The 144,179-nt window shown below is 35.6% G+C and overlaps 2 protein-coding genes across 2 annotated transcripts; both read right to left on the bottom strand.

Moving 5' to 3' along the window:
* Positions 1 to 4,666: 4,666 nt before the first annotated feature.
* On the bottom strand, positions 4,667 to 75,315 carry LOC149572854 (mraW methylase family protein). The gene is made up of 5 exons (XM_089813928.1): positions 74,842 to 75,315; positions 51,107 to 51,358; positions 50,724 to 50,792; positions 5,687 to 5,879; positions 4,667 to 5,353 (listed from the first exon to the last, which is right to left on the bottom strand). Exons 1-5 carry the CDS (start codon positions 75,181 to 75,183, stop codon positions 4,899 to 4,901), a joined length of 1,311 nt encoding a protein of 436 aa, XP_089670054.1. The 5' UTR covers positions 75,184 to 75,315; the 3' UTR covers positions 4,667 to 4,898.
* LOC149572855 (uncharacterized) lies at positions 29,308 to 30,332 on the bottom strand. Its single transcript, XM_089812000.1, has 2 exons — positions 29,686 to 30,332; positions 29,308 to 29,568 (listed from the first exon to the last, which is right to left on the bottom strand). Exons 1-2 carry the CDS (start codon positions 30,025 to 30,027, stop codon positions 29,509 to 29,511), a joined length of 402 nt encoding a protein of 133 aa, XP_089668126.1. The 5' UTR covers positions 30,028 to 30,332; the 3' UTR covers positions 29,308 to 29,508.
* Positions 75,316 to 144,179: the final 68,864 nt, after the last annotated feature.

Genomic DNA, 144,179 nt, shown 5'->3' on the forward strand with positions numbered 1-144,179 from the left:
TTTTAGTCTCGTCTTTTGAGAAAGTAGAGACATATCAAAAGATAAAGTGGAGGGCTTGACCTTTTTTCCTTTTACTTTTGTCCATCCATCCTCCACCATACCAGTAGCCTTCTACCACACAAAATCAGCAACACCACAACTAGCCCCCAAAACCCCCATGGCAGGAGAAGAACTAGACTTCAGGACCGTAGCAGTAGAAGGAACAGCAACATCATCCTAAGACAGAGCCACAAAGGGACTACAATCAAATCACCAACGATAGAATCCGAAGGAGGGAGAACTATATTGGTCACCACCGTTGGGGCAACATTCAAACCATCAGAGAGCAACTGAATCCGCCACCAAAGAATCCTAAGAAGATCCACCATCCCCAATAGAGGAAGCTTTCTAAACTATGTAGTGATCATTCAAAACCCCCTTCCACCAAGAAGGTGACTTCTTCTATCTAAACTTTTCAGAGGAGCATCGCGCAACAAGGTGGCTAGTCTTATGACATTTCTTGCATCTGAAGGGGATACCCTCATAATCAAGAAGTTGAATCCAAGAGCCATTAGGAGTGGCCAACTTAATCTTGTTAGGGAGCCCCTTGGAGACGTCGATCTCCACAAGAATGTAATCATATGTCGTCCAAAACACATTGGAAGACACGGTATCAACCAGCAAGAAGTCCCCGAGGGCCTCCCCCACCACCTCTAAGACAGAATCCAACCATAGTTGAAGGGGAAGATTCGACAACCTTACCCACAAAGGAATCTTATTAAAGGATTCCGTTGATAGGTCAAAATCCTTATACCAAGGTTTAGCCATCAAGGGGAACCTCTCCTCCCAAGAGAAACCATGGTGCAGGATGGCATTCCTATCTTCAATAGTAGCAAACCACGATAAAAAAAAACCTTGCCATAAGGTAAATTTGAACTAAATATGAAATGATGAGCTCTCAAAATATGGATATCCAAGCATGCAGATCTGATAGAGAGGGCTAAAAACCCCTAAAACAAAAAAGAGCAGCTATGGAAAAGAAGTTCTTCACATATGTGGAGATCTCATCAACAATATCAGACTTTAGATCAATCATAATCAGGTCACTTACAGCTACAGGCACAATAGCACGGAGCCCTGACTGCATGGCATGACCACCAATACCAACCTCATAGACGGCCACATCTGCATAAGAGATGGTGGATCTTCCCGCAACACCACAAGGCAAAGCAACTGGGGAAAGAATCACCCCAGCAAAACCCACGGGTGCAAAAACCACAGAGAGGCCACCAAAAGCCATGGCCGGATGAAACCCAGCCCTAGTGGGGGCAGGAGAAGACGGTTTTTGAAACCCTACTAGGGCAACACTGCGAAAGATAGAGTCAAGAGTGTAAGAGCGTAAGGAGTTGTTACATGTTGGCAATGTATGATAATATATAATGGAGGAGGCATTAACAGATTGAAATATCATCTTACACATAAATTGAAGAGTGATGCTAAACCATACAAAGGAGGGCCCCAAGATGTCATATGTGATATGCAAGCCCTTTTGGAGGCAACTCAAGAGAAAAAAAGAATTAAGAAAAAAACATGGAGAATTAGCATACTTAAATGGATAGGACTTTTCAAGTTACAATTCTCAACCTACTACTACTGTTGTTCCTTTGAGTGTGAGCATTGTGTCTCGGAATCGTAGGCAAAAATCCACACTAGATTCCATCTTTGTTCCACACATAGCTCCAGGTGAACAACCATCATTTGAGAACATGGATTGGAATAAGGAGAACCCTGAACAAGCAAAAATAACACTTGGAGTTTTTCTTTTTTTGCAACCTTTGATTTAATGCAACAAGATACTTATTATTTAAATTTTAAATTTTTATATCTTACTTCTCTTGCTTTCATGACTCAAGTATACAATTATTTGGTTTATTTAATTTATTTTAAAATTTAATAGTAATATACTAATGGCTTAGTAAGTATATTTATTTATTTATTTTGTTTTAGGTCTCCTTATTAGCAATTTGTGATAGATGATGTCATTGTTTATGGTCTAGGGTTCAAAACCCTAATGATAAAGAGCTAAAAGGTCTTATTTTAACCTAAGAGGTGGTTGATGTAAAAGTTGAAATTGAGGAGTAGCGTGAGGTATGGAGGACAAAGGTTGGTTGCACCATCATTATTGATAGTTGGACTAAGAGAAGAAATAAAACACTGCTAAATTTTCTTGCCTCCTCATAAGGTAATTGTAGATATTAGAAGTACAACTTGTACTTAGAAAGTTAGAGGTTAATAGCAGCAGTGTATTACTTACCTGTAATCAAGTATTGATTAAGTTTTTAAGGTACGAATCATGATTGATCATTGTACAATAATTGCTTTGTTTTTTCTTAGATGTCATAGTGTTTTTGAAATCAATTGATCCTTTGGGAAAAACAAAAAAATATCTTTGAAGACATGGAGGGAGTGTTGAAGGAGGTGTGTGAGGAGAATGTGGTGTAGCTAGTCGCATATAATGCAATAAATTATGTTGTGGCAAGTAAACTTTTTATGAAGAGGCACCACCACTTGTTTTAGTCCCCTTGTGTTATTACATTAACCTCATGTTGGAGGATCTTGGTAAACTTCCCTAGATAAAAACATATGTAAAGCAAGGAATATGAATAAATTCATACATAATCATACTTGGGTCCTCAACCTTGTGAGGCAAGAAACAAAGCAAAAAGAGTTGTCTCATCCAAAGGCCACTAGATTTACAACAAATTTTCTCACAGTACAATCCTTGCTTAAGTCAAAGGCTGGTTTGAAAAGCATGTTTGTATGTGAAAAGTGACAAGATCATCATATGCAAAGACTAATGCAAAGGATGAGATAGTTGATTGAGTTTTTGATGAGGGTGACTTTTGGCATCTAGTCAAGGAGATTGTGGAGGTGATTTTTCTTGTTGCCCTCATTTTATCATTTTTGTTAAACACTTGTTTATGTTCATTGTTCGTTTTTAAAAGGAAAACTTAAAAAATAACGTTTAATGTTTCACCTTTCATAATGATTGCAATTCATAGAACCTATTGTTCTCCTACAAATTATTGGTGGAGAGAAGCCCTCAATGGGATACATTTATGAGAGCATGGATAGGGTGAAAGAGGTCATTCAATTTTTTATATAGGGATTCAAGATAAATATGGCCCCAAATGGAGTGTCATTGATAGTAGATGACACAATCTACTTGACAAGCCTATACATACAACTAGCCACTTCTTTAATCTACCATTCCAATTCAGCCCAAGTTTCAGGGCTAATGGCGAGGTGTGGAGTGGGCTCTATGATGTTATAGAGAGAATGTCACTCAATGAAATTATTGGAACAATTGTAGTTTGTGAGATAGAAATGTATAAGAAAGCACAAGGAGACTTATTTGCACGAGAATTATCAAAAAAATTGGCTCGTAAAATTATATGATTCCAAATTCTATTACCATTTTAGATTGATAAAAAGTTATAGAGTTTATTTAGATTATTCTTATTTCAGATGCATGGTGAGAGATGCTTGGTGCTATAGTGTCAAATATACAGAGGGGGTTCGCATTTGTATCTTAAGCCAACAATCTAGTGCATCATGATGTGAACACAATTGGAGTTTGTTGAAGCATATACACTCGAAGAAGCACAAGAGGATGTAAGTGAAAAATTGAATGATCTTGTGTTTGTTCACTACAACCTTTACCTTCATCATAAACAAATCTTGGGCACGAACACATCACCTATTGTATTAGAGGAGGTTGATCCACATGCAAGGTGTAACACTGAGATTGGTGATTTTGTCTTCAATGATGAAAATTTGAAGTGGATTGATCAGGTGGATCAAGAGGTAGAGGCAGAGGTAGCAATCGCAATGGAGGAGGCTAGAGCATATTGAGAACTAGTGCAAGATCCTGTGACTGAGAGTGACGGATCTAACCCTAATAACGAAGATTATGAGAATGGAGATGATAATGAGGCGCACGAGCACGTCACTAAGGTTTAGCCTCTGACGCAAAGAGAGAGGATAGCTCTAGAGTCTTCCATGACCTATCTTAAGTGTACTTGTAAGAGAACATAGGGTACAATGAGTCTTAGTCTTCCATGTTCTAGCTTTTATTTTGATATATGTTTTGAACTTTCAATTCCATGGATTTCATATTCCATGAATATTTTAGTCATTTGACAGTGACACTATATTTCTATTATATTATTTAGTTTAACTTTAACTAATTTCTTTCAGAAATCACATTTATATTCACGTGATCTATCCAAAGTTGTGCATTTGTGTATGTATGCAAAGTAGCTTCTATTTATCTCAATTATTGTGTATTTGATGTTAATTGACTAGATGATGCATGAAAAAATCTTAAATACTTTAAAATCTTTGAATTTCTTGAGTTTTTTATTTGCTGAGTCCGGACGCCAAGTATGAGGCTTGTAAATATGGTTTGAAATTCCAATACTTAAAGGGGAATTATTAGTGTATAACTGTCACATAAAACCTTCTTGATAGGTCAATCATGAAATTTAGACCCTATAATAGCAGCCAAAACTACTAAAACATACATCAGACCAAATCCCCACCTCTTTCACCCAAAACAATGCTTTGATTCCTTCACATATTACTATAGGGAAAGATGCAACTGAAATAACCTAACAGATGCAAATAGCAGAAATTCAACTCATCCATTTTCCTTTTATGCATAGCCCCTATCCAATTACACAAAATACAAAACTTGTATAGTATTATGCTATTCAAAACCAATGTCAAATAAGGAAACCACAAACATAACTGCATGGAAGATATATCTCCCTACATACTTGATTGGAAAAGAAACCATTTTCCTTTGGAAATTTGACTAGGAAATAACCAGCTAAAAATAGGTGAAAATTTTTCCATCATTTTTTCTCTAGCACTCTCAACTTTGCACTTCTACATCTTATATTTACATTTTCCTCTTCTTCACATGGTATTATAGGCCGTTTTGTTAGAATCTTGCCATACTTGCCTTCTACTATGTGTTGCATCCATTCTTCACAGGACTCATCATTAGAAGCCTCTATTCTTTTTCTTCTGTATTTATTATATCTGGTTTTACCAGAGGTGTGAACAAAACTAGCATCATATTCTGTATCATTTTTTTTAGAAGGATCCTCATTAATGATGTTCAAAAATGTCCTCTTTACTATTCTGTCCTCCAAGCTATGAAAGGATATGACTGCAAACCTTCCCTTTGATGATAGACATGTGAAACCCTCCCTAAGAGCATTTTCTAAAGTCCCTAGCTCATCATTCACTGCAATTCTCAATGCTTGAAAGACACGAATAGCTGTCTTCATCCACCCTTGCCTTCCTGCAAATATTTGGCAATAGACACCAACATCAAAATATTTACACATAAAACTACAAAAAGCCTATCTGTCTCATCTTCATGCTATAAATATACCATATTGCTAAAAAGCTCTCATGGTCAGTAATCTCTTTGTTGTCTGTAGTAAATAGAGAAAGTCTGCCACCTTATTGAGAAAGGCATTAAATTGTAGACTAAAGATAAGATGTCAGTAAAGCAGCAACTTAAAAAAAAACCAACTTGAGAAATATCCTCTTTGCATCTCCCCTCGATGTTGGCTAATCATGCCTACAAGAACATAGACACACTGGAGCTGCAGAATATTGAAGACAGTACCTGAAAATTTGAAAGCAATGCTACGCACAAGTTCCACCAACTCTGAAGTAGAATGGATACCACCAGCCAGACGAGCTTCTGCAATCTTTCTCTGAATTATACGCCACCGACTTTCTTCTCCATAGTCACGTAAGATGCGCCCCAACTCTGCTTCGGGCCATGTATTTACTATTTCTTCTGCTCTGAGAAGTGCCTGCCATGTATCATCATTTGTCAATCATCTTCTACCAGACTTAAAAAGTAAAAAACTGCCATGATCATTAAGTATGAAACTACTTTAAACATAACTAACTAGACGACAGAAATTTCCCACAACAAGAAAAATACAATGTTCAGATTCTTCTAATATTGTTACAAAGGACTAATTTGAAGATTTCCTGTAAACGTTGCATGTTTTAAATGAGACACTTCTAAAGGTGTTGATCCTAATTACTTTCCTCAGTTCCTAAGATCTTCCTAGTAAAGAAACGTATCAAGGGAATTGTTACAAACTATATAATTTTTTTATTTTGCCTAAATACAATAAAAATGTAAACTTGGTTCCTGATTATGTGATAATTTCACAAGCTAATCCAGCCTCTTTTTCTCATTAAAATAAAGTTTAATACTTTCAGCGACAGGCCACTGAATCCAATTTCCCCTATTTTGAAATCATTGAGCTGTTTCAATGTAAATCCTTTTCAAATATTTGTTTGTGGTTAATATTAGGTCTGCAATCTATGCGTTACTAAATTTGAATGACATCAGAATCTTTCATAATATTCAAAACATAATTGATATTAGTCTTTATTTTTCTCAGCACTACTAAAAGAATTAAGTCAAAATTGTTTTGTTGTAATGCCCTGTCATGTTACACAAAAATCCAGAGCAAAATTGAATAAAATAATCTAGAAGCATTGAAAAAAAAAACTGCCAGGTTGAAAAGCTAGTGATGACATTTTTTCAATAATTTTCAGTACTTATAATAAAAAGTTCACAGATTTTCTAAAGAAAAGGATGATCAATTCAAGGCCTCAAGAAAAACAATCAAACACCGCAATGTGAAATAATTAGTAGCAAAATATGCTTCCATTGAGAATGCGTTTTATATTACTTTGTCTTCCAAGATTAATTTTGACTTCCTTTTGTTCATTCAACTTAAATTGCTTCAAAGAACAAATGCTTCGTGTTGATTCTAGCTTTTTGACCACTTCAACATGCAGGATGAAACACTTAGAATTCCAAGGTGAATCACCAAATATCAAATCCTCTCTTGAATAAGGAAGCTTAGATGCTAAACATGTTGGTAGTGCACGTCATGGGTTTCGTGACATGGTCTAACAGCATCATCTGGATTCTATTATTCTAGTGATTGTATCAAGCGTTAATAGGTAGATCTTTTGGTGCAATTGCAACCACATTTGTAACACGTGGTATCAAAGCTTGGCTGCAGGAATCTCCTCCATGACTGAGGCAAGCTTGTGGCTAGTGACATTGGAGGGGGGCATTGCTGGCAATGTGTCAGCGTCCCTTGTGAGATTTGTGACAAGGTTTAACCACCTCCTATGGATTCTATAAGTCTAGTGGTTGTCTCGGACATTACTAGGCCAATCTTTTGATGCAACGACAACCACACTTGTAACAAAATTGTAAGGTACTAACATCCACGTAATACAAATAGTCAAGAATAATGCAGAACATCCAAGGTCGATAAAAAGGAATACTATAAAAGAGTAAATTTTAGAAAAATTGCTTACACAAGATAATACACCATAAATACGTCAAGATTGACCTACTCGTCAATACAACAATGATACAAATGGACCACTAAAGAGTCGATACATCATATGAAACATAAAGTGATACTATACAACATCTTGCCTCCTTCAGCTATTGGACTGCTCTCCATCTGGTATGCTCGAGGACAAGAATGAGATTCAAGCGCTTTCTTTGCCCATCCATAGAGTAATTACGTCCTCAGAGGTGTTAGCTCCTTTGGTGCTCAAAAGGTTGAGTGCCTGACCCTGCACAAAGAACCTAGCAAACCGGAACCAGTGGGTCGAATGGAATCTGGTGCAGCACTGTGTCCTAACACTTTATACACAATAATGTAGCATCTATATAGTGATGTAGTTGGAGGGCTTAGTAACATTCGATGACAATGTCCTTACATTTTATACACAATAATATAGCATCTACATAGTGATGTGGCAAGGAGTAATAACCATGAGAATTGACTAGTATCAAATGAATGAAAACATTCGCTTTGGCCAAAGCATAAATTATACCAATTCCTTAACAGATAGGTCCAAAAAAAAAATCTATCCTTTTTTGTTACCCTATATTCAGCGACCATCCATAAATACAAGCATACGCAAGATAAAACAAGAAATACTTCATACTCCTATGTTTGCACTGAGAACTAACTTCCCTTTCCTTGTATAAACAGAGGTTTCTAATGTTCTAGAGAATCACACCAATATGCTATCAATCAAACATTCAATTTGAAGGTATAAGAACAGGATTACAGGTTTTATTAAGGAAGTTGACATCATAATTTAAACTAAAATATATAATTTCCACTAGAAATTCTAATTTTATGGAAGAATATTCAACATGTACAAATTTTTTACCAAAGATCCTAGTAATATCTTCTACCATTCTACATAGACAAGAAACAATAAAAAAGACATTTACTTATGTTTCCCATGTGATAAAGCATTAGCCAAATAATAATTTTAACATTCTATTGGTAAAATTAACAGAAATGTCCCACTTCCATAAATATGACAAAGAGTGAACAATTAAACATATTATTTCATTAAGGAATATAAGTTTTTTGTTTCAATAATTTAAAAAGTAGCCATCTAAAATATGGGATTAATGCCACATTGGAAAGACTTGAAGAGGAGCCTTAAATATCTTATTTTTAAATGAGATTCTTGTACAATGTTGCTTATCATTTACTTACTTGTACTGGTACAAGTGTTTCTTTTCCATGTTCATAACCATAGATTGATTTAGACTCTTGCTATCGTAAGGAATATTGGCCTGTATAAAAGTTAAAAAGGATTGAACATCGTCTTCATTAAATCGGATGCCAAATAAAAGAAAATTTGAAATTCCTTAAGAATCTATGATCAATCAAAAGGTACAGCCTCAACAAATTATTTAGTATTTTTAACCATTCATATATATATGGGCTTAGGAAAATATAAAAGCATTCAACCAGGCTCTCATGGTTTGAACATAAACTAACAGAAAGATGACCCATTTCAAAATAAAAATAAAGAAACAGTTGTATGTTTTTTTTATAACAGCATGATGAAGTAATGATTTTCAATTAAGCGTGACAACTGTTTGACAAAATGCACATGACTCAAAAGTGAATATTTAAGCGCAAAATTGCAAGGGTAAATCCAGTGTTTGTCAGACTTAGAACCTGCAAGGGTTCTTACAGTGGTATTAGAGCTTGCATGCAAAGTATTTGACAAAATGTCGACCCCGTTGGGGTTGTAACAATGCTATCAGAGCAGTTTCCTGCCATCCTCTAGCAAAAGCCTCTTACATTCAAGAAAGAGAGTTTATATGGATCATGGGTAAAACAAAATCTATACAAGACCTCATGTCAGAGCTCATGCATGCCTTCAGAATTATAATAAAAATTATCAGGGACTCTACGCATCCAAAGATTCTAGATCCTTTGTTTGCAAAGTAAAAGCAAGCAAACGCTTAACTCAAATTAAAATTAAAAAGTTCTGATTTTTATGGCAGCAGTCCCTTGCTTGATTAGATGCTGGTGTTGATGTCAGGACAAGTGTGGAGGATGTTGTGGGTGTCCCCTCAAGTGTTGACATGCAACTTTGGAGTGTTAAATATGAAGATTGCCTAGAAGATACGAGCTATAACAATTCTGATTTTCATAACAAAGAGTTGTGTTTGCATCAGCCCGATGTTCAAGATTGCTCTTCGCTTGACTCAGATCAGCATACTTACTATTTATAATGTCTATTTTATGAAAACGCGGGGCTGCTACTTTTAGCAAGGCACCTGAACAGCTAGGTGGCATTATTGACATTGGGCATCATTGACTAGAGTAACTATTCAGAGATTTAGTATTTATAGTAAGTCAATTTAGGGTCACTGTTATATTTGGCAAGCAACCCAAACTCATGGCATGCACACTGATTGACTTATTTAGCAGTTGGCTCAATTTGAGGGACTTGTTATTTATAGTAAGCAATTTATGGCCGTATTGCTATTTTTGGCAGCGCATCTAGATTTGATATCAGAATTGATGAAGTGGAATAGGCTTATTGGCTCAAGTTTAAGGTATTAATTATTAATAAAGAATTCTTAATTAATAATTAATTATTCAAAGGAGTTATAATATAATGTTTTTATTTAAGTAGGGCTAATTGACTTTATAAGTGCATTATATAAATGTCATAATAAGGGGGCCTATTTAATTATTATTTCTCTAGCCAACATGGGACATTAAAAAGGCATCATCAATGGTTATTAATTGCATTATGAGAGTTGGCAACAAAGTTGAAGAAATTAATTCGTTTATTATAAAGTCACTTTGCATCTAAAGGCAAATATAATATGAAAAGCTAAGCTATGGCTTTAAGTTATTACAAGTGTGGAAGTGAAACTTTGGGTCGATTTCCTCTTGGCATTTATAAAAGCCTTCATTTGGTGAAAATGAATTCATTATGTGGTGTATTTGATTTGTTGGTGTGGAGAAGGAACTGAAACAAGGATTTCCAATTTTGGGCTTGAAGAATTGTAAATTCTTCCAAGTTTAACAGCACAGTGAATTGGTGAAACACCCGAATAATTGTGTTGGGCATTGGCTTCATCCAGAGGCCAAGATGGATATCACTGTTTTCAGAGGGATCAACAGTTAGCAGCCCCATTTCGTTTTAGACATTTTTACAAGGGCAGAAAATTGGATATAATGCAAATTGCAGCAGTATAAGGAAGATGTGATTGGTTATACTGGTTGTTACAGCTTCATTTTGGAACAGCATAAATTGTTTTAGAGGCAGTGATAATAGATTGAGTGCCTGCACTTCGAAGGAAAAGGGCATGGTTTGTTTGGAGAGTCTTCACCACTTGTTTCAGCTTTGAAGTCAAGAAAACTCCATTTCCACAGAGCTGCATCTACTTTGGCAAATTCCATTGATCATACCAAATTTAGATTACCAGGTTCTCTTTAATTCTGTAATTACATTTCAATATATCAGAATATGCATTTGCATGTGGTGATGTTTTGTAGCTTTTGTCGGATAAATTATATGAGATTAAATTGTGTGTGTGTGTGTGTGTGTGCGCGCGTGCATGCATGGGTGCATGCATGTGAGATATAATATATATATAGATATAGATATATATCTAAAATACTATTAGGAGAAATTAATATAATAATGATTTTCAAAGATATTAGATGTATATATATACACACACACATTTATGTAGTTGCATAACCAATTGATATTATATTAATCTCATAATAATGAGTAGATGTGTCCTGTGAAGGGACATGTCTCTCCTTGCCTCGTTCTCAATATAAATGCAAGAGAGATTGTTGCATTTGAAAAAAAATAATCACAGGTATGCTATTACATTTGCAGCAATCCTAAATTTAACATGGTACCGGAAAGAATAGAAATAATATAAAGAAGAAAAGAGTAGACTGCAATGCCCAGTCAGCATTCAAAATCAATTAAACAATTTAATGTTCAGTCTGCCATTATAACCAATCAATAAAATATATTCTTCGGTATTATAAGAGGAAAGAGATAAGTATCAAACACGATAAAAGGAAAAACAATATAAAAAAGATATATTAAAGTGGATAGTGTGAACATAAGAGAGGATAAACACTAAAAGACATGCAAATAAGGTGGCATCGTGCGAATTAATTCCAATTCTGACACATTTTTAAGTAGTGCATATGGCCATCAAAACTGTGTACTAACTATAAGAACTCTTACTCTCCCTTGAAAGGGTGTCCTACGTGGTTATCCACTAAGTGGAGTCGTATACCATGATCGACATGACTCATCAGCACCCACATTAGCATGACATGTAGTACAAACATGAGATATAAGGAGCAAAGACAACGCAAGAAAAACACGAAGTAAATAAAGTGAAGTGGAAGTGTGAGTGTGTGTGTGTGTGTGTGTGTGTAAAAAGGTAAGAAGAGTGATACCCCCATGTCAACCTGCTATCACATGGGTAAAATAAAGTTTGAAATTATAGGCGGCACACATCATTATCTTTGTGGGTGTCGAACAACTTATGAACATCCCTTGAAGATGCCCCATGTAGAGATATGTGAAAAATAAGTATATAGAATAAAAAGTAAAATCAGAAGTGATAATGAGGCGGATAAGAAGCAGAAAGTGTAATAAAGCAATATACACATGTATAATATTTCATATATAATTTCAGAGTGGGGTGTAAAGTGCAATGAGGAGAGAATAATAATAATAGAAGGCGATGCATATATTTATTATCCTTAAGTATTACATTTATCTACTTGTTGTAGTCTCTCTCTTATTTATATTCACGTACTATAAGAGCTATTTGCCTTGATCTTTTCCTTTCTCTCCGAGGATGTTCTTGAAGAAAAAAGAAGATTGATATCAAATTTAGAGGGAGTCTGACACTTCATTAGAGCTAACTTTGGACGAGGAGCTCAAAAGATAGATATCAAATTCAGAGGGAGTCTGACAATTTATCATAAGCAATCTTGGATGAAAAGATCAATAGATTGATATTTGTTAATGCATTCTTCTCTGGAAGAAGTTTGAGGTGAAAACCCTTATTCTCTAATATGGTTCATGGTGAATGTCATGACAACACCACATGAGAGTATCCATGGTGACTTCGTATGAATTTTTTATGTCATGTGTCTAACTCCATGATTTCAATAGGCATGCCCCTTGTGTACCTCATGAGGAAGTGATGACTTCCAAATGATTATCACTTGCATTTGTTAAAGTTATCAGAAGGTGGTAATCTTACAATAGCTTAATCTTCTATTGTTATGGATATTTTATGATGTCTAAGCAGATCATGATAGATTATATCTTGCATGGTGGATTAATTTCCTTAAATAGACCATGAATATAATGTTTCTATGGTAAGTGTTCTCAAAGATACGTGTGCATATACCTTATGAACATTTGAATACTTGGTGAATACCATAGTTATAGTTATAGGACACGGAAAATCAAAATTCGACTCGGACTCGACAACCGAACACAACCAGGACTCGGAAAATCCAAAAACTCATGAAATTCAAATATTTTTAAGGATTTAACAATTTTTTCACGCATCATTTAGTCAATTAACATCAAATACACAATAATTGAGATAAATAGAAGTTATTTAACGCTCATACACAATTTTGCATAGATCACATAAGTATAACAGAGAATTTCTGAAGGAAAAAAACTGAATAACATAATATAAAGTTGAAGATTTAAGATTTAAGATTCAATCCTTAATAAATTCCTGACATACCATGTAATGAGCCCAAATTGGGGATCCATTATTTATCTATGTCTTTCCTTTTCTATAAATTATTTTGCCATATTTTTCTCCAAACCCTTTTGTTAATTTCTATCTCCTTCCGTATGATCCCTTTCAAAGTTACCATTCCACATATATACATTTTAATAGTAAAAGACACATCTTTTCATAATAATAATTATATTATATTAATAATATATTTATATTAATAAGCTTTAGTTAATATATTATATTAATAATTATATTGTAATATATATTAATTTAATAATATATCAACTATACATTATTATAATTCATTATTAATATAGTATTGTTACATTGAAATATATCTTAGTAATCATAATATCATTATATTATATTATTATTATTTCAATGATTATATTATAATACGTTATACATAATATGACATTATTATATGATTATAATATAATATTGAATTTATAAGTCGAATATGATTATAAAGTATTATAGGATTATAATACTTTTACTAATATAGTATTGCTATATTAAAGCGTGTCCTTATCATTATTTATTATTTCATTCATATTACTATTATAATACGACATAATATAATTATTATAATATTACTTATAGCATAATAATATTATTTTAATATTATTCATTAATATTACTTCATATAAAATATTTATTATTATTATTTAAATTACTTGCCAAAATGGGGACATCACAGTCCTCCCCTCTCAAATTTGCTTGTCCTCAAGCAAAATCAATCATAGATACAAACATATTTGCATATAAAGCCTAAAAGATTTATAAAATATACATTTTAATAAATGAAAACACGAAGCAAACACGGTGTAGACAGATGAAAACACAAAGCATACACGATGTAGACACATCATAAATAACCTTGATTAGGTCCTAAAATTAACAATGCACAATGACTATAGGCTTATGAACCCTGCAACCACAAAATAAGCGTCAGTACATGCATATAAATATATATAAACTTCAAAGAAATTTGAATAATAATTAGTTAATCCAAGCCAGTTCCATACTAATCCCAAAAGCGGAACTTTGGCCCCCTTGGCCCCGGTGGTGGGTGTTAGGCATCCACACGAGGTGGTCTACTTAGTGGATTGCTTGTTTGGCTAGAAAGGTTCTTGTGAAAAGGAGCCATTACTATCTTTCCTTTGACTAGCACTACAATAGGGTGTTTTCTCCTGATTGCAAACTCCATAGGAAAGTGGTAGGGTTCCCTTTTCTTATTTACATAATCCTTTGGAAGGAATCTTTCTCCCTTTCCTTATTACGATATTCATAAGATGGTAGATTTACGGTGCAAAGGGCGCATGAAACAAGCTCCAAGCGTATCCAACAAGTGCTCGAAATTACTCCGCCTCTCCCTACACCAACTCCCTATCTTAGGATATCATAATGTGGATGAGAAGAGGAGTATTAAATTTAATTTACTTAGTTCATTTGAAAGATTTCTTCTTATAGTACACAAACAACTTTCTCTCTCCTTGTTACGATCACCTTGATGGTAGAATGACAGTGCAGAGGGCGCGTGAAACAAGCTCCAAGCGATTCCGACAAGTGCTCGAAATTACTCCACCTTTCCCTCCACCAACTCCCTATCTAAGATTATGTAATTTTGGACGAGAGATAGACTCTTTGTACTATAATTGAAATGTATTCTAATTACGATGTTTTCCTTATCTCAACATTTATTTATATTTCATTTTTTTTTCTTTTTCATATATATATATATATATATATATATATATATATATATATATATATATATTTTCCATTTATATTTCATTTTCATATGTTCTTTTTATTTTGTAACTAGAGTCATTGATATATTTATTCAATATTCTTCACAATAACAAATGTGTCAGTAATAAGGAAGTTACTAATAATGATATTTCATATGATAATAGTAACATTTCAATTAATAAATTTTCCAAAATAACAATATATAAAGAAAATATATAATTTACCTCATACCTTTGTGTGTTGAGTGGTGATTTAGGATCATGAAGCAATCTCCATATCCACTTTCCTTGAAATACGTTGGACTTTGGGCACATTCCCCCTTGGTGGCTAATGTCAAATGTACACATATAGAGGCACAACATTTAGGGTTGTAGATTGGAGAGGTCAAATTATACCACCAGTTCTGAGGTATTCCATGTGAGATTTTCCACCACTTTTAATACTTTATAAATGTGAAACAATTTCCTTTGAGATTCTCTTTATTCAATTATATATATCACTTCTTTCATGTGAGTTGGCAAGGTCAATCTTTCAACCAATCCTTTGAACCAATTGGATGAACCTCTTTTAAATCTTCCTTATATAACAATTGGTTGACGTGCAAATTTGTAGTGGGTCCCTACTTCATATGGAAATGAAGTTTTGTGTTATTGGTTGTGATGGTTTGACCTCTCACACCATATACTTTCAAAAATGGCATATACCACAAGGGTCTTCACCCTTTTCCTTTCGGCGGCAATGTTTTTCTATTTGATTGTTTATTTGTATCATCCCTTAACGATTTCCATTTCTCAGTAAATTGATCCTTATCCCTTGCCACTTCCACGTGGCGGAAATATCATTCACCGAGGGGTTGTCTCTTTAAAGAATTAAGTTTTCTCCCTTCGCCCTAGCGGGCGGAATACTTGTTATCAATGCCACATATTGTTCCAAAGCTGAATTGGTGGTTGAAACCCTTTGCTTATGTTAAAATAATCAATAATACATGATGGATGTGCTGATTATAGGTGGAGAATCTATTCTTTTGGTTCAAAAACATCTCTATCTTTTCATGAGTGTGCAGTGCACACTAATATAAAAGCATGCATAAACTTCAAACTAAAATCCAATTGGGCTCTGTATACAAGCACTCTTCAGAGTAGTATTGCAATTATTGTTTATGAAAATCCATCACTCTGTAATATGGTTCACCTTCACTAGGACATTCATCTCTTATCTGATGTTGATTAGTATGGGGCATAGACCAACTGAGTTGGGAGTGACGATGGTCTCATGTAATATATGGTATTGTTCAAGTAACAACAACGGATTCCACTAGTTTATATACTCATTTTTCATGTTGCTACCTTTGAAACAATTAACCAGGTGATTGAGTAGTATAATAGCAACCACTTTGCTAAAGAAATTTCATTCGCTTGTTAGCTAAGTTATAAGGATTTGTGTTACAATGAATGTCAGAATCCTTTGCTTTTCTTCAACCATGCACTCAACCATGTTTCTTTGTTATGGTTTGTCGAAGTGACATTAGTTGAATCTAAATTATGTCCACCACTAATTTTTGAAATAAACTCTTTCGCAATTTATATAAACAACCATCTCAATCAAAATTCATGCAGTATAGAATGATGGATGATGAAGGTATTCCAGACAATGAATGACTTTAAAACTTACGCAGCCAAGAATTCAATAGATTATATCTTTCTTAGTTGAAACTACGTACCCGGATAGGAAGCCATGGACATGTCAGTTTTTATTATTCGCATGAGATTCTTGGATTCAACTTTGTTAGGGCAGAGACTATAGGTTGATCGGTTCTTAGAATATTTACATGAGAGTTTTCTCTAGTATGCAACTTCATTATCAATTAAATATGTATCATGGCAGATCGAGCAATAGTTGGATATGTAGTCAAGAGCCAAAGAGCATAGACTGTCTAAGAGCCTTGTTGGTCTTGGTCTGTATGCTGTTGTTCAACTGTCCATAAAAACAAACTGCCTTCTATTACGAGAATATAGTGAAAACCCAATGAGTGAAACATCTGTGTAATGTTAATAAAGGATAGGGCAACACAAACTTTGCATGTTTTCTTGAAATAGGTTCTTCTTAGTATCAAATTCATTACGGGAGATTTTTACTTACTGGCCAACTCTACCCCCATATTCATCGAATTATTACACACTTTCCTCACCATTAATGTCAATTCGTTAATCTTGTGTCAGCTTCTTTTCGAAGTGATAATCTTTATCTTGGCTTTGATGATGTATGTATCTCATCAATATATCTTTCTCTATCCACAAACTCAACTTAGGGCATCAATTGCAACTGAAATCACCTTAGTTACTCTAATCTATTCCTTATATTGCCAAATCAATCAATCAATTGATTAATCTTCAAACCCTCTTCTTTTCTACTGCTGAATGTATCCTTCCCATGCTCCGACTGTCACCGTTAATACATCTGAGTGCTTTATCTGAAACCAAATCTTGCGATTCGTAACCTATCACAGAAAACCCATTGTAGCATGAACATCTCCCAATATAAAGCACAAGTAATAGTGTAAATATCACCAAATTCCTCATGGATGAAAGCAGAGATTTCGATTGATGAACAAAATAAGATTGCATATTCATTACTCATGAAATTTCACAAGCTGGCAGGAAAACCAGCTCTGATACCATTTGTAATGAACCCAAATTGGGGGTCCATTATTTATCTATGTCTTTCCTTTTCTATAAATTATTTTGCCATATTTTTCTCCGGACCCTTTTGTTAATTTCTATCTCCTTCCGTATGATCCCTTTCAAAGTTACCATTCCACATATATACATTTTAATAGTAAAAGACACATCTTTTCATAATAATAATTATATTATATTAATAATATATTTATATTAATAAGCTTTAGTTAATATATTATATTAATAATTATATTGTAATATATATTAATTTAATAATATATCAACTATACATTATTATAATTCATTATTAATATAGTATTGTTACATTGAAATATATCTTAGTAATCATAATATCATTATATTATATTATTATTATTTCAATGATTATATTATAATACGTTATACATAATATGACATTATTATATGATTATAATATAATATTGAATTTATAAGTCGAATATGATTATAAAGTATTATAGGATTATAATACTTTTACTAATATAGTATTGCTATATTAAAGCGTGTCTTTATCATTATTTATTATTTCATTCATATTACTATTATAATACGACATAATATAATTATTATAATATTACTTATAGCATAATAATATTATTTTAATATTATTCATTAATATTACTTCATATAAAATATATATTATTAGTTAAATTACTTGCCAAAATGGGGACATCACATACCACAACATCATTTTCAGAATTAATATACACTAAAAAAAAACACCTACTAGAAATCTCTATCTTAAAAAAAAAATTAAAAATTTACAAAAGAAAATTCGGGAGAGTCCTGGGCTCGAGACTCGGCAGAGTCCTTGGACTCGGAGAGTCCACGCGGACTCTACCAAGACTTGGCTGAGTTAGAGTCCAGAGGCCATTTGCCTCGGAAAGGCTGATTCTGCCTCAAACTGGCAGAGTCCTGAAACACTGGTGAATACCATGCGCCTTGATATTTTGAGGCCATTACTTAATGTAACTGGTGAATATCATGTGACTTGATATTCTGAGGCCATTATTCCCAATATCATGATATGATATCTAATGGTGAATATCTTCTAATCAAGGATATTCTTTAACGTCATTCTTGATATTACATTGAGGTAATATTATATCTTGTGTTTATCCTCCCTAGCTAAGAGGGAGTATTGATGTTTTGTAGCTTCTGTCGGATAAACCCTGTGAGACAAAACTATTGAAGTTATATATGTGTATGTATATGTATATGTGTGTGTGTGTATACATATATATAATATTAGGCGAGATATAATATATATAGATATATATCTAAAATAATATTAGGAAAAATTAATTTAATAATGATTCAAAGATATTATATGTATATATACACACATACATAATAAATTGTTATTATATTAATCTCATAATAATGAATAGACATGTCCCATGAAGGAACATGTCTCTCCTTGCCTCATTCTCAATATAAATGCAAGAGAGATCGCTACATTTGAAAAAAGAATAAACACAAGTGGTGCTATTAGATTTGCAGTGATCCTAAATTTAACAGTATGCACTATGAATACTTCTATATAATAAATGTTTGCATATCAACTGTTTGGTTTAATGCCTTGACTCATGTTCAACAATTTCAGATTTACATATGTTGTCAGTACTATAACAGCAGGCTGAAGTAATGATTGTCAATTGGGCATGACAACTGATTGACAAAATGCATGACACAAAAGTGAAGATTTAAAAGCAGAATCACAAGGCTAAATCCAGTGTTTGTCAGAATTAGAACCTGCAGTGGTTCTTGAAGTGGCATCAAAGCTTGCATGCAAAGTATTTGACAAAATGTCAAACATCCAGAATTCACGTTATAACTCATTGGGGTTATTACAAGTTGGTTGTGCAGGGAAAACCGGAGAATTTGGTCTCAATTTTGATATTTATCTTCAAAATGTTTAGGAACATTTCTCAATAGAGTCGCAAACTGTTGAGCCTTGCACACAAACTGTTGAGCCTTGCACACACGCCCCAACATAGACAAGAACCACCAATTTTCTTTTTGAGTCCTTAGGTTAGTCTAGGTCTGCATCTTGACTGCCATTCCATGTTTGGAATGTTTTTTCTTAGATCTGCATTCTATCTTTGCATTAGTTAATCAATAATACACTTTGCACAAGTACGAATTAGGCCAAAAATAAGTTTTGAAGTGTACTTAGGAGAGCAATAGAATAGACCAATGAAGATAGGAAGTCGCTAGACACAAACCAGCTAGGATGGGAATCTATTCCAAGAACAATGAGGAAGTCTATAAAATGAAGAAGAGCATTCAAGATACAGCAATTCAGGAATATGAAACATCACCATCACTTGAAAACCGAACAATGTTGAATAATCAAGAGATATTGTTGGAGATGCAGAGACAGCTTTATAATGATGAAGAAAATCTCAGTTGCTCACCAGGACTAAGCTAATGGAGATTTTGTCATTTTGCACTTAGGGAATGCATTAAGAGTCAATCCAAGGTGGAAGAAAATGAATGTGGAGTCAACATTGTACACTTGGAAAGGTAATTTGATCAATAAAATCAAGGAATCAAATTGGGATGAAAGAAAACAATGTCAAAAGACAGGAAAAACAGAATTTTGGTTATAGGGAAGATGAAGGTGAAGGTTGGTGGGTAATTAGGAAAACACTCATAGAGGGAGTTGTATCATCTCTTGGAAACCCTAAAACGCAGTTAGTTTAAAGAAGATTATGAAGCTTACCAAGTGAAGAGAACTTAAGGAAGAAACATTAGTCACAACACAAAAGACACACATAAGCGGGAGAAGGGCACAATAGGAAAAATCCACAAACCTTTCCCTGGCCCGACATCACATGTGCCAAGGGCAGTAGAAACAAGAAAAAGGAATATAAAATGCAGATGTCAAGAAAACATGGAGGCTCTAGACATGTGGCCAGGATACAATATCAATAAGGAATTTGCAAAATCTCACTCCAACCCCCCAACCGAAGGACCATAAGCATGTGCACCTCCACACAACAGCAAAACAAGGAAACAGTACAAGGCAATCAAACTAGGACCATGAGTAATTGTGATGGGGAGTGAGCTCTGATAAGGAAAATTCCAAAATGTCCAATCTTTGTGTCATTCCTAAAGCCCTTCCATGCCCACCTCAAAGTTCAAAGAAAGAGGACCCAAGATCAGAAGTCAGAATTCTCACAATTCGTCTCTTAGCCCATCATCTTTTCAAGATTTCTTCCATGGGCCAACTTCCATTCCAAGTATCCTATCTCAATTTCCAAAACAGATCCTACATTGCATCTCATGGTCAAAATAAGGAATTCAAGTTCTTAAATCTGGTTTCCAAAGTCCCAAATCAGAGTTCCTGATTGCAAAATCTGAACTCTCATTTTCCCAAGTAGAAAATTTAATTCCTAAATCAAGAATGTCAAAAATCAGAGTCTAAGTCCAAGTTCCCATAGCAGAATATTGAAATCAGAACACAAAAGATCAGACTTCACCAATTACCGAAGTCCAAGTTTTGAATTATAAAATCAGACTTCCAATTCATAATTCAAGTTTCAGAATCATTTCCAAGTGTAAGTTCCAAAATCGGAATACTTTCAGCTCCTAAATCAGACTTCCCAATTGCAAAATCTTAGATCACAATTCCCAATTGCAAAATCTCAGATCAAAATTCCAAAATCAGAAATTCAAGTTTTCAGTTTCAAAATCTGATTTCTATTTCAGCCTCCATTCCTAATCCACGTCCAAATTCTGTATTCAGAAACCTTATATCAGAGATCCCATCCCATTTCCCAATGTCAGATTTCCAGATCACAATCCTAAACCAGAATTGCAAGTTACACAAGTCCTAATCCAAAGCCACTCCTAATACATGGACTCCACTTCCTTCAAAGCATGATGAAAATCCAAGTTCTATACTTTCTGTTACACACACTCCTAATCCACGTTCCATTCTGAGATGTGTAACTGGTCCATAATAGTTGCAAATATTGATTCAAGAATGAATGAACAATTCCAATCTACAAGCGATCCCAAGGCCCATGAACCAAGATTGATGAGGATCTAGTGTTACAATAATGATGAATATAATTGAATAGACAACGATGGATGTGTGGTGTTGTCATTGTGATGTCCCCTTTCTGAAACTGAATTTAATAATAAATAATAATATTGTAATACTATTTAAATATTAGCATTAATAATATATAATTAAGTATAAATAAAAAAGATAAATGATAATAAAATTATGATATAATTTAATATCACAATTTTGTGAAGTCTCTAAAGAGACAAAATTGCCATATGGAATCAATATATCATGAAGAAGTTTATCAAAACCAATATGCATCAATTAAAGATACTGACACAACCAAACATATACTAATAATATTGGCATTCGATAACCCAGGGTCAGTTAAGAATAGACAATGAAATCGATGAAGATCATTCTTAATTTAGAAGGCATCGACTAAATGAATAAATTAGTTTTATATGGCGCCATGGTAACGCAAATGCTTCTATATAATTGTCTTACTGTTCAAAAGGACAGACAGCAAAAGAGAATTACTATTTGACTGAGTAGTCGTCAATATTAATAAGATATCAAGATTAATTCTGAGCACTTCATAACAAACAAAGGATAACAATGAAGATGGAGTAAGGATTAGTTAGAGTGAATTAATCTCCAAAAAGGTGTGAGCAACCTCAAGTGTAGTCAAGGATCAAAAGACATGAAGTTAAAAGACACCTCTGTTGCAAATCTGTCTCTGTATGAAGGGGCATACTCCATCCCATTGAAAGGTATAAATGCTAAATTTGACCTCCAAAAACATGGGATGAACATCAAAAAAGATATATATTCAGCTGTAGGATCGAAGGAAGAAATAAATAACAAATAGGAACAGTGGAAAAGACAAAAAGCATTTGATAGAGAAGAACACGAGATTATAGTTAGTTGTCTCTGCATCATCTGTCCCCGTGGGATTAAAATAGGTGTTAGTATCAAGGACTAGCTGCTGATCTACAACAAACTCATACACATAACAACAACATACATTTAAATATCAAGTTGGCAGTCAGAGTTATTAAGACACAACACTCTGATACACAACTGGGTATTGGGAGGAGCATACATCCCTTTATTATCAACAGATAAATATCACCATAGTCATAATATTTGAAGGCATTAATATTCAAATAAAATAAGGAGATCGAACTCCTTCATGCTCAAATTGTTGTTGCCATATAACAACAGATACAACAATTATATAACTGTAAAGCCCTTGAAATATGCATCTTACCAAATTCAGTGAAATGAACTGGAAATTTCAGATAACATGGAATCACTCATAGGCAATGGGATTTTCCTATTGAACTGGGTGAATCTCCAAGTTATAGGCCGACTCCTTGTGATAACTCATGATCTGGAGATTTATATGCTTGCCATGACTGGGATCTTCTATAATGTTCCGTTGGTCTCATGTGCCTAATAGCAATTACTCGTTGGTCTCGTGTGCCTGATAGCCAGTTGCCCATTGGTCTTGTGTGCCTTATAACCAGTTACCTGTTGGTCTCATGTGCCTAATGACTAGCTACCCGTTGGTCCCATGTGCCTGATGGCCAACTACCCATTCGTCTCGTGTGCCTAATAGCCAATTAACTATTGGTCTCGTGTGCCTGATGGCCAGTTACCCATTGGTCTCGTGTGCTTGATGGCCAATTACCCGTTGGGCTCATGTCCTTGATAGCCAATTACCTAATGGTTGTACAGTATAGCTAAATGGAGTGAACAATGATGTACAAACTGTTTGGGGTGGGTCGTACGGTAGCTTGGAATGGAGTATCGGCGATGGTGTTGATTGGTCATATGGTAGCCTAGAGAGCCATACAGTATGGTGATGTTGCAGTACGGACAAAGATGGTCATATGGTATGGTAATGCATAAACAAAGATGGTCGTACGGAATGGTAATGTTGCAGCATGGACAGATGCACTGCGTGTTGTGCCAAACCAAGGGTAGCAGATAGTGTACGGATAGGTGGATTCAGTATTGAAACTGTAAACAAACTTATAATCCCGAATACATTAGATGAGAGCAAAATAAGAATGGAGATTGAACACGAATATCCTTCAATTAATATTTGCAATAAGATGGCGCTATGATTTGCCAGATCCAAGCAAAGTATTACATGCAACAGAATAGGGTGAGGATTGAATCCCACCAAAACTGTACAAGCCAAGTAGGGAAGATCTTTCACTTCCGAAATGGGGAACAATAGAGAATCCCAACGAGAATTTGCAATACGAAAGAAATAATCCAAATCGCATACCTACGACTACCTACAAGTCATGCTTAAATACCTGTCAGGGAAAACCTTTCCGAGGGTACACAAAGATAGCAGACGGCAACACTTACTAACAGAAACTAAAATAAAAATAGGTCCGAGATATATATTAAATCAATCGGAACCACAAATACAAATATTAACTTGGGCCCCATATTAATTAATTAAACTAATTAAAGGTCCTTTTATTATATTATTTAAATTCTGGGACCAGTTAATTAATTAATTTAATTTACTTATTACATTAAGAATTGGGGACATTACAAATCCTCGTCGGTAAAAGATTGCTTGTCCTCAAGCAATACACAAATTCTAGGATCCCAAATCATGCGCGGATGCAAATTGTTATATCTACTGAAAACTCTATGCTTCTTCAAGATCACAAATTTAATTGAGATGAGTAGACCGCCATTCGGGCTCCGCTATGCCACTCTGATATAAACATTGTTATATCCAAGACCACCAGGATCCCAAGGGCACCAATCATTAAACACATTGATGTCCAAATCCATAATCTTCATGTAATCATCGATCTCCTTAAGAACTTCACAACACATGTAGATTCAATTAATTTTATGAGGAAGCACTTCACACAGAAAAATTGTAGTCATGCACGACTTAGGCAACACTGAAGGGTAAACTCCATATTCAACCAACTGTGGTTGCTCCATCAAGGAATCGTCCATAACATCTCCAAGAAGTTGAAGAACCACTGATGGAACCTTCTCATTTGGAGGGCCACTAACAAAACCCAAATTTTCATCGAGATGATCATTGGGTGTTGGTTTGACAATATTTGTGTCAATATCTTCCTCCAGAATCCATTCCGTCACCTTTGATTTAGGTACCAAATAAATTTTGTCTTTGTGGTAAATGATATTGCCAACCACCTTGTATCTGTCATCTTGAGCTTGTTCATCCAATAGTTGGCATGCAAAATTATTCTTGGAGTATTCAACTAACAAATGTGCTCTCCAATCGGCTGGAAATTGAGCCATAGTGTCATCCAAGTCAAAGCTCTCCATTCTCCCAACAGGTTGGTAGAATCACCAACTCTGATACCATTGTAATGTTTCGTTGGTCCCGTGTGCTTGATAGCATTTACCCGTTGGTCTCGTGTGCCTGATAACATTTACCCATTGGTCCCGTGTGCCTGATAGCCAATTACCTGTTGGTTCTGTGTGCTTGATAGCCAATTACCCGTTGGTCTCGTATGCCTGATGGTCAGCTACCCATTGGTCTCGTGTGCCTGATGGCCAACTACCCGTTGGTCCTGTGTGCCTAATAGCCAGTTACCCGTTGGTCTCATGTGTCTGATGGCCAGTTACCCATTGGTCCCGTGTGCCTGATGGTTAGTTACCTGTTGATCCCGTGTGCCTAATAGCCAGTTACTTGATGGTCATACAGTATAGCTAAATGGAGTGAACAATGATGTATAGACTATTTGGGGTGGGTCGTACGATAGCTTGGAATGGAGTACGTACAGTGATGTTGATTGGTCGTACAGTACCCTAGAGAGTCATACGATATGGTGATGTTGCAGTACAGACAGAGGTGGTCATACGATATGGTAATGTTGTAGCACGGGTAGAGATGGCCATACAAAATGGTAATGCTACAACACGAACAGATGCATTGCATGTTGCGCCAAACAAAGGGTAGCACATGGTTTACGGATAGAAGGTGATTTCAGTCTTGAAACCATAAACAAACTTATAATCTCGAATACATCAGATGAAAGCCAAACAAGAATGGAGATTGAACACGAATATCCTTCAATTAATATTTGCAATAAGATGGTGCTCTGATTTGTCAGATCCGAGCAAAATATTACATGCAATGGAATAGGGTGAGGATTGAATCCCACCGAAACCGAACAAGCCAAGTAGGGAAGATCTTTCACTTTCGAAAAGGCGAACAATAGAAAATCCCAACGAGAACTCACAATACAAAAGAAATAATCCAAATCACATACCTACGAGCACCTACAAGCCATGCTTAAATACCCATCAAGGAAAACCTTTCCGAGGGTGTACAAAGATGGCTAACGGCAACACTTAGCAACAGAAACTAAAATAAAAACAGGTCCGAGATATATATTAAATCAATTGGGACCACAAATACAAATATTAACTTGGGCCCCATATTAATTAATTAAAGTAACTGATTAAAGGTCCTTTTATTATACTATTTAAATTCTAGGACCAGTTAATTAATTAATTTAATTTAATTATTACATTAAAAAATGGGGACATTACATCTTCTTCACTCATGGTTTTCCATGTATTTTTCCTCAAATCTTGACTCTTTCTTTCAGTCACAGCATAGATTTCTTATGAGTAAATCTTGTCTATCACATGCGACACATTTCCCAAAGCTGTAAATTATTTCTTTTTCTTTGAAACTTGGAAATTTTCAGGAAATTTGCTTGACAATGAAGCTTTTTTTGTTATAAGATTCAAAACCCCAAATGGGTTTTCCCTATTACATGATATTTCTATGTTAAGTTTTTCTTGTATATGATCACATTTCTCATGTGTCTCAAACCCCAAGTGCAATTTCCACGAAAAATACTTTGCATTTGCTTAGCACTTTGTTTGGTTTGAATATGGCATTTAAAATACTGATATGGAGTTCATACTACGCTTGCGGTTAGAGTTTCTAGTTTGAACTAAACGTGACTGAAATCTCTTGCTTATTCCCACACCATCTATAGGTGTTTTGTGTGCTTAGTCGTAAACATTGAAGCTATTGCCTGAATACATACTCTTGTTTCCCAGCCGTAGACATCTAACAATGATCTTCATGTTAACGCTGACCGATCAGGGCTTGCTGATTCTTATACATTTTCTTCTCTTATTCCAAGCCATTTTATGGGTCATATTCTCCTTGAGTTTATTTGAATCAGAGCTGCAAGTTTCACCTGTGGAGGGGTTTTTTTTTATTTCTCTTCTTGCAGATATATTTTGCTCCTCTAGCAATGACAATTTTATGGAGACTTGAAAGGTCATTTATCCTATTCTCCTCCAATTTATTGTCTTATGATATAGACAATTTAGAAAGTAACCCAAAACTGGTTTTGCCTGATTTACTAGCCCCCTTTAATACCATAAAAGTCAAAGGTTTACTTTGAATGTTTAAGCTGAAGAATACAGATCTTTGTTGTTGCTGAAATGCAAAGAACACTCTTGTTGTTACATATCTTTTAAATTTTCCAACATTGTAGCATCATCTTTTGAAGTTTTGATCGTAGCCCTGAACATATGCTCCGTTGTTTGCAGATCTAAAAGATATCTTTGTATTTGATTTTTACTCACAGATGTTCAACACATTATCAAATATAAATTATTCCAAGCATAGAAACCTAAGTGCATTTCTGAACTCCTCCATCTACCTGTTGATAACTTTGTATTTTTAGGTGTATATATACTTGTGAGATTCTCACACCATTGCCCAAAAATTTTGGGGACCCCCTTTTTCTTCGGACACCTTAGCAACTTTTTTTTTGAAGTGTCCAAGAAAATTATTGATTTCGATTTTTTTTGAAAACTTTAAGTCTTGGACACCTTCAGGCCAGAAGGGATAGGGTTAGATTTATTTTCACCCAATTTCAACTTGATTTTCCAGAATGACCAATTTCATCCTTAGGCCGGACAAATTTCAAAGAGCAACACTTGGCAGGATAAAATTGTAGATTTGTACTTAAACGATTTCTTTTAAAAATTTGGATATAATTATGTAAGTTTGGATAATTTTCAAAAAATGAAATTTTGTTAGATTTAAAGTTTTTTTGGAAAATCTTGAATTTTTTCCGTGAGAAAATTAATTGTGTGATGATGAAATCAGTTTTAGGCTCTAGAGAAATGATTTTATTTGTGTTAAAAAATTAAAATGGCTTACCAAAATCAATTTGAATTAAATTGCAAAAATTGGCATTAAATGGATTAAATTTGCCTTGAAAAATTTTAAGCCTTTAATGAAATTGGTAATTTAATATTGAAAAAATGGCTTTTGGCTAGCCAAAATCCAATTTTAATGACATATTAATTACTAAATCATCATTAAATGGAAAAATTTAGAATCTCCAAGGCATTATTTACATTCTTTTTGCAATTTTGTTCTAATTGGCAATTTAAAAAAGTAAATTTCATCTTGGCAAAATTAATTTTGGGCAAAGCATTTAATTGGGGGTCAGTTTTGTGTTCTAATTTATTTATTTTTTGCTCCCAGGGTCCAAGTTGGCCAGCTATGGAGAGCAAGAGAGTTGGGTATAAGAGGAAGCTCTTTTCCCTTTTCTCCTCACTTCTCATTCCTCCTCTTCATGGTGTTGGCGATTTTTGACTAAGGCAGTCTTCTCTTGTCTTTGGCGAATTTTATCTTGGAGCAGCTCTTCCATTCCTTGACGTTTTTTTTTTAAGGCAGATTTCTTTGTTGCTAGGGCAGAACTCTCCATGTTTGGCAATTTTTTGAGGGCAGATCTGCACTTTTTCTTGGCAATTTTTCTTGCTTAAGGTAGATTTCCCTACTTGGCGATTTTGCAAGCATCTAGGGTTTTGGCACCTCATTATGGACTGTTATGGGCAGTATTTACTTCATTTTCAGATCTGATCCTTGGCATCATTTCCAATATTCAAAGGCAGCAAGATCCATCATATTTGGGCACCTTCATTTTGGACGATTTTCCTTGGAGGAAACACATGATAAAGGTCTGATTTTGGGCAAATAGTGGACAACTTCAAGGGATTAAAATTTTGATATTTCTGGCTAGGGCATCAAGATTTGCAAGGGATTTGAAATTCTCAAGTCTGATCCTAAATTCCTAAGTTGCCGGTTCGGATGCGGGTTCGACATTCGGGTTCAAAATTCGATCAAAAAATTTTGGGCTGGGTTCGAGTTCTTTTTGGGTTCGTCCGTACAAGAATTTTTTAAAAATAAAATTAAAAATATATATGTAAAAATATGTTGCAGCATACCAGTTCATTCACCACTATGCTAATCTAAAGCAATTTAGCAAATTCAACCACCACATATATTAATGATTTGTTCGATTGGCATGACAAAATGTCAACATATATCACCATAATGCCATATGAATGTTTCAGTTCAAAACTTTAGTCTTTAAAACAACAATATCAACATTACTAATCACTTAATCAATAATCAGTCATAGGCTCATATGTGATCAAATGACAAATATCAATGTATCATCAAAAATCATCGAAGAATTCATCATCATTAGGCAGTTGCTGATTAGAAGCACAATTAGTGCCACTAGCGTCAGCAGTCTCAGCCGTAGCCTCAAGATCGGCTCCATCAGTACTACTATGTATCTCAGGATCGCCATCTTCAATCGCAAGTGCATCAAAGTGGACTTCCAACTCCGCGGCCTCTAGTTCGACATCCCATTGTTTTGCCTCCCCCTTTTTGTACATATTCTCTTTGTGAGTTGTGAGCCTCAAGTTTGAATGCACAAACACCAAGTTATCCGCTTTCTTGGAGTTTAGCCAGTTGCGTTTTATCGAGTAGATAAGGAGTATGTGTTCCAATTCCTCTCTGATGATGATGAACTAGCAACCTATCAAGATTTGCAAATTTACCAACAATAAACTAAAAATTAGAGTTTTGAATATTTAGTATTTACCAACAAAAAACTAGTAATTAGAATGTTAAGATTAAAATTTAAAAAACCAACCTGTGATAAAATTTTGATGGCAATGGGCTGCAAGTGTTGGTATTTTTGACCGTGGTAGTACCACCATTTATGAGCATTAGCATTGTTCTTGTCTTCAAGACCCTCAATACCACAATCATCGATGCTCGCAAAACTCATAAATTCAGACCTCACTGCAGGTCGTAGTTGCTCAGGAAAGAGTTTTCGAAGGGCTGCCTTGTACCCTTGAGAAACTTCAAGATCTCTGTATGGGGGAACTCTAGTGGTACTCCCCTTGAGGACCAATTGGCTATAGAACCCGGGGCTCAATGCAAAGGCAAGTAGATGCAACGGGGTAGTCATTTTGTTCCATCTCTCTATCATGATTAACTGTAGCTCCTTGAAGAACTTTTCATCAGGATCTTGCTCTTTCTCATTTTTCGATATTTCTAATGTCCTCAATCATGGAGTCAATGCCATCATATACCTCACCCAAGCAAGGCCTATCCATGTCAGTGTATCGGATCATGCTCAATATAGGCTCTGTGATCTTCAGAAGGTACTCAGCACGATCCCACCAAGATTCATTTAGTATCAATCCCCTTATGGTAGTTGCTCTATCACTATTAGATTGCCTCCATACGATCCAATTAGCACTAGTTACCATTCTAGTCAATGCATCTTTAACCTTGATAAGGCGCCTCAAAACAATGGTGTTGGAGGCAAAGCAGGTCTCAGCAACCTATTTTAAAATCAAAACAATAATAGATTAAAAATTTGAAAACATAGAAAGTTTACTGAAGTGACTAGATTTATAAAACATGTTTAAATTTTAAACTATTCAACTTACCTTCAAGAGCTCCAATTTCAAGAATTGTCTGAATATGGCCTGTGTCATATGGTGGTTTGTGACAAACATTTGGATCTCTTGTGCCTCTTCATACATTTTTTTTATCCACTCAATCTTAGTGCCAATTTTTTTCAGCATTAGGTTGAGTGAGTGCACTACACAAGGTGTCCAAAAAATGTGTTCATACCGCTCCTCAACCAATAAGCCGGCAGCCCTACAATTCTTCACATTGTCAGTTATTACTTGAACAACATTCTGAAGGCCAACTTGTTCGATAGCTTGGATGAGAATGTTTGCAATGAAAGGACCATCCTTTACCTCTCCTTCACAATCCACTGCTTTTAAAAACATTGCACCTCTTGTAGACACTGCAAGAACATTCACCAAAGGACGGTTCCTTGCATCTTTCCATCCATCTGATACTATTGTCACACCTGTTTCGACCCATGCATCCTTGATGGGCAACATGGCATTCTCTACACAGGCCACCTCATTATCCAATAAAGTGGTGCGTACCTTCTCATACCCAGGGCCCTTGAACCCGCTTGGAGCCACATTAATTGCCCTCACCATGTATTGCCAATACGGTGAGCAAACAACATTAAATGACAATCCATTTGCATAAACACATCTGGCTATGGCTTGATCAGCAATGTCTCTAGCTTCATTTTGGAATGATGATTCCAAGGGTCCCGCCATTGTTTTACTTACAATCTATTGTTGAGGAGGACGCATGAATGGATGGCCCTCTGCAGGTGGCTCCCTAGGAGTGGTAGTTGAAGACATAGATGATGTTTTCCCTTTCTTTAGAGGCCTACCACTTTCCAATGGATGTGATGCATTTGCCCTCCCAGCAGCTTCCTCTGCTTGCTTCTGCTCTTGAATATATTTGTTTACGATGTGATTTGGAAGAAAAGTTTTAGGTAGTATCCCGTTTACTCTTGGCTTCCCGGTGCAAAATTTGATGCCTTTTTGAGAAATAAAGCACAAATGTGCTTTTACTCTACTGTAAGAGCTGCTAAATTCCTCCTTGCAATGGCTACAAATCCACACATAACCTCCTCCACCCGGCATTGATCGAATCATTTGCACATGTTTCCAAAGTGGGGAACATCTGTCGATTTTGAAGTGGGGATTATTGCCAACCGAATCACTTCCAGCCATGATAGAATCTACAAAAAAAATTAAAAATTACACTATGTCAATACATAAAACAAAAAATTAAATATGGAAAAAACTCATTTATCCACTCAAACTAAACTGTAATAGATATCAGTAAGTTCACAATGAAAATTTAAAAACTAGGAACAATTTGTAAGAAGTTAGAAGTTATTCAATAGTCATAATATAATTTTGAAATTTTCTATAGGGTTGTAATTTTATCTTTGCCAAGGGTAATTGGACACTAAGGAACTGCAGTTCTCATATTTGGGGGCTTAGAAAGGGTCCCATTCTACTGTGTTTGGCACATGGTTTTGTTGGGCCATTATTGTATGGAGCTTGGTTTGGCAGTTTCCATGTGGGAATTGAACTCAGGCATTGTTAATGACATTTGATCACTTCACCACTCAGTGATACCCCACACATTTTAATTTTAATTTAGACGATTAAACACATTTTCTTTAAATCTGCCTGCTATTGAATGATACCAAGGCCAGCTCAGCACATGCTTGCAGGATTAATATAGTACTTAAAATTGATACAAGGTTGTGTCGGGAAATATTTTTCTCTAATCTTCTCACCACATAACAATTACAGGCACAAATCGACATATTAATAGTAACAGCCTATTAAATAAAATCTAAATTAATCACAATCAACCGAAGCCGAGAGAGCTTGACCTGGTTTCATCTCATCCTACTATTTTCATTCGTGCAAAACAATTCATTGGTTGTTAATAGGGATCTGGAGTAATGCAGATTCTTTTAAAGACCTACCTCTTTCTTTATCTCTGGAGTTGGAGAAGAAAATATGAAGTCTAAACGCCGCCGTATAAAATAAACCCAAAAACAAGCCGCGGTATAAAGAAGTCTGAACGCCGAATATGGTTGAGGGCGTCGTTTTAGGGTTTTGTGTAAATATAAGATGGTAAAATCGACTATAATAAAGTAAAACGCGTTTTTAAATGATTAAAAAGTCAAACGTTTTTTCAACTTTCTCGCTATATGCCCAAATTTGCCCGAAATTCGTTGTCATTCCATCCGGGTTCTTTTTTAGACTCCAAAATTCGCTCGAAATTCGATCAAATTCGTCCAGGTGCGAAATGAAGGACCCACAGGGAATTTAACAGGAAAACGGCAAATTTGAATCGAACCAGGACCAAATTTGATTTCATGCGAATCGAATTTCAATTTTGCCCCTTCAAGAGCGAATCCGGTAACTTAGCTAAATTCCAAAAGAAGACTCGGCTATAGGTAAAGGTAACTTCAAATCATTTAGAGTTGAAAGGGGTCCTTAAGCGGATCTCTCTTTCGTTCTTGTCTAGCTTTGTTTCCCTTCATTCTTCTTGCATTCATCATCCACCACTTCATCATCCCATCATAGGTTGAAGTTTGGAGATTGATAGGGTAGAATCCATGATAGGACATTTGAAGAGGCAGAAATAAGCTAGACCACCCTAGGTATTGGAGAGGGAGATATAAGTGTAGTCCATCCTAAGGCAAAGGCGAGGCAGAAATAAGTGGTAGTCCCACCCCTAAGTCAAACATTGGAGATTGATAAGTGTAGTGATAGGACATTTGGCAAGGCAGAAATAAGTGTAGAATCCATCGATAAAAAGAAGATTGGAGATCGATAAGGGTAGTCCATATCACTTAGAACTAAGAGGCAAAAATAAGTGTTTAGGATGGTAGATGTTAGTGCAAGCAAGAACCCTAAAGGAACAAACACTAAGAAAGACAAAGGATATGATGCCCAAAACAACTTTCTTCCCAAAAATGAGGCGAATAACCGATACCAATGTTGGTACAATAAATATGCTACAGATAAAGGACAGACTAAAGGAAGGACAATCCCCCTTGGCAAAGAAGATATACAAGAGCAGAATTGTACACGCAGTAGCTTTTCCTCCTACATTGCCTTGTCCAAAATTGGTTACGGAGTGCGCATCCAAGTTTGATCTGATCAGCAAATCCATCATTTTTGATGAAGAGAAGAGGGTGTTGGCCAATATTGGCGGACAGGTGATTGAAGCATTTAACATTCCCTAGTACAAGAGCATGACAGTGGTGATGATGGATTAGGCAACTAAATCATTTCAGGATAACCAGGAAGCTTATTTCACACACCTAAAGCAAGATTGGCTACACGAGGGAAAGAAAGGCGTAACCAGGTAATCAAAGCCTACAGTGGTGGACTTCAAATCAGAATATGGGGATCTCATTGTGCTTCTCAGCCAGATCATGGGCCTAGCTTAAGGTATGCAATTCGAAAATTGGATGTACTTCTTTATTGATGAAAGTGAAAAAGGAAAAAGAAGATTTGATTGGGCTAGGATCATAAGTGAGAACCTAGAGCTGCAACTTTGAACCATACAAAACCAAAAACAATTCTACATGGGATCCTATCTGTTTTACCTAATTGCTAGATTGTATAAGAGTCCAGGACTTAAGGCCTTAGGAGAAGTTGGCAATGGGCCAGGGCAATATTTAGTGCATGAATGCTATCCACAGCTTCATTTGCACAACAACAAGGATTACAAAATGTTTTGTGATGCCTTTGCCATGAGTACAATTTGTCCCAAGAGGCTTCCAAGATACCCACCCAACAACGTAGTTTTAATGGAATTGACTAGGCAACTTGAGCACTATGATAGAATAATGAGAAACAAAGGTAAAACAGGGATTACCTTCTCATTCAGAATTGGCAATGATAGTTGCCTCAATCGGGTCGCCTTTGCAGCTACGGAGAAGGAATTGGAATGGTATCATCTAGGATGCTACAGAGCAAGGCAAGGATTCGATCCTAATGATCTTATCAAGGTATCTCATGGAAATGTGTTTAAGCATGTTCCCACTATTGAAGACTTTTGGGCCAATGCCAAGGATGACTTTCATGTGAGAAAGCTAGCTTTCTCAAGGTTGTCAGTGAACATGATGAGAGATATCAAATGGAGAGGCCTTGATATTCCCGATCAATTGGAAGATGATGGAAAGGTGTTGAGGGAAGATTATAATACAGTAGAAGGAAGAGAGTTGAATCCAGTAGATTGGGATGATCATCAGGATCCCTCCTTGGAGGCAGTTACAAGAGCAATTGATTTGCATACCGAGTCGTGGTATAATGACAGATTAAGGAAGCTACAAAGTCAAAGGATTCCCCTTACTTATGAGAAGATGAAGCCAAAAGAAGGTCCAACAGAATCAATCGGACAGAAGGGTGAAGGAAGTAGCCGGCAACAAGAAACGGTTAGAAGCAAGAAAAGGGCTTTGGAGGTTGAGAAGAGCAAAGAACATCCGGAACCTCTAGCCAAGAGACAACACACAACACCGTCAAGGGAAAGTATAATTGAGGCTAGAGGCCAAGAAGATAACACAAGTGAACAAAGGACCGCGGTAGAGGTGAGCTCTGATTCAAAGTCAAGTGGTTACAGTGATAGCACCAAGTACTCTCCTCTCTCACAAAACCAACAAGGAGATGACATGGCAGTTACTAGTGGAGAAGGAACTGGGCTGATTGACACTGAGGCAATAAGTCAGGCACCCGAGGCCGTTGGTGATGCTTTATTAGTCAAACCGAATCCAAATTTGGGGAGATGCACCGCACCGCTATGGTTAAGGCAAATGCTTATGCCAAGAGGCGAGGTAGTAATTGCCCGAACAGTTGAAGACATCCAAGGATGGTAGCAAGAACCAGAAACAAATGGCAAAAACAGTGGCAAAGGTAATCAGGAGCGACAACGATGGTCATCAAAAGGTTCAGATTGCTATACCAACAGTCAACAAAGCAATGGATGAGATTGTGACCCAGGAATATGAGATAGTGGAGCACAACTTGGGAAGAAACATAGATGATATGGAATGTGAAGAGATTCAGGAGGGTATAGCTTTAATTAGAGAAAGGTTGAGAAAGGCAAATGAAAGGATCGTAAAGTTGGAGGTCGAGAACAAATATTGGAGAGATTGCTAGCCTATCCAATAGTTGCACCAAACAACCCTTCCTCAAGATAGCTGGAGCAACCTAGAAGAGATATCAACTCAGCTACATGAAGTCAGGGATTGGATCCATGGTACAATCCAAGATGGGCAAATTTCTTGCCTTCATCTCTGTTGGTTCCCAAAATCGTAGATTGGAATCCTACGAGCCTTGCTTGCTCGATACTGGGATACCAACTGGTTAAGGCCAACTTGACAGGATTGATCAATACGATCTAAATCCCCTGCACTTTTGGCTCTGCAAAACCGAGGCGGGTGTACCTAGTCCTGGACGAAACACTTAGATCCAAGACACTTAAAATAGATCAATTAGAATGTGAATGCAATGAAAGCTTTCAAAACGGCAAAAATTATAGAAGGCTTTAAGATTACAAATTACGAATTAAGAATAAAAGCAAATAATTGTATGAATGTTTTTAAATAAAAGTGATTATTATAGATGATTGCAACAAATGAATATATTAATTCTTCAAAGGAAAGAAATGAAACAGTTGCCAGCATATGGATTATGGATCAGGAGTAAAAGACCAGTGCCTAATTAAACGGGCAATCAGAGTCAACATTATAAGTTGACACGTACAACTTTATAAAGTTTAATATATTTAACTATAAACAATTTTAATAATTCTGACGCAATGGGTCAATTATATAAACGCAATTTTAATTAGTCTAAAATGTACTTTAACTCTAGCGGAGACAAATTAGACATAAATACGGAAACAATAAAATATTTCACAATATTTATGTTCATCAAATTTAAAATGCAATAACGACCCGGTCCACTTATCTGAATATTAAAATATTTATAGAAAATAATAAAAAACATTTATTAAGGACACAACATAATAATAATTCAAACTCCAATGCAAATAAAAATAAATACGCTTATAGATTGTGTCGGAAATAAAAATTATACGTAGAGACACTTCCTACGGATGATCCATCTACTGCAAATCTATCCGAACCACATAAAAATTTGCTCACCAATCCACTGTCCACAGGCTTAGTTCAAAAATTTATCTCTTTACCATTGAAAGAATAAAATATGTCATAAAGTATACAATAGGCAAAAATTACAAATATGAATATGAATATTGTCCCATTTTGATTTTTACATCTCCTATTTATACAAAATGAAAAGGCACTATGCCTTTCTAAAACAATGCGTCTTTTCATAACAAATAACCAATTGATAACTGCCGCAATTTTTGCATAAAAATAAACTTAAATTCGGGCTTGAATTAAGTTATAGGACAAGTAAAAACTCCCGCCATTCAAACTCTCCCCCTTCTATATAGATTTGCACCTCACAAGCGCTAAATGCAACCCAGAATACATCAGTCTGGGAGTAACTTGACTGTATTTAATCTTCTTAAACCATTATCGTCGGCTCACAACTTCTGAACATCACAAACGGTGTATATCGAGGGGTCTATGTGGCTCGAGTTTCTTCAGACGTAACTCATACTCCTTATCCGCACATGACAATATCTCCTCCACATGCATATAGCTTTATGTGAATGATTGATGCCAGCTTTGTGTGCTCCTCCTGCCGCGATGGTGCATTAAACCTGCAACAAATATAGAGAAACGTTAGATATAAGTCTATCAAACATTAATCAATATGCAATAATCCCCCGGCTTCTACAGAAACAGGCAGCAAAGTCTCCTGAGCAAAAATCCCTAATGTTGCTTGATTCAGTTGTTGTTTAAGTGTAAAAGGAACCTGTTTCTCATAGAACTCTTCATCATCAAGAACCATTAGCAAGTGTGCATATGTAGCACAAAATAAAAGCAACATGTAGAATAACTTTTTGTAATGCCCTTAGGACCCTTCTTCATAGGCTCCACGTCCCATTCTTGGCATTCATTATCCTCACCAGTGCACTTCTGAATAGAGACATCTTTACCCATGTCACTGGTGTTATCTTCATTCGAAAACCTGCCTTTCATTCTTAAAAATGCAGAGGCCCACTTACTACTTACATTTCTAACTAAACTTTCTTCCTTTCTGCCTTGTGTACCCTGAAATTGATCACAACCAGAATTCGCACTGGCTTGTGCATGCTTGTGAACTTTTGAATGACTTGCTTTCTTGAGAGTTAGAAACTATTGCAGCCATTCCCACAGTTGTGACAAAAATCCCTGAGTAAAGGCTAATAAATTAAGGATGGGCAAAGGTCCGCCAGATGAATTGAAAGCAGAAAACAATGCAATAAGGTAGGAATACAGCTGAGCAACATCTTGTAGTTCCAATTTCCTCTTCATGCCATCTTGACTCTACATGTCATTATGTTGTGCTACATGCATAGGAAAACAAATGACAAATTCATGCCTGTAAGTCCATCCTCATTGTTTGCATCAGTTGAAGAATGGTGCCTGACGGCAGCTAAAAAATGGTTTCCATCAAACGTTTCATCATCATCAGCCATGCTTCTTTTTATTTTCCTATGGCATCAAATTCTCTAAAATGCTACAAAGAGAAAACACATGTTCACCACAATCTAAACCCTTCACCAGATGTCCAGAGTACTCAGAGCTCTAATCAAAAACTGATGCCAAACTAACAACATTCACCAGAGCCCATACAGAACTTGGAATCCCTGTTAGGTTTGGCTGTTCAAAATTTGATATTTCTGGGAAAATAACTTCCTTTGAAATCTGCCTGACCACCAATGTCTTCAAAAAATGTGAGAGAGTCACGGGGTGTTGAAGAGCACGCATCAGTACAGTGGGAAGTCGCTGTGTGAGATGAGGGATTGTAAGTACATACACACAAAATTGCTCTGCGGCACCTTTTATTACAGCATGATAACTCTCAAGATGATCTGACTGATTTGAGGCAGAATGGATATTGTTTGAAAAAAAATGGTTGTAATATAGAGAAAGGTCGCAGTACCATAGTTATTGCACTTGCAGTTATAATGAAGCTGTCATCCATCTCACCCATAGACTTGTACTTCCTAGTGAGTACACTATCATGTTTCATCATGTATTGATGAACTGAAGAATAAAGACTAGCATTTCCAATTGATATCCAATTAATAAGTTTCCATGCCACAAGGCTTCCATCTACCTTGTGGTCATTGTCAAAGTGTTTCCATGTATTCACATCAGTTAGGGAAACCATCAAACGTGTTGCTAGTGCAATAACTACAGATGCTGCATCTCCAGCATCCTTGGTCAGAGTAAAGAAACAAATTGAGAGTAATTTACAAGCTTGAAAGAACCATACAACATGCTCTTCCACAGAATTAAATGCCAAGGAGCAAAAATTTTGCTCTGCATCTCGGCTGATCAGAAGTGTATTAAAGCTAAGACGCAGGCAGGGGCATTCTCACACATCCTTCCAATTGGCTTAGATTCTACATGATAAAAGCTTACTGTCAAAATCACCCTCCATGTCTCCACTTAAATCAGCTTCAAATATATCAGCATCTGTCCTGGAACATATATGGATCACATAATTTCTTCTTCTTTTGCTATGATATCTGGGACTTTACAATGTGTTAAAATTTAAAGTTCCATCAATCTCGACATTCCGGTCATTAGTGACTGTTAGAAACAAATTCAGAATATTTGAAGAGGAGTGGAAGGATTTCCTTCCAGTCAAGGATTTAGCTATTCCCAGGCTACAAGCGTTCATTGGGCTACCGAAGACATATTTGGAAAGGGCCAAGTTGGTTGATGAAAGAGGATTGAGTACGGTTGAGTCTTGGTTTGTTGCCTTGACTACCAGATTGAGAACACTCGAGGAGATACAGAATGCAGTTGCACAACATAGCCCAAGCGTCGACACTTCCATTTCAACCATGATGAGCGATGTTGGGGTGGCACTTGATTTTGAAGACATCAGAGAAGAGGACATCAATGAGACAAGACTTGGATCAAAATTGGATGAGTTAGGAAAGGTTGCTATCAAGAAGAAACATTTGGGCACCCTTTCCTCCCTCAATGCATTTATCGGATTTGCAAAAGAGTATGAGAAAGACCATGAGAAGACACTACAGGCAGCAAGCAACATGATGAAATTGGTCGAGTTCAAGATAAAGCATACACCTTGCCCTCCCATGGAGGAAGTCAACGAAAGGCTAGCTAGGTTCATTGCCTTAGCTAAAAGAATGAAAGAAAAAGGGAGATTTATATTAGATCATATGATGTAAGCCCAAGTGGCAATTCCTCTTTCTTCTAGGGTAGGACAAGTGTCTAATTTTGATTGGCCACCATTTTGGTGCCTTCTCATTCTTTGCTACTTTTTCACTTTTTTCATTGGTCCATTGACGAGGTGGCATCTTCTCATCGGTCAATGGGGTGGCAACCCTAATTAGGGTTTCTAGGATTCAATCTGGATCTTCGATTTTGCCTCTTTATCTCTACCGTCGGTTGTACATTTTGGCCTCTATATAAGGCCATTTGCTCTCATTTGTAATGGTCGGAGAAAATTGTTGCAAAGATAATGCCAAAATTTGCTATTTCTTTCTCATTGTTGTGACTTGCATGGTGATTAAGAGCCTTAGGTATTATTGCATGATTTCTACTTCCAAATTGTTAGAATTAAATTTCTTTTCTAGTTGTTAAAGTGGATTGCATTTCAAGTTGTTAAGCAAGAGTAAAGTAGATGGATAGTTGCATGGTAGCATTAGTAGATGTTTGATAGAGATCAATACTAGGCCGTTGCATGGTAGAATTAGTAGATGTTTGATAGAGATCAATACTAGGCCACTAGCATCCTAACGGCTTGTTGGGAAGCCTTGTGGGGTAAACTAGTTTACTTTTCCTTTGAATCATTGCATCTATGGAGGTGGAGCCGCTGGTTAACTTTCATTAGATTCAATCCTAGTCCATTTGCTAGTCTTCCATTCATAGGAGTAGGAGTAGAATAGCAAGTAGTTTAGAAGTTAGAATTTTGAAGAGGAAAGTTAGAAAGGCGTAAGTCATAAGAACCATTCACCCTCCATCACCATCACTTTCCCACCAACATCATCTAGCATTCACACCAAATCACCATCTCCATCATCCCACCAAAGTCCAAGCCATCCTCAACAATTAGCATAAGGCCGCCTACGTGATTACCAGCAAATCACATCAATATACTGAGTTAGTATCCACAGGGGTAAGGAACATTGGAGTTATTCTCATATCCCATGAGTATTAACTTTTCAAGAGAGGAATTGTGTGTTTGATACTCCGTATCAGATATTCAATTGCTAATATGTTATGTAGTGGTACAAAAATTGACATCAACAATACTGCTGGTTATTTTTTGAATGTGTTCTCCACTTCCCTGTTTACTTATCTTTATATCTTTGGATGTATAAAACAGCTCTTGTATGCATACCTAGTATCCTCCTTTGACTCTGCTTTTACTTTGCCCTATACCTGTCTTTATTCTTAGATGGTCCTAAAGCTGTACTCGTCATATTTCCTTGTTACTTCTGAATGCTATCTTCTATGTTGTTATATTTGTTGAGGCCTAAAATTGACCAGCTTCATATGTCTTGTTTCTAATGAGTACGCCGGGCTCAATAACCCTTGTGGGAGCCTATAGTTATATCCGTGTATCCGTTAGAAACAAAATACTACATAGTGAACAAAAATGTTAGTAGTAAAGCATTTCAGTGTGATAGTTTTCCTTTCTTTGCTGATATATATTTTTATATTGTGAAGATGAATGGCGTGAAAGAATATGAGTGAGGCGAAATGAGACACTTTGCATTGCTTAGACCCATTGGATCTAACAATCTTTTCTATGAATGCAGGGTTCGGATGCATGGATGGGACACAGTTCGAGGCAGTGAATGGGTGGAAGCAGATGGATGCGTGTCAACCAGTCATTACAGGCAATGACTGGTGCCCATGACTTTCTCCTCTCTCCTTTTTTCATGTTATTTACTTTGCAGAGTAGGAATATATATCAGCAGCTTAGGGACCATTCTCACGGTCACTTGTGTGAGAGAATTTTACTTTCAGCAGTCTTTGCTTATTACAATTCTTTTGTATATATCAGTTGTATATTCAGAATGAATAATACAAGGACATTTATTATTCTTTCAATATGAATGAAAAGTGTTTTCTGCAATTTTGAATATAAGCAGAAATTGATAAACATTAACACTTTACTTCATCTGTTCTCTTTTGAAACTAAATTTTAACACGAGTTAAAATTAAGCAACAATAACATCACTAGTGATTATCGGGAAGGACAAATCAATCCCCATGAACCTTGGTCTAACAAAATGAACATACAAGTAATCCTATCTATACAAAATTCAGGTGATATTAAGACTATTAATGCAGATCATATAGATGGAACTATGTCTTGTGTATCAATAACTATCTCTGTGTTGTCAATAATATTAAAGTATTTGAGCTGAACAAGTATTTTGAAATTCAATGTATTTGAAGAACAATAAGAATCAAAACCAGAGCACCAGTGTGAGCCACACTCAATATCTTGATTGGCAACTACTGCAGTGATTTTGAGGGCGCCATCAGATTGTTGTTGGCTATGGTTGGAGTTGCCTGTGTACTAATTTGGCTAACCTCTTCCATCTCTCTAGCTGATTATCAGGAAATACAAGGACAGAAACAAATATATCAGGCACTGGAATTGTCGTGAATTATTAGCAGAGCCAACATTGAAGACAGGAGTCTCTGATGCAAAAGGAGATAGAAAAAAATTCAGTTTGGAGATCTATTTTCAAGAGCTACATTGAGCTATATTAAAGAGGAAATGCAGTAGGTGGATTACCTTTGTGAGCCAAGCTCTTCATAGCAGTAATAGTTGGGGTAGTCATGCACATCCTGTGGTCAATGTTTGTGATATGCACACATGACTGGAAGTATAACTGCAGAATCAACTATTGACAATAGAGAGAAGATACCGAATGGTCACTTGTTTAGTGTCTTCCAGAGCCAAGCAACTGAAGATTATAGTCATCAGTACTGACCATATTCATTTCTGAAGGATCAATTACTGTCAAGAAGTTCATTTATCAAGGCTTGTCGTTAAAGCAAGACAATACTGCACACAGGAGGAGGCAGTACAATCGTGGAGGTGTTCACATATGAATGTGAAGGATGCCTTCGAAGGGAACGAGCAATGCAAAATGGATGAAGATACTCAAGGTTTGAAGGAATGTACAATGTCATCTAAAGAAAGAGAGACTACAAGGGCCCCTCAACTCTCCTACTCACCAGTGGATGTCAGGCAAACTCAGGCATCTTCAGAATTTCTAGAAATCCAAGAAAACATCAGAGGGATATCAATCAAACAATAGGAACCTTGGGGTTGTCTCATCAGATCATATTCAATAAGCACCTGAGACTTCCTTGCTCAAGAGAGAATAAGATACACATGGTATATTTTATTTAGTGTTCTGGTGGGTAAAACCCTCATCAACAAACAGTAGGAACGTCTAGCGTCATATTGGATTCTTTGCTCTAAATCCCAAATGATATGTACCAAAGGTTGGCAAGATGCCTCCTTGTGATAACAAAATGATGAAAGTAGTGAAGTAGTGAAGGGTTAATGAAGGCCCTTTGAAAAATGTTTCAACTTCAAGTGAGGAGTCAACTAGATTCAGTCACAAGGCTTTGCCTTTATTAATCACTGTCCAATATTCAACAAACAAAAGGTACATATAGAGCTACATTAACTCAAACTGACCCTATCGGATGGTGAACATGGCATGGAAAAGATACACCAAAGTTGAGGATGCTCGTCATTTGCCTCCATTCATAGTTTGTCAATTCCTCCAATGTGAAAAGGAATTTGTCCACATGTAACTTCATCCACTCTATCAAAAGGAACAGGCTCACCTTTAGACAAGTAGCAAAGTTGGTGGTCATGCATAGTAGTTTTACAACTTCAAGTCATCAAACTTTAGAGTCTCAATCGACTCCAATTAAATAGTGGTATATCGTTCTTGATGACACCACCCAGATTAAGGAGAAGGTAGCACAGGAGGGATTGTTTGAAGTTCCATTGGATGAGGCAGCCCCTTATAGTGGCAGTGGCTCAAAGTCAAGGCTCCAATTGATGTGGATTAGGGGCAGAAACAACTTTCCATGTTTTTGTCATTTTGTAGTTAAGACTTACAGTCTTTGAGCATTTTGTTGTATTTTTTTTTTATATAGTATAACTTAAAATATATCATATGAACATTGACAGTGAATTACGAAAGCAACTGGACTGTGACATTTACTAATTTGTTTGACTCTCATGTGGACTCTCAATTAAACTCCAATGTTATGTATACAGTGAGTGTCTTATCAATGCTATCATATGAATATTTAAAACTTCCCTGTATTTATATATAGCCGTCCCCATTGCAATCCCCCAAAATGGCCTAAAAAATGTCCATCCCTAAAATTCATCTCCCCATCCCTATCCTGGAAAACTTGGTGGAACGTAGATATAAGCTAAATATCAAGAAGCTTATGTCATTGTTCTTTTACTGCTTTGAATAGAGATAGAACTAGACATAGAATTGTGGAGCTATCTATGAGAAGGAAACAGTGATGACGATTGCATGATTGAAGTTAGTGACTAAAATCAATCGCATAAATAGAGGTGAAAACATGAATTTTACTTTATTTTGGTGCATTCAGAATCTGATGTTATGTAAGGTTATTATTCTCTGACCTTAGATTTTGGGGTAGTGAGGAGTTAGCCACAGATTCCTCGTATTATATGCATACAGAATAGAAATAATGTTTACCAAAATTATATGTTTTGTAGCCTGATAAAAAGTGCTTAAAGAACTTTAGTAGTTAAAGGCTATTTCACAAGGTTCGCCTAATTTTTTACTACAAATTCAAATTTGGCGAAATTGTAAAAACAATATTAAATTATAGTCTAAAGCTCACTATAATCTGTTAAAGAGGAGTTTTCTACGGCTACAGCAAGTTGAAAAGGAAATTTCGACAATTGTGGCTAGGGCATAGGAGATTTGCGGTAGTCTAAATGCGTCCACATAATAATGAGCAAATTATGGTCTTGATGTTACATCCCAAATTTTTGCCCTAAATTTTAAACTGATTATAGTCGTTGAATCAATTTATTTCTTCTTGATCATGTGAAGCGAGTTAGTTAATTATAGCCGTTGTATCAATTTATTTCTTCTTGATCATGTGAAGCGAGTTAGTTAATTATAGCTGTTGTATCAATTTATTTCTTCCTGATCATGTGAGAGTGAGTTAGTTAATTATAGCCGTTGTATCAATTTATTTCTTCCTGATCATGTGAAAGTGAGTTAGTTAATTATAGCCGTTGTATCAATTTATCTCTTTCCGATCATGTGAAATGAGTTAGTTGAAATATATATATATATTTTCATGAACATGTGAAAAGAGTTGGTTATTCTGACATTGATGAAATCTCTAACGGTCACTAGGTGATTTTGAATTAACAATTTATAAATCTTGAATTGATGTCTTGGTGAGAATGTTGTTTTGAATGATTACAGGAAGAAGACAATAGAGAGGGGAAGCATTGCTAAACTGGGTCATCGGAAGGGAATAGTCGAATGGTCCAATCATCAGAATCGATAGGTTTGACCTAAAACTACCTTGGCAAGGTTACTAGGTTTTGACAACATGTTACATAGTGAAACCGCATGGGCTATAAAAGGAACATTATAATAAAATATATAAATTAAACATAACTCTTACCTTTAAAAGAATTATCAAAGAATTTATTATTTAATTATTATTAAACACTCTCAAATACGAACATATGTATATAAAAACAAGGTGACACCAATACATTATAAATTATAATCTAAAGATGCCACCTTATCAATACGTACACATGAACATAGATAAGAATATTTAATAATAATAAAATAATAAAATATAACTCTTGAACTACTTCTTTTTTCTTTTCTTCCCTCCTTTTCTTTCTCTTTAATCAATTTGAATGGCTATCGAATGGATTCTTGTAACTGAAGGAAACCATAGAGTCAAGCTCCTCTATATTATTGAGTCTCTTAATTGTATCGCAAGTCACCCTTCTTTCTTTCTCACTGTTGTCGGTGGCTCTCTCTAAGTATCTGAGATTTGTTTCCAATTGAAGTTACTGCACTTCCATTTTCTTTTCTCTTCCACGTCCCTTGCTGCAGAAATTAGAACGATTAAGTCTGCATAACTGACCTCAGAGCATTCAAGGATATATCCGTACAGCCGAGTAAGAGTACTGTCGAACCAAGTAATGCCATTTACGTTTTCCTTAATGCTGAGTCTGTTTGAATTCGCATGTTTCCACTGTTTATAAATATTTCGTTAATGCTGAGTCTGCTGAATTGCATAACTCCATAGTGTATATTCTTCTTTAATGCTGAGTCTGCTGAACCGCACACGTCCATTGTGTATAATGCTAAGTCTGTCGGATTCATGTGAAGTACAAGAGTCGAATATGTATACCACAGAAACATGTTTGCATTTTCATTCCATAAATTACATCATTTGAATCAGTTGTCTATTGAAGCATAGAATTCATGATGATGAAATATATTTACTTTAGACTGAATCCCAAGTAATAACATTTAGATTATAACATATGGAATCTGATATACATTGATGTTACTTTAGCATATCAATCAAATTCAGAATTTAAAATATAAATACATATATTTGTTCATATCACACAGATATGGAAATGAAATCATGTAACCAAACACCGAGGAATTCACCAGCAATGATGCATGTTAAGGTGAAGAGGTGTAAAGCAAAATCCAAGGAAAAGAACTCATGAGCACCTGGGAATCACCGGCTTGATGGCCTAAATGGTGAGGAGGTGTAGGGAGTCTGCACAAATAAGAAAGAAAACAAAGCAAATAAATAATATGCTAAAGAAATACTATAATAGCTCATGCATGTTCCATTTATGTAAGATGTTGTCAAGTCGAGTTGGTGGAGATCGGGTTTGTAAACCCAATTTAAAATCCTTGGCCAGGGTAGAATTAGGCAGATATACCAAACATGTGATCTTTGTTGATTGTCCAGACGCTTTAGTTATTTTGGAGAATAACTGTTGGGACTTCAACCCACCCGATTACTCTGATGGCTGGGCTTATGAACATCCCAAGCTCAATCCCGAGGTAGGGAGGGTCGTTCTATTAAATTAAAATATGTAGGGATAAGTAATGGTACGCGGTTGGGAGGTTAAGCCTATGTCAATGCTTCTCCTCTCACCAATGCTAAGGCTTGAACAATGAGTTAAAGAAATTTCTTCATTTATACTGTATGTTTCTTTTAACGCCTGTTGTCAATAAAATGTATAGTGTAGCCGACGGGTAGAGTAGTATCCGAATGGGCGCATGACGCTTGAGTCACCCCTTCGGAAGGGTATATGTACACGTCCGAGATGGACTTTGGAATCATCATTGTGATCATTGTATTCGGATTGTAATCATTGAGTGCATATATGAATAAAGTATCTGTTCTGTGTTGAATCATGTTATACTACATGTGTTGATCTTTTTACCCTGTACGGTAAACATGCAAGAGGGACCTATGCAGGGACCAGTGCAGGTGCAAGTAAGAAAAAAGCAAAGCAACCGAAGCAACCGAGAGACATTCCTACAATACAGAGTATTACATTCGAAGGGTTAAATGGTGCAGAGTGTCGAAAGTGGTGGCAGGAGAATCCAAATAATCACTAGGTGAAGGCTAGTATCCGGAAAGCTCAGGTGGAATGGGTAGTGCAATTGCTAGTATTTTGCATCAGAGACTACAAAGGGTTCTTGCGCATTATGATTGAAACGTATGACAGGTTCTCTCAAAGAAATACGTTTGAATATCTTGATCACAATTTAGTAGTATCATTCAAACCGGCTGATTTTACACGAGTATTTGGCATACTTGGTCATGCTCAGGGCGGGAGAAAAACAGAAAGCAAGCCAAAAAAGATGAGCCGTGAAGTGAAGTTGAAGTTGATACAGCTTGTGTGCGGAGACTTGTCGCAGGTAGAACAGGAGGCTCTTTCAGACACGTCCAAGGGCAGAGGGTTAAAGAAGTCTAATATCCAGGAGGGTCATTGACGTTGTTTGATGGACATAGTGAAAAGCCGCCTCACAGGTTCGAGCCGCGCTTCAAATATCTCTTTCCCCCACGTAGCCATGATGAACAAAATTTTGCATGGCAGGGTATATGATTGGGCAACATTATTGGCCAAACGGATGTCAAGGTTTATGACATTGTAGCACAAAATGTTCTATATGCCATAATATGCTATTGGTCTGTTCTTGGATACGACGACGCGGATGATCCCCAATGATGCACTAGAGGCAAAACCGAGACCACTCGCGCCTAGCGAACCACCTATTATGCAATGGAGGCATTTGGATACTCTCGGCACCAAAACCGTAGGACAGAAGCGACCAAGGCCGGATGGTGGAAACACAGATAGTGGCCGAGAGGAGACATCTTCAAAGAAGAGTGGGTCTAAGGGGGAAGAGGACGAGGACGAGGAGGTAGAAGTGATCACAGCTACACCTTTGAGATTTCCGCTGCCTGTACTTTTGGCTACGACACACTTGGTTCCTGTAGGCATACATGGTATCCTAGGGTTTGGACAGTACAGGCAGCCAGTGGTGATGACACCAATTTCAGCTATGACACAGCCCACCGTAGAGACACAAGTTGTAGCGGAGTCACATCCGGCACCGACGAAGATAGCAGCTCCGAAGGTACCGATGGAGCCGGCTCGTGAGACTCTACCAGATATAGGAGAGACTTTGGTACCCAATATGGAGATGGACACAGAGACAGGGGTGATGGAGGTACTGGCAGGCGACGAGTTGGGGGCATCGGGTGTCCGATTGGATGTAGTGGGTTCTGATGCGGTGGTCACAGTAGATACGGCACTGTTGGCATTACCTAAGTAGGACAAAGAGAGCCGAACCCAAAAGGTGAGTGCTTTCCTAAGTACAAAGTTTCACCGAACCCCGGCACCTCGAGTGACATACCTACCGACACGGTGTTAGATTTGACAAGAACTCAGGCGTTGGAGTCAGTGGTGAAGGAGTTGGAGGGAGTCATATCCTTCATGAGGTTGGGATGTCCAACTGCCTTTACAATTTGTTTTGAGGTAAGGGGATGGCCGGATGTGGAGACCACGGAGATGCGGCAAGACTGGTCCATGACGAGAGACCCTGAGATGGAGAACCAGCTAGAGGCTATGATTCATGAGATAGCGAAGTTATAGGAGGCGTACTACGCTCTTCGAAGGAGTAAGGCGAATCAGGTAGCAACTGAGAGAGCTCAGGAGGAGTCAGCTGTCAGGTTAGCTTCAAAGAAGGCAGCTTGGGAATCCGAGAGGGCGGCCTAGCAATCCGAGAGGACAGCCCTGTTAGCAAAAAAAGAACAGTTGGCAATAAAAAAAGAAAAGATGGCAACAGAGGAGTTGGGAGAAGTCAGAGAGATGATGCAGTCAGCCCTAGAGCTTCAAATGGAAGCAGAAGCAGAGCCGAAGATTAGGAAAGAACGGGTCTACAAGCTACGGACAGAGCTGAACGAGTTGAGGACACGAACGGCCACTACGCCAGGGATGCATCCCTCTATCTAGTACTTATGCATTGATGTATTTTGTTATTCTAAATTTTGTTGTATTGTCGTCCGGAGACGACTTTTCTTTTGGGGGGATGATGTTGTCAGTAAAATGTATAGTGTAGCCGACAGGTAGAGTAGTATCCGAATGGACGCGTAACGCTTGAGTCACCCCTTCGGAAGGGTACATGTACACGTCCGAGATGGACTTTGGAATCATCATTGAGATCATTGTAGTCATTGTATTCGGATTGTAATCATTAAGTGCATATATGAATAAAGTATCTGTTCTGCGTTGAGTCGTGTTATACATGTGTTGATCTTTTTACCCTATACCGTAAACAACCCCTGAATGAATAAATGGTTATTTTCAAGATAGAGAAATCATTTACTTTATGAATAATCGTTACTTTATTTTCAGTTGAATATTTAGAAGTAGTTAAAAGTTAGCAATACTTAAATATCTCTTTGGTTTCTCGTAAATATGTAAGATAGATTGAAAAGAGTTTCTTCCAGTTATTTGTGAAATTAGTTTAATTTGAGAATAAAAACTTGTTTATGAAAATTCGCATGTTACACTTGATATGTTCTAGCCATTATATCGTCTGTTATGGGCTTGACAGGTCTCGTTTTGGACCAGCATGACAAGGGAGACCAGCATATGAAGCTTGAAACTTGTATATCATTGGGGATATTCATGTTTGTTTTCTATTACATTAGGCTTCCCAAAATCCCCTTTGAAGTATGAATCAACAACACTTTTATATTTTTGTATTGCCAATAGTAAAAAACCATAAGTTTTAACACGTGCTTTTTAAATAGAATAAAACTAGTATTTTATATTTTATTTTTAATATAACAATATTTTTTTTATGTTTTTTACTTAATATTTTAGTGTTCTTATTTTGTGTTTTGTGTTTTTTTTTTTTTAAAATTTTACAGATAAAAGTAAAATATATATATATATATATATATATATATATATATTTATTTATTTATTTATTTTTTTACTAGGCGAGAGCCTACAACACTACGGTAAATTATAAGCCTCTTATCTAGGAGGTCTTGAGTTCGAGTCTACTTGAGCTAAATAATTAATAATAATAATTAATCTTGGCTTCAGCCTCTTATCGATCAAAATATATATATATATATATATAGTGATTGTTTTATTTCATTTCAAATCTATAATTTATGTAATATTAAACTGTTTTGAAATTTTTTTCTGGAGGATATATTATTTATATTTTCAAAAAATATTAAATTTATAGGAAAATTCAATGTCAAATTTTTTATTGATATTTTTACTATGCCAAACTTCATTATAGTTTTGTGGTCTCCGAACTCGAACTCAAATTTGAACCTTGTGACTTAGGTTAAAGGAATCAAACCTCAATATTTGAGAAAACCAGGACCACAGCAACTGTAATGCTGATATGTATTTCAAATGCTTAAAAAAACTTGCGTAATAACCTTAGTCCTCTCAGAAAACAAAAACAAATCAAGAGCTTAAGATCATGTCTTACTGTAGGATCCATACGCATGTCAAGCGGTCCGTCGTATAGCACACTAAAGCCCCTTTCTGCATTGTCTAACTGTGCAATTTTATCACAAGGAAACAAAAACCTCGTTAAATTTGAAACACCTCAACAATGTGCTTTTTCATTAAACCAAACAAACTAGACGATTAAAAATCAAAACAAGAAAATTTTAAAAAGAAAATGCTATTCTTGATATTTGAAAAATACCAATTTATTCTATAAATACAATTATTGTTTCACAAATAATTAAGAGTGTAACAAGGTAGGAACAATTGGAAATATACCGTTTTTCAAATTTGCAGGCCATAGTTAAGGCATTTTCCAAATGTTATTTGAATTGATACAATATCATGTTGTGTAGATAATACCTGCATTGATGACATGCCCAAGTCCATCACAATCCCATCTACTCCATCCACTAATAGGGTTTTATCCACTTGTCCCAAAACACTCTTGATCTCTTTGAAGTTGTTGCATACAATATTAAGTCTCAAATTTGAAGATCTTGGACCTTGATTTTCATCAAGGATAGATTGTAATTTAGGCTTTGCCTGCTCATGTGCTGCAGGATCTACATCGAGTCCAATGAACACTTGTAGCTCAGGATGTGCTTTAATAATCTGTACATTAACATCATTATTATATATATTAAACCATAGTTCATATAATATAATGCAATGCAACAAAAATTATTAAAACACCAAACGGATTTACAGGTTACAGAACCATCCCTCTAATATACAGGTAGTTCAACACATTTTTAAATAGTACTTAAAACATAAATAGAAAAAAATTATGTTGTCCACATTTATGATTAAATTTCAAAATTTTGAGTGCCGATTTTGATGGAAGGGTCTAATAGACAAGGTTCTAATGACTTGGACTTTGAATGAAGCATGCATGAAAGATCCACTACAGGAAATGCTATATCTGTTCAACCAGGATTTTCTGATAGGCTGAGTTCATAAACAAATTTAAGAACCTGAACTCATCTCTATCATTCAATTGACAGAAAATAGCAGTTATATATTTAATAGACAAACTTACAGCTATAACTAATATATAAGAAAATATTGACTATTCGTGTTTAGAAAAAATAGACTTATAGTTAGAACTTTTGTCATGTCCCCTAATTATGATAGTATAGATAAATAGATAAGTGAAATAAATATAATTGAAATACAGATATAATGTATTATTAAAGATTAAAAAAATAATAATAATTAGCATAATAATAATATGTTAGATATTAGTAATAATATAATTGTAACGTTATAATCATGTTATAATATCACATGATAATAATAATATTGAAGTAGAGAAAACAAAATATTATTCAATAAAAACAATAAAAAATAATTTTATATAATGATTAATTAATAATCAAAATATAAAAATTGACATATTTAATATGCATTAATATTATTAATAATAATAATATAATAGTATTAATAATAAATAATAATATAATAAATTATTCAATTGAAAAGGCACACCTTTTCTCATTACAAAGTATATAGAGGATTACTAAATCTGAAAAACAAACATTCAGAAATATGGAGGGCAATATATGAACTAGTCTGCAGAAAATCTAATGGAGAAACATCAATAAATAAAGTATTATCTTGACAGGGGAAATGACAATGGTATTGATCCTGCCATCCTGAAAGGAATTAGACAATATACAATTCATAGTGATTCAGACTGTGAGTATGAGAATAAAACTGTTCAGCAATATTTGGGTATAGAAGAATGGAGACCAAAAAAAAAATGCAGGGAGAAGTATAAGATCTTATCATTAAATGATTATAATTTCCATTTTATGAATTCAGAGGTGAAAGGGAATAGTAAAAAGAAAGTTAACATGATAATAAGATAGCGGACAAGAGGGAGAACAAAGAAAATAAAGCACATCACAGTCAGTAGGAGGTGTAAAAAGGCATGGAAGAAAGGAACTGAAATTAATAGGAACTCAATCAATAAATACGAAGTCCAAGTACAGAGTCGTCCAAATAGAGCCACAAAATTAGAAGGTAGATCAGACAATGCATGATGAGAAGATTCACAGTAGAAGTTTTAGTCACGAAGATCAATTAGATGCTTTGTTGCCAGAAAGTGCAAGGAATCAACTTGGACATGGCAGTATGATCATTATTACATGTGGTGAATTGAAATTCCTTACAAAGTGAGGTATCTCCTCCAAAGCCATTGATCAAATGAAAGGTCTCAATGAGTCCAACGCCCAAACAGCTTCTCCGTTGGCATGCCTTCTACATCCTCATCCAAAAACAAGGATATGAAGATCTAGATGGAAACTATTTGATTGAATGTAGGAGTTTACCCTTGTCTCTTGGGAAGTGTAATTTTCAGAGTAGTCAAGAGCAGAGACCAGTTATAGCAGTACGATTCTACCATCCACTGTAAGAGCTTCCTGTTATGCTATGAGCAGATCACTGCATATTATAATAGTGATAAAAAGTTTAGATCAATAGAACTAATATTATTTTTGATGAATCAAAAACATATGAGGTCTTAGTGACAGTTTGCACCAACATGGCATGACTATGTCCTTTACAGCAACGAAGGTGAAGAAGGAACAAGGAAACATCAAGCATGGACTTTTGTCCCCACTGGCCAAGAAATGTACACTGTACGGAACAAGAGAAAAATCTTTGGAAATGGTAAGACTGATGATTTATATTCATTGAGGATAGCGTCTGCTGATTGTGCAAGTCCTCATGTTGTGGAAGTTGGCCATAAAACTGTCAAGGATCCAGAATCCATGAAATCTTCTTTGCTCTTTGATCCGACAAATAATTTTTCGAAGCCTTATGACATTATGTCATTGGAGTCACCCCTTAATGAAAGAAGTCCATCTATGTTTAGTCCAAGGAGCGTCTGACAGGCAATGCAGCATATATTATCTTGGAATGTATTTGATGAGCAATGCGTAGGATTAATACAAGGAAGGTATATTCCCTGTACCATTCCAAACACCAGCAATTATTGGCATGGTTACCAGGAGACCCATCTCCCCCCTAAAAATCGTGTCTCGGAGACCAAGATGTGTCTTGGAGACTTTTCGCGTCTCTGGAGACCTCAAAAAAGGTTGGAGACTTCATGACGAAGTCTCTAGAAGTCTCCCCGTCTCCTAATCCAAAAAGTGAAGTCTCCCCGAAGTCTCTTGGTAAAATATAAATGTAAAATATAATATTAAATTATGTTATATATTTTAGCCCTCATTTTAATGTTTTTAATACAAAAATTGAGACCACCGACAATTTAAATGATTAAATCATTTAAAATATTTTATTTAATAAATTAATAACTTTAAAAACATTAGAAACACTTTTAAAAAAATATTTTTATTCAACAATTCAAATGATTAAATCATTTAAAAAAAATTTCTCGAGTGATGATTTTTTGGAGAGCATGATAGCTGAAGACCTTGAGATGGATGATCACAACCTTGTGGAGTAGATGATAGTACCATCGACATACTAATACTAGATATATTTCTGTTTTTTGTTTATTGTACAAAATGTTCATTTTTGTTTGCATATCAGCAATTCAGCATCAAACTATAGTTTTTTGAATTTAAAATTTGAATATGTAATGATAATCTCAGCGATTATCAATCTGATATGATGGTGATCATATGCAATATTCGAAAAACAAATATGTCTATGAGATACAATATTGTGATCATGTGAGTTTTGAAATCTTTGACTCTATGAGTCTATTTTAATTTTTAATGTGACATTACTATTATTATTTACTTTAGTCTTACAGTATTACTATTTTCAAATTTTGTATTTAATTTTAGTGTTACTCTTTAAACTATTAAAAATAAATAAATAAATGAAAATTGCCATCTCCAAGTACCCCCATCTCCTATTTGGAAAATTGTCGTACCGGTACCAGTACTAGTACCGGAGACCTCGAAGTCTCCCCGTCTCCCGGTGACCTTGGTTATTGGGTAAGAACGAAAGGCGTCCACATCATAGGTTAAGAAGATAACAATAAGAAAGAAAAAGAAAGAACAAATAACTAAGGTGATCCATACCGACCGAGCCCATGCGGCTATTGAATAAGACCAAAAAGCATCTACGTCGTACGATAAGCAAAAAGGTAGCCACCGTAACTCGAGGTAAGGCAAGGTAAGGTTAATTCAGTGTATAAGGTTAATGAATTAGTAAATATGATAATATAAGATGGAAGTGTAAACATGTTAATGAATTAGTAAATAAGATAATATAAAGACGGACGTGTAAATATTTTAATGAGTTAGTAAATAAGATAATATAAAGATGGAAGTGTAAATATGTTAATGATTTAGTAAATAAGATAATATAAAAGAAGTGTAGATATGTTTATGATTTAGTAAATAAGATAATATAAAAGTATGGTTACCTGGAGACACGTCTCCCCCCTAAAAGACATGTCTCGGAGACAGAGACGCATCTTGGGGACTTTTCGCATCTCTGGAGACTTCAAAAAAGGTTGGAGACTTCAAGTCTCCTAAAGTCTCCCAGTCTTCGAATCCAAAAAGTGAAGTCTCCCTTAAGTCTCCTAATAAAAAATAATTGTAAAATATATTATTAAATTATTTTATGTATTTTAGCCCTCATTTTCATGTTTTTTAATGCTAAAATTAAGACCAATGACAATTTAAATGATTTTGAGAGCATGATAGCTGAAGACCTTGAGATGGATGATCACAACCTTGTGGAGTAGATGATAGTACAATCAACATACTAGTACTACCTAGATTTCTGGTTTGTTTAATGTACTAAGTTTGTTCATTTTTGTTTGCATATTGGCAATTTAGCATCAAACTATACTTTTTTTAATTTAAAATTTGAATATGTAATGATAATCTCAGCGATTATCAATCTGATATGATGATGATCATATGCAATATTCGGGAAACAAATATCACTATGAGATACAGTAATGTGATTATGTGAGTTTTGAAATATTTGACTCTAAATTAATGTGACATTACTATTATTATTTACTTTAGTCTTTTGGTTTTACAGTATTACTATTTTGTATTTAGTATTAGACTCTTTTAACTATTAAAAAAAATTGCCGACTCCAAGTACCCCCGTCTCTTTTTTTTTTAAATTGTTGTACCGGTACCAATACCAATCCTGGAGACCTCCAAGTCGCCCCATCTCCCAGTGACCTTGTAAATTAAAAAGGAATTGTAAAGGTTAATATGAGACAAAATACAATGAAGTAATATATATTGAGATAAGATGCAATAACATTTCATTATTTGTTTATTAATCAACCAAAATTAATGGTTAAAGATAAATTGAATATGCATGTGAATGGAGGAAGGGTTAGGTAGGTAAGCGGGCAAGGTATTACAATATTAGATAGTTTCTATTGACTCTCTCTTCCAACGATTTATAATGGTCATTCTTTTGGTAATGTTTCCATAAACTCTTTTTGTTTGTTATGGAAACTTTCTTTTCACTCTACAAGAATGTTTCTATTTCCTCTCTCTTGTTCATTATAGAAACATTCTCTTGTATCTTGTATATATAGACATTCATGATCTCTGTTTAATAACACATTCATTATTTTACCATAATATGGTATCAAAGCAAATTCGTGGCCTCTTCAAAAAAATTAAATTTCTTTTTTGAAATTATTAGTTCAAAAATTTTGAAATATTTGCTCGTGTTCAAAATTTGCATCATTTTCTTTCCTCCAAACCCGACTAGGGATTCAACGTCCACTTTTTTTGCAATTTTCTTTGTGCAAAATCACAGGTCATTAAAATTGCATTTTTTCCTCAAGATTGTAGGCATTTTCCTCCCGTTGCAGATGCGTCTCTGACTTTTGGTCGCATTTTTCTTGTTTCTTATCAACAGAGTAGGCATTTCTTGGTCTTCTGCAACCATTTTTTAGTCACCCACAATCTCTTTTACTAGAAAAAGCGTGAGTTTCGTCGCTATTTTTAGTGTTTTTCTACAACATTTTTGCTCAAACGCGATGCTTCTCTGACCTTTCTTGCGATTCCTGCCTCCATCTTCTGCATTCTTCAGCTAACAGAACCCCTTGCATGGATTAAAATCTACCTTTTTGCAAATCCACCCTCTATTCAAGAACTCCACAAATTTTTTCAAGTTTTTTAATCTGACTAAGGTTTTTTTGAAAACCCTCGACTTTTGTGTCAAATTAACAAAAAAATTGCGTATTCCTAGTGGGATTTTGCAAATCTCAACTAGGTTAGTCTCGCTTTTTTCTAGGTGCATCATTTTTCGTGCCTCGATTTTCTAGCCAATGGAACCAAAATCTAATAGCAGATTCTATTTGGGTCTTTTGAGCTCATCCAAGTGTCTTCAAAATTTTTAGGTCTTCCATCAATTTGCCACAAAGTTCGTGCCATCTCAGTTTCTTGCGCTTTTTCATTGAAAAACATGCAATGGCATCTCTCACTAGTCTTATACACTAGAAGGCAATAGCAATTCAACAAAAAGAACTACAACACCTGGAAGCAGAGAATGATGACAATTTTTGAATACCGTCACCTTAAGGCGCTTGTTCTGGGTACCAAGACTCATCCTACCACAGTCGATGCTACTCAAGAGAAGTTTGATGAGCGTAATCGTGAAGCGGGACTATGCTTATTAAGCTTCCAGTCACTAATGATCAGCTACCTCAAGTGTCGCCTGGCAAGACAGCTACAGAGGTCTAGAAAACACTGAAGGATCTCCACAAGACATCAGATAAAAGAAGAGCCTTCTTTTTGAAGAATCAATTATTCTCTATTATTAAGGATGAGCAAATGTGCTTACAAGAACATATTCAAAAGATTAAGGACATCAAAGATCAGCTTGAGGCCATTGGTCGTACAATGGAGGAAGAGGACATGGTGGTCATTACTCTGAAAAGCCTACCACCATCCTATGAGCACTTTATTGAGATGCTCAACATTACTACAACTAATGTTGACTTGAAGTTCTCAAATCTATGCACCAAACTTCTGCAGCGAGATCATTGGAAACAACAGTATGGTAGCATTGTTCCTTCATCCTCCTATGAACAAGCGTTTTCAGCTCAATCCTGTCACAAGGATAAAGGCCCATCTCATCCATTAGCTCTATCTCAAGATAGCTCCAAGAAGAACATTCAGTGCAACTACTACCACAAATTTGGTCATGTGCTTTGAGACTGCAGGACTCACATTGCCTCTGATCAGCGGAAGCAGGGCAGATCCCAGCCACAGGCCCACATTGCAGAACATACAGACCTCTTTGATCAACCCGAGGCTACCTTTTACGCTTTTTGAGGACATGCCAAATTTATTTATTTTTAAGATAGATCAAACATTAAGGGAGGGTATTACAACATTAGATAGTTTCGATTTACTCTCTCTTTTGTCTTTCTCTAATGGTCACTCTTTTTGCAATCTTTCCATAAACTCCTTTTGTTCATCACGGAAACTTTTTTTTCTTCACTCTACAAGAATGTTTCTATTTCCTCTCTCCTGTTCGTTATAGAAACATTCTCTTGTATATTGTATATATAGATCGTTCATGATCTTTGTTTAATAACACATTCATTATTTTACCACAATATAGGGTTGATCCCTAAGGCAAGAGGTCTAAGTATTCCACTCTTGGGTTTAGTCTTATCGAGCTATGGGACCCCACTACAATGTCCAAATACTCCGGTATGGTATAGCACCTAGGCATGGTGAGGGATAGCAAGCACCCATTGAAAGATCGAAGAAGCCTTGGAAAATGGATCAAGGTTCTACCCAAGTTTTAATGAAGTATCCTTGGCCAATCCCCGGTTGACCTAGCCTTTACATACATATTTATCTCATAAGCAGTAAACAGAAGTAATGTACTTATTTATGGAGGAATGTTTATTCCTAACCCTGATCTTCATAACTATGACTATTTTAAAGTATACTTACATTTCAGAATTATATATATGCTAACTTGTGTTCCCTTTGTGCAGGATTTTGGCCAAATTACAATGATAAATCACATTTTCTTAGCCTCAGCTTATTAAATTATACGGGTTGATTAATAAAACAATACTTGTAATGTGTGTATGCTTTGTGTCTTAATGCATTTACATGTCTTCTTCGTGTATGCTTCGTGTCTTCATGCATTTACGTGTCTTCTTTATGTATGCTCCGTGTCTGCAAGCACTTTGTATTTACTTTGTGCACACTTTATGTTTCCATGCATTAAGATAAAAACTATATGCATACCTTATGGATTCTTGCATCCTATTCTATACCTTAGGTGTAACCAACTGGTCATAACTTGAGAACAAGCAATTTGGGGAAGGGTGGATTGTCATATCCCCTAATTATGATAGTATAGATAAAAAGATAAGTGAAATAAATATAATTGAAATAAAGATATAATGTATTATTAATGATTATAAAAATAAATAATAATTAGCATGATAAAAATATGTAGACATTAGTAATAATATAATTATAATATTATAATCATGTTATAATATCACATGATAATAATAATATTGAAGTTGGGAAAATGAAATATTATTCAATAAAAATAATAAATTATAATTTTATATAATGATTAATTAATAATCAACATATAAAAATTGACATAAATATTTAATATGCATTAATATTTTTTTTATCAGTAATATGCATTAATATTAATAATATAATATTTTTTATATTAAAGATTGAGCAAAAACTACAATATCACTTCATGTGTTGGCAAAAATGCTCGGAGAGTAACCCTACTGTTAAACAATCAGCAGCCAGTAGACAGTAGCTTATAGAGGTATCATTTATACATTTTTCCACAAGAAATTAGAAGTTTTCAAGCTATCTAACTGAATCTATCTATTTATCAGCTTTAATCTCAAGCTCCAATAATGTTATTGGAACTATCTGCTTCATTATCTTGCACTGGTGGTTCAAGGGGAGGTCCTGCAGCAATTGCTTCCCAATCAGGTGCGTCTGGAGGTTGACTTGCAAGGATCTCTTTATTCTTCTCAGTTGCATTGATCTTCTCTTTAGCCACGAATTGTTTCAATGCTTCACGTTCCTTTTCATCCAGCATCTCGCTGTAAGTGATGAAGTAATGGGCAGATTTGATATCTGCCTTGTGGATAAGCATTGCACCTTCTTGCAGCAAAATCATGAGCCTGCTCTTTGGTATCTCTAATACAGCTGAGATCTGAGACATGATAAATAGATAGGTGAGTTTCATAGAAAACTTAGTAAGGTCCCTCTTTGATCTTTGAAAAATTTCTTCGTTGCTTAGAATCATAAGACTTCAATAGTAACAACAAGCCAAAATTTATTGAATTTAAGATCAAAAGAATTCACAAAACCAGCCAAGATTTCAATCCAAGAAAAGCTGCAAGGATTGTTCCAGTCAATAGGTCTGCCAAAGAAAAAAGATCAGATCAACATAGCAAATTTTCACTCAAAAAAAACATGCTTAAAGGTTTCAGGAACAGGGCAGTACATACAGATGATAGGAGGGACATTATAATGTCTGAGATTGTCAGCAATAGCAAGTTTTTTTTAATAACATCCAACGAAAACAAACTTTTTTGGTTCTGTGGCTTGATGCCAAAAAAATTCGAGAATGAATTGCCAATTGGATTCCGTCCAGTTTATGGACCAATTTTAATTTAGTGCTTTCAGAATAGATGGGTCCTCCTTAACCATACTGTAAATCTTCTTAGTGTTGATATCTGAAAGTGCAGAGCCATCTTGCCATCAATAATAACATAACAATATTATAATTAGTAAATAATAATATAATAAATTATTCAATTGAAAAGACCATAGTTGAAATACTCAGACTCGGCAATAACTCAGCGGACCCGAAAAAATTGAAAAACTCAGATTCGCCAAAAACTCGGCAATAAATCGACACTTTTATCGAACATTTGAAAATATATTAAAAAAAAAAAATTAATTTAAAATAGACACATACATAGTTGGCACACTCGCAGAGTAATCGACGAGTAGCAAAAAATAGCGAAGTTTTCTCAGCCGGTGACTAAATGGCAAAAAAACTTGGCTCCTCCAAAAAACTCGCTAAGTTTTTTTGTAAAAACTCGTCGGCTGTGCGTTTGGAAAATCGATATAGGGCAGAATTTCTCATTTTTTCAACACCAATTTCCACTATGCGATCAGAGGCTTGAGGAGGGGAGAGAAGAAGGGTTCCAAGGTATTCTTAGGTGATTGCAAGCGATTCAAAGTGGATTTGGGTGGATTTGAAGAGGATTCCAACCGATTTTTGAAGACAAATCTCTTCCCTAGGTAGGTTTGTTGAGATTGTTTTTATAGTTTTAAAAATAGTTATATTGTTTTCTTATTGCTTTTAAATAAATTCAAATCATTTGAAAGCATTTCAACTCTATGTTTGAATCATTTGAAAGTCATTTAGCTCTATGTTTGACTTTTCTTTTAAGGATATGTAAGACTTTTAAATACAAACCCTAGTTGTTCATTTAGTTGTTTAGTAACTTTAGTTCATACTCATAGATCTAAGTTCTAAGTTCTAACTTTGTTTATTCATTTTTTTATAAATTTATATGTGTAGGCCAGCGACTGAACATTTAAAAAGCATGACAAGTTCACAGGAAGAGTGGCCACAAACTCCATGCCCATCTGGATATATAGGCACTCAGCCTAGAAATGCAAGAGATCAAGCATGGCAGTATGCCTATAAAGCTCCAAATGATGTTGGGAAGGTTATATGCATTCCATGTGAAAAACTTATTTCTAGAGGCATAAACCGCTTCAAATACCACCTTGCAGGCATAAAGAAACATAATTCAAATCCTTGTCTCAAGGTAACTGAAGAAGAAAAAAATTCATCAATGCCCTACTTGCAGTTGCCGAAAAGAAAAAATTGAATAGGGAGAGGGCGAAATTAGCTTTGAGAGCAGCCATAGCTGAATCTCAAGGAGCTCCTTTTGATATGCAAAAAGAAGAAGAACCACTTCAGAACATACCGAGATCTCTTTGTGGCCCATGAATCTGCAAACAAAATGCCTCTTTTGCCGGTTCCACTTCTTCTACATTTCCTAGTTCTTCATCACCATCCGCATTAGGGATAGGGAGTTATTTTTTGTCCAGGAACACAGCTAGATCATAGCCATCATTAGAGGGCACTGGATGGTACAAGGAGGTGCATGAGCAAACTAATATTGCAGCAGCTGATTTTTTATTTTTCAACAATATCTCAATGTATGTGGCTAATAGTCCCTATTGGTTGAATTTGGTGGATGTAATTTCAATATCGAGCAAAGGGTACAAGCTGCCTTCTCGCAAGGATTTGAGTGGAAGGTTAGTATTTTACTATTTTGTAATTGTAAATAGTTGTGATTCACTTCAGTTCATTGTTATGTTTTAAATCTTAATTGCTATTTCCTATTTTTTACTAACACTTTATTACACCTAAATTTTGTAGTTGCTTGACCATGCAATTAGTAAGGCAAGAGTATTGATAGAAGACCAAAAGAAAGAGTGGAAGAAATATGGCTGCACCATTTGATGGGTGGACAAATGGAAGAAGTGGAACCATTATTAATTTCTTGGTTGCTTGCAAAGATGATGTGGTGTTTTGGAAATCTATTGACGCCTCCAACAAAGTGAAAAATGCACGCACATTGGTTTTAATGTTGGAGAATGTTGTCATGGAGGTGGGAGTAGAGAATGTGGTGCAAATCATCACAGATAATGCAGCAGCATATGTGGTAGTAGGTAAATTTTTTTTTTATGTTCAATATGAATCATGAATGTAATGGTACGGTATTATTCAATTTAGATTTGATGTAAATATGGAAAGTTTGAAACTAATTATTGATTTTTTACTAATCTTTTAGGTAGAATCCTCCAAGAGAGGCATCCCACACCTTATTGGTCACCTTGTGCAACACATGTCCTTGACCTTCTTTTGGAGGACATAGGAGAACTTGATTGGGTGAGTCTAGTTGTGGAAGATGCTAGGCAAGTCACCAAACATATCTATAATCACCCATGGGTTCTCAGTTTGATGAGAAAGACCACTAAAGGCAAAGATTTGGTGAGACCTGCTATGACAAGGTTTGCAACGGTGTTTTTGACGTTGCAAAGTATTCTTGACCACATATTGGCTCTGAAACAAATGTTTGTGTGTGTTGATTGGGTTGCTTCACCTTACTCAAAGAAGCTTGAAGGACAAGTTGTGGCACGAATAGGCTTTAATGATAGTTTTTTCGCAAAGGCTACAGAGATTGTGGAGGTAATTTCAAGAATCAAAACATTATATTTTTAGGTGATTCAAGTTTCATTATTAATTCATAACTTAGTATGTTACTAACTAATTTGTATTTTTCAAATTTATAATGTCAATGTCTATGCACCTGGTTAGAGTCTTACGCATATGTGATGGGCAACAATCCCCGATGGAAGGTCTTTATGAGGCCATGGATAAGGTCAAATAGGCTATTAGAAACTACTATCATGCGAACAAACTTAGATTTGACCCCATTTGGAAAAGAATTGATAGGAGGTGGAAAAATATGCTCCACCAACCCATTCATGCAGCAAGCTACTTCCTCAACCCCAAATTCAGGTACTATGATTGTCCTTGAGATTTTACTAAGACTTCATTTTACTTTACTTTTTAAGGTTGTGTAGTAAGACTTGATATCATTTTCTATTTGATTTAGGGTTATGATTCCTACTCAAATCCTAACGGAGAGGTCATGGAAGGTCTCTCTAAATGCATTGAGAGAATGATATCCAATAAAGCGAAGAGAGACCTTGTTGTGACCGAACAACAAGTCTGTGTGGAATCGAGGGGTAATCTATTCTCTTCTATGCTAGCAAAGAGAGCAAGAGTTACTCAAGCACCAGGTAAAGCGTCAAACTTTAAAACTTTTGCAAATTGATAAGTTCTGTTTTCTGATTATCTTTTTTCATTGCTTTATAACTTATTATATTTTGCTTTACAAATGGTTGGTGGACAAGTTGGGGTGGCAATACCCCCAATTTAAAGAATTTTGCTCTCAGAGTCCTATGCCAATCTTGTAGCGCATCCCATTATGAGCGCAATTGGAGCTTATTTGAGTCCATCCACACAAAGAAAAAAAACAGAATGACTCAAAGACGGCTTAATGACCTTGTTTATGTGCACTATAATCTTAAGTTGCACATAAAAAGAGCACAGAGTTCAGCACTACCTGGTCCACTTGATCTAGAAGAAATAGATCCTTATTCTGATTGGACGGCACAGGAACTAGGTCCATTGTTTTCAGCGGATGAGATCGCTGACTTGGAGAGGCAAGCCATTGGAGGGGGTGCTGGAACAGATTTTCATTTCACAATGGATAACATTGAGGATGAGGACGATGATAATTCAAGCTCAAAGGAGGGATTACCAGTGCCACATATAGGAGGAGATACATCCTCTTCTAGGACACCGAGCCAGTCAGTAGGGATGTCAAGCGAGGAGGCACAACCACAGTTACACAGCTCACGCCCAATCCTAGTGTGGGACACTTTTTCGAGGACTAGACCCCCTCACTTTCCTACTAGTGCAACTGGAAAGAGGAAGATGTGATTGTATTGATGTATTTAGTATTCACTTCTAGTTTGACAGATTGAAACTATTTACTATTTTGCTTCCCTCCATCAACATTCCGCATGAGAATGTGATTTTGTACCCACTATGCATTTATATATATCTAAGCTCTGCTTATTTCTTTTGTGTTCTCTTTAATTAACTTATTAGATGCGTCTTCTCATTAAATTTTGCAAAAAAAATGTATTTTTAATTAAATTTCAATGGTTTTTTTAGGTTCCCAAGTTTTCTCGAGTTTTCTTTTAGAATTGCCAAGCTTTTCCCAATTAAACTTTTGGGGGACTTGGCGAGTTATTGCTGAGTCTGAGTTTTCCAACTATGGACACATACACCAAAATTTTAAATATATAGATCATATATTGATTGGAGTCTTGGACCATTAAATAATTTTATAAATATAAATTATCATTGTATAAGTATAATCTTTTATATCAAAATATATAAACTTCAATATATATCAAAATAAAATTAAAACTCTAAAATATAAATTAATTAGCTCTCGTTGGCCAAGATAGTGATTTGATAATATATAGTTTTTTCCGCCTAGTCATTATAAATATTTTAGATAGATAATTATAAATGTAATGAGCATATATTGATTGGACTATTAAATAATTTTAGAATTTATAATTTTATAACTATAATCTTTTGTATCAAAATATATAAATTTTAAAATATAAATTAATTAGCTCTTATTAGCCAAGATAGTGATTTGATAAACTAAAGTCTTTTCCTTCCAGTTACTATTAACATTTTAGATAGATAATTATAAATATGATACTTTGGTAAATAAACTATATATTATATACATCAATTATCAGTATCATGAATTAAAGTTCATCAATATTTTATTTGGTAAGTCGGGAAGGTAGCAAAATCAGTATCGCATGGAAATTTGCAGGTCTTGGCATTTGATTTAAAACATTATAAACCTTCAAAATTTTATCGCAGGTCTGGGCATTCGAATGCATTGATTAACAACTTTCCAAACTGTCGTTCCAGCTGTGGAGCAATGTTTCTTTTCTGACGGCCTTCATTCCCATCGATTGTCTGTAAAAATGTTTTTACGAAACCCTAAATTTTATATTATATTTTGTGTTTTACTGCCAATTTAATCCCCCAGAACTCGCATGTTTTGGCGATATTTTGTTATTTATTTCACTGCATTATAATCATTAAACCAGCACCGAGTTTAGCAGTGATTAAATTGCCCTATAGATTTTGGCACGATATATCACAACTTCAGTGATATATCGCAGAGATTTTAAACTATGGAAAAGACACACCTTTTCTCATTACAAAGTATATAGAGAGTACAAAATCTAAAAAATAGACATTCAGAAATATGGAGGAAAATATATGAACTAGTCTGCACAAAATCTAATGGAGAAACATCAATAAATAAAGTAACGTCCCGACAAGGGACAATACAACTTTAAACATTAAAATTTGAAATTTTGAAAAAACAAAAAGAAAACTTGGAGTAAACATGAAGCATCCTACTGATACAATATGTTAAGCATTGTTAAAAAAACTCAGACTTGGCAGACCAAAACAAATCCAGCAACTCGGGTTCATCAAAATTCCAAATATTAAAAAATAGAAGTAAAATTATTCTTAAAAAGCATGCATAGTACTGAATATTGGAATGAAATGTCCCCTTATGCACTCTCTTAGGGGTTGGACTAAATTCGTATAATCTTCTAACTATAATTTGTTCACAATTCTTTATTTTCCACAAAATATGTGTATTTGAATGTGATTGTAAATGTTCATATAATCAGTACTCTTTTATAATGAGTTAGACAATGTAACAATTGATCAATGCCAAGATCTGCTACCTTGATATTGATGAAGACTAATCAGCAAGAGACAGGAGAGTTCATTTGTCCAAGAATAATTCTGATACACACACACACACAGAGTGAAGATGGCGTAGAAATTGGTTTTTTGCTGATGAGGGCCGCGTCTTTTAAACAGTTTTGGGTGTGTACGTGGGATTGGATGCTGGAAAACACTGAATGCATTGAGGGATTTTGGGGTGTCCCTGTGAAGACAACGATGAGGCACGACCAGATTTGATGATGCTGAATGGGAATGGCTGGTTTGTTTTTTGATGAATACATGGAGCAAAAATGTTGTCTAGTTTGAAATGTGGTTTATGGCACTGAGAATAATGTGCAGGGATTTTGCTTTGTAATGTTATAAGCAGTTAAAAGTATGTAAAGGTAGTTAATAGTATGTAAAGGTAGATAGCAGATTGTAGTTTTAAATGGAAAGGGGTGATATGTATAGTCTATGGGTTTGCTTAGGAGCTAGACGAGTAAGCTTATTAGGATGATGAAGATGATGTTTCTTAAAGTTGATGTAATGACTCAAAGAGACAGATGTAAATTTATTATTTCTATTAATATAAATACCTATTACTGATCAAAATATATATATATATAGATAGATAGATAGATATCTTCCATCTGAATTTGATAGACAAAACCTTTTCAACATCAATGGAGATGACCTAATGAAAGCTATTTGTAATATCCCAAATGGATATTTTGCCCAAATTTTCTTTCACGATAATTTTCAGAATACAAACAGATTGCTTTGCATTAAACTTTCAGATTTGACCAGAAAATAAACAACAAATGCTCATGTAGGAAACCTCAGAAATTTCTACTGTATTATAATATTCAACAATACAACATGCTAAAATCCAATCTTATAAACACTAAACTCAAAAAGAACTTGTAAGCACAATGGTGAATTCTGTCTCGAATCCACTCCAAGCTGAACTAGATTGGCATTCGATCAACTGAGAAGAGGCTGAAGGTTTTTGTCCTCAAGTGTCAGAAAATTGAAAGCCAAAGCTTCCCCTTTTCTCAACAAGGGACCTGAAACAAACTCCAAAATCCAAGCATTGTCCAAATGAATGAAGTCTTCCTTCTTTTATTGCTCATAGTTGTAACCCTTCAACTCCCTTCTCATGCTCTTTCGTCTTTTTTCCTCCTTTGTCACATTTAAGCCCACTTTATAATATTAAATTGACCCCTTTTTATAAATTTGCATTATGCTCTCATAAGTCAATTTCAATATTACATGAGTATGTCATTAATTGCCTAATGTCCCAAAAAAGGGACATCACAGTCCTCCCTCTTTAAGATTGCTTGCCCTTGAGCAATCATAGGTCAATAAATCAATACCAAGATCCCATAACCATCTATTAGCATCTTCGTGGCTCATATAGGTAATTATGAAGTCAAGACCTGCTACGTTGTAGTACCAAAAATAAGCATGCAACCCATCTATCACCATCTTCCCTAGATCCCATTTCATCTTGGGAGATTTTGTTGCTTTTGTCTATTGTGCTACTCTGAACATGATTGTGTCAAGTATCAAATAGTGAAGCAACTCAATATAGTCCACATAATACATAGTGTCCATCTTGTTAACTCCTAGATCCCAAACCAATCTAATAATCTGATCCTGGGAATAGATGTGCATCCTCCTACAATCTTCTCTAGAAATTGCCCCATCCCTGTAGTCTTATGACCAAGTCCCAACACTAGTGCATACACTTGGGTTCCAAATCCTGCAATCAATCTCATCCTCATCATGTAAATCTGTAGGATCTTCCTCATCCACTTCAAAAGGGATTATCAAGAGTTAAATCAGCATCCATCTCAAATAAACAATTGTCAATCAATTGAATGTTTTCTATCTCATCTTGATGTTCTAATGGTTCCGTCAATTTCTTGGGGCAGCTATCCAAATCATAAGTTTGTTATATGCTATCGAGTTCCTTAATTACTTTCTGGAAAAACTCATGCCTTCCTACGATCTTTTGTTCCCTGGATTGTTTGGTGGCAACAATTTGATTTTCTGCTTCATGAAGTAAAACCTGTATATAATACAATCCCTTTTCAGCAACATTAAGCTCCCAATTGAGCTTCTTAACCACATCCTCGTTTTCCCCCAATTGTTTAGCATATATTTCAGCAACCTTTAAGATGTAATCCTCGTCTGTAAGTAAACATAAATAATCTGATTTCAAAGACTCAAAGGCCACTTCAACCCTTTGTAAATCGGCAACATAAGAATCACTTCCTAATCCCATTTGCCTCTTTTCCATTTGTGTCTTCCTATAAAGATCCTCAATGGTCCTATGACTGTCATCATTAAATACTAAGGCTGCAACAATCATATTTTCAGTAACTTTCAGCTGATTCTTCAAAACATGCTTCTCATCTTTATCATTGTGAAGGGCATTTTTTGATGGGTTTTCCAAAACATCATCATCCTTGAATACCATCTTTGTTTGTTCCTCCAAATCACTATCATGTATAAGTCATTTGCTGATATGAAATACATGATTCATCACACCTCTCAAAGATGTCATCATTTGATTGATCTGTATGCAAAGGCAAGGTTGTTGCAATCTCATTGAACAATTCCTCGAGACGTGAATTTTATAAACTTCTTTACAAACATCCATCGTGCTTTCACATTGGGTATGATGATCCTTACTAGTACATTTGTCAATTTCAATCTCTAAATCACCAATGTAGAGTTTTCCATATCCCATTCCTTCGACAATAGTTTGATTCATGTCGTTGCCACTAAACGTGTTACTTTGTGGGGGCAAAATGCTGAAATTCTTATCATCTCCATTGCTGGTCTGATTATCTTTTGCTGCCTTGTCTTTAACATGATGTGGTATCCAAGTTTGGTGACATGTGAAACAGATCTGCTCTCTCCTCATTAGATTCTTGCTCCTTTTTGGAGATCCTACAACCTGTATACCTGCTGAAATTAGTTCAGTTTCAGTCATAAACTGACTTGAATCTTTCAGTTTTATGCTCAATCAATCTTCTAGAGAATTCATATGTATTCGGTGATACAATATGTTTCTTCCTCCAAATGACCAAGAATTCAGATTGCAACTGTTTGGAAATTTCATCATCTTCATCAAAGATTAAGGATATTGTGGTGTGCATGCACGCTTTCACATTATCGGGATGATGCTTCCTAAATTCAGTCAAAAAGCATTGGAATAATTGAAGAATCAAATCATTGCATTCAAGATCAATCATAATGGAAAACAATTTGACCTTTGTCATAATATCTAAGATCTTAACCCTTTTGGCAAATGCAGGGTTTGTCATCATGTAACCCCTGAAAGATATTCACAATAAGTTGCAAGACTGTCCTCAACACATCATCATTATATGCTGCTACAGGAGCTGTTATCCAAGTAACCTCACTGAGACATGAACCCACCGCAAGCTTAACATGTCTATGTGGATGTTCCATAAATCTAGGCTGGACCAAAGAGAGCATTGAGAGCTGCAAAGCCCAATTAAGAAGTCTCCAATCCATCTGGTCTACTCTAGATAAATGCAAATCCAATTCTTCCAACTTAGGAAGAAGATCATCCAAGGATTTTACGGACTAATTGCAATCCGACTAAATAGAGCTCATTTCTTATTTCCTTTTCTTTCTGTAGGTCTCGAAGTTGTTTACCATTGAAGGTATCATTGAATTCTTTTGAGAAAAGTTTACTTCTCAGATTTTCCATTGTCCTTATCTTGTTAATCCAAGCTGCTTTCAGAAGATTGATATTGTATTTTCAGAATGACCACTGCAAGATGTCAGTCTTGATTTAACCTGATTTCTGCTACAGTTAAGCAAATTGTGCAATACCTTTGGGACATTTTGATAAACAGTGGGCATGCTAGGAGGTTATGTTTTGGATTCATGTTTGTGTTGGACTGATATATTCTATATTAACAAAGTTTAAGCATTGTGAATCTCATCTGCACAAAATATCTGTCTTTATTGCTGCATTGAAGCAATTCTGAAATCTTACAGACAGAATGGGTTAAACATCAATCAACCCCTGACCTTTTAATATTGCAGTTCAGCTTTTAAAAACTGACTGACCAATTTTGCAACAAAGCTCACTGATCAGCCCGGGTCTGCATTTTACGCCTTCTGAGGATTCCCTTACAAACTTTTGTTTTGAAGTTAGATTAACCATTAAGGGAGGGTATTATAGTTATACCTCTCTATTTTTGTTTCTCTCTTCCATAGGTTTATTTATATTTCTAATGGTCACTCATCTTCTATGTTTTCATATTCTGTCTTTGTTCAATATGGCAACTTTCTCTTTTTGTCTCTCTTCCATATGCTTCTATTTCTCTCTCTTTGTTCGTTATAGAAACATTCTTGTGTATACTTGTATATATAGATCATTTATGATCTTTGTTTAATAACACATTCATTATTTTACCATAATAACATTAACAAGCTAATTGAATCCCAGGATGGGAGTGACCCCCATAATTATTGGAACCATTAAATCCTCGTATGTCATAAGTGACTCGTGCAAGTAGGTAGTACTAGTGAATTCTTGAGCGCGCCCGGAATGTCTCATGCTTGCATTATTGAATCCCCAAATCTCAAAAGTGAACCATGCAAATATTGATACTCCCTATACTTGATATTGTAGCACCTAGGTCTCATAGCATTAAGTAGCACCCTAGATTACAATTGGTGTACTCTCTCAATATAGTATTTAGTCATGCACCTTCATGTTGAATGTTCTCCATGTTTGCTCTTATGTGGTCCTTGATTTATCTGCATTTTACGTGTATTGATTGGCATGAGTGTATACCTTCACCCCCTTGCATGTTTGCTTCCTTATTTGGGTTGTCAGACTACCTCTTAAACATATTAGTTTGCACCTGAGGGTGCCACATTGTAGGGTGGCATGAGCAACCACCACTGGGGACCAGCACACAGGTAGTGGACCGAATCAAGACTTCAATGAGCACTTCATTTTATTACGATAATAGATAGTTTCTATTATCTCTATTTAGTATCTAATGGTTACCTATTGTAATCTTCTGTAAATATTAGAATGTTTCTAATATTTAGTTTTTTGTTTCTAGAATAAAATGTTTCTATTGTTTACGATTGTTTCTTAAGGAAACATCGTTTAATCTCTTGTATAAATCGATCTCTTGATCACTGTTAATAACAAGCTAATATTTTCCAATTACTTCGTTATATGGCATCAGAGCCAATACTCTAATTTTTTTCAAAAATTATTATAATTTATTGGTTGAAATTATCTACCTTTTATTTTCAAAATTATTTACATGCGTATTTGCTTCCAACTATCTCTATAATCCAACTAGGGTTTCCATTCTGAGAGATCTAAATCCTTTGTTTTTTCTACACATTTCTGCCATTTTTTGTGGGTTTTTTGCAACAGGGTCATTTTTGTACAAAACCCTAATTTTTTGTACCGAATCCAAAAAAAATATTACAAATTCTTGGTAGGTTTTTTGAGATCTCAATTGGGTTGACGTTTTTTTTCTGGGTGACTCAATTTTCGAGCCAGTCGATCCAGAAACTAACAACATATTCTTTCTGGGTTTTTCGAGCTCTCTTCCCAGTGACACTTCAAGTTTTTTGGGTCTCTACTTTTTGAGGGTTGCATGTGTTGCTTTACCATGCAAATTCTCGTGTTTTGCCTCCCTTCAAAATTCTAGTGGGTTTGTAATTTTTTTCCACAAAAATTATCTATTGGGTTTTACCGTTTTACCTAAAAAACGAAGCTTTGTATTGTTAGCTTTTGATTGTTTTTTCACCTCAAAAATCATGTCAAATTTTGATTTTTTTTCACCTCAAAAATCATGTCAAATTTTGATTGTTTTTTCACCTCAAAAATCATGTCAGATTTTGTTCGTTTTTTCATGTCAAAAATCATATTGAGTTTTGATAGATTTTTCACCCCAAAAATCATGTTCAGTTTTTTTGATTTTCTCCTAAAAATCATGGCTTTTTGTGGTTTGTTTTGGAGAACTATGCTCATCTGCAAAGTTTTGGAGCATTATCCAAAGTACCATCGGCAGTCTTCTCAGCAAATATCCTCTGCTCTAGATTCAGAAGGCTCTCGGAAGAAAAACATTCAATGCAACTATTGCCACAAGTTTAGGCACATGAAGGTTGAATGTTGGAAGCGCTTAGCTGCCCTATCTAAGCAATCTGATTCACAGCCCACAGCGAACAGTGTGGAGCCCCTTGAGCAGACAAAATCTATCTTTTACGCTTTTTGACAACTTTGTGCTCTGGATAGATTAACCATTAGGGGAGGGTATTACGATAATAGATTGTTTATATTATCTCTATTTAGTATCTAATAGTTATCTATTGTAATCTTCTGTAAATATTAGAATGTTTCTAATATTTTATTTAGTTTTCTGTTTATAGAATAGAGTGTTTCTATTCTTTACGATTGTTTCTTAAGCAAACATCGTTTAGTCTCTTGTATAAATTGATCTCTTGATCGCTGTTAATAACAAACAAATATTTTCCAATTACTTCATAATACATTTTACTATACATGCTTCCTTCTCTTCATGTTTTATACGCACGCTTCATATCATTAGATATTGTATTTGACCTTGTGATTTATATTTATGTAATCAAGTGAATTGGCCTTGTTCTTGTGTAATCGGTACACTTCAATGTGGAGCTACATGCATTCAAGCTCTGTGTTGGATTGGAAAAGGATTTAGCAACTGCATTCCAGCATCTCTGCTAATCGACATCTCCACCTATAGAGCAACGTCTTCGCACCACTAGTCTAAGACTTTTGGGTCTGGAGTATGAATTTAACTCTCGATTAGCATCTACATTTGTGGAACAACATTTGGGTTGCTCTGCATCTTTGTTTTTAGAGTTCTCCCTCTCTAGACTGAGACAAGCCACAACATTCCTAAACTATCTATGGATTAATGTTACGCCTACAAAAGATCATCTATGTGGATCGGTTGTCTAGCTACCCATCAACATCTCTGCCCTATCCAGTTTACAAGCTTGGTTGTTCAATGCAAAGCAATTCATGTGAGCTTTTATGATGATTTTCTTCTTGTCCTTGCATTGTGGTTATTGGGTTAATGAGCTTGTATGATTAATCATAATAGGATCACTTTAATCAGTGTTTAAAATGAACCTTGCGGATAGATGATTGAGGAGATTGACCTAGTCTCCTCTATGTGCAGTTGTGTATCTTATACCAAGTTATTGTAGTAGGAAGCTTGTTGGACCTAGTCTGAGCTTGTGTGGCAATTTGAGGAATGTGCCTATTCTGTCCCGGTTGTTTAGTTGGGTGTTTTAGAACCCTTAGAAGTGTGTCAAGACTTCCACTTGTGCACGATCATAGAATGATCATCATGGTCTGCTAATGATAGTTGCAATGCAACCTTCTGCTATGCACGTGTTATTGATTCTAAAAGGAGTTTGTTTGTACCTAGTTTACCCTTAGTTCCAAGGGTTTCTCAGCAAGGCATTAAAATTGACAAAATTTCTTGTTGGCTCGTAGTTTGACTATTTCCTCTTTGAAAAGCATATATTTTTCTTGGGTAAGTATGTGATTGGTGTCCATGATTTCTTGTCATTTGGATACTACAACCATTCCAAAGGTTCTAAACCTTCAAGTCTCCTCTCTAGCCCCATCAGCTCATTAATTTGAAGACAAAGTTAAGGTGGTCGAATTAGGGCTATATTGGTTAAGCTTTCCACCTCTTGTTGCCTCATTCCCTCACTACATTTAAGTCGATGTCTTTGCAAACAACCCTTTCGTCCAAGTTCTCATGGTTTTCATGATTTTCTTGCATTTCTCTCTCTGTTCTCACTTTCCCTTGTTATATCTCATGAATGACCATCATTTGGTTAAAACTTAGTATCTTTGTTTGAAAAGATTGTGACAAATTTATTACGCCCTAGCCACCTTAAAGCTTATTAAAGAACAGTCATATCGCTGCAAGAAAGATACAGAACTAATTTTAAAATGTTATGATTGATACATCGTATTTTGCAATTGGTCCTAACATTCTATTAAACCCCATATGCATACCGCTTCAAACTGAGTTCAAATTGCAGTTTCGCTCGAAAGCCACACCGTAAATTCATCAAAGAACACTGTACTGCAACGGATTATAAATCCTATCATGAAATCAGCAAGGTAATTACTACGTCTTACCAATAGCCATGACCAGCTGAACTTTAGAAGGAAACCGCGGTATCTAGCACAGAACAGAAAATACTGCAATATATTCAGCTCTCTAGGGATCTTCTATTTTGTTTGTTGAATACATGGGAAACATGCGATGAAATTTAATAATCAAACGTATCTACAAGTTTTTCAAGACAACTGTCAGCTCGAAAGCATTTTCTCCACGTCTATATACAATATATTATCGATATGTACTTTTCTGAAACTTCTCATGTCATTAACATGTAAAATGTTTTGAACTTCGAGCCATTGATCCATATTTTTTCTTAATTTTATCTTAACGACCTTCGTAGTACTATTCCAGTAAAATTATGTCAAATTTTGCATCACCATTTAGTTTTCAAGTGAGCAAAAAAGATGAAAACCCTAAATATCAAAAAAGAACAGATCGTGAACGACAGATACTGACGGCGGAAGAATGGCCGGCTGCTCCGAGAGTGCAATCGACAAAAGAGCGCAGAGGACGAGCTTCAAAGACCTTCAAAACCTCCTTCAACAGAACGGGAGAATGCGCCTCGCCGAGTTTCCCTTTCTTCACCTCTTCAAACTCCTCGTCGTCTTCTGCCAAACTAGCCTTTGCATGGTTGAGAGTGCAGCAAGACTTTACAGAGAGGTGAGCATTTGGGAGAAACAACGTTTTCGAATTGCGAGTTAAGATTTGAAATTTGCAGGCGCGTAAAGAAGCCATGAAAGCTGATGAGATCGGCAGGAGATAAGTCGGAGCTCCTGTCAAGTAAGAAAGACCTTCCATGCTCTACTGCAGTGAAGGAGATTCAAGCTGCGCATGGTTTACTGATTTCTAGTAATTTTATCCATATTCTTTTTTCGTCTTTCAACATTTCGATTTGTTTTTTAAATTTGTGGATTTGCTTTATGGTTATTTAAATTTTATGAATGAATGAATGAATCTATTTTTAATAGCGTCCACGAGGTCAGGCAGTCTATGGGACCATATGTATGTTCTTTACAAAGTTATCCTATGGGACCATATGTATGTTCTTTACAAAGTTATCCTGCTTGTTATGTATTTGCCTCGGATATTAGTTGTTTTCTATAGTTTGGTTCCTACAAATGGTTGGTTTAATCCTTCAAAGGATCTTCATATTTAACTCAAATATCTTGGTATGCAATGCATTCATATATAAAGTGTCATTTTGTTTCAACATATCCTTTATTGCAAAAGATGCATGTTCTTTCTTCCCACGCCTCCTTCGGAACCGTCCATCCACCTGTCTCACATCGTAGATGATGGGAGCCTGTGCTTAGTTGCACAATCAACATCCTATTTTTACCTTTCATGACTATCTATAGGCAATCTTTAATTTCATGGCACCACGCGGAGTTGAACTCTTCCACATAGTGTGTCTTTTTTCTTCCCATTTGTTTTGTCTATATGGCAGTTTTAAATTTTTCCAGCACATAACTTTTTACCCCTTCATTTGTGTTGGGGTGCTCTAGGATGTCAATGTCCCACTTAACCACCTTTTCATTCTATTCCATCCATGTTTTCTTTCTCCTGTCTATTTTCTCTTTAACCACCATTTTGGGCCAACATTGACCATTCATACTTTCAACTTTGTTTAGATAATTTAACAAAAGAATAATCGCAAAGGCTTCCATCAGGAGCATTCCTACTTCCATTAAGAGTATCTCATAGAGGTAAAGAAGGAAGGAGAGCGACAAATTTTGAGATGATTATTAATTAAGCCGATAGGTTTTATGTGGGAGCTTTGCTCCCCCAAAAAATTCATTTTCGACGGAAAAGTTGTTAGCCAAATCGTTTTTGTATTATATGTTTAGATTTTGGTAGATATTCCGATAAACATCATATTTTAGAAATTTCTTATAAACAATAATTTTTATTATTTTCTTTAAAATAAGTATCCTTTTTATATAAACTTTCTAATTTTAGTCAAGTTGTTAAATCTCTGCTTTCTAATTTTCTTTCAAGCTACTAATTCTCTCTCTGATTTATATGTCTTTAATGGATTTATAAATGTTTACCCATAGCCTTAAACATTGTTGCTAAATGTCTCGGCTGCAATCTACATGCTTTCTAATAAACCAAATCGTTGTCTAATCTTCGCAGTCATTTCTATAGATCAATCATCTTCAATTTTTGGCCTCAACAAGATTTGAGCTCGACACCTCAGGTACGAAACTTATCTTTGACCAACACTTTTAATTTATTTTTCCTTTTTTGTATCAAATCTTTTTTTCAGAGTTGTTTCTTTGATATTTATATATTGAAACATCTCACACTATGAAAATGGTCACAATTCATAGTTTCCAGTTTAAATATAACCTTTTCTCTTACCTCTAAAATTTTCGCCACATTTTGATGTGCTTAGCATGCCTTGTTCAACATTAATATCAATTGAAGTTGCAAATGAATTTGATATGTTCATAGTTCACAGTTCAAATGTATATTTTTCTTTGTAATGAATCTCCTCCACATCTTCCTATTTTTGCTAACTCATTTTGTAGTACGAGCTTTTCTTTTATCAAGAAGTTGTGAAGGGAACTTGATCTTTACTAGGAAAGTGAAGCATTTAAAGCTTTAGGTAAGCTATTTGGTTAAATTTTGTGCCTTCTACTTCACTGTCGTTGCTAGATTAAGGCATGTTTATAGCAAATATTTTCTTATTCCAAGCTTATCGTCATAGCTTTTTTAGGGTCACGCCATTTACTTTGTAAGGTGACAGCCAGTCTTAGGGTCAATTTGAATGTTTGAGCATCATGCATAGTCTTTGAGAGACGACTGCAATATGACTTTCACTGCTTAAAATTATTTTTGACTACAAAACAACAAATCTTGACAGTTTCTTACTTGAAATTTTTTGCTTAAAATTATTTATTATTCCAAAACAACAGATATTGTTGTTGTGGTTACAATATTACATGCAATACTTGAAACCAATTAAAGTAATCAAATAATTGAAACCCCAATCTCTCTCAAAGCTTTGGGTTTCAGGTTCTCAAAACATGTTTTTATCTCTATCTAAAACAATATAAAATTCCTCTAAAAAAGAGAAATGAATTAACAACTAAAAACAATATTCATATACACAGAAGTTGCATAATAAAGTAGTTTAGCATTTAATGGTAAAATTATTTATAAATTTTTCCCTAGATATCCAATCCACTAGAACCCACTCTAAATTTATCTTTATTGGACTACATCCAATTTTCTATAACTAAAGATTAAAAAAATCGCAAAAAATACTTCTAACAAAAGAAATCACTCTAAATTATCATATAAAATAATAAGTTAATACTTTTTTTAAGATTTCTAATTTTATTGAAGATTCCTATTTCTTTGAAATTGCTATAATACATATATAGTTTTGCAAATAAATAGAAACATATTTAAATAACCTCTACTTTTCTTTTGAACATGTAAAAATATTTTCAAATACAATACAAAAGATATAATTAAATATTTTCAAAGACAATACAAAAGAAATATCTGTTGGAAATATTCAAGATATGATAAGTTACTAAGAGGGGAGGGGTGAATCGTAACTTTAAAATTCTTCTTTTAAATTCACCATAAATCCATCTATGCTACTACATACATTAGTACTGAAAGATAAAACATTCATCACACAAGAGAACACAATGTTTTGGTAACCCAGAAACCTTCCAAATAGAAAGTAAAACTAGGGTGGGATGATACCCACAAAACTTCACTATTGCAGCACAAAGTTGGCCTGTTAAGGCTTACATTGACCACTTCTGGTGATATGCCCTATTAGGAGCACAAAGCACTGCTAGGTCCACCTTGTTAGAGGATTTACAAACATACAATGAAGTATGCACTTGGTTAAGAGATTTATACAAAAGACTGTTAAGTCTACCTTGTTAAAGGATTTAGAAATTGATTCACTTGTTAGGATGAAGCAATGGATCTACATACAACTGATTATTGATAATATCCTTTATGCACTGATCACCTTATATGATAGATATGACTTTTCTACTTCTGTATTGACCTTGCTGCATTCCTTAAACTGCTGTTGGTAATCCCTCGCATGCACTTCTCAAAAATTGCTTCAAATCTATTTCAATACGATGATATCTTATAATACATCTTACATATATACCTTTCCAATTTACAAAACTGCAAGGTTGGCCAAAACACAAGTGAACAACACATTACAAAGTCGGCCCAATAGTAAATAACTTGAGTTCACTGAACTGACTCGGTGACTTTCTGATACTCAGCATCCACTGCATTACATGGCATCGTCATGCACTTGGTAGAAGCGAAGGCTCGGTCCATACTAATCACTCGATGTAGTTCTGAACTCGATGACCATTGGTGACTCAGTAGATGTAGTGTCACTCGGTAGATATTGCATGTTGAGTTTACCTTGCTTCACTTTGTAAACACTACTTCTTCCAACGCTCGGTTTATACTGAATCTCCATGACACAAACTTACTGCTCGGTAGACACTATGAAGCACGGTAGACACTGAGAAGCTCGATAGACACTGCTAATCTTCACATTGCATGTATTCACTCGTAGCCACTATCCTGCTTGGTGTAAACTGTTGAACACTTCGAAGCTTGGTTAACACTAGAATGCTCGGTGAGTGTAGGAAACTAAGTGCTGAGCTCGATAGCAATACTGATATGGATAAGTGTTGTGACTATTGGCAATACTAACTTAATGCCAACAATCTCCCCCTTTGGCATTAGTGACAAAACACTTATAAGCCAAAATATATGTACATAATCTGACTCACTGAATTTTGATTTTTCAAAATTGATCTTTGCAAAGCTGCTTCATATATATTTTTACATATATCTCCTTGATGACATATAATGTATATACAAAGATACTTATGTACATAGCTATACACATATACATATTGACTTTATTGAGTGTTATCTCCTCCTTTCACTTATACTGATATCTTTCCTTATATACAAAGTTAGATACTTATGTACATAGTTATACACATATACATATTGACTTTATTGAGTGTTATCTCCTCCTTTCACTTATACTGATATCTTTCCTTATATACAAAGTTTCCCCCTTTTTTTGTTTATACTGATATCTCTCCCCCTTTTTGACAATAATGCCAAAGGGCTACATATACTATCTATATAGTTACACCAAAATGAGATAGAAATTCTTGATGTACCTTGAGAATAAGGGCAAATGAGTTATCCCAATTCTCTTGCAAAATTTGGCAGGTGGAGAGAGCAATCTGAACTTCTCCTGATAATTTGATCATGTGATCAGCCATTGAGAAATTCTGATCCTGGACCAACGTCTTGTAGTGAGCAATATGTTTATGCATTGTATCCATTATTGGCAAGACCATGTTCTAAATATCAATCAAGTTTGCTCTTATTCTTGCTTCTTCTCTTAGAAGTTCTGCCTACATGTCTGCCAGATATTTCACCTTGGTGTGATGAGAGGAGTTGGAGGAGGGGTCAGTTTGCAACTTTGATGCACTAGATTGCATGTTGGCATCAATCTTACTTAGCTTCTCCTTTATTCCTTTGGTAAAACCGGAGACATCACAAAGTTTGGAAAAAAGTGATGCTGCATTATTAAAAGAATTTTCAAAATTACCCAAAAATGCATACAACTCAACTTGTTTGATTGCAATATGCTCTAGCACCTTGTTATCAAACTTCCTTTCAGCTTTTTCAATTAGTTTCTCTTGTCCAGAAGAGTCCTCATTAAATTTATGTATAGCCTTTTCAAACTGAATCAAAATGTGTTGAGTGGAATCCACTTCAACACCTATAGCATATGTAATTATATTCTTGGCATTTTCAATTATTCTATACTCATTGTCCCTTTCAAACCTTAACTGCTTCTGTGTAGCTTTCTTCTCTATAAGTTGACTTGCTAATCTCATCTCTTCAATGGTAGCAGTGTCAAAGTCAATCTTAGGAATTACTATCTCTGTGTATAAGTCAATATCTTCTTCAATTCCCTTTCCAGTGATCAGAATTTTTAATGGTTGCCTTTGTTCCACTTCTGTGATTACTAGTTTGACCTTTGGAACAGACACAACAGTGGAGATAGAAGGGCTAGTAGTGAAAAATGGAATAGGGCTTAAGGATTGAATGCCAATAGGAGTACTAACTGAATCAAAAACTGAAACACTTCCCAAAAATGGTGCCATACTCGGTAGAATACCCATAGAAATATCTACACTGACTAGAATCGAAGTAGATGTAGATAATGCTGATGAAATCAAAACTGTAGAGCTAACTGGAATAAATGAAGACAAAATTGTAGAACTTACTGTTGCACTTACTGATGATGCAGGAGCAGAGGGAACTAACTCGGTAGCTGAAGAAGTAATAGTTAGCTTTGTGGATGAAGTGCTTGACACTTCCATTGCAGATACCTGGAGTTGGGAGGTGGTTGGTGAAGATTGAGCAATTGATGTAACTATTGTGCTCACAATCTCACTAGTAGAAGCTGACTCCACAGATGTGACAGTATGTGGTGGAGTGTGAGGAAGAGATGCAATTGCTTCAACTTTTATTCTAACTAGATAATCTTTATCCTTTTCTTCCTCTTCTGCTTCTTCCTCCTTTTTTCTTCTTCCTTCTCCTCCATTTGAGCATGCAAGTCTCCTGCTATGACTATGATTGAAGGAGTATCATCATCATCATCATTGTTCTCACTGCTGTCATCATCTTTAATTTCAACAGTTTCTTCTGATGGCTTGTTAAGATGATATATATCTCTCCAAACATCTGAGGCATGCTTAACCACTGATTCCATATTCTTTGTTAATATGAAGCATGTGTTAAGCTTTAGAATCATTCTGTATTCATGCTCTTATAATACCTTCTTCACTTCTGGATCAGTCAAATTTGGTAACAATTGTTTCAGCTGTTCTTCAAAGATGTCCTTTACAATTTGTACCGTCCTCTCCCATCTGACATTGATTTTAGCAAAAAGATCTGCATGGATTTCAGGTTGTATTTGTGCAAGGGAGTATTTCTAAATACCCATCTTTTCCACAACTAAGTCCTCAATCTCTTTTTGCTCAGCTGGAGTCCGAGTCTCATATTTGAGAACTTTGAAGTTGCAAATTCTTGCTCCAACTCTTAACGGTTTCATCCTTTCCTCAAATGTGGGTGTAGAGCGGATAAATATTGGTTCAACTTTACCTTTCCTACCTCTTCTGGAGAACACTGCAGTTGGTTTCTTCTGAGGTTTAGTGATAATCACTCTACTTTTCTTCCTTGTTGGTTCCTCTTTCTCTGATTCTTCTTCTTCTTCTTGTTCTTCATATTCCTCCTCTTCATCCTCACCCTTGCCCTCGGTAAGCATTAGAGGACCTTCAGTTGTCTTCAATTTTGGAATTCTCTTCTTGCCTCTGCTAAGAGCTGGAGGAATCTTAATACTAAGCTCTATCCTCTTCTTGGCTTCATCATATGTGCCAAATGCAAGAAGATTAGGATTGGTTGGCTCATTAACTAATGCCTCAATGATGTATCTAGCTTCATCAATGTTGATTTCATAAGGCAATGGTTTTACTCATGCCACTCTTGGTATGCCTGCTTGAATGTACACTCTGTCATAGTCCACCATGAAGCATATATCATCCTTGTAGTCTTCTACAAGCTTGGGTGGGATACAAAATATGTTGTTCATTTTCTCCTTGAATGCCTTAAAATAGTTGTCCAACACCCTTTCAAAGTTTTCACTCATTTCTTCAATAAATTCATTTATCTGATAAAGAACAATGGTGTCTTTCCTCCATATGATTGTGCCCTTAGATGGGAAGAATTTTTGAACATAAAAGAATAAGCAAACAAGCAATGAACCGAACTTGAAGGAATTGTTCTTGGAAGTCTTCACACTTTCAATATTTTTGTTCAATTGCTTCAATAACACATCTGACAGATCAAATTCAAGATTCTTCTTTATAACCTTGTATGCTAAGTCAACTACCTCACAAGGAACGTTGTTTGATCGACTTGAGCTATAGATCTTATGTGCAATGATGTGGATGCCAAACCTAAGCTTTATGTCAGTGACATTGTTTATTTTCAAACCTCTACCGTCCCACTCGACTAGGGTTTTCTTTTGCAGTTCCTCCCAACCTAGGGTTTTGGTTGACTTAGCTTTGCTTAGTATTGGCAGACCTGTAACCGTGTGTATCATCTTCTTTGTAATTAGAAGAGGTTGCTCCAACCACAATTGTCCACTGTGGAACCGACTCAATATGTACCTTATCCATTTTACTTGGAAATTTCACAACATGTAAGGGATATGAGTTAATCCTTTTGTTTCCAAATGCTTATGCTCAGGTTTCAAGACTTCGTCAACACACATTTCAACTAGGGCATTATCCATTTCTAATGTCCCTAATTCTTGAACAGTACATTTAAAATGAGTTCTTATGTCATTAATTAAGAGTACCTTTGGCGAGATTTGCGACTGAGCATCATAGGGATCAAGTGCTTCAACAACGACCAAAACGATCTTGAAGTTTGGTGCTTTCCATTTGACGCCCTTAACCAGCATTTTAAAACACTTCTTTGGTTTAGTGCTACTTCCACTGGTAGACACCGTCGTTGCTCAGTAGATGATAAAATTTGTGAAGATCTCGTTGCTAAATCACTCAAAAACACTATAATGCTCTTTCAAATTGTTCTGCTCTTCGAATGCTGTGAATGCAGTGAAAAAATGAAGTTGAAATTGCCCCTTTTGTTAAGAAATTTTCATAAATGCTCGCTACTATTATGACAAAGTGCATGACAGACTGTCATCCACTGACCTAACACGGCAAGAGTATCAACTCAGCAAACAAACCAAATTTCCCTTATTCCCGACCTTGCTCGATAAGGTCTTCAACCAACTTTTCTTGGTGGAGTCTGATGCAACTCGACAAAAGATAACCTTTCTGTGATCCTTGTGTATCTAGAATACTAATTGGATCATTTGCATTCCTCATATTTGTTGGAACTGCTTATGATTTTCTTGTTGAGTACAGCTCCAACACATAATTGGGAATTTAGTTTGAGGGGATGGAGTCACCCACTTCTTGAGTGACTTCACTACCATGATTTGAGCTTGTATCCTTAGTGGATTTAGGAATCCATTGCTACCTCATTTGTTTCCTTATGTTGGTAGCCCTTGCTTTCTTTTCATCTTCAACTTTGCCTATATTAATGCAGTTTTTAGCTATATAACCGAGTTCAGTGCATGTGTAACACCTTATAGTGGTATCCTTTTTTCTTAGGTGATGCCTTGCACAATTTATGCCAATGTGTCCATATTCTCCACAATAATGACATCTGCACCAGGTATTGTAGTCTCATCCAAATATTGCCTTTACAAGTTGTTCAGCTGGATTGAATGATTTGGATCTGCATTGAGATGCCTTGTGACCATGCTTATTGCATTTGTGATATTTACCTTCAAATTTTGGTTTCTCCTTGCATTCATTGGTTTTGTGACCATGTTGATTGTAGTTGTAGCACTTTCCATTGAATTTTGCTTTTCCATTACTCTAGCATTTGTTTGATGTATGACCAATTTTCCCACAATGATTGCATGAGGGTTTTTTATTCCTTTTTGCACCTTGTTTGGAAGATTCACCTTCTTCTTCATTGTATCCAAGTCCTGCTTTACCTTTTTGCCTATGAAGATTCTGCTCATTTTGTTGATTCAATTGATTCATGTCTTCTTGAGATTTCATCATTCTCTCATTGATTTGTTTTTTAGCATTTAGGTCATTCTTCAATTTTTCAATGATTTGCTTTTCAAATCTCAATTCTCTCATTGTTCTTTCATTAATTTCTCTTTCAAAATTTAGATAATTTCTTATTCTTTATTTTGTGCTTTGAGAATCCTGATCTCTTCATTTGCTTCAATGATTTGATCAATAAGGTCTTCATGTTGATTGGATTGATTTTGTTCTTCATTGTTTCTTGCCTCCGAGTCTTCATTTGCCTTATTCCTTTGTTCCAAAATCTCACATAGCCTGATTGATTGAATTTCTTGTTCTCTTTTGAGTTTCCTTACTTCTTGTAGAGAGCCATTCTTTGCTAGGAGTTCTTTGATTGCCTCATTAGCTTCATCTAAATTGCTTGATGGGAAAAGGTCTTCAATCTTTTCTTCAACATACTGATGGTCATCCATTTGTCTTGCAAGTTCTTTCCTTCTTTTCAGGGATTGGAAAAGATGTTCTTTTGCTTCCTTGAGTTGAGCTATGGCTATCTCTAGATCTAGCTTTTCATTTTCAATTGCCTTATCAATTTTGAATATCTCCATTTGTCCTTAGATCTTTGCTCAAGCTGTTAAACTTTATCCTGAGAACCACAAAGCTCTAATACCAATTGTTGGAAATATTCAAGATATGATAAGTTACTGAGAAGGGAGGGGTGAATCAGTAACTTTAAAATTCTTCTTTTAAATTCACCATAAATACATCTATGCTACTGCATACATTAGTACTGAAAGATAAAACATTCATCACACAAGAGAACACAATGTTTTGGTAACCTAGAAACCTTCCAAATAGAAAGTAAAACTAGGGTGGGGATGATACCCACAAAACTTCACTACTGCAGCACAAAGTTGGCCTGTTAAGGCTTACATGACCACTTCTGGTGATCTGCCCTGTTAGGAGCACAAAGCACTGCTAGGTCCACCTTGTTAGAGGATTTACAAACATACAATGTAGTATGCACTCGGTTAAGAGATTTATACAAAAGATTGTTAAGTCTACCTTGTTAAAGGATTTAGAAACGGATTCACCTGTTAGGATGAAGTAATGGATCTACATACAATTGATTGTTGATAGATCCTTTATGCACTGATCACCTTATATGATAGACATGACTTTTCTACTTCTGTATTGACCTTGTTGCATTCCTTAAACTGCTGCTGATAATCCTTCGCATGCACTTCTCAAAACTTGCTTCAAATCTATTTCAATACAGTGATATATTATAATACATCTTACATATATACATTTCGAATTTACAAAATTGCAAGGTCAGCCAAAACACAAGTGAACAACACATTACAAAGTTGGCCCAATAGTAAATAACTCAGGTTCACTGAACTGACTCGGTGACCTTCTGATACTCGGCATCCATTGCATTACACAGCATCGTCATGCATTCGGTAGAAGTGAAGGCTCAGTCCATACTAATCACTCGATGTAGTTCTGAACTCGATGACCACTGGTGACTCGGTAGATACTGCACACTGAGTTTACCTTGCTTCACTCAATAAACACTACTTCTTCCAACGCTCAATTTACACTAAATCTCCATGAAACAAACTTACTGCTCGATAGACACTGTAAAGCATGGTAGACACTGAGAATCTCGGAAGACACTGCTGATCTTCACATTGCCTGTATTCACTTGATAGCCACTGTTCTACTCGGTGTAAACTATTGAACACTTTGAAGCTTGGTTAACACTTGAATGCTCGGTGAGTGTAGGAAACTAAGTGTTGAGCTCGATAGCAATATTGATATGGATAAGTGTTGTCACTAATGGCAATACTAACTTAATGGCAACAATATCAATAGTAAACCTAAAGGTAATATGCAAATTTAGTCTTTACACTTGATTATTTGAAATAACAATAAACTTTATGGTCCTAAAACCTAAGACCAACTTAAGTGGATACCATTAAATCCAAGGATGACTATAGTTTCCCATAATATAAGTCTTTACAAGGTGTAGGTCTAGAAATATGATCATTTCCCTTCAAAATACGCAAGGAAAAAATTACTCCTCTACCCACACACACAACCTTATGCAAAGTTGGAGTAGCCTATTTAGTCAAATTTAGACGATGGTGACCAATACTTTCTCCAAAGATTCATGATTATTAAGGAAATCCTAATGGTTAATGTTCAAGAAGGGATGAAATTGTTTGCCAAAATTATACATAACGCCTGTGGAGTGAACCTACAACAAGAACATTGTTTGGCATGTTTGAATTGTCCATTGCATAATATTTTATCTATACTAGCCTCTGAATATACTCTATAGTTATTCCATTAATTATTCTAACACAACTATAATCTTAATCTATTAGGAATGTGTTTTTATCCTCTCATGATTTCTACAACATTGATATAAATTATTATTTTTATAAAATACCCATTAATTATTCTAACACAACTATAATCTTAATCTATTATGAATGTATTTTTATCCTCTCCTGATTTCCACAACATTGATATAAATTATTATTTTTATAAAATACTCGACATCAATAATCGAGTGACAACATCCCAATAATTTGAACTATTCAAATGACAAGCACATTTTCTTGGGATTAACATTAACATGAAAACATAGATCCTAATATTTGTGTGCATATAATAGACATCAATAATGGACAAAAACAATTGAAACAACCTCAACAATGGATGAATGTAGTTGTTTTGGATTACGGTAAAAATGGGTTTTGAGGGGACCCAAAACCCCATACAAAAGCAAAAATAAGATATAACTATGAAGTCCCGCTAGGTTTTACAAGGACCTAGAACCTACAAAATAGTCGTGAAAATAACAAAAGCAGGTAATACAAGGACCTAGAACCTAGAAATAATTCAACAGTTTGAAAAAAGATGGAAACAAGAAATAACCAACAACAAGACCAGGACCAACAACCTAAACCAGGAACAAAAACTTGTCCAGCTCCTTAATCTCCTTAGCTAGTTCCTTACCAGCATTAGCAGTCCCTTGAAGGATGTACTCCACCATCAACCCTAGAGCTACTCCAATGGCTTTCCTTGTATTCTGTCTTACTAGGGCCTCTAATCAGTTGAACAACAATAGGGGAAATAATTTCCTCATTTCTCTTTCTCCTAATACTCATCGTTGTTGCACACAGACTTAAGATAACCATATCCATACATTGGGCACTATCCTTAACTAGTTGACGTAGCTCCATTTCATAGGCCATTAGCCTCTCTGGGATATTGCTCGCCTTGCTCTCTAGCTTAGCTCTTTTCTCATCATACAAATTGTTTTGAAGCTCCCTTACATTTTTCTTGAGGACAATAATCTCATTATAAAGCCAAGAGTCCACCTAAAGTGAAGCATCAACTTTCAGTTTGGCTTTATGGAGAAATTTCAACCTCCCAATATTTTTCAGCTCCTCATTAACCTCTTCATCAACATAATTCTCAAGAATGACAACATCATCTTGTAAATCAATAGATTTAAAATCTTTCTCTTCACCCACACCCCCCCTATTCCATCTACTCCATCTTGTTAGGCTCTATAATATTATGTTCCTTAATAACATGGTTATCATCTTTTTCCTTTCTAGATTCAACAAAGAGCCTCTTCTCTTGGGTGGCCTCTTGGGTATGCACTTGCCTTTTTTTCATTATATCCTTATCCATGGAGGGGCTCCCAGGAGTAGTCTGGGTCTTCATCTATGATTTTAGTGAACTAACATTGCTACCTTCCCCATCATCATTATCCGAAAAGACTCCTTGATCATTAGAGTACCCATCATTATTTGAGTTGAGATCACCACTCTCTGTCTCACGCCCTTCTTCCTCTTCATTCTTTGACTCCATAGTGTCCTTATTCTCCTCTGAGTCATGAACAGGTTGGGTATCCTTCTTCTTACCCTTCTCTTTCTTCTTATTCTTTTGCTTAACCTTCTTCTCCTCACTCTTTGAATTAGAAATTGACTTAGTCTTAGTATTTTCACTGCTTACCTCCTTAATGTGGATTTTAGTTGTCTTAGCACTCAATTTTTTCATGATCTCTTTCCCAAAAAACTTCTTCCTTTTCCCTGGTGAAGGTGAGGGCTTTACAACATTGTTTTTGTAGTATTCTTCAATCAATAGGATAAGTTCTTCATGAAGGACATGTCTATTATCTTTCTTTTTATAAGCTTTAATACTATTCAACACCGAATACTTCAAGTAAAAAGGAAAAGATAACCTATCCTTATATCTAAAATGGTTCAGAAAAATAAAGTGAAAATTGTGAACCCTTTTAGACTGACCATCTAGTATGAAGTACTCATGAACACGAGATAAAACATCTTGACATATTTCCTTGATTTGGTCCAAATCAAAGAAATCCTCTTTCTTAACCAATTTATTTTCCTCTTTGTCATTTTTTGGAAATTTCTTAAGGGTAGCATTCGAGGTTTTGGTTTCTTTTACCCCCCATAGGAAGGCTAGTGATCTTTGCAACAAATTCCTCTATCAAAGAGACAATAACCGCACATAAAGACACCCTCTCCTGAGACCAATTCTTCAAAAACTACTCAGTAATATGTGGTTTAAATCCATGTAGCTTCTCAAGAAACATAGTCACCTTACCCTTTTGAAGAATATCCTACACCGCGTGCTTTTCCTTCCAGTGATTATAATTTGAGGGCTCTTGATTCCTTGGATGAATGCAGTTGTTAAGGATATAGTAAAATTTAAATTACAACTATTGTATGTAGGATTTATATATCTGATGACAAGTAGTCAATAAGTTTCCTCATCATTAATAGTAATAAAGAAAGGCAATAAAGAGTAAGTGCATGTTCACTATAAATAATAAAATACAACAATTAGGAAAGACTATTTCTCTTTTTAATTAATTTATTATGAGTTATATTTATAGACAAAGAATAAATACATTTCTTAACTAGATGAGTTCAATTGATACAATCATATGCAAATAGCTCCTAAAGTGTCAAATATGCCTACCTAATCCTACCATCTAGGTTATGCAATGTCTTGGAAACATGTTCCAAAAGACTATTTTGAGCATATTTTCAAATTTTGACCATGATTTTGTGGAAGTATGTATGGATGATTTCACCACTTATAAAAAATATTGTGAACATTCATTAACAACATGGAGAAACCCCTGCCTATTAAAATCAAAGAAAGTGGATAGACCCCATTTAAGTAAAAAGACCTTAGAATGTGAAACTGAGGGGAGTGAATTGAAAGAGGCCTATGAAGAGGAAACTAAGGAGGAAGAAGTTGAGCCGATGGAGAAAAAGAGAAATAAGCAAATTCCTGGGGGCTTGTCTTCTAAGAGGAGGAAAAGAAATGAGGGGGACTATGAGATAGAGACTGGAACCAATGAGGAGACTAAGGAGGAAAAAGGGAAGAAGAGTAAGGGCAAAAATACTATCATGGGAATAATTGGTAGTAGAATTAAAACCCAAAATAAAATGCAGAAAATTGAGAAATGCATGAACACCCCCTTGGATGAGGATCCCCTGACTCAAAAGAAGGAGAAGGATATGAGAGGCGAGAAGATTACACCTCAAGGGATGATGGGGACAAAGATAATAATGATGTTGATGCAGAGAAAGATAAACTGGACTTGGATGGAGATAACCTAAATCAAAGCTTTATCCCAGATGAACATGGGTAAATGAAGGGTGTCTTTGGCAACTTGGGTACGATGAAGAGAAACTTTAACACTACAAAGGAGAAAATGGAGGATCTCATAAGGGAGTTTGATCATCTAAGCAAAATGAGTAGGGGTGAAAAGACTTTAGGCCAACATCTGGACAAGCTCTCGGATGTGATTGGGATTGTTGAAGAGGTCACTAACATGATGAAGAGAGTCCCACCTCTTGAAGTTAAAACTAGAGTTGTGGATCAAATGGTTAAGGATATGTAGAAGAAGATTGATATTTTGGACAACAGAGTTGAGGGCACTAAGAATGTTTTGAAAATACTATTGACCAGAGTCGTTCCATTTTGAAAGCTATTGCTGAAAATATCAAGGTTCTATTGGATAAGTTGGAGCAGGGGAGAAAGAACCAAGGAACAAAGGAGATGAAGGATGATCATGGCCCCGATAAGTGCACAAGGAAAAACTCAAAGAAGACAAAGGTCATGGATGATAAAGAGATTGATGAGTTGAGGGTTTTTGTTGTGAACATGAACATTTTGGTTGATCAGGCTGCTGACCTGTTGAGGACTTTATAGTTGTCTTGGTATTGTCTTTTTGTTGTTTTTATGCTATCTTTATTATATGTCTGTTGTTGTAGGGCTTTCTATTCTAGCTAGTTTATCTGCTTGGTGTTGATGCACAATTTCTCTTGGACTTTTACTGATACTTTGCTTTGCTCTTTGTAAAAGGTTTCGAGTCATTTCAAAACCTATCTTTACTTAATCAAAACATGGAGGAACCCCTCAAATTTATATCTTAGTCATTGTAATATTTCATGATGACAAAGAAATGAGTACTTTTAGAATGGGTTGTGTCAAGAAGAAGAATGTGATCATCTTAATTAAATACAAGTGATCTCAACTATACATGTACCACAAAAATAAAAATATGTAAGAAGTTTTCTTAGGCGTACAAGATACTATAGGATATTCTTAAAAGAAGTCTTTAAAGGTCTCAAGTATAGCTTATAAAGACATTTGTTTTGAAAAGACCTAACTATATAACTCAATTTAACTTTCACGTCAATGCCTTTGACTTTTCTATAAGATTTGTTTTAGACCACAAAGAAGAAAATTTGGAGTATGATCATATTTACAATTCCTTAGCTCAAAATTTCCCATCTCTCCAATCTTATACATTTAACACGGTCTGACATTATGAACCATAAATACTCTGGATGGAATCATAGACAATACTCTTGATGAATCTCATGTCAACGCAATATCAAGATATGCCATGAAATTTGGTGGAGGGCATGCATCATTATGAACAATCTGCACATTATTATCCCTCAATGCCTCATTCTCATTCATAGATGTAGATGATGTCATTCTTGCAATCTAGGGTTTCAAAATTAATAACCTTACAACTTTGCAACTCAATTCAAATATCCTTACACAACTTGCCTGCTAAGGCGATGACACACACTTGAATCTCTTTGCAACTTCACTCAAATCACTCTACAAGTCACCTTAATTCTTTTCTTTGTAAAATCAATAACCTAGTGAGTCAAAATGAACTTCAAAAATCAACTATATAGCTCCAAAAGGTCAAATTAGGCTTCCATTAAATAATCTGTATGATTATTAGGTATACATTAGGTGCATTATAGTTGTCTTGTCTTACTTAATAAACCTCAACGTACACACATCCTTCAACATTTCTCGGTCAATATTGAAACTCAGTTCATATTGACATTCAAAATTGGCACTTGGTCTCTACCAAATTTTCAAATTAGTACAACAATTCAACTTCAACTTAAACATTAACATATGTCCTTGTAAATCTTCAATCATGTTGATTTGGACTTACATGCATGCAATATTAGGAACTAATGCATGATATGGCAATTTGAAACATAGTTCCATACATACCTTATTATTTATTTTGAGATGGGGGAAATCACCTAATCCATTGGATTTGATGATCACGAATTTCCCATTTGCACTATTGCCTTCATCTAACTTCTTTCTCCATGTTTGATTCATTTCACTCCTTACTTCTTCAATATTGACCTTTGCCTTTCCATTGTTTAACTCAACATTTAGTTTTGACACTCAATTCATACAGTCCTTGCTTAGATGACCAAACTTCTGACAATTGAAGCATACTTGTCCAAAATTCCTTCAGTTACCAGATCTTCCTCTAAGATGTATCCTAGTACAATTTGCTCCAATGTATACATAATTTTCACAATATTGACAATTTACCCAAGTACTATAATCCCAATTTATGGTATTACCTTGCTTAGGTGATTTGCCTTGACCTTTAGGTGTCCAATTATTATTTACCTTAGATTTGCAATCTTGTGACTTATGACCATAGTTTTGGCATGTATAATAGTAACCTTCAAATCTAGAGGTAGTTGGTGCCTTACTAACCTTTGATCTACACACATGGGCTTGATGACCTTGTTTGTCGCAAGAAAAGAAATAACGAATGAATTTAGGTTTAGGGTTTGACTTACCAATCTTGCTCCTGCAATTTTTTTTTGTATGGCCTAGTTTTCCATATTGATATCATGTAGGCTTCTTATTCTTTGGCTTTCTATTGGCATTCCTTTGGTCTCTTTGTGTTGATGATTCTCCTTGCTTGACACCTTATAGGAACTTGATATAGCCTAGTCTAGAGGTGTCATGAGGTCTCCTTGGTGTAATCATTTGTTCATTTAGAAATCTCATAGCTTCTTCAGGTTTGTTCAGCCTCTCAACAAATTCCTTTTTAGCTTTCAACTCATTTGTTAGTTTGTCATTTTTAGATTTCAGATTTGTAATCTCCAACTCCTTTCTTGTCATCTCATGGTTTGCACTTAGTCAGTGATTTAGCATATCAAATTGATTATGTGTTAGCTTTTATACTTCTTTGATCCTTTCATCCAGTCTTGCAACTAACTGTCTCTTATCTTCATTAGCTATTGCCTTGTCATCTTCAACCTTTGCTTTATCTTCCTCAACCTTTTTCTTTTGTTTGGTCACTTCACATAGCCTTACCACTCTGACTTCCTCATTCAAGGTATTGTTCCTCTTCAATAGATCTTCTATTGCTGCATTAGATTCAATAGAATTTCCTTCATCAAATAGTTCTTCAACAATCTCTTCTTGGTATTGAGTGTCATTTTGTTGTATGGACATCTCCTTCCTTCTCTTCAAGGATTTCCTTAATGTTTCCTTTGTGGCCTTTACTTGTTCTATGGAAGATGAACATCTATCTTATGATTCTTAATGATCTTTCCTAGTTTTTAGGCTTCTATCTTCAAGATCTTTAGCTCCCAAGTGGTTAGACTTCTGCTAAGAGTATATTGCTACGATACCAATTATTGGAAATCTAATAGGGAAAATGTGATACTAGGGGGGTTGAACCAGGATCTATAAAATCTCTTTCACTCCAACATGAAACATATTTGATATCACCACATAAAACTCTCATTTAAACATCCATCTCATATCAATGACACCATTCCCATCAACATAGTATCAGATATACCTTCTAACTACATAAATGTAAATTCATAAACACATAGCACATTAACACACATATTTGGTAATACATAAACCCTCCAAGGTGAAGGTAAAATTGTGATGGGGATGACACCCACAAAATCTTCACTATTGTAGCAATAAAGTTGTGTCTATTAAGGCTACAATGATTTGATCACTTTTGATGATCTAGCCTATGAGGGGTCTACCCTGTTAAAGGCTAAAAGAGTTGCTAGGTTCTACCTTGGTTAAAGAATTTTTACATCACAACGAAGTGATTACTCTATTAGGAGATTTATACAAGCCTATTAAAACTAAGTTGTTAGGAGATTTAAACCCTCAAACACTTGTAAGAATGTTCAGTACCTGATCCTTCGGTTAGCACTTTAATGCTTGATAATAGATCTCCTCTATGTAATATAATATCACCTAACTGTGTTATATCTCCTCTATTTCTACTGAAAACTCTTCACTACATTGCCCAAACTCTACACTCTGATTCACCTCCAAAACTTCACTCTTCACCTATTCATGCACACACTTCTCATCATCATATTGAATTAGGTCATAGATCCTCCTTAAATAGATGATTGTGTGAACCTTCTAGTTATAAATCAATGATCTAGAATCAATCATTTTACCACTTAATCCTTGCATTTTTTTTATTGGTGGATTGCCATGCCTAGGGATTAATGATGTTCCTTTGAATGCGTAATCATCTCATTGATCTTCAAAAAATGCCTCCATCTCGATAAAATGGTTAACATAGGATTTAGTGTCATTCCAAACAAAAATGTGAAAATGTGTTACTTTACACTTACATCACACTTGTGCTCAACATAAACTATTTCTTCACGATGTCCCTCAGTTTTAACTATGCTCAACATGAACTAAATAACTTATCCTTTATAACACTCAACTTCCATTGATATCTCTAATTAACTTGAAAATAATTAGAGTACTTGGTGACCATTAGCTTACACAATAGTAATTACTACTCGACACATTACTTGGAATATGTGCAAGTCTTCATTCCTTTTGTCAACTTGTATAGGATGACTCGATCACAACGATGATCGAATAATCATGCCTTACGAATGACTGAGCATTTAACACTAATAGACATCATGGCTTAGGGATCAACATATGTGAGTATGTAATATCTATCCAAATGGATAGACATTAAATCCTTGTAATTTTCTAGAGATAACAAAGTTACAAAATTCTTATATAAGTAAATCTAAATCACATATCATGGAAGACAATTTACTTTAGATGTAAGTATCATCTAGTTAAGGAATATGAGATTAGACATAAAATGGAACTACCTGACAAACTACAATCAGTGACTAGGTTGAGGTCACAAACAAAATCATTAAGCCATCAACCAAGAGAGTCAAATTATATTGAATTGATTGGCCAAAATGATTACTAGAAGCTTTGAGGGTGTACATGACAACCTATAAAACAACCACAAGATTTACATCATATGAATTATTGCATGGGGAAAATCTTGCACCCCAACATATTAAAATCAAACATACAAAGCTCTAAATAATAATAAATTTTAGAATGTGTTTGTTTGAAGTTAGAAGGGACATATTGCACCATTTAATGCTCTGGATGACTTATGGATGTCTAAGCAATTTATCCAATAAAAAATATCCAAAAATAAAGAATCAATCAACACGATCAATTCATTAACACTAAATAATTTCATGGAGATTGTGCATTTCTTTACGATTCCAAATACAATGACCACAAAGGTAAATTACAAATGGTGGTTGGCTTATTCAGAAAGAATGAGAGTTATTTTTTTCCTTTTAAAATGGAGCAATATAACTAAAAAAGATTAATGCAACCATTTTTTAAATGGTAAATAGGCATCACCTTAAGCCTATAAATTTCACTGCATAAAAATAAAATTCTATAACACTCACATCAATTATTTCCACCACCCCTTGTATTTCTAGATTCGATGTTCATTGTCATGCCTAATAAACAAATTATTCCCCCATTGCTACATGTATAGATGAGCCCATCAAATCACCTACTAATATTATGTAGGTATATTTTTTTAATCAATCCAAAAAACACAAGCGCACATACTTACACCCTGAAGAATTCACAAATTTGAAGAAACAAAATGAAGGCTCAATCATTTTACCTTCTCGAAGCTATATTGTGTAGAAATTCATGATTGATATATACTACTATTATTTTTGTTCTTGTCCTTTGATGCATGTCTCATTTAGCACCTTCAAGGAGAAAAATAAATTATTATTGCACATTATGAATAGTGTAATGAATATAAGCAACATGTAGTTACAAAAATATGCTTATTTGCATTCTTAATTATGAAAGCATCAAAATTATTAGGAAACATTGATGCATAAGCATATGAAAATTTAGAGTCATGCAAAAAACAACTCAATTCTTGAAAAAAGTGCATGTCACAAAACAAAGCATAAGTTTGAATACAATTTGGTGCATCACCTAAATAGCGGCCATGTTACATTTTTCTTTTTTCTTAAGTAATATACTAGACTTAAGTATTTTACATGATAATCCAAGGGAAGGAACCCATTGGGAGATTCAAACCAACAAGCAACCCATATGACCTAGAATATTATCATGTCACTAAATGACTAAGTTAGGTACTTAGAGAGGATGGAATATATGTGATAAAAAAACACTTCTTACCAATTAGAATGATCATATATTTTTATTTACTCGACAAACCTTATATAGTACTCGTCTCTTTTTTCCCTGATTATAAAACATTTGAACTCTTAGGTCTTTGAGAACTCCCCATCTACCAAAACTTTCTAACAACTTAGATCTCTAATATTGTTTATTTTATATTTTATAATCTTGCATTTTTCATCCCTCATTGTTGTAGAAAAACTTCTTAGAATTACCCTTGAAAGTAAAGATTCAAAATCCTCAACCTATTTTGCTACATCCTTTAAATCAATGATCACAACATATTTCCCTTTATCCTTAAGACTAATGGCCATTTTTTAATGGGTTTTTCTTTAGGGCCAAAAATAACTTGGCATTACTCTCGTATGTCCTCACTTTAAGCTCTAATGGTGTAGGAGCACCTAGTCCAAGTTTAGTCCAAGTTTTCATTTTCTTTTGATTTAGTTTTGGGCTTGTACTGATTCTATCCAAGTCAGGGGTATGAGTAAGTTAGGAGTTTTGGGTGTGTTTATAAGTTCTGATTTGTGTCAAGGGGCATATGTCTTGGACCTTGGAAAGTGTGGAGAAGGTGTGCCTTTAAGCAACCTTATCATCCATGGTGTATTTTCACTCTCTTGTATGGCTAAGGACTCCTAGCATGTCATTTGGGAAGTAGGAAGTGAAAAGATGTAAAAGGTGTCAAACATGCACAATGACCTCAAAACATGCATATTGATGTATTAGGGACAAAATCATGTTTTGACATCATTAATGGCTAAATCTAGATAGGTCGGGAGGTTCCAACATGAAGGAGAGGAAAGTTGCTCATAGAACCCAAAAGTTGTCATCTCTGTGCAACTTTTTGGCAAAAAGTTTAAAAGTGCATGAATGAACTTGGTGGTTATGACAACCACCTGCAACCACCTTAGAAACCTATATAATCATTATTCAAACACATCTCATGGGTTGGGAGTTGTAACAAGTAAGTTTGAGCATTTGAATGCACATTTTCCTAGATAATTTGCCGCATTTAATTTACCTATATGGACTGTTAGAATCTGAAAAGATTAATAACCCAGAAAACTAGTGCAAAGAGTAAATATCTAAACTATGAATGCAAATGATACAAAATCAAAATAGCATCATAGAGTTGGTCTCCAAGAGAGTAATGCAAATGCTGGAAGCAAAATAGCATTAAGAGGATGCAAAAACAAGAGATACAAATACAAGCCAGGTAGCATGCTTATATAGGCTAGGAAGAGGGAGGAGGTGGCAACACCAACCAATGAGGAGCAACCATCTATCAGACTAAAGATAGCAAAGTATCTTCCCAAGATAGCTAATTGATGCTCACATGTAGGAAGGTGATACCTCACAACCATTCACCTAATAAGACATGCTTTATTAACCTAAGCGAGATTATTAAAAGTGTAGAAAAAACCTAGCAAAATAAGAAAAATAAAAAACTACACTAACACCCCCCCATAAGCGAAGCTTAGGTGGATGTAGAAATGGGTCCCGGCAAGTCAAGCCTGATGAGGTACCCATGTACATAAAATTCCCCCAAAAGAGAGAGAAAAGAGACTCCCCAAAGAAAATTAGGACTCCAAGTGAGAGGAAGAGGCCCCCCCAAAAGATGAAGCATCCCGCACCTCTAGCAAAGCTTGTAAATTTTGTCCGGTTGATCCACTTACATCGAACAAGTTTTCTTCCCTTAGGAAAAGGGACAAGATCCCAAGTGTGGTTCCTCATCAAGGAACTATACTCTTCCTGCATAGTTGTATCCCACTCAGAAATACCAGAAGCCTCATGAAAGGACTGTAGATTTGAGACAGTAGCAATGAAGATATGTAGAGCATCTTGGAATTGTAAACGAGTCTGCTTGGTGTCTGATGATTCCCCAACCCAATCACCTGCAAACTGCAAGGTCTGTCTAGCCCAAAGTGGACCAGAAGATGGAGAATCTAGAGAAGAATCATCAACCTATGAATAATGACTAGGAGAGGAAGGGGGTGAGTCCTCTGAATCACTCTCTGCATCAAAAGTGGAGGTAGAAGACTGCTCAAGTGAATTTGACCCATCAGAAGATCTATCATGTATTCCAAGTGACTCCAATGTCAAAGTAGAAGGTAACCCTATGACCATGCTCTGTTGGTTAAGCTGATGTAAGTAGTGGAAGTTAAGATGGCCAAACTGCTCATGCCATAATCTGCTCACATCATTAGAGTGAGTGAGTGAAACAGTCAAAGGAGGATCAGGAACAAAGTGAGAAAACATATAGAGTTGTGACTGATGATCTGCTCTCCTAACTGCAACTGTAGAATCATTGTACAACTCACGTATCTCCATTGAATCAGGAGTGAACTCAACCCGTTTGCCTAAACCTGTGTGAGTGATCTGGTGTACCGATAGGAGATTAGTTGACAATGAGGGTACAAAAGGAACATCATGAAATGTGCCATCCCCCACATCAATAGACCCTCTCCCACACACCTCAACAAGAGTGTTATCACCCATCAAAATAGAAGGCATAGTACATGGCTCCAAGGATGCAAGTTCTTCCTTAGATGAAGCCATTTGGTGTGAAGCACCCGAATCAAGAACCCAAGTGGATGGTGAGGAAGCAACTGCAAAAAGGGCCTTGCCCTTTCCTTTCCCCTTTCTGTTTTCTTTTTCCTTGTTAGACCCTTCATTAGAACTTTGCTTGATAGACTCAGGAACACTGATATTATTCTTCTTAAGAATGTATGTCAAGTGATCAAGTTGTTTCTGCAAACATTTATGTTCATCATGACCAGGTCTTTTACAATAAGCACATTTGACCTTTTCTTTCTTAGGCTTATCGCCCTTGGAAGATGGTGTATCAATAGTTGCTTTTGAAGAAACCGGCATATGATCCTTCTTCTCCTCGTTATTCTTTTGTTTCTTGTCCTTACTATTGTTGTTACTACTTTGTCCTTGTTGTTCTTTTGTGCCTTGGTTGGCAGCCAAGGCATGTGACTTAGAGGACTTAAGAATGCCCATCTGGATTAGCTTGTCCTGTTCTCGAGTGAGATTGACAGCAAAATCATCTAAAGATGGCATGGTGAATTGAGTACCAAGTGCACCCTTATTAGCATAGAAGGTAGAGACAAACACAGAATATTCTGAACTTAGCTTAGAGAGAATACTAAGAATCAGTTGTTCATCTTTCTTTTCAATTCCACATTGTTTTAACTGCAGCCTTAGTGATTTCAATTTGGTGAAGAAATCTTGGATTGTGTTGAAATTGCCTAGACTCAAACTAATTAATTCATTTTCCAACATATGACCCCTCATTGAATCTTGTGTGCCAAATAGTGTTTCTAGCTTTGTCCATACTTCATTTGGTGTATCCAAAGACTCAATGTGAAATAGAAATTCAGGAGAAACAGACAAACACAATGTTCCAAATGCCTCATCACATTTGTTAAACCACTTAGGCTTATCTTCATCTTTAGCAGGTTCAGTTTCAAGTCCCATAGTTATCCTATTTAATCCAGCTTTCCTTAAGTGAATTGTCATGCGTGATTTCCAGTCAAAGTAATTGTAGTGAGTTAGGATGGGCATATTTGTTTGATCCATGATGAAGAAATGCAAAGAAGAAATGCTAGAAAGAAGAGAACCTAGCCACGACAATGCCCCCCCCTCTTTACTCAATCAAAGAACCCCCCCCCCCCCCCCCCCCCCCCCCCCAAAGAAATATGATTTGGCACTTTATTTTAGTGCATTTACAACTACCACTAGAAAGAGATACTTAGTGGTCTTGATTTCAATGCATTACAAACTCTCATGAAGAGCATATGCTAAAAGTGAAACTTGGGCACAATAATCAAGGAAACAAATAGCACCACTGCGATCTACTCGAAAAATCATGCACTTTCAAAAAAAGAATCGCCTCGATACGAGGTCGTATGAGAAAGTTATGATCCTCCGAAGTTTCCAAAACGAGAACTGTGCACAATCACGGCTGAGAATCTACAATTTCTGAAGAATTCATGCATGAAAATCAAAAAAGAACTCCACTAGTGGATAGAGCACAAAAAAATAGCCAAGTTCATAACAAGAATCATGAAAATCGGAGTCCGTGTGAGCAAGAACGAGACATTTGAAAACTGCATTCAAATCTGCGACTGCCAACGGAGAGGGGTATGGCTGTAGCTTTGCATGCTCGATTCTGAAAAATATATAGCTTGCATGCAAAATCTAAAAGATACCTAAATGGTTTTTCGGGGCTGCGAACAAAACCCAGAAAGCGTTTTTCTTGCTGATGTACAGAAGATGTTGCTGTAGTGTAAATCAGACGCCTTTAACAGTAAAAAATGGCTCCAAAAATTAAAAAATGACCCCAGCAACCAAAATATGACATGAAAATGCTAGATCAGCTTCTTAAGTCCATCAATGGCATGCTGGAACCTGCAAAATTGATTGAAAACTCCAAATATGCAAGTTGGTTGTCAGATTTGAAATTGAAACCCTAGAGAAAAACTGTTTTTGTCAAAAAAATTCTGATTCTCAGGATCATCCAAAGATGCAAGAGAAGAGCATACTTCGTTTTTCAAAAAATTACAATAAATTTTATTTGCCCCCCCTCGAATCTCTCAAATAAGGAAACTAAAATCTACTCTTGCACATAGAAAAGCTCTGATACCATGTTAGAATATGAAAAGATTAATAACCCAGAAAACTAGTGCAAAGAGTAAATATCTAAACTATGAATGCAAATGATACAAAATCAAAATAGCATCATAGAGTTAGTCTCCAAGAGAGTAATGCAAATGCTGGAAGCAAAATAGCATTAAGAGGATGCAAAAACAAGAGATACAAATACAAGCCAAGTAGCATGCTTATATAGGCTAGGAAGAGGGAGGGGGTGGCAACACCAACCAATGAGGAGAAACCATCTATCGGACTAAAGATAGCAAAGTATCTTCCCAAGATAGCTAATTGATGCTCACATGTAGGAAGGTGACACCTCACAACCATTCACCTAATAAGACATGCTTTATTAACCTAAGCGAGATTATTAAAAGTGTAGGAAAAACCTAGCAAAATAAGAAAAATAAAAAACTACACTAACATCGACAAATAGATTAAACATACCAATCTGGTGTTGAATTTGTGTTGCTTATGTTTGTACAATCATTTTCTCTTCAAGTTGTTTGGTTGTGAATTTCCATTTACATAGGTCTTGAAAATATTTTCAAATTAGACAATGTGTTGTTTCAGTTTTGGGTTTGTGAGCAATAATGACTCTCCCATGAATTCCTACCGTGAGTTCTTCATGGTTTTAAGGTACATGGTAGTAGAGCCTATTTACATAATGTATACTAGATTTGGGGCCCTGGAAAACATGACAAGCAATTTTAAAGTGATGTCATAGGCAAGTCTAATGTACTTGGCTAGGCAAATCACAGATTGGAATGAGAAGTTTGAGGGTTTGAATGTGTTTGATATTTCAACCCAAGTTATGCAAAATAAGGAAAGTTAAGTAAGGGTCAACTTCTACCAAGGGAAAATAATCCATGACAAGTTTTGAAGGGGGAAATAACATACCCTAGTTAGACAAGTCAACATTGTCATGAAACCATTAAAAAGAAGGCTAAAAAGTTACTTTTGGGTGTATGAACACTTCAGGAATCTAAAACCCACAAAATCTTTAAGATTTTCCAAAGGGGTATATTAGTCTCTAGTTTTTTTTTGACCTCCTTTGGAGAAATTTAGAGATAAAGTACAAAAATCCATTTTGGAGGGCTAATCCAAGTAGCCATGTTTTGAGCAATTTTGATTCAGGAGTAAGGAACTTGGGTCTAACTTGCTAGATTCAAGTCTAGAAGTTCAAGACTATGGACGACAATCATCACTCTACATGGAAGGACGACTTTGTCAAAAATCCATAGGGACAAGGTTAGCAATGAGTTGTGAAGAGGCACTTGTGTCAGGAAAAAACCCTAACTAGTGGTGTAACTAGATTGGAGAGTGATTAGAGGATAGGATGAAGGTCCTATAGGGATTAGGGCATCAAGGAACCCTAATAGGCTAGTGTCAAGCCTAAGTGAATCCTTTAAAAGTAAAGGATTTGGAAGTAGCTAGACCTAATATTACATCAAAGCGGTATCAGAGTGAAGGTAGCTTGGGATTTGTGGATAGATGTTTCAACCTATAGAATCAGTTGGAGATTCCAATATGGTGACCATTGTAGAATTGGCCAAGGAGATGGTGAGCAAAAGGAGAAGAACACGATTCTTGAGGAAGCTTTGGAAGAAAGAAAGACCAAGTTGGAAGAAGTTGCTGAGGCACCTAAGATGAGGGAGCGAGAAGGTGAAATCAACAGTAAGGGAAAAGAAAAGGTTGATGAAGAAGATCTTATCCCTAGACTTGACCCTCCTATCAATGAAGAGTCATTCCTAAAATCCATCAAAGCCCTAGGTGGTAAGGCCCTAGAAGGAGTTCCTTTATTCAGTGGGAAAATGGACCCTAAATTAGTGATGGAATGGGTGGAAGGAATGGAGAATCACTTTAAATGTAAAGGTGTGAGTGAAGCACAAAAAGTCAGAGTAGCCAAGTCTAGGCTAAGGGGATCAACCTTAACATGGTGGAAGTACCTCCAAGAAGAGAGGGAAAAAGTGGGAAAGAATGCCATTGCAAATTGGAATGCTATGGTAACCAAAATGAAAGAGCAGTACCTACTAGAAGACTATGAGGTTCAACTTTATAAGAAGAGACAAATTTTGAAGTAGAAAGAAATGGATATAACAACATATATTAAAGAGTTCCAAAAGTTGTGCTTAAGATCAAGAGTGCAAGAATATGAAGCCATCAAGGTAGCTAGGTATCTAGGAGGCTTGAAATGGAGCATTCAAGAAGAGATCAATTTATGGACTCCCACAATGGTCTATAAATGCTTCCAACTTGCTTTGAAAGTGGAAGAGAAGAATAAAAAGAAGGTAGACTCAAACTTTAGAGGAAGAGATAAGGGTAGAGATGGAAGAGGTAGAAGCTATGGTGGAAGAGGATTAGACCACATGTCACAAGGAGACAATAAAGTAATAGAATATAAAGAAGGAAGTTTAGGAAGAGGAGGCTTTAGCAAGGGCAAAGGCTCTAACACAAGTCGGAGAGGAAGGAGAAGCAACCAAGGAAGAGGCTCTTACTTTTCCACCATGAAGTGTTACCATTGCCATCAACTAGGACATCCTGCCTATAGGTGCCTAGAAAAAGGCTCAACTTCCCAAGGAACCACAAAAAAAGTCAATTATGTACAAGAGAAATCTAGCAATAATAACAAGAACCTTGAGGCACCCCCAAAATCAAAGGAAGGGGAGAATTTGATGATAAGGAGAACATTGATCAAAGAGCTAATTAGAGAAGAACCAAGTTAGAGGAGAGCACATTTTAGGATTAGATGTAAGATCACGGGAAAGGTATATTGAGTTATCATAGATTTAGGTTCAATTGATAACATAATCAGTGAAGAGGCAGTCAACAAGTTGAAGTTAAAAAGAATCCCTGACTCAAGTCCTTACAAGATCATATGGTTAAATAAAGGACAACATATACTTGTTGGAAAAAAAAAAGGGTGGAGTTCACTATAGGAAGGTAGAAGGATAGAATACTATGTGACATGCTTCCCATGGATCCATACCACCTTCTACTTGGAAGGCCATGGCAGTCTAATAATCAAGCTATATATGATGGAACTAAGAATTCTTATTCATTCAAGAAAGATGGAGTAACTTTCAAGATCCAATCCTTGCTAGAAGAGGGAGAGTTGAAGACATTAGTACCAAGTGTGCTTATGGTTGGTGATAAGGAATTCTTGCAAACTCTAGAGGAAGGAGATGGAGTTGGTTTAAAGAAGGAAATGTTGCCAAGAAAATAAAGATACGAATTGAAGTGCAAGAGTTACTTGAGGAGTATAATACCATTGTTAGTGATAGAAAACCTACCACCTTGCCTCCAAAAAGACTTGTTAGCCACCAAATAAACTTTATCCGAGGAGCTACCCTACCAAATAAAATTTCATAGAAGATGACTCCTCAACAAAATGAGGAAATTGCAAAACAAATCCAAGAGCTCCTAAACCAAGTCTTAATTAGGAAGAGCATTAGCCCATGTGCAATCCCTACTATTTTAGCACCCAAAAAGGGGGGAACTTGGAGGTTTTGTATAGATTTTAGAGCCATAAATAGAATCACCTTAGGTATATGTTTCCAATACCTAGAATTGAAGATCTAATGGATTATTTAGGGGAAGTCAAGTATTTCACCAAAATAGACTTGAAAAGTGGCTATAATCAAATTAGGATAAATGAAGAGGATGAATGGAAGACAACCTTCAAAACCAATGAAAGTATGTATGAATGGCTTGTGATGCCATTTGGTTTATCCAATTCTCCATCCACATTTATGAGGCTGATGAATGAGGTGTTGGCAGATTTCATTGGTAAGTTTGTTGTTGTCTATTTAGATGACATCTTCATTTTTAGCAAAAATAAAGAGGAACATATTAGGCATCTACAAATTATTTTTAAGAAATTGCATGATGAAAAACTAATAATCAATTTGGAGAAGTATGACTTCATGAAGAAGGAGTTAGTATATCTTGGCTTTGTCCTATCTTAGGGTAGCCTAAAAATGGACCAAGAGAAGATAGATGCCATCCTAAGTTGGCCTACTCCTAAGATTGCATTAGTTGTGAGGAGTTTCCATGGATTAGCTTAGTATTATAGGAAGTTAATCAGGCATTTTAGTGGCATATGTGCTCCTATGTTGGACACAATCAAGGGAGGAATGAAGACAAAGTGCATTTGGAAACCTCAAGCAGATTAAGGCTTTGAACCCTCAAGAAGAAAATAGCAGAGTTGCCTACACTAGTACTTCCTAGTTTTAATAAACTCTTCCAAGTGGAATTTGATTCTAGTAATGTAGCTATTGGAGCTGTCCTAAGCCATGAAGAGAGACAAGTGGCTTTTCATAGTGAAAAACTCAATTATGCCAAAAGAAAGTACTCCTCTTATGACCTAGAGTTTTATGCTCTAGTCCAGACTCTTAGGAAATGAAGACACTATTTACTTCTAAAGGAATTTGTTGTGTATTCAAACAACCAAGCCCTCAGCTTCCTAATCTCTCAAGACAAACTAAGCAACAAACATATGAAGTGGGTGGAATATTTGTAGGCCTACACATTTACCATTGAGAATAAAAAGGGAGTGTAGAGAAAAGTAGTTCATGCTTTAAGTAGAAGGATCCTCACGATTGAATAATTAAACTCCAAAGCATAGGTATAGACAATTTCAAGGATCTCTATGCTAATATGAAGACTTTGCTCACATTTATAAGGTATGCAAGGAGTTTTAAAACAACTTTCATGGTGAGTTTGTCAATTATACATTGTAGGATGACTTATTGTTTAAAGGCAATCAACTTTGTGTTCCTAGAGGGTCAGTGAGGGAGAATTTGATCCAAGAGAAACATAATGGGGCACCTAGTGGTCATTTTGGAGTCAACAAGACCCAAGAGTTAGTCATTAGGTTCTATATTTAGCCTAGGATGGCTAGGGACATTAAGTAGTATGTTGAGAGTTGCAAAGTGTGCCAAAAGGCCAAGGGGACATCCTCAAATGTTGGTCTTTACCAACCACTTCCAATCCCTAGTAGACCATGGAAATGCATAAGGATGGACTTTGTAGTTGGTCTACCCAAAATAAGGCAGGGATATGATAACATCTATGTGATTGTGGATAGGTTTAGTAAGATGGCTCACTTTTTCCTTTGCAAGACTATCCATGATGCTTGTTAGATTGCTAATCTATTTTTCCAAGAGGTAGTTAGGATTCATGGGCTACTAATGAGTACTATTTTAGATAGGGACACCAAATTCATGAGTCACTTTTGGAAAACTCTATGGAGGAGACTAGGAACTAACTAATTGTCTTTTGGATCTGCCTACCATCCACAAAATTGATCTGCCTACCATCCACAAAATTATGGTCAAAAAAAGGTTAAAAATAGGAGTCTTGGAAACCTCCTAAGATTTCTTACAAAGGAGTATGGACAGACTTGGGATCAACTCATTGGGCAAGCTAAATATGTATATAATGATATAGTAAATAGGTCCACAGGTAAGAGTCCTTTTGAAATAGTTTATTGTTTGCATCTTAGAGGAGTTTTGGAATTGAGAACATTGAAAGATGGAAGTCAAAGAAGTAGCTATGTTGAATATTTTTCCTAATCAATGAGGGAGGTCCATGAAAGTTTAAGGAAGACATTGACTTAAAATGCTAATAGATTGAAGCAAAAGGTGGATGCCTTAAGAAGGAATTTGTAGTTTCACATTGGGAATTTGTGATGGTCCATCTGAACAAACAAAGATTGCACAAAGGGACACCACACAAGCTCCAAATGAGAAGGCTAGGACCCTACAAGATATTTTCCAAATACGAAGAAAATGCATATAAGATTGAACTACCTGCAGACATAGGATTGTCACCAATTTTTAATATTGAAGGTTTGGTTGCTTATAAAGGGCCTAACCCAAATGCTGATCAAAGTATCCAGGAAGTACTACATGATGTAGTAGGCCTTCAAATCAGTCCTCCTCTACCTTTGTACACATCAACAATATTGTATTCTAGAGTCTACAAGCAAACTAGGACCATGGCCTACTTGGAACACATCATCCAATGGCTAGGAAAAGGTGATGCTAATGCTACTTGGGTTAGAGAGTCTGATTTCAAAAGGTGGGGCATTGATCCAAGCCTCATCAATCCAAGGATGGATTAGATTCTTTTGTTTGGGGGAGTATGGTGCAAGAGCACCTAATCCAAGTTTAGTCCAAGTTTTAATTTTATTTTGGTTTAGTTTTGGGATTGTATTGACTCTAGCCAAGCTAGGGGTGTGAGTAAGTTAGGATTTTTGGGTGTGTTTATGAGTTTTGATTTGTGTCAAGGGGCATAGGTATAGGACCTTGGCAAGTGTGGAGAAGGTGTGCCTTTAATCGACCTTGTCATCCATGGTGTGTTTTCACTCTCTTGTATGGCTAAGGACTCCTAGCATGTCATTTGGAAAGTAGGAAGTGAAAAGATGTAAAAGATATCAAGTTGGGCAAAAATTGCCAAAAATGATCAAATAGGAACAATGGCCTCAAAACATGCATATTGATGTCTTAGGGACAAATCATGTTTATACATCATTTTTGGCTAAATCTAGATAGGTCAGGAGGTTCCAACATGAAGGAGAGCAAAGTTGCTCATAGAAACCAAAAGTTGTCATGTTTGTGCAACTTTTTGAAAAGTTGCTTGACAACTTTTTGGAGCGCAAGAATGAACTTGGTGGTTATGCCAACCACTTACAACCTCCTTGCAAACCTATATAATCATCATTGAAACACATCCCACGGGTTGGAAATTGTAATAAGCAAGTTTGAGCATTTGAATGCACATTTTCCTAGACACTTTGCTGCATTTAATTTGCCTATACAGAAAAATGGATTGAATAGACCAATCTGGTGTTGGATTTGTGTTGCTTATGTTTTTACAATCATTTTCTCTTCAAGTTGTTTGGTTGTGAATTTTCACCTACTTAGGTTTTGAAAATCTTTTCAAATTAGATAGTGTGTTGTTTTAGTTTTGAGTTTGTGACCAATAATGACTCTCCCATGAATTTTGCCACGAGTTCTTCATGGTTTCAAGGGACATGGTAGTAGAGCCCATGTACATAATGTATATTATATTTGGAACCATTGAAAATAGGATAAGAAATTTTAAAGTGACGCCCTAGGCAAGTTTGTTGTACTTGGTTAGGCAAATCACATATTGGAATGAGAAGTTTGAGGGTTTGACTATGTTTGATACTTCAACCCAAGTTATGCAAATGAGGAGAGTTGAGTAAGGTCAAATTATACCAAGGCAAAAGAATCCATGAAATTTTTTGAAGGGGTAAATACCATACTTTAGCGAGACCAGTTAGCATTGCCTTGAAACCCTTAAAAGTAGGCTAAAAAGTTACTTTAGGGTGTATAGACACGTCAAGGATCTAAAACCCACAAAAACTTTAAGATTTTTCAAATGGGTATTTGATTCTCTAGTGTTTTTTGTCACCTCCTTTGGAGAAATATAGAAATAAAGTCCAAAAATCTAGTTTGGAGGGCTAATCCTAATAGCCCTAATTTGAGCAATTTTGACTCAAGATAAGGAACTTGGGTTTAACTTTCTAGATTGGTGTCTAGAAGTTCAAGGCAAGTTCAAGACTATGGATGACATTCATCACTCTACATGGAAGGAGGATTTGGTTAGAAATCCATAGGGACAAGGTCAACAATGAGTTGTGAAGAGGCTCTTGTGTGAGGAAAGAACCCTAAGTATTGGTGTAACTAGGTTGGAGAGTGATTAGAGGATAGGATAAAGGTCCTCTAGGGATTAGGGAGTTAAGGAACCCTAATAGGCTAGTATCAAGCCTAAGTGAATCCTTAAAAGGTAAAATATTTGGGAGTAGCTAGACCTAATATTACATTATCTAACATATAGTTTTAATGGATCACTAGGATTTTTATGAAGTATATTCCTTTCTCTTTAAGTTTCATTAATTAATCAACATTAGTCATGCCTATGTGTGTATTTTAAGGTAGTGAAATAAGTTTTACTAGCTTGCATGGATAAACCAAGAAGCTTAGACCCATCTCTTTACATTAGAAGGAAAACAATCCACTAAGCTCAAGAAGGCTAAATACCTAAGTGTAGGCAATAACTTTTCACTACATGTGACAAAGACTATGCCATTGTGATTGAGAAATATAATATTTATTGCTAAATAGGAAGAAAATATGGTTTTCTACATGCATAGGGTGACTATGAACTAATAGAAAATGTTGAGGAATAGATATGTTAAACATGAACTGTAACTAACATACAATCCAAATTTTAGGTCAAAATGGCAGGATAACTGTAAAATTAGAAATCTTATTCCTCGAGTAGGGTGAATTGGTTAATCAATCTTATTCTTAAATTGATGTTCTATCCTTGCATTAGTTAATTAATAATACACTTTGCACAAGTACAAATTAGGCCAAAAATAAGTTTTGAAGCATGCCTAGTAGAGGAATGGAATAGACCAATTAAGATAGGAAGTCACTAGTCACAAACCAACTAAGATTGGAATCTATTCCAAGAACAATGAAGAAGTCTATAAAATTAAGAAGAGCATTCAAGATGCAACAATTCGGGAATATGAACCATTGCAGTCAATTGAAAGCCAAACAATGTTGAATATAAACGGATTTTTTGGAGATGCAGAGACAATTTTATCATGATGAAGAAAATCTCAGTCGCTCACAGGAATAAGCCATGCCGAAAAATTTGTCATTTTGCACTTAGAGAATACATTAGGAATCAATCCAAGGTGGAAGAAAATGAATGAGGAGTCAACGTTGTATACTTGGAAAGGTAATTTGATCAATAAAATCACATAGGAATCAAGTTAGGATGAAAGAAAACAATATCAAAAGACAAGAAAATCAAAACTTTGGTTATAGGGAAGATGAAGGTTGGTGGGTAATTAGGAAAATAATCATAGAGGGAATTGTATAATCTTTTGGAAACCCTAAAATGTAACTAATTTAAAGAAGATTATGAAGCTTACCAAGTGAAGTGAACTTAGGCCCCATTTGGTTGTAGGAATTGGGCAGGAATAGGCAGATCTAAATACTCGCATTTTCCAATTTGATGTTTTCTTGCAAAATACAAAAATTAGAATTAGAATTCTTCTATCCTAATTTGAACCCAAAATGAGCATAGCGGTATTCCTAAAAAAAGGTGGAATGAGACTAGCTTGTTCTTATTCCACTTTTTAATAAACCCAATTTTTGATGGGTTGACAGGTCAGTGACTTTGCCACTTGATTGCATTTTGCTGCTTGAATGCATTTTAGGACTATTTCCTCTGTTCATCATAAGATATAAACTAGGTCAACATTATTTAAAGTTTAATATGTGATTTTTTTAAAATGACAAAAAAGACTAATATCAAATTTGATATATTTTATAAACATTCATAAAATTATCTTTACAAATAAATCTTGTGTTTAGTCTTATAATTAAAATTATATTGAAAGATCATTTAAATATCATATTAATAACCTCGACTTATTTGTATTTTTTACTTTAATATTTATAAAAAATTGAAAAATAGTTTTGATCTTATGCTCAAATTTATACTTATATTTAGCATTTAAATTTTTAGAAAATGCTATGAAATATTTTAAAAGTCCCACTTAGAATTTGAGTAGTTATAAACAAAACTGAATATGATTTTAAAATAAGTTCATTTAATTAATTTAATATAGAGTTAAAATTGTAATTTACAATATAATACGTCCTTTGAATTTCAAAGGTTGTGGTATATTGATACATGCTAATTAAAATAACTTATCTTTTAAAAAATAATAAAAAATTGGTTTTTATAAATAAAAAATAATATTTATTTAAAATATTACCAAACTAAAAAAATTAAATTATTTAATTTAATTTTTTTTAAAAATTTCAATTCCTATTTCAATTGTTGCAACCAAACACAAAAATATGCATCTTTTGAATCCTCTTCTAGGTCAACAAAACAAGTCCAAATGATATTCCAAAACTTATTTTTAAGACTGCGTGACTACCAGAAGAGAGCTTATTCTGGTATAGATGAATGCCAAATTCAATATTTCTTGCAACCAAATGGGACCTTAAGGACTATTAGTCACAACACAAATGACACACATAAGCTCAAGGTGGGGAGAATGACACAATATGAAAAATCCACAAACCTTTCCCTAGCCCGACATCACATGTGCCAAGGGCAGTAGAAACAAGAAAAACGAATATAAAATATAGATGTCAAGAAAAAATGGCAGATCTAGATATGTGGCCATGATACAATATCAATAAGGAATTTGCAAAATCTCACTCCAACCCCCCAATTGAAGGATCACAAGCATGTGCACCTCTACGCAATAGCAAAAGAAGGAAACAATACAAGGCAATCAAACAAGGACCATGAATAATTGTGATGGGAAGAGATCTATGATAAGGAAAATTCCAAAATTTCCAATCTTTGTGTCATTTCTAAAGCCCTTACATGTCCACCTCAAAGTTCTAAAAAGAGGAGCCAAGATCAGACGTCAGAATTCTCACAATTCCTCTCTTAGCCCATCATCTTTTCAAGATTTCTTCCATGTGTTGCCTTCCATTCCAAGTATCCTATCTCGACTTCCAAAGCAGATCCTACATTGCATTTCATGCTCAAAATAAGGAATTCAAGTTCTTTAATCTAGTTTCCAAAGTCCCAAATCAGAGTTTTTAATTGCAAAATCTAAACTTTCAAGTTTCCCAAGTAGAAAATCTAATTCCTAAATTAAGAATGTCAAAAATTAGAGTCTAAGTCCAAGTTCCTAGAGAAGAATGTTGAAATTAGAACACAAAATATCAGACTTCACCAATTACCAAAGTCCAAGTTTTGAATTATAAAATCAGACTTCCAATTCCTAATACAAGTTTCAAAATCATTTCCGAGTGCAAGTTCCAAAATCAGAAATCTTTCAACTCCTAAATCAAAATTCTTAATTGCAAAATCTTAGATAAATATTCCAAAATCATGAATTCAAGTTTTTAGTTTCAAAATCTGATTTCTATTTTAGCCTCCATTTCTAATCCACATCCAAATTCTGCATTCAAAAATCTTATACTAGAGATCCCATCCACTTTCTTAATGTCAGGTTTCCAAATCACAACCCCAAACCAAAATTGCAAGTTACAGATCCTAATTCAAACCCACTTCTAATACACAAACTCCACTTTCTTTAAAGCACAATAAAAATCCAAGTTCAAGACTTTTTGTTACACACACTCCTAATCCATATTACATTCAAAGATGTGTAATTTGGTCCTTAATAGTTGCAAATATTGATTCAAGAATGAATGAACAATTCTAATCTACAAGCAATCCCAAGGCCTATGAACTAAGATAATGAGGAGGATCTACTATTACAATAGTGATGACTATAATGAAGTAGACAATGATGGTTGTGCAATGTTGTCATTCTGATGTCTCCTTTGTGAAATTGAATTTAATACTAAATAATAATATTATAATTTTATTTAAAGATTATCATAAATAATTATATATAGTTAAGTATAAATATGATGCAGGAGCATTCTGGGAGTAAGAAAAATCTTGCATCACCCAAAAATATTTCCTTTTTGTTTCTTGAATAAGGGTTGTTTCAGTGTAGAGTTATTGTTTGTGAAGGCTTGCTGCATAGCAAGTCAGCCACACGAGCTCAGAATATCCTAATTTCAGAGTTGGATGTTCATCTTGGATATATTAGACTACTAATTAAGGCTGAATGCCATATCATGAGTATTCATGGATTTACTGTAGATTTTTGGTGTGCAATTTTGATATAAAAACTTTAGGCTCACTATTGAAGACCTTAGAGGCTTCGGATGGGCTCTAAAATGGAGTTGACTGAAGCTTCTACAGATTTGCCCCAGTATATAAAAAGTCGAGGATTCTAAAAAGTGGTTATAGTAGCCAATTGGAGCAACGGTTTGAAAGTTATGGCATCTGAAGTTGGGCCAACCAAAATTTCCAAAATAAGTGTTAAAGGTGTATCAAGCCAACTCTATATGTAATTTTAGAGTTAATCGGTCTCAAGTGTTAGGGTTTGATGTCTAGAAACTTCCCAGATGGTGTAAAAATATCTATTTAAGGAATGCTCGTACATTATCTAGGACAGATCTAGGTGATAGTTTGCAACTTTGTGTTGCAAATTATTATAAGGAAGGTGCGTATGTGAGTTTGCATTGTATTTCAAAATTCTCTAATTCCACATTCGCATGATAATAAGAAGCCCATATTTTGTTCTCATAAATTATTGTTATTTCTTTGTTTATGTTATGTGTTTGTGGTATTAAGGGGATCAACCTTAATCAAGTGGCATCAGAGGAGGAGTTCTTGAGTGTGTAAATAAATCGCTAACTGTGAGGCAATTATACCAGGATAGTGGTTTGGGTTGAGCGTGTAGATAGATCACCGATTGTGAGGAAGTTTGTTCTAGCATTTCAGTAGAAGCGTGAAAATGCCTCCACGAAGAGAGCATTGTGGAAGGGATGTAGGTGCTACACCTAAGGGTTTTAGAACCCTCTAGAGATAGATGCAAACATTGGAAGAACAATTGCACATAGGAATAAATCTTATCGTAAGATATGAAAGTGAGGATGAGGACAAAGAAGAAGAAAATATTGAAGTAGAGGTGGTTTTGAACCCAGAGGAAGAGAGGCTTTTTAAGATCATCTTCAAGATTAGAAAAAGACCCATGTTTGAGGTTTCCACATTTTTTGAGAAATCTTAACCCATAGGATATGATCGATTGGATCAATGAATTAGAGGAATACTTTGAGTATGAAGATATTAAGGATCCTGATTGGGTCAAGTTTGAGAAGGCAAAATTGAAGGGACATGAAAAAATATAGTGGTAGGAGGTTTAGTTGGAGTGATATAGAAGAGGAAAGAACAAAATCACCAAATGGGACTAGATAATAGTAAAATTGAAATGAAAATGCATTCTTGTGGATTATGAGCTTGATCTACTAAAGAAAATGCAAGGGTTGAAGCAAGGAGTAAGATCTATTCAAGAGTATACTGAAGAGTTCTACCAAGTTCTCATTAGAATCGATCATGCAAAAGCTAATAAGGAGAAATTTTTCGGTTATCTTAATGGGTTAAGATTAAACATTCAAGAGGAGTTGAGTTTGGTTTGAATGACCAATAGTAAGGAGGCATACCAATTTGCTCTAAGAGTTGACAAGAAGCTGAGAAAAAAGTTTGATAACAAAAATAGTGGTAGAAGTCACGATGGAAGATCTAATGGATGGTCTTGTGGAGGCCAAAATTAATGCAGGAGCATCCTTGGTTGGCTAGCAATCCTGCATGTTGGAGGTATTTTAGCTAGGAGTTGTGGACTTGGTTACCAAAGGAGTGGTACTTGGTCATTACTAGATTTGGTGTTGGCCAAGGTGCTTAGTCATTAAAGGTCTTGGTCATTGTAGGAGCTCAACATCTTCTATTAGTCGACGCTCGTTGTGTTGCTCAACATGTGTTGGTTGCTCGATAATGCTTGAGAGTTTGCTGACACTCAGCAATGTGTTGGTGCCAACTAGAGTTCTAGTAGATTTCCTTGAATGATTTGGCACATTTAATACATGTAGTGTGTAATCGTGATGTGGATCAATCTGGGAATTTATGTGGACCTATTTGGGTCTTGGTTGTCTCTCTTATGTGCATTTGATTGGTGTTGTAAGCCTTCTAAGGCATTTTGGTATTTAATATCTATTGGAGGCTGACTTGTGCCTCAACATATATTTAATGTTAAGATTTAATTTAATTTGTAATGAACTAGGCTGACTTATGGCTTAGTTGGGTATAAGTAGGAGTGTTTTGTGGAGTCTTGGTCATTCATTCATTTGGAGGAGTGGATCAGAGATGGTAGATCACCTAGCTTGGAGAAGAGGATGAAGTGTAGGAGCAAATTTTGAGAAGGGCTAGTAGTTGAGGCTTGGTAAACCAAGAGATTGCTTGGTGGACTTGCAAGCACAAGTTGAGATTTCCTTGAGGTTTTTTGCTAGAGTGTGAATCTGGACTAGCTAGGATTAGGATTGCAAAGTTGGATCTTAAGGGATCTTGTAGAACTATTCTTGTAATTGCTTTTGTATTTGGCCCTAACCCAGAAGGCCTCATAGCCAGACATATTGCATGTAAATAGTTTATTTATGAATAAAGAGTTGTGATTTGGTATCATATCTTGAATTGTTGTTGTGTTTCTGCTGTGTGGTTATTTGTTGGGTGCTAGGACATCTCCTTTGGGGATTATCCTAACTTGTACTGCATCCGAAATGATTATTAGGAGAATAAGGATGAGGCTGATAGTAGTAGTCAAAACCAGAGGGGAGATAATTCCAATTGTTCCCATGATCAAAATAATAGATATAAGAGATGAAGAGGTAGAGGGCAAGGATCTAGAAGAGGAGGTTTCTGTGGAAATTCTTTCATTACAGAGAAGTAGGGCATAGAGAATTTGAATGTTCATAATGCCAAGGCAGGATAGATTGGAGAATAGAAGGCTAGGCTAAAGTTTTGCATGCTGATGAAGATGCCAAATCATCCCATTTTGAAGGTGCTAAAAGAAGAGAAGTTCTAGTTAATATGAGAGTCTTATTGAGTGGAGAGAATGAACCTAATCAAAGGAGGAGTTTTTTTGCATTAGGTGAAAATTTGAAGATAAGTGTTGTGATGTGATCATTTATGGTGGAAGTAATGACAATCTGGTGTCAAAAAAGATGGTCACAAAGGTAAATCTCAAGAAGCAAAAACACTCAAGTCCATAGCATATTTCCTAGGTGTAGGATGACCCCAAGGTCATGGTTGATGGGAAGTGCCTAGTTAAGTTCAAGATTAGAAGCTACGAGGATGAGGTGTTTTGTGATATCATACCTATGGTCATATGCCTTATGTTGTTGGGTAGGTCATGGTAGTTTTACATGCATGTTGTACATGATAGGCGAAAAAATACCTACACTTTGACAAAGGAGAGAGCAAAACATAAGTTGAAGCCATTGAAGGAGAAAGAAGAAAAGGTATGTAGTGCTTTAAGAATATGTTTTGTTGATGGAAAATAGTTTATCAAAGGTATAAAGTGTGAGCATATTATTTTTCCATAATCCCAAAAGATGGAAAAGAAGAAGTAGAGGAGCTACATGCAAATGGTGCATATTTGTTGGGAGAGTTTCTTGATATTATGTCAGATAATGTACCTAATAGATTATCCCCAATGAGGAAGATCAATCACCAGATGGACTTATCATAGGATCCAATTTACCAAACAAGGTAGCACACAGAATGATGCTAGCAGAAACTAAGGAGTTGAACAAATAAGTGCATGATGTATTGTAGAAGGGGTTGATTTGGGAGATCCTAAGTCCATGTGTTGTACCAACAGTATTAACACCAAAGAAGAATGGAGAATAGAGGATGTGCACAAATTCGTGGGCGATCAACAAAATAACAATCAAGTAAAAATTTTCATTGCCATGGATGGATGATATTATGGACATTTTGAGTGGAGCTATGTATTTGACAAAGATAGATTTGAAGACTGGTTACCATCAAATTCACATCAGAGAAGGAGACGAGTGAAATACTTCTTTTGAGAGAAGGGAAGGGTTGTACGAGTGGTTAGTCATACCTTTTGGGATAACCAATGCACTAAGTACTTTCATGAGGCTCATGCATGAGGTATTGAAGGAGTTTTTGGGTAAGTTTGTCATTGTTTACCTAGATGATATTTTGATCTTTAGTAAGACATTAGAGGAGCATTTGAAGCATATTCGTAAGTCATTTGATAAATTGAGGGAAGAAAAGTTATTGATAAATCTAAAGAAGTGTAGTTTTGTGAAGGAGTTGGTGTGCATGAGATTTTTAGTTTCAGCAGAAGGTCTGGAAATGAATCCTGAGAAAGTGAAGGCTATGATTGAATGACATACTCCAAGTAGTGCAACTGAGGTAAGATCTTTTCATGGATAAAGTAGTTTTTACAAAAAAGTTATCAAAGGTTTTAACAGTATCTGTGGACCCTTAACTGAAACAATAAGAGGGGATGGGAAATAATTTAAGTGGACTATATGAGCAAATAAGAGTTTTAATTGGTTGAAACAGAAAGTTACAAAGTAGCCCATTTTATTAGTTCCCGATTTTAATAAACTATTTCAAGTAGATTGTGATGCTAGTGGTGTTGTAATAGGAGCTATTTTAAGCCAAGAAGGTAGACCTATTGCTTATTTTAGTGAGAAAATGAATGATACCAAAAGAAAGTATTTTGTTTATGATCAGGAATTTTATGCTAAAGTTTAGGCATTGAAGAAGTGGATACACTATCTTGCTCCTAAGGAGTTTGTTTTGTATACTGATCATCAAGATTTGCAATATTTGAATAGTCAAGGAAAATTAAACCAAAGGCATTTGAAGTGGGTTGAGTTTTTGTAGAGTTATACATTATTTTGAAACATAGGAGTGAGGAGTTTGACAGAGTTGCAAATTCTCTTAGTAGAAGACAACTTTTGCTGACAAAGATGCAAATTGAGGTAGTTGGGTTCAAGGAACTCAAGGATTTGTATCCAGAGTATCTTGATTTTATTTTTAAGTGAAGCTTGGAAGGCTTGCATAGAACCTGTTACACTTGACATGATGGAGTGGTTTGATTTTATAATCCAAGATGATATCTTGTTCAAAGGATGTCAATGGTGCATTCCCACAAGTTCTATGAGAGGGAATCTCATCAAGGAGAAGCATAGTGGAGGGTTGGCTGGACACTTTGGTAGAGATAAGACCATTGCTTTGGTTGTTGAGAATTATTATTGGCCACAATTGTAGCAAGATGTGAATAGGTTTGTGTAGAGTTGCGAAGTATGTTAGATGAAAAAAGGAGTAAAGAAGAATATTGGATTGTATCAGTCATTACCTATACCAAAGAAGTCATGGGAGGATGTTAGCATGGATTTTGTTCTTCCTTTACCAAAGACACATTGAGGACATGATTCCAAATTTGTGGTGGTTGACAGATTTTCAAAAATGGCACATTTCATTCCTTGCAAGAAGACCTGTGATGTTGTTCATGTGGCAGAGTTATTTTTTAGAAAAGTGATGAGACTACATGGTCTACCATAAAGTATAGTTTATGATCAAGATACCAAGTTTTTTGGGTATTTCTCACAAACATTATGGAAGAAGTTGAAGACAAATTTGAAGTTTAGTTCATCACATTATCCATAGGCTAATGGACAAATTGAAGCTATATATTAGAGTTTGGGGATTTTTTTGAGATGCTTGGTTAAAGATAAAAAAAAAGGCTAGGATCTGATTTTACCATAGATAGATTTTATATAGAATAATTTTGTCAATATGATTACTGGTAAATTACCATTCTAGATTGTATATGGGAGCAGTCCCATAAATGCTTCTGAATTGAGATGGTTGGATAAAGGAGAAATAAGCAGTGCTAACATGGAAGATTTTGATGAACATTTGAAGAACATTCATGAGGAACCAAAGAAGCACATTACAAAGATGAATATGTAGTATAAGGCTAAGGCATATTTGAAAAGGAGGTATAAGGTATTTCAGATTGGAGATGAAGTCATGGTTTATTTGAGAAAGGAGAATTTTCCATTGGGTACATATAATAAGTTGAAAATAAAGAAGTTTAGATCATGCAAGATAGTGAAAAGACATGATTTTAGCAATGCTTAAGAAGCAAAGTTACCTTCTGAACTAAATATTTTACTAGTATTTAAAATTCTAGATTTGACAGAGTATTATGAAGGAGGCGAAGGAGATGATGTTGCAGAAGCACAATGGAGTATTCCAACAACTAATTTGTTTACAAAGGAGATTGAGGAGATACCAGATAGTCGTGTTGGAAAAAGTACAAGGAACAAAACTTATGGAGAGTACCTAGTCAAATGGAAACAAAGGTCATCATGACTAGTAAGGGAGGAGGTGAATGTCCTAATTTTAGAGCTGGATGTTCATCTCAAATATATCAACCTACCAGTTGAGGCTCAGTGCCATATCATGGGTATTCATGGATTTATTGTGGATTTTTGGTTTGCATTTTTGGTATAAAAAATTTAGGCTCACCATTCAATACCTTAGAGGCCTAGGATGAGCTCTGAAATGTGCTTGATTGGAGCTTTCACATAATGGGGATTGTTGTAGATTAGAAGCTGAGGATTCCAAAAATTGGCTATAATAGCCAATCAAAGCAAAGGTTTGAAAGTTATGGCCTTCTAGAATTGGGCCAACAAAAATTTTCAAAATAAGTGTCGAAGGTGTATTGAGTGAACTCTATATGTAATTTTAGAGTTATTCGGTCTCAAAGATTAGGGTTTGATGTCTAGAAACTTCCTGGGTGATGTAAAAATGTATATATATTTAAGGAATGCCAACACATTATCTAAGACAACTCTGGGTGATAGTTCACAACTTTGTGTTGCAAATTATTATAAGAAAGATGCTCATGTGAGTTTGCATATCATATTTCAAAACTCTGTAATTTTGCATTTGCAATGATAATAAGAAGCCCATATTTTGTTATTGTAAAATGTTGTTATTTGTTTGTTTATGCTATGTGTTTCTAGTATTAAGGGGAGCACCCTTCATCAAGTGGTGTTAGAGTAGGAGTTCTTGAGTGTGTAAACAAATCACCGACTGTTAGGTAGTTGTATCAGGATCATGGTTTGGGCTAAGTGTATAGATAGATCACAATTGTGAGGTAGTTTACACTAGAATTTTAGTGGAAGTGCAAAAATGCCTCCACGAAGAGAGCATGGTGGAAGAGCTATAAGTGTTACACCTAAGGGTTTTAGATCCCTCTAGAGATAGATGCAAGCATTGGAAGAACAAATGCTAATAAGAATAAATCTTGTTATAAGAGATGAAATTGAAGATAAGGACAAAGAAGAAGAAAATGCTAAAGTAGAGGTAGTTTTGAACCCAAAGGAAGAGAGTCTTTTCAAAGTCATCTTTTAAATTGGAAAAAAGACCTAAGTTTGAGGTTTCCACATTTTTTGTTAAATCTTAACTAAGATGATCTAATCAATTGGATCAATGAATTGGAGGAATACTTTTATTTTGAAGATATTGAGGATCTTGATAGGGTCAAGTTTACAAAGGTGAAACGTAAGGGACATGTGAAGATCTGGTGATGGGAGATTTAGTTGGAGTGAAATAGATGAGGAAAGGACAAAATCACCAGATGGGACCAAATGAAAGCTAAATTTAAGCAACAATTCATTCTTGTGGATAATGATCTTGATCTGCTAAAGAAAATGCAAGGTTTGAAGAAAGCGAGAAGATCTATTCAAGAGTATGCTGAAGAGTTCTACTGAGTTCTCATTAGAACAAGTCATGTGGAAGCTGATAAGGAGAAAGTTGTCTATTATCTTAAAGGGTTAAGGAAAATAATTCAGGAGGAGATGAGTCTAGTTTGAATGACCAATATTAAGGAGGCCTACCAGTTTTCCCTAAGAGTTGAGGAGAAATTATGCAAAATGTTTGATAAAAAAAATAGTGGTAGAGGTTACAGTGGAAGATTTGGCAGATGGTCTTATGGAGGCCAAAATGATGATCAGAAGAACAAGGATGAGGGAAACAAGTAGTAGAAAGAACTAGAGGGGAAACAATTCCAATCATTTCCATGATCAAAATAATAGAGATTAGAGAGGAAGAGGTAGAGGGAAAGGATATGGAAGAGGAGGTTTCTGTGGAAAGCGGAGAAGAAGAGGATCGAGAATTTGAATGTCCAACACCAAGGAAGGATAGTTCAGAGAACAAAAGGCTAGGCTAGATTTGTTCATGTTGACGAAGATGCCAAATCATCCCATTATGAAGATACTAAAAGAGGATAAGTCCTAGTTAATAGTAGAGTCTTGTTGACTGGAGAGAATGAACCTGATCAGAGGATGAGTTTGTTTCGCACCCAGTGTAAATGTGAAAATAAGTGTTGTGATGTGATCATTAATGGTGGAAGTACTAAGAATTTGGTGTTAGAAAAGATGTTTATGAAGTTGAATCTCAAGAGGCAGAAACATCTGTGTCCATACCATATTACCTAGGTGCAAGATGACCATAAGGTCATGGTCAATGAGAAAAGTTTAGTGAAGTTCAAGATTGGAAGCCACTAGGATGAGGTGCTTTGTGATATCATACCTATGGATATATAGCATATGTTGCTAGGTAGGTCATGGCAATTTGATAGGCATGCTATACATGATAGGTAAGCAAATACCTACACTTTGACAAAGGATGGAGAGAAACATAAGTTAAAGCCATTGAAGGAGAAAGAAGAAAAGGTACACAGTGTTGCCAAAATATGTTTTATTGATGGAAAGAATTTTCTCAAAGGTATGAACCATGAGCATATATATATTTTCGTAATCCCATAAGATGGAAAATGAAGGATTTTATGAGAACAAATGCACAAATCTAGTAGAACACCTGCATGCAAGAACTTCTCACAGAGAAGAAAAAGATAAGAGAAGGCAAGGATTTGGCTCTGAAAATATGCAAGAATATATTATTAGGCTGAAAGAATGAATGTAAACACAATAGATCAATCGTAATAAAGGAGACCGTAAAACTCTAAAAGGGAAACCCTAAGAGGTAAAGAAAATTTAATTATTAAATGGAAATGCATGTGCATAAAGTGAAATCTTAAGTACGGAGTAAAGGTAATTTAATAAATGAAATGAAATTAATGCTTTACTTTAACACCCTCCTTAAGAAAAGCAACAACACAACTACAAACAATGCAAAAAAAGAAAGGAAACTGCAATGTTGAAAGAAAAAATGGGTCCCAATAACATGGCCTGATGAGGAACCCAACACAATCAAATCTCTAAAAAAATGAAGAAATAGGAATAACCACATGGGAAAACCCTACTCCAAAAAGAGATAGAAGAAGCTAAATAATAGAAAAGAAGGAAGGAAGGACTCATCAGTATGACCCATCAAGGACAAGCATAGAACACAACTAAAGATACCATAGGAATGCAAAAGGTTTAGTGAAGATTTCTGCAACCTGCTCAGTAGTGGGAATGTACTCCAAGCTAAGAGAGCCATCCAAGGTATATTTTAGTGGCTAATATTCGTAAATTGGCTAATTTTAGGTTTTTTTGGCTAGTAATTTAGCTAATGATTTAAGATTTGATACAACCTAATTTGCCATAGTTTTATAAAATTTAGTTCTAGAATATTTAAAATTGCTCAATAATTTATTTTATTAAAAAATATTTTAACTTAGATATTTGCCACAATATTCATTACATGATTAGATTTAAGTCACCTAAATATAACATATTATTGGAGAAATTAAATTGAATTGACCAATAATTATCATAATTATTAGTTATTTTAGGGATATATCACCAATATTTAGTTTTCGATATTGATTATATGTATATGTAATGATCGTCATAATATTCCACGAGGTAAAATAATGTTCAATTTTCATTTGTAATATTCCATGGTGATTAATGAACTACCTATTATTATTGAGATTCATCAATATTTTATACAAAAAAACTATGATTCAAAAATAATCATCAATATTAATCATATTTAGAATAAAAAATTGAGAGATTCACCAATAGAAATAATTTTGTTTTTTCAAAATAATGAAAGATTCACCAATATTTTATATCTTTTTTTGGAGGCAACTTTCTTAAAGTTTACCCTGGAGCCATCCTAAATCAAATGCTTGATGAAGTGTATGTGAAGCCCAATGTGATTGGTCCTCTGATACTCAAATAGGTTGTAGGAAATGTGTGCAATACTCTGATTTTTACACCAAAGAAAGGTGGAACTATCAGGAGGAAATCCAAATTCTACCATCAACTCTCTAAGCCTTAAAGCCTTCTGACTAGCTAGCACAACTACCCTGTATTCTACCTCTATAGATGATAATGTGTGAGCATGCTATTTCTTGGTAGACCATGTGATAGGACCAGAACCAAGATAGAAAACAAAGCCAAAAGTAGATCTACGATCATCAATATCACCAACCCAATCCGAGTCTGTATAACTAATAATGTGAGGATCCCCTGATGTGTAGTGAATGTCATAACATGTAGTACCCTGTATGTACCTCAAGATACATTTGGAAGATTGCAAATGAATCTCATGTGGATCATGTGAGAATCTAGAGATAAGTCCAACCTCAAAGGATATATAAGGATAGATGTGTATCTCAGGTACAACAAACTACTCACAAGTTGTTTGTATAAAGTAGAATCCATTGTAGGAGTAACACTAGTGGTAGATAAAACAACACCCAAATAAAAAGGTGTGGGAGTAAGCTTGCAATCAAGCATGTTGAATCTCTAAAGCATATCAAGAGCATACTTGTGTTGGAGTATGACTATCCCATCCAAAGACTAAACAACCTGTAGGCCCAAAAAATAGTGTAGAAATCCAAGGTTTGTCATCTCAAATTGTTCTCTCAAAGCTCATTTAACACTCAAAATCATAGAGGATGAGCTACTTATAATAATAAGATCATCAACATATAGTACAAGTATTACTAAATTAGCCCCATGATGTTGAATGTACACTATAGGATCAAAATGACAATGAATGAAGTGTGAAGCAAGCAAGAAGGAATCCATCTTCTCATACCAAGCTTGAGGGGCTTGTTTGAGACCATATAAAGACCTCCGAAATTTGCATACCATAGAAGAGACCTGTACAATACCATAAGGCTACTCCATATAGATATCATCATGTAGGTCTCCATTCAAAAAAATACTCTTCACATCCATTTGAAATACTGTCCATCCCTAAGAAACTATAAGAGAGTACAAGGTGAATAGAATTCATCTTGGTGACAAGAGAAAAGGTCTCAAAGTAATCAATACCCTTGACTTGTGAAAAACCCTTTGCAAAAAGATATGCCTTGAACCTATCAATAGAGCCATCTACAATGTACTTGGTACAATACAACCATCAGTACCAAACCAACTTTCTTCCTTTTGGAAGAGGAAAAAGATCCCAAGTGTGGTTCTTCATCAAAGAAGCCTACTCCTCATCCATAACCCTATCCCACTCTGAGTGTCTTGTCACTTATGAAAAAATTTGTAGATCATCTAAAATGGTGTGACGCAATAGTCTAGTACCAGATGTTTGAGCACAAGTACAATGAGAATCTAAAGGATCTTGTACTATAGGTCTAGCTACATCAATAGTATCATGAGACCACTTGGGAAATCTCTGAATATTTGGTGGAGGTGGAGAAGGTGGATCAAAATTGAGATCATCCTAAGATTATACATAATCTTGTAAAGGAGAAGAGGAAGTATTAGGCAATGAGGGAGAAACTAGTGATGAAGGCTCCATTTGAGGATAACATTCATCAAACTAGACATCTCACCAAAATAAGACCTCTCTAGAATTAGGATCAAACAACCTTATACCTTCACATCCTCATAGTAGCCAACAAAGATGAGTGATTAACTCTTCCTCTCCATGGATTTTCTTTGAGAATATGGAATAAATGCCCAAGCCTCACTATAAAAAATGTGGAACGTAGAAACATCAGGCTTGACATGAATCTAAGCCTCCTTAGGAGTCAAATGTCACAATGCCTTATGAGGCATTTGAGTCTAAATATAGGTGGCACAATTGATGACCTCATCCCAAAATGAAGAACTTATAGCTCGAGACTATATCATACAACTGGCTGTCTCCCATAATGTCATGTTCTTTCTCTCTAGAATCCCATTCTACTGAGGGGTATGGGGAATTGTGAAATGATGTTGCAAACCATGCTCAGTGCAAAAATATTTGAAAGATCGATTCACATATTCCCTACCTTACTAGTGTGTATATGCCTTATAGAAAGATCAAACTACTTCTCCACAAATGTCTTAAAGATTTGAAATGAATTAATGACATTGGACTTATAATTCAAAAAATGCACCCATGTGCATCTAGAGAAGTCATCTATGAAGGTAAGCACATATCAAGCACCTACAAAAGATGGAATGGGGAAAGACATAAGATCATCATGTATCAACTCCAATGATACCTTAGCATGTGTGGATCTACCTACTGGAAATGGATCTCTATGATATTTTCCAAGTGCACAACCTTGACAAACATCATCAGTACAAGAGATTTGAGGTAGCATAAGCACTATATTTTTTATACTCATCTTCTATAGATATCTGTAGTTGATATGGCCAAAAAAATCATGCCAAAGCTTTCTCACTATGTCTGCATGTGCAACAAGATAAACACCTATAAAATTAGAGCTCTCGAAGCCACAAAAATGATAAAATGAGAAACACTTGCAAATCAACACTCCCAGTAGCAACAACCAAGTTAGGATCATGGATATCTTGAATAACGGCATTGTGTGGTGTGAACTCAACTGTCTTACCAGAGCTAGAATGAGAAATCCAAAAAGTAGATAGGAGGTTCATAGAAATGGTTGGAACCAAGAGAACATCCTATAGAGAACCATGCTCTAAAGAGATAGTGTTTGAACCTTATATGTGGAGTCACCAACTACAATTTGTATAGTAACACTTTGAGCAAGTGAGGCAATCAAATTAGGTGAGTGTGTCATATGATAGAAGCACCTGAATCAGTAATCCAAGTAGTTGAAGTATACAATGCTTGTACATTAAGAGTATGTCCTTTCCCTAAAGGAGGAGGTGGTGGCTTTGAAGAAGAAATACTATGCTATTTCATGGCCTCTTCTAAAGCCTCAAGACATTTCCAACATCTAGAAATTGAATGTTCTTCCTTGCCACAAAAACTGTAAGGATCACCTATAAACTTCTTAGTCTTGGAGGAAGAATCACTAGACTTAGAAGGTTTACCCTTCGAAGTGGATTTTCAAGAATTTGATTTAGGAAAAGGCTTGGAGGAACTCTCACTCCTTGTTGAATCTGATTTGGGCTTTGATTTCTGCTTCAACTTCCTTGTAGATGTCTGAGCAACCAATGCTTGGTTCTTTGATCTAGTGAGAGCATCCAACTGTGTAAGCTTGGACTACTCTCTAGTCAAACGATCACATAATAACTCAAAGGTGGGCATGGTAAATCTAGGACCAAAGAATCCATAGTGGAATGGAAGGTAGAAGAGAAAATCTAGAAGTTTATGTGAAGCTTTGATATAATCAGATAAATGCACTCTTTATTAGTCATCACTTTTCCACAACTATGTAACAAAGATCTTTGTTGTTTAAACTTAATTAGAAAGTACTCGATAGAGAAAAAAACATCTGGTACACGTGATGTAAGCTTTGCCTCAATCTGAAGTGCATTGAACTCATTGATGGTACCAAACAAGTCCTTAAACTTGGCCCACATTTCTTGAGGGGAATTTAACCCATTAAGATGAAACTGCAAGCTATCTAAAACATTCAAAGAAATCAAACCCATGGCCTCATCCATCTTATTCTTATGTTGCATGACCTAACAAGGCCTTTGTAAAATTGGGTATATTTCATCTAAACAAGACCATAAACCCTTTGAACGGAGGAGCCATGTCATAGAAGTTGTTCATGTGTGATAGCTGTGTGGGTTTAGATGAACCAAACAAGAAGAGGTCTCAACCATTTTTTAGAAGGTGTTGTTTATGAATAGTTCTAGTTTACTAATGTAAATGATAGAAATAATAATATAAAACACCCCCCACAATGCAAAAAATTGAACCCCAGATGCCATAAAGAATGTGTATAAAAGGAAAGAGTATAAAAGCTTCATTTTAGAATCATGTGTACCATTTGAAAAATACTAATGAAAATAACCATAGATTTGGATAGCAATCATAGGTAAAAAAAATATTGCAAGTTAAAGTATGATGCACATAGGGGGTTTGAAGTTCTGCCTTTTTAGATCTACCAACATTGATGTCGGCTCATGCACGACAATAAGAGGAATAAGGTGCAGGTCTGGTAAATGATACCAAGAAGGACATCATTGTGAGTTGCAAGTATGACCATCTTCAATGTGCCCTCAAAAACAATTACTTTCCTTCCCAAAAAAATGCCCTTTCACATGCATACGCTTGTAAAAAAGTGCTCAATTTTTTTTTAATGTTCTACGAAGAATACCAATTTTAAAAACTACAACCAAAAATTCTCAAATTATAAAAAATCTCAAATTTTTTCTGTCAAACCCTTGTTCCTCTTTTTCTCCAAATAAGATTTAAATTAGAGAAGGAGATGAGTGGAAGGCTACCTTTTATGCAAGGGAAGGATTATACGAGTGGTTAGTCGTGTCTTTTGGGATAACAAATGCATCAAGTACTTTCACGAGGCTCATGAATGAGGCACTGAAGGAGTTTTTGGGTAAGTTTGTCATTGTTTACCTAGATGATATTTTGATATTTAGTAAGACATTGGAGGAGCATTTGATGCATATTTGTAAAGTGTTTGTTAAGTTAAGGGAAGAAAATTTGCTGATAAATCTAAATAAGTTTAGTTTTATGAAGGAGTTGGTGTACTTGGGATTTGTAGTTTCAACAAAAGGCCTAAAAATTGAACCTGATAAAGTGAAAGCAATCCTTGAATGACCTACTCCAAGGATTTTGACTAAGGTAAGATCTTTCCATGATCTAAATCGCTTTTATAGAAATTTTATAAGAGGTTTCAGTAGCATTTGTGGACCCTTGACTGAAACAATGAGAGAGGATAAGAAAGAATTTAAGTGGACTGCATGAGGAGATAAGAAATTTAATCTGTTGAAATAGAAAGAAACAAAGTAGCTCATTTTAGTACTTCCAAATTTTAATAAGGTGTTTGAAGTAGATTGTGATTTTAGTGGTACTGCAATTGAAGCTGTTTTGAGCCAAATAGGTAGACTAATTGCTTTCTTTAGTAAGAAATTAAAAGATGTCAAAAGAAAATATTATGTTTATGATTAGGAATTTTATCCTATATTTTAGGCATTGATGAAGTGGAGACACTATCTTCTTCCTAAGGAGTTTGTTTTGTATATTGTTCATCAAGATTTGCAATATTTAAATAGTCAAGGAAAATTGAACCAAAGGCATTTGAAGTGGGTTGAGTTTTTGTAGAGTTATACATTTGTTTTGAAACATAGGAATCGGAAATCTAACAAAGTTGTAGATTCTCTTAGTAGAAGACAAATTTTGGTGATAAAGATGCAGATTGAGGTGGTTGGGTTTAAGGAACTCAAGAATTTGTATCCAAAGGATCCTAATTTTGGCAAAGCTTGGAAGGCTTGTATAGAACCTGTTACACTTGATAGGACAAAGTGGTTGGAATTTATAATCCAAGATGGTATGTTGTTCAAAGGATGTTAATTGTGTATTCCCAAAATTTCTATGAGAGAGAATCTCATCAAGGAGAAGCATAGTGGAGGGTTGGTTGGACATTGTGGTAGAGATAAGATCACTACCTTGGTTGCTAAGAATTATTATTGGCCATAGTTGCAATAAGACATGAAGAGGTTTGTGCAGATTATGTCAGATTGAAAAAGGAGTGAAGTAGAATATTGGGAGGATGTCAGCATGAATTTTGTTCTTGGTTTACCAAAGGCACATTGAGGGCATGATTCCATATTTGTGGTGGTTGAAAGATTTTCAAAAATGACACATTTCATTCCTTGCAAGAAGACTAGTGATGTTGTTCATGCGACACAATTGTTTTTTACAGAAGTGGTGGGACAATATGGTTTGCCAAAGAGTATAGTTTGTGATCAAGATACCAAGTTTGTTGGGTATTTCTTGCAAACATTGTGGAAGGAATTGAAGACAAATTTGAATTTTAGTTCATCACATCATCTATAGACTGGTGGACAAATTGAAGCTATAAATTAGAGTTTGGGGAATTTGTTGAGATGCTTGATTGGAGATAAACCAAAGGGTTGGGATCTTATTTTACCATAGGTGGAATTTGCATACAATAATTATGTCAATAGGGGTAGTGATAAATCATGATTCCAGATTGTGTATGGCAGTAGTCCCAGAAATGCTTCTAAATTGAGACAATTGGTTAAAGGAGAAATAAGTAGTGTTGACGTGGAAGATTTTGTTGAACATTTAAAGAACATCCATGAGGAGGTGAAGAGGTACATTAAAAAGATGAATATGTAGTCCAAGACTAAGGCAAATGCGAAGAGGAGGTATAAGAAATTTTAGGTTGGAGATGAAGTCATGGTTCATTTTAGAAATGAGAATTTTCCAGGGGGTATATATAATAAGCTGAAAATGAATAAGTTTGGACCGTGCAAAATAGAAAAAAAGTATGATTCTGGTAATGGTTATGGAGTGGAGTTTCTTTCTGAACTAAATATTTTACCAGTATTTAACATTTTAGATCTGATAGAGTATTATGAAGGAGGTGATGGAGATGACATTACATAAGCGTAGTGGAGTATTCCAACATCTAATTTTTGTACAAAGGAGATTGTAGAGATACTAGATAGTTTAGTTGGTAAAAGTACAAGGAACAAAACTTATGAAGAGTATGTAGTCAAATCGAAAGAGAGGCTAGTAGATAAATCATCATGGTTAGTAAGGGAGGAGGTTAACCATCTTGGTTTTCCTCTAAACACCTAAGATGTGACGGGGTCACTTCTCAAATTACCCATGGGGTCTGATGCAGGAGCATTATGGGTGTAAGAGAAATCTTGCATCACCCAAAAATATTTCCTTTTTGTTTCTTGAATAAGGGTTGTACCAGTGTAGAGTTGTTGTTTGTGAAGGCTTGCTGCTTAGCAAGTCATTTGTATAAGCTCAGAATGTCCTAATTTTAGAGGTGGATATTCATTTGGATATATCAGCCTATGAGTTGAAGCTCAATGCCATATTATGAGTATTCATGGATTTATTCCAGATTTTTGGTGTACAATTTTGGTATGAAAATTTGAGGCTCACGATTGAAGATCTTAGAGGGGCTGGATGTGCTCTAAAATGGGGTCGATTGGAGCTTGTGCCAATAATGCCCTATAAATTAGAAGCTGAGGATTCAAAAAATTCGTTATAATAGCCAATCAAAGCATCGGTTTGAAAGTTATGGCCTTCCAAATTTGGGTCAACCAAACTTTCAAAAATATTTGTTAAAGGTGTATAATATTGACTCTATATGTAATTTTAGAGTTGGTTGGTCTTAAGGGTTAGGGTTTGATAGTTCACAACTTTGTATTGAAAATTATTGTAGGGAAGGCCCCCATGTGGATTTGTATATTGCATTTCAAAATTTTGTAATTCTACATTTCCGACAATAATAAAAAGTCCATATTTTGTTCTCACAAATTGTCACTATTTCTTTGTTTTTGTTATGTGTTTATGTTATTAAACGGAGCAACTTTCATAAAAAAATTGATTAAAAAAATTATGATATAATTTAATAGAAGAATTTTGTGAAGTCTCTAAAGAGAAGTTTATCAAGACCAATATGCATCAATTAAAAATATTGACACAACCAAACACACACAAAAAAAATATTGGTGTTCGATAACCTGAGGGTCAGTTAAGAATAGAAAGTGGAATCGATGAAGATCATTCTTAATTTAGAAGGCATCGACTAAATGAATAAATTGGTTTTATATGGTGCCATGGTAATGCAAACACTTCTATATAATTGTCTTATTGTTCAAAAGGACAAACAACAAAAGAGAATTACTAGTCAACTAAGTAGTCATCATTGCTAGCACATCTGGAAAGAAAGAAACGATATAATATTTTGATAGGAGGAAAAACCAGAGGAGGTTACCATGGGAATTATGCAAAAAATTGCTGAAGGAAAATATAATGACTGCTAAATGCAAGCTACCAACAGAAGAACCATGTGGAAAAGAAACACAAATAGTAGAGAGATGGGGTATCCAGGAGGGTTTCAATCATTTTGATAGCTCTAAGGTCTTAAAGAGACAAAAAAAAATGGGAACCACCAATCTTAACAAAACTGAAACTAAATTTTGATGGTGCTACAAAAGGGGGTATAGAAACAGTGGGTAGTGTGCTGAGAGATAGAAATGGTGATGTGTTGCTAGTATATTCTGGGAATGTTGGAGGAGGAAGTAATAATCTGGCTGAAGCAATGGCTTTGCTCTAGGGATTGCAATTGATAAGGGAAATACAGATAAAGGAAATAACCATAGAAGGGGATTTCAAATTAGTCATTGATTTGGTGAAGGGAGTTTCTAAACCTGGTTGGAATATCCTAAATGTTATCATGGATATAAGAAATATTATAGATGGGATGGAGAAAGTCTAATTACAACATATTTACAGATAAGGAAATAGGGTGGCAGATGCTGCTACCGCCATGGGATTTGAATTAAGAAAATTGACATGTTGGAGAAACTTAGAAAATCTAAAGGAGGAAATGAAGCCCTTGATCAACAAGGAAAAGGAGGGGAGCAAAAGTTAAGCATGATTTGGAAAATAAAGGTCAGTGCCAATTTTGGCAACATTATACCTAGGAAGACGAAATGTGCTAAATTTAATAGAAAGTTTAACGTGAAGTTGATAAGACAGTACCATATTGATTGGATAATAAATGGAGGTGATTTGAGGTGGTAGTTATTTTTCCATTATGGTAACATAAGGCAAAATTTGAATTACTTCCTTTTCGAAAGTATGAAAGCTTTCAGTACTAAGGTTGTCAGTACATTTAGGGATATGAGAATAATAATGCTAAGTATGTGCAAATCCCATCATAATTTTGATTGGGATTTTGAAGCAACCCAAAAACCAGTTTGGGAGATGATTAAAACCCTAGTTGGTGTTAATCATAGAATTGTTGTGATATTGGTGATCAATATTTACAAGAACCCCAACAATAAGGAAATTCAAATGTGAATTGCTGAGGTTAGAGGGTCAGAAATCAGTGAGGAAGAGATGGGTGGAGATTTGAATAGACTAGAACAACTGAAGATTGAAAATTTTAAAGACAAAATGGCAACCTGGTTTCTGTCAAAGGAGGGGGGATTTCTTCCCTATATGCAAGTGATGGCAGGATATGACAAAAATTGTGCACTCCAATTTGTGAATGGGTGGAATTGGCTCAAGGTCACAATAAATAACATTACATTCCAAGTTAATGAGGAAGTGATTGCAATGGCTATTGGGCTATCCATGAGGGGGGTAAAATGGAAAAAGGTCATAAAAATTGCGGATGAGGTCAATATGATCAACTTTTTTGAGGAAAATAAAGAACCAGTGAGGTATAGGGGAGGATTCAAAAGGGACAAGCTTCCGGCTCCATGGGACAATGTCTGCTTGGTGATTATGAAATACCTTATACTTAAAGGCAGGTTTGGAGTTTACTACTACTATCACTTTCCACTACTCAATCATTTTAGAAAAAGGGATTTCATTTATATTCCATTTTTTCTCTTATATTCTATGGAGGATATGGTTAATGATGTTAGGGAAAAAAGGAGCAAGGGTTTAAATTTTACCATTATCCATCAAGGCCTAATTTTTAGGCTCTATCAATTCTACCTTGCCCTTTGTCCCCCTAGGGTTATAGTGGTTGATAACCAGTGCCAAAATTGAAATTCCCCCCAGTACCAGCACAGGTATTGTAATGCCCCGCCCGGAGATCCTTGGAAACAAGGATTCAAATCAAGCCAAGATTTTTTTTTTTTTTTACAAGTATGAATGCACAAGACAACATCATAGAGGGATCACAAAGATCACAATGGAAGACTTCAACACAATCCAGCAACCAATGAATCTTCGAACGCCACTACCCAACTGACACACCCAAACAAAAGCCAACAACCACCACAACAAGATGAGGGCACAAGAAATGACCACTCATCAACAAAACACCAAGCTGGGGTAAAAAGTAGAATCCCGAAATTTGGCTAAGCCTGAAATCCTGAAGCCTTGAAAATTGGCTAAGTCTGGATTTCTAAAGCCCTCAAATTTCCTAGAATCCATAACTTATCTCCGAGAGGTCTGAAACCTATCTCAAACAATTTGTTTCATATATTAAAATATATCTTAAGTATAAGGATCCTTATACTTAAACGATATATTTTAAACCCCGAAGGACTACAACAGAAACCCAAAAATTGAATTTTAAAAGAAACCTCCTAAATTCAAAATGCAACAACATAGGCTTGAAGAACACCCAAAAGGGTATCCAGATCAACTCTCAAAAAGATCAGAACACTACAAAAAGTGCCCGCTGTTGGCACACGCAAGTTTTTCACAAAAATCGTGCAACACTTTTTACTAAGGAGAGCGACACTTCTCCCTTACTGCGTGCGACACTTCTCAAGAAGGCGTGCGATATTGGAAAAGTATCACGCGACATTTCTCATAAAGCCATGCGACACTCTTCCAGTGTCGTACGACACTTCTCCAGTAATGCGTGCGACACTTTATAGTGTCGTACGACATTCTTTCTATGGGCGTGCGATACTTTATCAGTGTCGCACAATGCTGAACAAATGTCGCCCATAGAAAGTAAAAACACTTCCAGAACTCAAAAACGGGGAAAAATTGACAAAAGAACCTCCACACCGGGGAGTACCGGATCCACGAAGGCTCGAGGAATGAACACTCGAGCGCAAGAACAACACAGAAAGGAGAACATCTATCCATCTAAACTATAGCAGCAAAGAACACACTGAAATAAACATCGCAGAGAACAAAAGCAACATCGCAATGTACAGAAATACATCTCAGGAACAGAACAACCAAACTAAGTACGCGGTTCCTCCCAACCGTCAATAGCATCATAAGACCATCGTGGGTCCTAGCCATCCCCCGCGCGTAACATCCCAAGCCACTGACCAGATCGTCAGTACTATCGTAATAGGGACGTCACTACTAAAACATGCATAAGAAAATATAACATGCTAGTGATAATGCCTAAGATAATCCTACAGTAGATAACATCACCTGTCACATGCTAAACAACAATAAGCAACAGATATGCTAATACAATAATTCACAGCATCTAATCATATGCTAAACATCATAATAAGGGAATGCGCCAAATAAAATAACATCATCTAAATGTGATATACAAGCATCCCAATGAAAGCATAAATCACAAGAAAGCATACTCCAGAACCCGAAGTACCAAGTGAAGACATCCAGCAACGGTCGCACTAGGACAAAAGATCATCTCTATACATCGATCCCTAGCAATGGTGAAGGTAGCTACACCTCCCAACCATGTGGCACCGATAGGTCCACACTCGCCGTGCTGATGGAGATAATGATCCAACCAAAAACACACATAAAGCACAACATCCAAGGCTAACACTCACGCCAAACAGTATGATGGTTGCAACCAAGAACCTAAGACAATGCAAGGAGTACAAGTCCTGGTCAGACACTCAAAAGGCTGCTAAGTAGGGGCTGACATCATGGAGAGTCGCTTGGCATCGACAAGCCCAAGCTAGTATAGGCAGCTACTCTTCTCAATAGAAGGCGCACAACCTAGGGCAGCTACTCTTCACGACAGAAGGTGCACAACCCACACATTTTAATTATCTTGTATTTATTACCACCCAAAGTTTTAATTTAATTATCACTTATATAAAACTTCCTCTGCCAACCGGGAAGTAGTCACCAGGTTACAGGATAGAAGCCCCCTCCATATGCTACCCTACCCTACCCATGCTCATCCTACGACAAGTGCCTGTGGGCATGCATACTCCCATCCCAACCCCAATGATCATAACTTTTGGAAGTACCACGAAAGATCGAGCCTCGCAAGTCACTCGACAAATGTACGTGGACGTACTCGTGTGTGGCGCACTACCATCACGAAGATCATAACAAAAAGGACAGGAATGAGAACACAATGCAAAGAAAACAACCAACTGAAAGCAACACGGGAAGGACGGATTCTACACGAATCCCAAAGCCAATAAAATCATACATCATGAAATCACTCAACTGACCTCAATTCGAGAGTATGGATTCTACACGAATCCCAGTGATGAACAAGACCAAAAGTCATGAACTTACTCAACCAGCCTCAATCCGAGAGTATGGATTCTACACGAATCGTAATGTCCATGAAACAAGGCAAAGGTCCAAAAGAAAACCATAACGAGTATAAAATCACTCAACCGAACACAACGTCGGGAGTACGAATGCAACACGCATCTCAATGCAACATAAAAGTGCAAAAGTGGTCTGACTAATATCCAAACGGATCATCCAAGTCCACGACCCACATTGTGCCAAGAAAACTCGAGAAAACAAGGTGGCACACAAAACGAGGTAAAAATCTCAAATTTTGGAAAAACTTCAAAATTAAAACCCATTTGGCCTTTGGGTTCAAAAACCCCAAAAATCCAAAAATAAATGGAATCAGGCACCGTATGCAAAAACAGACAACATAACGGTGTAAAATCCCAAACCCTCATCCCAAAAATTAGGGAAATGTTCATACCCGCCCAACCGGTTAGAACTAACATATAGAAATGGAGGGGAACACTAGTTCTCAGCCTCCAAACAAATGACTACCGAAAACAGAAGCTGAAACGGAGCAGAAACAATAAAACGGGAAAGCCCTACCTCACAGCCAAAAGGGCAAAACGAGAATCTGAACCATAAAATAAATATCCCGCAGAAGTAGCTGAAAATCGCGGCAATCCAAGGTTTCCCTGAGCTGGATCCAACAAGCCCGACCTCGCGATGATCCCACGCCCGTAGCTCCCACGCTCGTAGCTCCCACAACGAACAAAACAATAAATCCTCGTGAAGAGGATTTTGAGTTTTACTCTCCAACTTTCCAATTTGAAAGTGAGAAGTGAGGAATTAAATTCCTCTTTGGATACTTATTCACTTTTCGGGTGAATAATCGATTAGGGCATTTAACCAGCCAATCTAGTTAAACCCCAAATCGACCCAAACGAAAATAGGCTATTCCTATAAATAGGAATTCATCTATGGCAAAGCTGCCAGAAATATAAAATAAATCAATTAAAAGCCCGAAAACCCAAAAACACAAAAATCACCTTAACAACTTTTGCGACAATGCGAACCTCTAAATGCACAGACACGCTTACTGGTCTAATCACATAATGCAAATGAGTTCAGATTTAATAATCACCGAAAGGTTTAAATTAAACATTTAATTAAGGATACGTCGACCATACAAGGATGACATTGGTAAAATATGAACGGCTGAATCACTAACTCCATGTGCCACTGCCAGGGATATAAATCCTGAACACTAAACAACACAATCAAGTGCAATTGCATATAATAACATAGCCGAAGTAAATAACCATACATTAAATCCATCATATAGCGAAATCAGAGGTATGTCCAAATACCAGATAACCAGATAACATCATAAAACACACTATCATCTCAAAATGGCATCATCATGCAATATGATTAACTGAATAGCATAGTAGTCTAATATCTATGATACTGGAATCAAAGAGTAACATTTGACCCTCAAGTCATCTCAAATGTAAAACATAACATGAGTAACAAATATCTCTCTAATCAGAAATATAACAAGGTAGATGTCCGCAGCACATAACCAAAGAATCCAACCAGAATAATCCATTTCTAATTATTAATGCATTTAATAAGGCACTTAAAACACATAAAAGAACACAGTCATAAACATGACTAACCACTGCTACAGGAACCTAGTCCAGTGTAGCATGGTAATAGTACACAGTGCAATCTCTGCACACATCTCAGGGTAATCACAAAACAACTTCATGATACCACATCGATCTTGGTAACCACTGGTAGAAACCTCAGTGAACCAAAAATCACATCATAACCTCATAGATCAGTCAAAAGCATAAACAAAGCAATTGATACATAAACATAAATCCAAACACCTCAACGGTGTAGACCACTCAGGGTCACAATCATGATCCCATCACAACAAAAGATCATCAAGGTTGCATCCATCAGGACGACTTACAAAAGTCAAATGGGAGAGGCACTACAGGTATCAAAAGCTACACCCTGCGCCCCTCCCCCAGTAGAGATGATAAGAAAAAGAAAAAAACCAAAGTCGGCCATTGAAAAAAAGGGTTGTAAAAAAATTAAGGTTGAAAAACCAGTGGAGGTAGAAATTGAGAAGTCGGAAGAGGAGGGAGGGGGTAATGGTAGGAGAAGGTTGAGAAGGCTTGCTAAATCTCAGGCTAGGTACAAGTAGAAATCCAAAAGATATAGGTTGGAAGAGGAGGAAGAGGAGAGTTCTAAGAGCAAGGAAAGGGAGTTGGAGGAGGAAAATCTCTCTGACTCCAAGAGAGATAATAAGAAAGGGGAAAAAGAAAAAAGTGAAAACTTGGTGGATAATTCCCAGGCATCTGTTGGTAATACCTTGGCGTCAGCTGGTAAAGACATTACCACCGAGACTCATGTATCGGTTAGCTTCACCCTTCAACCCATTACTTTTTGTGAAGACAGTAACAAAGTGGACACTTCCCCCATCACAATTTCCTACATAGTTAAAGAAAAATGTATTATTTTTACTAACCCTCAAGTTTTGTAGGATGAAAATCAATTGACAAAGACTAATGAGGGAATTGGAAAGGTTGATAAAGATGGAAAAAAAAAATAGGAGCAAAATGAAAAGACTGCACTGTTGAAAAAAATAGTCAGAACCTTGGAGGAGGGTTTTCATACTTTCTCTGAATTTGTACTAAAGGTCACTCATGTAGTGGCTACCATTCTCTAGTTGCTGGCATAGGAGAAGGATGATTCGAGGATGGAAATAGAAGATAATAAGCTCCTCTACAAGTTTCTTCCTGATGACTGGGCCTGGATCCTTCTGGCTGGGAAAAGATAAGAAAAAGATGAGAAATAATTTGATTGTTTATAAGGGATTTAAGGATCCTATTTTTTTTGTTTGTTTTCTGCTACAACATAGTTGCAGGTTCACTGCTATTACTAAGGCTTGGGTTGGCCTATTTGAGCCAACAATTTTTTATTCAGAACTTTATAGTTTGTTTAGTAATGTAGTTTTTGGCTATTGTTACTAGTTATACAATCCTAAACATTAGTTGGTTAGTTTGTTTTAGACTTCTGCTAGTTTTGCTTCCTTCTTGCTAGTGCTTTTTGGCTGGTATTGTCTATGTGGCTAGATTGCCCCTTGTTACTTCTATAGGTGTTTGCTAGTAATGTGCTGGTTACCAATTTTTTTGTAAGGCTCAAACCCCTTGGTTTGTTTGCTTTATATTTCAAAAACTAAATAGTCATCAATATTAATAATAAGATATCAAGATTAATTCTGAGAACTTTATAACAAAAAAAGGATAAGAATGAAGATGCAGTAAGGATAAGTTAGAGTGAATTGATCTCCAAAAAGGTGTGAGAAATCTCAAGTGTAGTTAAGGATATAAATTAGAACTGGAGTTGAAATACAACTCTGTTGCAAATTTGTCTCTATATGAAGGGTCATACTCCATCCCATTGAAAGGCATAAATTCTAGATTTGACCTCCAAAAAGATGGGATGAACATCAAAAAAGAAATACATTTTGTTTTAGGATCAAAGAAAGAAATAAATAACAAATAGGAACAACAGAAAAGACAAAAGTATTTGATAGAGAGGAATAAGATATTATAGTTAGTCGTGTCTCTACATCACCTATCTCAATATTAAGGACTATCTATTGATCTACAAAAAAACTCATACATGTAGCAACAATATACATATACATATCAAGTTTCTGGTTGGAGTTATTAAGACACAACATTTTGATAGACAACTAAGAATGGAGAAGAGAATACATCCCTTTATTATCAACAAATAAATATCACCATAGTCATAATATTTGAATGCATTAATATTCAAATTAAATAAGGAGATCAAATTCCTTTGTGTTCAAATTGTTGTGGCCATATAACAATAGATACAACAATTATATAACACCATTGGTGATTATAGAGAAGGACAAATCAATCCCCATGAACCTCGGTCTAACAAAATGAACATACAAGTGATCATATCTATAGAATATTCATGTGATATTAAGACCATTAATGCGAATCATATAGATGGACCTATGTCTTGTGTATTAATAACTATATCTATGTTGTCAATAATATTAAAGTGTTTAAGCTGAACAAGTATTTTGAAATTCAATGTATTTGAAGAACAATAAGAATCACTGAGCATAAGGATAAAATACAACAACAAATAACAAACTAAAGCATCAGTGTGAGCCACAACCAATATCTTGATCAGAAACTATTGTAGTGATATTGAGGGAGCCATAAAATTATTTTTGGCTATAGTTGGAATTTCCTCTGTACTAATTTGGTTAACCTCTTCCATCTTTGTAGCTAATGATCAGGAAATACAAGGACATAAACAAATATATCAGGTACTAGAATTGTCATGAATTATTAGCAGAGCCAACATTGAAGACGTGAGTCTCTAATGCAAGAGGAGATAGCAAAATATTTAGTTTGGAGATCTATTTTCAAGATCTACAGTTGTAAAAAAAAAGGTTGGGCAGAGTCAACCATGCTTCTCAACAAGGGAGGGTGCTGAGTCACTCAGTCAATAAGGAGTAACTTGACAAGGATGATGTCGAGTCACTTGGTCAAAAAAGAGTAACTTGGCAAGTAGGATTGAGTTAGTCAGTCAATATAGAGGGACTCAAAAGAGGTAAAGACCGAGTTGCTTGGTCAATAGGAACCAAGTCTCTCGGCACGAACACAAGCCAAGACAAAGTTATCACTCAACCAAGAAAAGATCGAGTTAAACCAATGTTTTAGGAAAGATGCCCAAACAAAGAGATTTCCTACTCAGTTTTGATAAGTAACTAAATACACATCGAAATAGATAAATGGAAATAAGATCAAAACATAATATACTAGAGATGATCAAGTTTTCTTGATTGCTTTCCATTAACCATATCAAACTATTACTAATCTAGAGAGTGAACTACAAACCTAGAAAACAAAATGTAAGAATTTTCCTTAGAGCAAAATTCACCCAAGATCAAAGAACTCAAGCACAAGCAAAATAGTAGACCAAAAAGAGTATGATCAGAATATCGATATGTATTCAATTCAATGTGAAAGTACACTAAGAGTGCCTGTATATAAAGGCCTCTGGAATGCTTCTAGAATGCATAGGAATCAATAACATCATAAGTCATACAACTAGGCACATGTCCACCAGGTGTGGATTATCCTCCATTAAGCACAGTAGTAAGTGTGATGATGAGAGGATAAGCCTACAAAGGTGTAGCACACAAAATAATGTTGTAGACACCATGTGTTGAATTAGAGTTGCTTACTTTTGTGTTTTCAACATGACAACTCATAAAAATATGCAAACTCTTAAGTGTCTCACCAAATAAATAATAAAATAATGCATTAACCTAAGTAAACTTAAGTAAAGTGTAAATAGTAAATACTTATTTACACCAACACCCCACCTTAAGTGTAACTTAGGGGAATGCACTCAAGCTTGCGAAAGCTAGAATGAAATGCATGATGGGTCCCAACTACTAGGCCATGTTGGGTACCCATGTACATAATAAAATGCAATCTCTCATAAAGTGGAGAAAGAGGGAAAACCTTCCCCCAAAAAGAGAGATGAAAAAACAAGATGCATGGATGGATGGAGTAATCAAGACCCCCCCCCCCCCATTATGACATACATCAAGTATATACAAAGGTGAAGAATGAGAAGAACAAAACTCCATTAGAGGATAAAGTCCCCCCCCCATAAGAGAGAAGAAGAAGAGAGACAAGGTAGTCCCCCCCGCCCCCCCAATGAAGAGTGTCAATTAGTGATAGCTACTCCAAGGAAGAAGTTGGTCCATGAGTGTTGTATAATGTTCCTCCCCTTTGGAAGAAACAATGGCAAAGGTACAAGTGAGATGCTTCCCCTACGTGTAGAAAGAATCCCAATGATCAATGATGCCTCTGAAACTTGCTCAACTGTCCTTGTGTCGATGTTGATGGTTGCCCCTTCCAATACTACTGAAAAGAAAAAATGCAAATCTAGCAAGGATGTATGTATAACCTATCCCAAAGAACCTGCTGTCTCCTTAAATGATAAAGAGACCTCTTGCAACTGTTATACATAAGGATCCACAATCATATCAACTTGTGAAGAATGATCATGTAGAGAATGGACATGAGGGTCAGAGTGAGCCCTCACAAAAATTGAAGAAGGATCATCATCATCAAAGAGAAGATATACATCATCAATGATATCCCCCAAGTCTATTATGTATGACTCCACAAACAAACTTGAAATATCTACTATGTAGTCATCCCTTGTTACTGAAGTTGGAAGACAAGGTGTACCCTACTGTGCTGGACCTATCACTATGGCAATGTATACATGTGGACTATATTGATGTCGTGACCTCTTGCTGCAACTGTCGACAGAACCCCACGTATTTTAATCTGTTGAAGCACTATCATTGGTGTCATTATCGATTTCTACAATGTATGAAGTGTAGAGAGGAGAAGAGGATAAGCTGGATGAACTTTCCTCAAAATGTACATCCCTCTTCACAAAGATCTCATGAGTCTTAAGATTCATAAGTTTGTATGCCTTAACACCATCTTTATATTTGATGAAAGTACAAGGCCTAGGTGGTGGTGCCTTGCATCCCCTAGAAGATATGTTTGCCCATGTTGGACAACCAAAGACTCTGAAGTATTTCACAACTGGTTTTCTGCTGCACCATGCCTCAAAAAGAGTCTTACCATCTAAGGCATTATGAGGAGACCTATTAAGTATGTGAGTGGCACTGCTAATAGCTTTGACTTCAAGTGTTGGATCAAGAGACTTGGATTGTATCATGCAACTTGCCATAGACTTAAGAGTTCATATCCTTAGTGCTGCAACATCTATCTTGTGTGGATTGAATGCTAGTGGATTCTAAAGATCAATACCCTCAAGTTTGCAAAAGTCTTTAAGTCTTCTGTCCACATATCTGCTTTCATTTTCCATCCAAAGAACCTTGATGGCTTTCCTTGATTGCTATTCAACATGACTCTTAAAGGCTTGAAGCTTGTCCAACACTTCATTCTTGTGATGAAGAAAATAGACCCATGTGTAGCGTGAAAAGTCATCAATGAAATTAAGGATGTAGCGGCCTTGGCTGACTGATGTCATTGCAAAAGGTCCTGCTAGTACCATGTGAACCAACTAAAGAATAATTGGTGCTCTTGAAGACTTCCTTTTATCATACTTGTCCTCGAGATGCATAGCCATTAAACATGATGAACATTCACCCTTAGAAAAGTTGATGTTAGGTAGACCATTGACCATGTTTTTTGAGCAAAGCTGTTGAATTGGAATGCAAGATGACCATACCACTCATGCTATAAAGTGATTTGTGAATTAGATTGAGTTAACAAGGCATGTGAAGGAGACTTAGGCACAAAGTGGGAGAAGGAATAAAGCCTCTTGTCATGATTGACTTTTCCCACTACAACCAATGAATCATCTTTGAGACTTCACACCATTACTGAATCTGGAAGGAACTCAACTTTATTGCCATCTCCAAGGTGAGTGATTTGGTAATTTGAGAGGAGTTTAGAGCTAAGGTTTGGAACATAGAGAACATCTTTGAATTCACCATTTTCCATCTCTTCATGTCCTTTCCCTTCAACTTCCATTTTAGTATCATCTCCCACAAAGATGTGTGGTACTTGTGACTGCTTCAATAAAGAAAAGTCTCCCTTTGAAGAACTCATATGATATGAGGTACCTGAGTCAAGAATCCATTCCGATGAAGAACTTAAACCAACCATAAGTGCTTGTCCTTTTTCCTTTGAAGTGGTTGGAGTTGAATCCTTGGAAGCATTTAGGACTTGAATTTTGTTCTTCTTGAGTAGGTTTTCCAACTCATTTATTCTCTTAGTCTTGCAATGATGTTCATCATGATTCAGTTTCTTGCAATATGCACAAAATTTTTATCCTTCTTTTCATTGTTTCCCTTCTTGTTGGAAGAAGAATTGTCTTGCTATGAGGAGGATTGTTGTGTCTCAGATTATGATTTTTGCTTCCACTACTTTTTCTTGTTGTTGTTAGTACTTTTTCCTCTTTGACTTGATTGGTTCTCATCACTAGCCACCAATGCTTTGGTTTTTTATGACATGAGAAGTCCCATATCTATCAAGTGGGATTATTCAAAAATCAACATTTCTACAAATGCATCAAATGTAGGTTTTTGGAAAGCACTTCCCATGGTCAATTTGTGAGCGTTATAACTCAAAACAAAGGAAGCATACTCTTAAGGTAGCCTCTTCAAGATGTGATGAATCAACTTATCATCCTTATGGGATTACCACAATATTTAAGTAGTGCTCTAAACTCATTGGATTTTTTGATATAATCCTGGATTGTGTCAAAGTTCTTTGGATCCAATAGAAGTAGATCATCCTCAATCTAGAATCCCTTTTCCTCATCGACCTTATCGTATAATGTTGCAAGTTTTTCCCAAGAAGGTTTGGCTTCCTTGAAACTGGAAATGTGGAAGAAGAGATCTCTATGTACACAACTCCAAATAATTCCTAAAGCTTGTTGGTCTTTAGTTTGCTAATCAATGAGTGCTGTAGCATCAGTGAGTTTTGCAATTGTACCATCAGTATAAAGACTTAGAACTTTTTCCATTAATCTGCTCCACCCAATATCTTTCCATGTAGAATAATTGCGTGAAGTTAGAAGTGGACCTTTAGGTGAACCCATGATGTAGAAAATGAAAAGAGCACACAAGAGAGACACAAAAACATAGTACACCCCCCCCCTTTCACTCAATCAAAAGACCCCCCCAAAAAGATGGTTTTGGCACTTTATATGTAGTGCATGTACAATAGGCCACCTGTCAAAATGTACAAAGTGGACTTCTAATTTTTTTGTTTACAACTACCTTTTGAGGCCCAAATCTATCACTAATCACTGTAGCTCAGATGTATAACAATTTTAAAAAGTAATCAAAGCAATACAATGTAGAAAATGCCCTAAATCTAAAAGTGATATTTTTGTCCACACAACCCTATAATTTGATTGTAGATCTAGAAAGTAGGCAAAAAATAACACACTTAAAAAAAAAATAAAAATTGAATTTGTGTCTAGATGAGCCCATACGAAGTGTTTCAAGTTGTAAAATGTAGGATTAGATAGGTATAGTTTCCAAAATATGCAATTTCTGACAAATCCTTGCACCAAAACTAGAAAAGAACACTACCATTGAAAAGCTCAGGAAATTCTACCCCCCCCAAAAAAAAAATGCACCTAATTTAGAGTCTAGATGACTAAGTTAAGACCTTCCAAAGTCAGACTGTCAAATCAAAACTACATATGGAGAGGGGTCTGGGTAGAAAACTGCGAGATTAAATTTAAAGGTCAAACAATTGTCACAATAGTTTAAAAATGCATAGAAATGATGGTTAGATGGCTATCAAATTCAACAGCATGAAATGCTGATGTCAGCAACAAAACAATCCTCTTGGTGATGTGGCACAATCGTACACTACAGACTAGTACAGTTGGAACACATGGCACTATACAGATGGGTGAAGAGGTAGATGATGTGTCAAAAATTGTAGATAAGGTTGCTGATATGGAGGGTACATCTGGCTTGTATGGGGCAGT

The sequence above is a fragment of the Cupressus sempervirens genome, chromosome 2 (genome assembly GCF_028749045.1).
Source record: "Cupressus sempervirens isolate cs-2001-9-10 chromosome 2, ASM2874904v1, whole genome shotgun sequence".
Taxonomy (NCBI): Eukaryota; Viridiplantae; Streptophyta; class Pinopsida; order Cupressales; family Cupressaceae; genus Cupressus; species Cupressus sempervirens.

Excerpts from the sequence above, each read along its gene's own strand:
- LOC149572855 (XM_089812000.1), bottom strand. The coding sequence starts at position 30,027 with ATGATAGAGAGATGGAACAAAATGACTACCCCGTTGCATCTACTTGCC. Across the intron at positions 29,569-29,685 it reads CCATCAAAATTTTATCACAG|GTTGCTAGTTCATCATCATC; the intron begins GTTGGTTTTTTA and ends AAATCTTGATAG.
- LOC149572854 (XM_089813928.1), bottom strand. The coding sequence starts at position 75,183 with ATGGAAGGTCTTTCTTACTTGACAGGAGCTCCGACTTATCTCCTGCCG. Across the intron at positions 50,793-51,106 it reads TGGGCATGTCATCAATGCAG|TTAGACAATGCAGAAAGGGG; the intron begins GTATTATCTACA and ends AAAATTGCACAG. Across the intron at positions 5,880-50,723 it reads ACATGCGTATGGATCCTACA|GCACTTCTCAGAGCAGAAGA; the intron begins GTAAGACATGAT and ends GATACATGGCAG.